We start from the raw sequence: 144,179 nt of genomic DNA on the forward strand, positions 1-144,179 counted from the left end.
TGTGAAAAATGCCAGTGGTATTTTGATAGGGATTGCATTGAATCTGTAGATTGCTTTGGGTAGTAGAGTCATTTTCACAATATTGATTCTTCCAATCCAAGAACATGCTATATCTCTCCATCTATTTGTATCATCTTTAATTTCTTTCATCAGTGTCTTATAATTTTCTGCATACAGGTCTTTTGTCTCCTTAGGTAGGTTTATTCCTAGATATTTTATTCTTTTTGTTGCAATGGTAAATGGGAGTGTTTTCTTAATTTCACTTTCAGATTTTTCATCATTAGTGTATAGGAATGCAAGAAATTCTGTGCATTAATTTTGTATCCTGCTACTTTACCAAATTCATTGATGAGCTTTAGTAGTTTTCTGGTAGCATCTTTAGAATTCTCTATGTATAGAATCATGTCATCTGCAAACAGTGACAGCTTTACTTCTTCTTTTCCGATTTGGATTCCTTTTATTTCTTTTTCTTCTCTGATTCTGTGGCTAAAACTTCCAAAACTATGTTGAATAATAGTGGTGAGAGTGGGCAACCTTGTCTTGTTCCTGATCTTAGTGGAAATGGTTTCAGTTTTTCACCATTGAGGATGATGTTGGCTGTGGGTTTGTCATATATGGCCTTTGTTATGTTGAGGAAAGTTCCCTCTATGCCTACTTTCTGGAGGGTTTTTATCATAAATGGGTGTTGAATTTTGTCAAAAGCTTTCTCTGCACCTATTGAGATGATCATATGGTTATTCTCCTTCAATTTGTTAGTATGGTGTATTACGTTGATTGATTTGCGTATATTGAAGAATCCTTGCATTCCTGGGATAAACCCCACTTGATCATACTGTATGATCCTTTTAATGTGCTGTTGGATTCTGTTTGCTAGTATTTTGTTGAGGATTTTTGCATCTATGTTCATCAGTGTTATTGGCCTGTAGTTTTCTTTCTTTGTGACATCTTTGTCTGCTTTTGGTGTCAGGGTGATGGTGGCCTCGTAGAATGAATTGGGGAGTATTCCTCCCTCTGCAATATTTTGGAAGAGTTTGAGAAGGATAGGTGTTAGCTCTTCTCTAAATGTTTGATAGAATTCACCTGTGAAGCCATCTGGTCCTGGGCTTTTGTTTGTTGGAAGATTTTTAATCACAGTTTCAATATCAGTGCTTGTGATTGGTCTGTTCATATTTTCTATTTCTTCCTGGTTTAGTCTCGGAAGGTTGTAGATTTCTAAGAATGTGTCCATTTCTTCCAGGTTGTCCATTTTATTGGCATATACTTGCTTGTAGTCATCTCTCATGATTCTTTTTATTTCTGCAGTGTCAGTTGTTACTTCTCCTTTTTCATTTCTAATTCTATTGATTTGGGTCTTCTCCCTTTTTTTCTTGATAAGTCTTGCTAATGGTTTATCAATTTTGTTTATCTTCTCAAATAACCAGCTTTTAGTTTTATTGATCTTTGGTATCATTTCCTTCATTTCTTTTTCATTTATTTCTGATCTGATCTTTATGATTTCTTCCCTTCTGCTACCTTTGGGGTGTTTTTGTTCTTCTTTCTCTAATTGCTTTAGGTGTAAGGTTAGATTGTTTATTTGAGATGTTTCTTGTTTCTTAAGGTAGGATTGTATAGCTATAAACTTCCCTCTTAGAACTGCTTTTGCTGCATCCCATAGGTTTAGGGTCGCTGTGTTTTCATTGTCATTTGTTTCTAGGTATTTTTTGATTTCCTCTTTGATTTCTTCAGTGATCTCTTGGTTACTAAGCAGTGTGTTGTTTAGCCTCCATGTGTTTGTATTTCTTACAGATTTTTTCCTGTAATTGATATCTAGTCTCATAGCGTTGTGGTCGGAAAAGATACCTGATACAATTTCAATTTTCTTAAATTTACCAAGGCTTGATTTGTGACCCAAGGTATGATCTATCCTGGAGAATGTTCCATGAGCACTTGAGAAGAATGTGTATTCTGTTGTTTTTGGATGGAATGTCCTATAAATATCAATTAAGTCCATCTTGTTTAATGTATCATTTAAAGCTTGTGTTTCCTTATTTATTTTCGTTTTGGATGATCTGTCCATTGGTGAAAGTGGGGTGTTAAAGTCCCCTACTATGATTGTGTTACTGTTGATTTCCCCTTTTATGGCTGTTAGCATTTGCCTTATGTATTGAGGTGCTCCTATGTTGGGTGCATTGGCTTGTTTATTTAATGTGCATTGTAAATTATTCTGTCACCATATTATCTAATAAATCATATTGCTTGATGTTCACAAGGTTCTTGCTACTCAAGACTGCAAACAGATAATTCATGGGAAATCAGAGAATCTCTGTGAAATAGTACACCCAATGTTTATCAATAATGTCATTTCAAAAAAATACATAGTTGATATTTTTTAATTCCATTTCTGAGAGAGTATAAGTCAAATGAGATTTCAGCAGGTCATTTTGAACAGGTATAATTTTATTTTACCAAAGCCAGATCTATATATGAACTTGGAGTGCATGGTGAATTTAGACGAGGTCCTTTTGTTCATATTCCCTGTATCTGCTGAAAGATTCTTGCTTTTCTATAGTAATTTAAACTATTGCAGACATCTGAATTCTTAGAAATTGCGTAATTGCGTACAGCATCTGGGACTAATGAAAGAGCTCAGAATTGGGAACCTAAATACATTTTACCTTATATAGTAATGTATAACGATCTCAATTGGTGGAACCACATAGTTTATTTATTTTAAAAAGAGTTAATGGTTTCCTGAATCACATCAAGAATGCTAAGAAATTGTAAAACAAATAAATCCTTTTTTTTCAAGTAATCACATTTTATGATTTATTTAGTTATTGAGACAGCATGACATACTGCCAAATAGCATAGGTGCTAGTGCCACAACATTGAGTGATAATTCTAACTTGCTACTGCAGATTATTTAACTTCCTATATATTAAATTCCTTATGCCTAAAGTAAGAATAATAACAGTACTCAATGGATGGGCTGCTGTGAGGATTAAGTGTGTTAATACAGGTAAACCACATGGAAGAGTGATAATATGCAATAAGCACCCAATAAAACTCAAAAGCCAATATGAAGAACAAAGTAGGATAAATATTTGCAATAATATGACAATATTTTTTTCCAATAAACCTATTAGAAATACTTAAAATAGATCAATGAATAAAAGACATAAATAGATAATTCAAAAAGGAGGACATGGGGGTCTGGGCAAGATGGCGGAAGAGTAAGACGTGGAGATCACCTTCCTTCTCACAGATACAGTAGAAATACATCTACACGTGGAACTGCTCCTACAGAACACCCACTGAACGCTGGCAGAAGACGTCAGACCTCCCAAAAGGCAAGAAAATCCCCACGTACTTGGGTAGGGCAAAAGAAAAAAGAAATAACAGAGACAAAAGAATAGGGACGGGACCTGCACCAGTGGGAGGGAGCTGCGAAGGAGGAAAGGTTTCCACACACTAGGAAGCCCCTTCGCGGGCGGAGACTGCGGGTGGCAGAGGGGGGAAGCTTCGGAGCCACGGAGGAGAGCGCAGCCACAGGGGTGTGAAGGGCAAAGTGGAGAGATTCCCGCACGGATGATCGGTGCCGACCAGCACTCACCAGCCTGAGAGGCTTGTCTGCTCACCCGCCGGGGCGGGCAGGGGCTGGGAGCTGAGGCTCGGGCTTCGGTCGGATCGCGGGGAGAGGACTGGGGTTGGCTGCGTGAACACAGCCTGAAGGGGTTAGCGCACCACAGCTAGCCGGGAGGGAGTCCGGGCAAAAGTCTGCAGCTACCGAAGAGGCAAGAGACTTTTTCTTGCCTCTTTGTTTCACGGCGCTCAAGGAGAGGGGATTCAGAGCGCCACCTAAACGAGCTCCAGAGACGGGCGCGAGCCGCGGTTATCAGCGCGTACCCCAGAGACGGACATGAGACGCTAAGGCTGCTGCTGCCTCCACCAAGAAGCCTGTGTGCAAGCACAGGTCACTATCCACACCGCCCCTCCCAGGAAGCTGTGCAGCCCACCACTGCCAGGCTCCCGTGATCCAGGGACAACTTCCCCGGGAGAATGCATGGCGCGCCACAGGCTGCTGCAACGTCACGCTGGCCTCTGCCGCCGCAGGCTCACCCCGCATCCATACCTCTCCTTCCCCCCTGCCTGAGTGAGCCAGAGCCCCCGAAGCAGCTGCTCCTTTAACCCCATTCTGTCGGGGAGAGGAACAGATGCCCTCAGGCGACCTACATGCAGAGGCGGGTCCAAATCCAAAGCTGAACCCCGGGAGCTGTACGAACAAAGAAGAGAAAGGGAAATCTCTCCCAGCAGCCTCAGAAGCAGCAGATTAAAGCTCCACAAACAACTTGATGTGCCTACATCTGTTGAATACCTGAATAGACAACGAATCATCCCAAATTCAGGAGGTGGACTTTGGGAACAGGATATATTAATTTTTCCCCTTTTCCTTTTTTTGTGAGTGTATATGTGTATGATTCTGGGTGAGATTTTGTCTGTATAGCTTTGCTTTCACCATTAGTCCTAGGGTTAGGTCCGTCCGTTTTTTTTTTCTGATTTTTTTTTTTTTTTTTTACTTAAAAACAATTTTTTTTCCTAATAAATGTTTTCTTAATAATTTTTTCCTTATTTTCTATTTTTAAAAATTAAAAAGATTTTTTAATAAGTTTTTTCATATTTTTTATTTTAAAAAATTAAAAAAAATTTTTTCTCTCTTAATAAATTTTTTCTTAATAATTTTTTCTTATTTTTAATTATAAAAAATTAATAAATCTATTTTTAAAAATTAAAAAAAATTTTTCTTAATAAATTTATTCTTAATAATTTTTTTCTTATTTTTTATTATAATAGCTTTATTTTCTTTTATTTTATCCTCTTTCTTTCTATTTTTTCTCCCTTTTATTCTGAGCCATGTGAATGAAAGGCTCTTGGTGCTCCAGCCAGGCATCAGGGCTGTGCCTCTGAGGTGGGAGAGCCAACTTCAGGACACTGGTCCACAAGAGACCTCCCAGCTCCACGTAATACCAAACGGTGAAAATCTCTCAGAGATCTCCATCTCAACATCAAGACCCAGCTTCACTCAACGACCAGCAAGCTACAGTGCTGGACACCCTATGCCAAACAACTAGCAAGACAGGAACACAGCCCCATCCATTAGCAGAGAGGCTGCCTAAAATCATAATAAGGCCACAGACACCCCAAAACACACCACCAGATGTAGACGTGCCCACCAGAAAGACAAGATCCAGCCTCATCCACCAGAACACAGGCACTAGTCCCCTCCACCAGGAAGCCTACACAACCCACTGAACCAACTTTAGCCACTGGGGACAGATACCAAAAACAACGGGAACTACGAACCTGCAGCCTGTGAAAAGGAGACCCCAAACACAGTAAGATAAGCAAAATGAGAAGACAAAAAAACACACAGCAGGTGAAGGAGCAGGGTCAAAACACACCAGACCTAACAAATGAAGAGGAAATAGGCAGTCTACCTGAAAAAGAATTCAGAATAATGATAGTAAAGATGATCCAAAATCTTGGAAATAGAATAGACAAAATGCAAGAAACATTTAACAAGGACGTAGAAGAACTAAAGAGGAACCAAGCAACGATGAAAAACACAATAAATGAAATTAAAAATACTCTAGACGGGATCAATGGCAGAATAACTGAGGCAGAAGAACGGATAAGTGACCTGGAAGATAAAATAGTGGAAATAACTACTGCAGAGCAGAATAAAGAAAAAAGAATGAAAAGAACTGAGGACAGTCTCAGAGACCTCTGGGACAACATTAAACGCACCAACATTCGAATTATAGGGGTCCCAGAAGAAGAAGAGAAAAAGAAAGGGACTGAGAAAATATTTGAAGAGATTATAGTTGAAAACTTCCCTAATATGGGAAAGGAAATAGTTAATCAAGTCCTGGAAGCACAGAGAGTCCCATACAGGATAAATCCAAGGAGAAACACGCCAAGACACATATTAATCAAACTATCAAAAATTAAACATAAAGAAACCATATTAAAAGCAGCAAGGCAAAAACAACAAATAACACACAAGGGAATCCCCATAAGGTTAACAGCTGATCTTTCAGCAGAAACTCTGCAAGCCAGAAGGGAGTGGCAGGATATACTTAAAGTGATGAAGGAGAAAAACGTACAACCAATGTTACTCTACCCAGCAAGGATCTCATTCAGATTTGATGGAGAAATTAAAACCTTTACAGACAAGCAGAAGCTGAGAGAGTTCAGCACCACCAAAGCAGCTTTACAACAAATGCTAAAGGAACTTCTCTAGGCAAGAAACACAAGAGAAGGAAAACACCTACAATAACAAACCCAAAACATTTAAGAAAATGGGAATAGGCACATACATATCGATAATTACCTTAAATGTAAATGGATTAAATGCTCCCACCAAAAGACACAGACTGGCTGAATGGATACAAAAACAAGACCCATATATATGCTGTCTACAAGAGACCCACTTCAGACCTAGTGACACATACAGACTGAAAATGAGGGGATAGAAAAAGATATTCCATGCAAATGGAAATCAAAAGAAAGCTGGAGTAGCAATTCTCATATCAGACAAAATAGACTTTAAAATAAAGACTATTACAAGAGACAAAGAAGGACACTATATAATGATCAAGGGATCGATCCAAGAGGAAGGTATAACAATTATAAATATTTATGTACCCAACATAGGAGCACCTCAATACATAAGGCAAATACTGACAGCCATAAAAGGGGAAATCGACAGTAACACAATCATAGTAGGGGACTTTAACACCCCACTTTCACCAATGGACAGATCATCCAAAATGAAAATATATAAGGAAACACAAGCTTTAAATGATACATTAAACAAGATGGACTTAATTGATATTTATAGGACATTCCATCCAAAAACAACAGAATACACATTTTTCTCAAGTGCTCATGGAACATTCTCCAGGATAGATCATATCTTGGGTCACAAATCAAGCCTTGGTAAATTTAAGAAAATTGAAATCGTATCAAGTATCTTTTCCGACAACAACGGTATGAGACTAGATATCAATTACAAGAAAAGATCTGTAAAAAATACAAACACATGGAGGCTACACAATACACTACTTAATAACGAAGTGATCACTGAAGAAATCAAAGGGGAAATCAAAAAATACCTAGGAACAAATGACAACGGAGACACAACGACCCAAAACCTATGGGATGCAGCAAAAGCAGTGCTAAGAGGGAAGTTTATAGCAATACAAGCCTACATCAAGAAACAGGAAACATCTCGAATAAACAATCTAACCTTACACCTAAAGCAATTAGAGAAAGAAGAAGGAAAAAACCCCAAAGCTAGCATAAGGAAAGAAATCATAAAGATCAGATCAGAAATAAATGAAAAAGAAATGAAGGAAACAATAGCAAAAATCAATGAAACTAAAAGTTGGTTCTTTGAGAAGATAAACAAAATTGATAAACCATCAGCCAGACTCATCAAGAAAAAAAGGGAGAAGACTCAAATCAATAGAATTAGAAATGAAAAAGGAGAAGTAACCACTGACACTGCAGAAATACAAACGATCATGAGAGATTAGTACAAGCAACTCTATGCCAATAAAATGGACAACCTGGAAGAAATGGACAGATTCTTAGAAATGCACAACCTGCCGAGACTGAACCAGGAAGAAATAGAAAACATGAACAGACCAATCACAAGCACTGAAATTGAAACTGTGATTAAAAATCTTCCAACAAACAAAAGCCCAGGACCAGATGGCTTCACAGGCGAATTCTATCAAACATTTAGAGAAGAGCTAACACCTATCCTTCTCAAACTCTTCCAAAATATTGCAGAGGCAGGAACACTCCCCAACTCATTCTACGAGGCCACCATCACCCTGATACCAAAACCAGACAAAGATGTCACAAAGAAAGAAAACTGCAGACCAATATCACTGATGAACATAGATGCAAAAATCCTCAACAAAATACTAGCAAACAGAATCCAACAGCACATTAAAAGGGTCATACAGTATGATCAAGTGGGGTTTATCCCAGGAATGCAAGGATTCTTCAATATACGCAAATCAATCAATGTAATACACCATATTAACAAATTGAAGGAGAAAAACCATATGATCATCTCAATAGATGCAGAGAAAGCTTTCGACAAAATTCAACACCCATTTATGATAAAAGCCCTGCAGAAAGTAGGCATAGAGGGAACTTTCCTCAACATAATAAAGGCCATATATGACAAACCCACAGCCAACATCATCCTCAATGGTGAAAATCTAAAACCATTTCCACTAAGATCAGGAACAAGACAAGGTTGCCCACTCTCACCACTATTAATCAACATAGTTTTGGAAGTGTTAGCCACAGCAATCAGGGAAGAAAAAGAAATAAAAGGAATCCAAATCGGAAAAGAAGAAGTAAAGCTGTCACTGTTTGCAGATGACATGATACTATACATAGAGAATCCTAAAGATGCTACCATAAAACTACTAGAGCTAATCAATGAATTTGGTAAAGTAGCAGGATACAAAATTAATGCACAGAAATCTCTTGCATTCCTATATACTAATGATGAAAAATCTGAAAGTAAAATTAAGAAAACACTCCCGTTTACTACTGCAACAAAAAGAATAAAATATCTAGGAATAAACCTACCTAAGGAGACAAAAGATCTTTATGCAGAAAATTATAGGACACTGATGAAAGAAATTAAAGATGATACAAATAGATGGAGAGATATATCATGTTCTTGGATTGGAAGAATCAACATTGTGAAAATGACTCTGCTACCCAAAGCAATCTACAGATTCAATGCAATCCCTATCAAACTACCACTGGCATTTTTCACAGAACTAGAACAAAAAATTTCACAATTTGTATGGAAACACAAAAGACCCCGAATAGCCAATGCAATCTTGAGAACGAAAAATGGAGCTGGAGGAATCAGGATCCCTGACTTCAGACTATATTACAAAGCTACTGTAATCAAGACAGTTTGGTACTGGCACAAAAACAGAAATATAGATCAATGGAACTGGATAGAAAGCCCAGAGATAAACCCACGCACATATGGTCACCTTATCTTTGATAAAGGAGGCAAGCATATACAGTGGAGAAAAGACAGCCTCTTCAATAAGTGGTGCTGGGAAAATTGGACAGGTACATGTAAAAGTATGAAATTAGAACACTCCCTGACACCATACACAAAAATAAACTCAAAATGGATTAAAAACCTAAGTGTAAGGCCAGACACTATCAAACTCTTAGAGGAAAACATAGGCAGAACACTCTATGACATAAATCACAGCAAGATCCTTTCTGACCCAGCTCCTAGAGAAATGGAAATAAAAACACAAATAAACAAATGGGACCTAATGAAACTTAAAAGCTTTTGCACATCAAAGGAAACCATAAACATGACGAAAAGACAACCCTCAGAATGGGAGAAAATATTTGCAAATGAAGCAACTGACAAAGGATTAATCTCCAAGATTTACAAGCAGCTCATGCAGCTCAACATTAAAAAAACAAACAACCCAATCCAAAAATGGGCAGAAGACCTAAATAAACATTTCTCCAAAGAAGATATACAGATTGCCAACAGACACATGAAAGAATGCTCAACATCATTAATCATTAGAGAAATGCAAATCAAAACTACAATGAGATATCATCTCACACCAGTCAGAATGGCCATCATCAAAAAATCTATAAACAATAAATGCTGGAGAGGGTGTGGAGAAAAGGGAACACTCTTGCACTGTTGGTGGGAATGTAAATTGATACAGCCACTGTGGAGAACAGTATGGAGGTTCCTTAGAAAACTAAAAATAGAACTATCATATGACCCAGCAATCCCACTACTGGGCCTATACCCTGAGAAAACCATAGTTCAAAAAGAGTCATGTACCAAAATGTTCATTGCAGCTCTATTTACAATAGCCAGGACATGGAAGCAACCTAAGTGTCCATCATTGGATGAATGGATAAAGAAGATGTGGCACATATATACAATGGAATATTACTCAGCCATAAAAAGAAATGAAATGGAGGTGTTTGTAATGAGGTGGATGGAGTTAGAGTCTGTCATACAGAGTGAAGTAAGTCAGAAAGAGAAAAACAAATACAGTATGCTAACACATATATATGGAATCTAAGGAAAAAAAAAAAAAAGGTCATGAAGAACCTAGTGGCAAGACGGGAATAAAGACACAGACCTACTAGAGAATGGACTTGAGGATATGGGGAGGGGGAGAGGTGAGATGTGACAGGGTCAGAGAGTGGCATGGACATATATACACTACCAAATGTACAATAGATAGCTAGTGGGAAGCAGCCGCATAGCACAGGGAGATCAGCTCTGTGCTTTGTGACCACCTAGAGGGGTGGGATAGGGAGGGTGGGAGGGAGGGAGATGCAAGAGGGATGAGATATGGGAACATATGTATATGTATAACTGATTCACTTTGTTATAAAGCAGAAACTAACACACCATTGTAAAGCAATTATACTTCAATAAAGATGTTTGAAAACAAATCAAACAAACAATCAAAAAAACAAAAAAAAACAAACATAAAAACAAACAAAAAGGAGGACATATATTGTTTAGGGGAAAAGTAAACTTCATTGGTAAAGAAATACATATGAAAAAATAAAAAATAATTTTTATTTTTTAAAGTAGCATAGATATGGGAAAATACAAGAATGTACTATGCAAGAAGTTTACACTTTTACGTTTAACGTTCTTGCATAATGCTAGTGGAAGTGTAAATTTGTATAATCATTTTGGAAATCAATCTAACAATATTTATAATGAAAGGTAAAGTCTTTTATTATTTGACCTAAAAATAATATTTTGTAATTTTGCTTTAGGTTAAAAAACTTTAGGCAAAATGATAGTTAGTACAACATAATTTGTAACTGTAAATTTTTGAAACAACATAAAAGTAAAAAAGTAATTGTTAGTATATTATTTTAATTTCAATTATTAAAATGTATTTAGTGAAAAATAACATGAATTCTGCTTATATAATGATTGAGTAATTTAAAAAAGAAGAATACAATGTCGACTATGTGATAAGGAACACAGTTATGTGAAACAAGGAAATAAAATTACACATAGATACAAGGCTGAGAGAAATGCAACAAAATATAATTAAAAGCTATTTATAGATACAAATAAAAAATGATTTGTTAACTATTTACATCTTCGTAAATGTTTTGTATTTTATATACTGAGCATGTACAATTTATAAAATAAAATAACAAACTTTAGGAAGAAAAATAATATTTCATAAACATTTAAATTACTTTTAATTAATCTTTCATAATTATTTAAATTACCAAAAAGAAATTTTGATATAAAATTAATTCAATGCTGTGGGAAAGATTCAGATCTCATTTTTAATCTGTATATTTCTAGTAGTAAAAGATAACATCAGACTATCATGTCACTGATCAAAAAACACTACATTCATTTTCATAATAGTCACAATGGATTTCATGTAGATATCTTAATTTTAGACTTTATTTATTTATTCAATTATTTATTTTCAACTCATTTTATTGATCAGGAAGTTGAAGTTCAGAATGGTAAAAGGAGTGACCTCAGGTAACTCAGCTCATCAATGGTAAAACTGGAACCCAGGGGTATTCTGACATGAAATGAATATGTCTTGCTTTATCATATGTAAGGTGCCACTTGTCTCTTATTTGCAGGAATTAAAGAGAAAAAGAACGGGGAAAAATATCATACCAGTTTTGTTATTTATTCAAGAGGCATTTATTGAGCTTAACATGCATTAGGTTATGTGATAAATACTGACATTGAAAAGTGAGTAAATCATAATCCCTAAATCCATGAATCTTGAAGTTATTAGGGTGACAAACATATAAACAAATATAAAAAATGTCATCCTGGAAGTATGTGCCAAATATGTGTAGGAAAAGTCCTTTTGAAAATGTGTGCCGGTGTAATGAAAGTACAGTGGAGACACAAGGGTGTCAACCTGGGGAATCTTGGAAGGCTTCCTAGAGGTGGTGATCTATGAACCGGATTTCACAAGACTGAGGACGAAGTAGAGGAAGAAAGATACAAATGAGGTGGCACTTTAGAGGAGCAGCAGGTAATTCTATAAACTGGAACCACAGCGTGCTGAAGGGTAGTAAATAAGGCTGGGGACATGAATAAACACAGACTGTCATTGTGGATTTATAGGTGATTCAAGTGAGATTAAAATATATAGAGTAGAGGAAAGAATAGTAGACTAAAAAGCAGGAAAATTTGTTTCCAGTTTTGACTTTGTTTTATAAGCATATATCTTGAGTCCTTCGTATGCTGGGCACTATGCTAATCGCATAACTTACAGCAATTAGCAAGAACAAATAAAAACCCTGCTTCGATGGAGCTCATAGTCTAGTGAATAAACATACAGTCAAAAATATTTACAACACATATTATAGTTGCTAAGTGTTATTTGGGAAGGAGGGAGGTGTGCAAGGAACTAAGGCAGCGTGCAGGAGGTATTAGTGATATTTGAGTTCAAATCTATAACCTGTAGGAGTTAGATTTAAGGATAAGGTGGAAGTTTCTATAGAGCAAGAAATCAGCATTTATCAATACAAAACCCAGGGGCACTCAAGAACATGCTGAGGTCAATAAGGTAGAGGACAGCACTTGAGAAGGAGAGGTGAGAAGAGTTCAAGCTGGAAATCAGAAGTGGTCAGATCAGTCACAGACTTGGAATGGAAATTACGGGGCTACTTAAGGCAGTGGGAAGCCTTAGAGATTTTATGGCATGAAGAGTGCATTTTTGAATGAGTTCTCATTTGTTAATGTGGAGAATGGATTGCAAAAGGCAAATCTAAAGACAATGATACACTTAGGTAGGTGTGTAGCAAACGAAGGAAGAGATAGCAGCAGCCTTGAGTCACTAGGGTCATAAGAGTAAGGAAGTCAATTTTACTTAACCTCTCCGAGCCTCAGGTTGATCTGCTAGCAAATAAAGATGTTGGGCTAGATGGACTCAAGTTAGCTTTCTGATGGAAAAATGTGCCCCAGAGTTTTTAGCTCATGTACTACAATGAAAGAAGCATCTCATCCCCACATGGACATTCACAGAGCAATGCAAGAACATTTTGACCTAACACATAGCTCTGAGGGACTAGGCTGTGTGAGTTTGAAAGAGAAAGATAAAAATCAGCCACAAGAGAAAGAAGGAAAGCAAATAAAATGAAATATCTGCTGGGAACTTTCACACAGGCTCATCTGTGAAGATTCCTAGGGGAGACAAATCAGAACACTGAAATTTTCATCAGAAAACCCCAAACCCCATGAAAACTACCTCCTTCCAGGTTTATGCACAAATTTCAGACCAAAGAGATTTCATCCAGATTTGTGGAATGTTTTCCCCTGAGCCCAGGAACATTTCATCAAAGCAAAAAGAGAAACCTGTAATCTGGTCTAGAGAGGGTGCTTTCTCCATGTTGACTGTTCAGCTCCTTGCTCTGTGTGCTTGCAGTTCAACAAGGAGTTGGGGTATAAGTGTAGGTGTTTGGCTTTCCTGTGCTATTGCATGGAAAATCAGAGTAAGGATAGGATTTTTTTAGTATCTGATGTAATATCCAGGTTCTTGCCATTTTTTAGTGATAATGGAGAAAGGACTGGAAAGGAGTCCTCACCTGGCCTTTTCATTCTTACGCACCTCTCCCCAGCTCTGTCCGCCCCCCATAATTTCTGTCCTTTGCCTACAGGGGCCAATACACCTTAGTTTCCACTTGGTTGTCAGAATTTATTCAGTCCTGCGATCTACTGGGCCCAGCTCCTGCTCCTTCTTGCCTCTTCTGCGTTCTGCCCTATTCATACTTAATGGAATTAGGATTAGATATATAAAGTCTTAAGCTTCAAAGGCCCTTTAAGAACCATATAACCCAACATCTTTATCTTACTGCTAAAGCAACTGAGTTTTAAGTCTATGGCATTCTTTGCCTTCTCAACCCTGTCCTGAACCAGGACTGAATAAATAGGAAAAGGATGCTACATGCCAAGTCTCTCATTGAATACAGCTCCTTCCAGAGCATTGGTCCTTCTATTACCACAGAGGCTTTACCTTTGCCACTATTCTGAATTTAATGTAAGGAAATACAGTGGTATTTCTGTTCATGAAATTTTATAATTCACGTATTAGTGTTTTTCCTGAATTTTAGAATACAATGTACCATGTCTTCACAGGATTTTAGCTGGTGGTTAAGGTGAAATTGTTGAAAATTAATTCAGAAAAGCATCAGTTTTTACAAACATTATAGGTATTATCAATCTCTTCATTCGCTGTGCTCCATAATGCTTCATTTATTATATTTTTATGGTTCCTCTGACACTCTCCACTCATATATCTCATTTCATGCCTGCCTTCTTTTTATACTACAAGCATCTATACTATAAGCAGGGCCCATGTATTCTTCACTTTTTGTGTTCTAAACCTCTAAGATTATATCTAGCAAATAGAAAGGGCTGAGTGAATAGTTGCAGAGCAAACACTTTTATTTTTTAAACTGAAGATACAGTGCCACCTATATTAAATAAAGCAGTATAAAAATCATGAAAAAGTACATATATCAATGAATTTCTTCAAGATATCTTAATTTTAGAGCTTTTGTGCATATAGAGAACTGAGAGAAATTTGAAGAAATGACTTAGACAACTTTTAATATGTTCCTAATTTCTTTATATAAAACCAGGAGAGAAACAAAATAGTAAAAGAAGCAGGATCACTTAAATTGTGTATTCTCTCATTTATTAAAGGTATTATGCAGTTTTAAGAAATACTGGCTTGAACTGATTTATCCATCTAACAAAAGAAATTGTATGTCTATCTAGGATATGCAAAGAATTTCTGTGAGTTTTAATTTGTGTAAGACAATAATGAGGGACTTCCCTGGTGGTCCAGTGGCCAAGACTCTGCACTCCCAATGCAGGGGGCCTGGGTTCCATCCCTGGTCAGGGAACCATATCCCGCATGCTACAGCTGAAGATCCAGCATGCCACAACTAAAAGATTCCGCATGACACAACGAAGATTCTACCCATGGCAACGAAGGTCCCACGTGCCACAAGTAAGACCTGGAGCAGCCAAATAAATAAATAAATATTTTTTAAAAAGACAATAATGAGCATAGTCTTTAGCAATAATTATATTACATATACCTACTTCAATTTCTACATTTCCAACTACTCTTTATCTATCCAAGGATGAAACTAATTTCTCAACAACAGATGTGTAGATGTGTAGTGAACACGGCTCTTAGATATATAGTAATATTTGTCATATTGTAATTCCAAGTCTTCCTACACTGAAATCATTGCAGTTAAATAAGGAAAGACAATTGTTTTTAAGACTGAGGAAGCAGCAATTTATTTGTCTCCTGGATTTGGTATTAAAAAGAGGCTTTGGATAAGGCTTTTGGATTATTAAACTACTGACTAGTACTGTAAACACATATTATTTTTTAAATTGGGGTATAGTTGCTTTACAATGTTGTATTAGTTTCTGCTGTACAACGAAGTGTATCAGCTATACGTATACATATATCCCCTCCCTCCTGGGTCTCCCTCCCACCCCCACCCCCATCCCATCCATCTAGGTCACCACAGAGCACTGAGCTGAGGTCCCTGCACTACACAGCAGGTTCCAACTAGCTATCTGTTTCACACATGGTAGTGTATATATGTCAATCCCAATCTCCCAATTCATTCTACTCCCCCTCCCCCCATCCACATATTTGTTCTTTACATCTGCGTCTCTATTCCTGCCCTGCAAATAGGTGCATCTGTACCATTTTTCTAGATTCCACATATATGCATTAATATACGATATCTGTTTTTCTCTTTCTGACTTACTTCACTTTGTACGACAGATTCTAAGTCCATCCATGTCTCTGCAAATGACCCAATTTCATTCCTTTTTATGGCTGAGTAATATTCCATGGTATATATGTGCCACATCTTCTTTATCCATTCATATGTTGATGGACACTTAGGTTGCTTCCATGTCCTGGCTATTGTAAATAGTGCTGCAATGAACATTGGGGTGCATGTGTCTTTTTGAATTATGGTTTTCTCAGTGTATATGCCCAGTAGAGGGATTGCTGGGTTGTATGGTAGTTCTATTTTTAGTTTTTTAAGGAACCTCCATACTGTTCTCCGTAGTGGCTGTATCAATTTACATTCCCACCAACAGTGCAGGAGGGTTTCCCTTATTGAATCATCACCTACAAGCTGTAAACTGGAGGCAGTGAAGAGTCCCATCAGCAGACTCTGGCTGAAATTTCCTTTGGATCTTGCCAGAAAAATTTATCCTTGGATTTCTCCTTTTTTAAGGCAGCAAATAATCCTTGTGTACAGTTTGTACATGTGAAAATAATGTGTTCCCTCTAGTTTTGCTCCCTTTTAAGGGGGCCACATTGACAAACTCAAGAACATATTTCTGTAGAAGTGATATAGAAGAACATTTCTTAAAATGTATTCTGTGTAATACCAGTTTGAGTAGATTTTCCTTTTTCTAAATGGGAAAAGGATTCTGTGATTAAATAGTTTAAGGAAAGTGGTTAGATAGACTCTTTTAATGCTAGACTTCTTAGGAGCTTTAAAATGCTACTGTGTATCATCTATCACCAGAAAGGAAATAGAGAATACAGTATTTTCCAAACTTAATGACTACAAAATCTTTATTCAACCCTAAAGCATCTTGTGAGAATAGTGTTCTGTTAAAAACAATTGTAAAATTTTCATTCATGTTAATGGGAACAGAAGTGGAAAGTCTATTAATTGAGAAAACTGGGATGAGTTCAAAAGTTAAAGGTTTCTTTACATAAAAATAAATTCAAATGACAAAAATTTATCATTTTATGCTGATATATCTAATGCCAACTAAATACAATAAGATTTTTTCTTTCCCCATTCTATATTTATTTGTCTTTTCTCCCATAGTGAGAACTCTGGCTCCCAGAAATATCACTGTGTTTACAAATTTGCTCAGCCCTACAATACATAATTCCTGCTTCTGTACTCTGAAAGGATAGAAGCAATGGAACTACAGCCACAGTGAGCACACCTTACCACTGTGTCTTGTTTTCTAAATACTGTTCCCTATTAAAAGTAAAATAGGAGTACTTAGAGAAATGGCCAATTCCAGGGAAAGTAGAAGATGATTCTGGAATATCTTATTGTGTCAGAAAGTATGAAAACACTCAAAAATGAGGGGTCCTGTCCAAATGACACAAGAACCAGTTTTGAAAAATTCCCCACTGTTGGCCAAATTTGGGAAAGTAAATCTTCAAAATAAATAATGACAGTTATGGATTAAAACACAATGGGTATTTAGAAAAAATTATTGCGGAGACCAGAGATGTGCAGCAGGGCAATACAGATATATAGCAGTTTTTACTATCAAGTTAACACTGGGAATACTTTCTTGTAAAATTAAAAATAATTGGGAAGAATTATATTTGTTACTTATGTACAGTATACTAAATATTTTTAAAAAGTAAGTGACTTCATTACAGTTTTCTAAATGATTTTGTTGTTACCCAAGGATGCTGTGAAAATAAATGAAAAGAGATCTGGTCAATGAAAAAAAATCACAACAAACATAAAAGAATTCATGATTTACATAGTAACAGTAAAAACCAAGCAAACAAATAAATTCAGGGAGAAGGGAAGACTCTTACAGTAGAATGCCAACTGATCATTGTCAAAGAATGATAGAGTTAGAAAAATCACCATTCTTCAACTTATATAGTAAGAATAAATTCAGGTAAGAATGATCTTTTATAGAGTGTCTTTTCTACATTACCTGTGGCTTAACTCTTTGTAAGTGAAATTATGAGCAATAATTATAATGTGTAGACTACATAAATATAAAAGAATAAGGTTTATAGAAAAGCTCTATTAAAAGTCTGCATGCAGTGCTGATGGTTTTCTTTTTTCACAAAACTATCCCGAATTTAATGATGTGATTTAGAATTCTTAGCAGCCTTTTGATCAGTTTTCTAAATTGGGTAGCTTAGACTTCTGTCTCTAATCTTCAGAGTCATTAACGTTTTTCTTGATGAGTTCTGATGTACCATATGTTCTTTTCCAATTTTCCTTTTTGTATCATTTTGTCTAAACGAAGCTAACATCAAAGTATAAAATTGACTATTTTACCTACACACTCCTTTTTTTGTCTTTTATATAGTTGTTTTGATTAGATATTTCATTGCTAACCACCTAATGTGCAGTACTTTACATCTACTTTAAAATTTTAAAAACAGTTGGTTATATTTGATATGTTGGTGAAAATTAAGGAAACAATAAGGAAACTTATAAAAAATAATAATCTTATATGAAAAATTCTTAGCAGCTTTCTAAATGTACCAATTATTTTTTCTAAGTTAAACACATTTTTATAATACTGACTAAAAAATCATATAATTTTCACATTCTAAAGTAATTAGTGATATTTTAGGTGACTGTCAAAATAACTAACAAAATTGTAAGTTTCTACAATTAACGAACTTGTTTCATTCTTTTTTATATCTCTTCTTTCTTAGTTTCTGGGAAAGTACAAGTAGGCATCATGAGTCTAGGAGATAATTTTGACTTGAGATTAAAAACCACAAGTTAGTTATAGAAATAGAAAGTCATTTGGCAATTTTTTGAAATTTATATATATATATCAATATATTCAATTTTGATGTGATTCAAACCATAGTGTAGTCAAGTTATCTTGTCATAATTAATATCCGTTTCATCACTACTTAAAATCTAATTTGAGATATCTTTCGATGATACAGATATAAACTGACAAGTTAAAAAAATAAATCAAACAAACTTATTTCAGTACGGATGGTTATTAAAATTGCTTGATCATTCCTTGATTTGCCAAATTTCCTGTCTTCTCTAAAATAGGGGAATCAGCTGTCAAGGCACTTGAAAATATATTCTCTATAACTAGAACATATGTTATATAAAATACCTAACCTACCTAACATAACTTTATGTTCTTGTACATTAAAATACGTAATATAGTGATCTAGTTGTTAGGACTTATCACTGCTTTAAAGAAATTCTACATGGAAGAAGAATAGAAAATCTAATCAGTGAAGAAAATGCACACATTTTCTGTTATTAGTATATATATATGCAAAGTCAACTGGATATGAATTTAGTCCTCCTTAAAAAAAATAGTGCAAGTAGTTCTGTTCTTCATGATTTAATAATTACAGCAAATATTGTGTAAGTTTAGGTTCTTGAAATATGAATGTATCCATCTTGCAAAAGATATATGTAGAAGAAAATTATGTCAACTAGCTTGGCAAGATATTGCAAGAACAAATTAGTCTTCTTCTAAATGGCCTCAAAGCAGTTTCTTGCAAGGGAAAAACATAAAGGATAATATCCAACTTCACTGTATGGAATTAGGAACCATCATCTGAATTGCTGAAAAATCAGAATCATTAGAAAATCACTTAAAGACAATCAGCTCCTGCAAAAAACATAACATATAAGGTCATTTTAAATACTGCTGCTAATAAGGATAGTTTATCTGGGCCTGCTTGATTGATTAGATCACAATTATGATTAGATTTAGACATCAAGTTCTGGTAAAGGTAAGGACAAGGGCTACGCTTTATTTAACTTTGCATATGGGATGGCTAACTTAGAACCTTATATAGAAAATGAACATAATGAAAATATTCTGCATATAAATGGTTGAATGAATGGCTGAATGACTGAAATGTTTGAGGAGTTTGTTTCAACTGAACAAAATATCTCATAAATTAGTTTTTTCCCTATAATAATTATATTTTACTTAAAGGTAAACTTTAGTTCCATATATTGACCACTAAGAAAATTAGAAATGGCTTCATCTTAGTTAAAATGTATACTGGAAGAACATAAACTCAAAGGAATTTGTTGAACACTTGTTCTGGTTTTTAATACAACCATTTTATTCATTAGAAATCCTATGTAAAAAATACTTAACAGGCTTCCCTGGTGGCGCAGTGGTTGAGAATCTGCCTGCCAATGCAGGGGACACGGGTTCGAGCCCTGGTCTGGGAAGATCCCACATGCCGCGGAGCAACTGGGCCCGTGAGCCACAATTACTGAGCCTGCGCGTTTGGAGCCTGTGCTCCGCAAGAGGTGGGGCCGCGACAGTGAGAGGCCCGCGCACCGCGATGAAGAGTGGCCCCCGCTTGCCGCAACTAGAGAAAGCCCTCGCACAGAAACGAAGACCCAACACAGCCAAAAATAAATAAATAAATAAACTAATTAAAAAAAAATACTTAACTATAGTAACATTTTAATAGAAAATTTAGAAAAAGAATCTGGGATTAATTATTTGATTAATATTGTCACCAAAGCCCATGGAGAAAACTTAAGTAGAGTAAGGGGTTATCAATTGCAGTGAAAGGGAAAAAAGATGTTGCTATTTCAGTAGGTTAAGGGAAGGCCTCCTTGATAAGGTGATATTATAACAGGGACCTGAAGAAAGAGAAGAGGCTAATCATGAAGATATCAGAAGGAGGCTTTTTCAGGCAGAAGGAAGAACAAGTACAAAGTGTGGCCTGGAGTGTGAGTGGCGTACTTGAGCAAATTGCAAGGAAATGAGAATGGCCAAGGTGGGAATAACGGGGATGGAGTGGAAGTAGATAAAGTCTGGAGGGTAGTACCAAGTCAGTTCATGTAGCCTTGTAGGCCATTTTAGGGATTTGGGATTTTTACTTGATGGGATGTCATTAAAATGTTTTGAGCAGAGGATTGGGATGATCTGATTTGCATACATTTCAAAAGGATCACTCTGGCTCAGAGAAGAGAAGAGGAAAATGAAGAGTCTATTTGGTACAGGCAGGATATGATGGTGAATTGTTACTGTGAACAGAGCTTTGGAAGTGCTAGGAAGTACCCATAAACTTAGTAGAATTTTAGGAAAAGCCAACAAGATTTGCACTTGAATTAAATGTTTGGTCAGGGATACACCCAAGATGTTTAGCCTGAGCTGCAAACCTGAAGGATATTGTTACATTTTATTAAAATGGAGAAGACTAAAGGGGAAGTATGTTTGAGAAGACAGAAATCAAGAGCTTGGGGCGAGATTATGATGTCCTCTGGAGAACCAAGTCAACATGTTAAGTTGGCGGCTGGGGGTAGAGTTCATGGAAGAGACGGGACTGCGGAGTCATTAGCATTTAGATAGTGTTTACTAGATGAAATCACCTTGGAAGTGAGTGAATTAGTAAAGAAAAATTCCTATGCCTTAAAAATATAATAGAAAACTTTTAAGTTCCTTTATCAGACCTATCAAGTCCCATACTTGCAATCACTGGAAATAAAGATGTATCTTGAAAATAAAGGAATAGTTGGTTGTTTGTATTCATTATGAAGTATCTTTCACTTTACTTTTTAGAATAAAAAGAAATGGAATATATTTTGGCTCCACAGCGAGAGTACTATATATGAGGAGTCTGGCTTCTGTTTACAAACTTATGTATGATTTTTCAGGCCCAACCATAGGCAATTACAAAGGCTTTACCTGGCAGTCCTCACTGGGAAAGCTGCCTTCCCCACACCAGAATCAGGTCACAGCCAGTGCACTGCAGGCTCTGAGGGGAGTTGCAGTCAAGGGTTCAGAGCCCCTTACCTGGTGTGGTCTTCTCATATTTTCATTCCTAGCCCAGGCATCTTCTTTCCCAGGTCTTCATCTGGGGCCTTGGGTAGAGGTACCTCTGCTGTGACCTCCTTAGGAAGTAAGAGGCAGAAAACTTGAAGGCAATTTTACCCAGTCTGACCCAGTACTTGTTCACTCCTAGTCCTTTACCTTTGCTCTCCTCCCAACCCAAGGTCTGTGAAACTGCCAGGGCCTTTTGTTAAGGGCTTCCTCAAACCCTGAGTGACCCAACCCTCGCTTCTGTGTTAATTCACCTGACACCAGACTGATGTACCATTTTGGAGAAGTGAAAGGGGGAGTTGGAGCTTTTTCCTATTTCAGACTCTAGCTTATATCATAGCAGTAAGTAGTTAAAGGTTTAACACTTTCATTTTGGGTTTGTTGTTTAATGCACTACTTGGACACTTGATGGCTCAGCTCTCTCTCTCAGTTCAGCTGAGCTCCTGACAATGTAAATTATCCTTGTATATATTTTTATCAAAACAAATTCAATATATTTTACCAACATTGTATAGCTTAAATTTATATTGAGGTATTGTCCTACACTTGACATGTATTATGATTTTAACATTTCCTGATATTCAGGTAGTTATTCCAAAATTCTATAGGCACTTTTTTTTGATAGACAAATACTGCTGTGGCCTTATGTTAATGCTTTCGTATTCCCACTAATGTCTTGAAAAATAAATAAACAAATCATATTTCATTCACTAGGCTCTTTCTCCTGCTAATTCTTCTATCAACATTGTTAAATAATTATACCCCCAATGAATTAATGGCAAGCTGCAATCTTGGTGTTGTAACTACAAATTACTTTAGCATAACTATAATTAGTCAATTTTTAAAACCTTATTTTTATTGCTTGTTTGGTATAAAAGTTGAAAAAGTTTAACCTACATTAAAATCTGTCATTATTTAATATATGACATTCTAAGTTTTTCTTGAGAAGATAAAAATACTGAAATTCAAAGACAATGCCATTTTGAGCCTAGATTTACAGGAAAAAAGTTAACTATGAACCATCATGAAAAGTGAAATATATCTATTAAGAAGATTGCTTAGCTTTTACCTAGTATCTTATGTTTCATAAGAATTTTGATATTCAAATATTATTCTTATTTTTATTTTTAATGTTGTCAATAGGATTCAAAGGGCCAGAATGTCTTAGGCACAACAAATACAGTTCACTGAGATTTATGTAGAGGAAATGAAATAGAAATAGGTGTCAAAAGCTGGTTCTATTTTCAGCTCTGGCTTGCTAGCTGATGACTTCTATCAAAATCACTAAACCTCACTGAGTCTCAATTTCCTCAATCTCTAAAATTAATTTAGTCAGAACATTATTACAGGAATCAAATTAGTTAGTAGAGTTAAAAATGACATATATTGTGCTGTATACTACTCAATCCTGCAGTACTTTACTATGATATTAAATTTGTGGAATGTCTTGGTGAAATGTATTGGATCTTCCATGTGGCAACAGGTAAACCACATCTAGGAAGTCTGGAGCCTTCCCTTTCAACCTCTCAATGCCTTCAGTTCTTTGCCCCTTTGTTTCCTTACTGCCCACCAGGCCAAATGACCTCAGATATTCCTTTATTCAAAGGGCATTTGTTCTTGTAGGATCAATCCTTTCTCTCAGCAAGAACCCTCTCTCCTTCCTCACGTCCCACAGGGCTAGATTGTCTGGACTGGTCAAAGTGAAGGAACACCAGTCAGAAAGGAATGGCCTTGTGTTAGAAAGAGCTCTGGAATTAGCCTTGAAAAGGCTCATATCTTTGGCCTTAATTGAGTACTTCTTTAACTTTCAGAAAATAACTAGTTCTTGTTTTCTTAACTGTGCAATGGGACTAGTGGTACTCTTTAGCTACTTCTTGACATTGTGAAGATCAAATGAAATAAGGTCCCCTAATGCCTTATAAATGGTAAAACCTACAAAAATAAGTGGATATTACAGTTCAGAAAAACTCATCCATTCTAGCAGAAGGAAGGCAGTGAAGACCCCCTGGAACCTCCCATCATTATGAAAAGATGTTTGAGTGTTTAACAAAGGTCTTCCAGAGACAGTATCTCTCCTCTATTGCTTAACTGGAAGCATCAGTATAGAAGACAGACTGGGGAAGATGTATTTAGTCAAGGAGGTATTATTATCACTTCCTGAAAAACTGATCATCTAAGTGTAGAAATATATGATTTACCTACATTATCTCCAAATTTTATTTCAGAAAATCATGCAAGGTAAAGCTGGTAATGGTAATTCATCTAGAATTACCCCCAGTAAAGCTCTTGCATATCTAATCCCGTGTTGACTTTCTTCTTGGAGAACCCAGGTATCCCATTGCATATTTACATATGTCACCCACCACTGCATATGCACCAAGGAGGGAATTCCTTTAGAGAATGAGCTCTAGTATTTACTTCAAAAAGGTCACATTGAAAGAATGGATAAAATATTCCTATAGTTTGGAAACCAGTAATAGAAATGAAAAATATTGACTCTGGTGAGATGAGGTCATCTTATTACTCTCCGTAACATCAACTATATTTGAAATTTCTTGATGATTCTTAATTCCAAAAATTGGGTCTCATCACTTCAAATGTTTCTACAGTAATTCTTAAGACTAATATATAATATTATGCTGTGTCTAGAAGAAGTCCTTGAAATAGAAATGAGTAACAGATGGTTTTTCATATACTGGAAGGACTTTTGACTTAGATATTCAAGATGAGATTCAGAATACTTGGACAATATTCAGTTGTTCTGGAACTGAAAACTCAGGTGATTTATTTAATGCGATTGGATATAATAGATGGATAGTGGGCTGTTTGACTCTAAACCACTTTTCTTTTGTTTGTTTCTATAAAAAGACCAGGTATAACATATGTCAAATGATTACCATTAGTATAGTCAGAGTTTCATGAAACTAACAAACAGAACAGAAAATATTTTAAAACCTGAAAGTTGTTAATATATCCTTGGGTAAATATCCATCAAAACTCAGTGGTGAAAACTTAGTGAAGATTTTTTTATATTTAGAAGAAAGTTAGAAATATTCAGTAGAAAAGGTGATGATGGCAATAAGAGAAAAGCTGAGTCCAAGATTTTTGTTTGTTTGTTTGTCTTGGGTGGCTTGTGACTATTAAAAGCTGTTACCAAAGAAATCATATTTATACTCCAATCTATTTGAATAGGAATTAAAACAATAGTGAGATTCCTCAAGCACTTTGTGATTGTGATTATCATAAATAGGTTGATTATTTCCATTTTTCACAATTTACTAGAAAATGTTTAAGTCTGTTGTTACTTGTTATTTTTATGATTTTTGAAAGTCCTATTTCATTAATAGCTGCTCTCATCTACCCTGAGGGCAATTTGGCTTCACTTTATTACTTTGTTAATGTATTTTCAAAATGCTAGTATGTTTATGGTGGTATTTCAGCAATTTGGAAATAAAATATTGTTCTAAAACAATATCATTTAGAAAAATAATTCATGATGTTTATAATAATATTTCACATTGAGAGCCACCATTCTTTTTTTTTTAACATCTTTATTGGAGTATAATTGCTTTATGATGTTGTGTTAGTTTCTGCTGTATAAAAAAGTGAATCAGCTATATGTTTAAATGTATACCCATAACCCGTCCCCTTACATCTCCCTCCCACCCTCCCTATCCCACCCCTCTAGGTGGTCACAAAGCATCAAGCTGATCTCCCTGTGCTATGCAGCTGCTTCCCACTAGCTATCTATTTTACATTTGGTAGTGTATATATGTCAGTGCTACTCTCTCACTTCATCCCAGTTTACCCTTCCCCCTCCCCGTGTCCTCAAGTCCATTCTCTACGTCTGTGTCTTTATTCCTGTCCTGCCCCTAGGTTCATCAGAACCATTTTTTTTTTTTTTTTAGATTCCATATATATGTGTTAGCATACGGTATTTATTTTTCTCTTTCTGACTTACTTCACTCTGTATGACAGACTCTAAGTCCATCCACCTCACTACAAATAACTCAATTTTGTTTCTTTTTATGCCTGAGTAATATTCCATTGTATATATGTGCCACATCTTCTTTATCCATTCATCTATTGATGGACACTTAGGTTGCTTCCATGTTCTGGCTATTGTAAATAGTGTTGCAATGAACATTGTGGTACATGACTCTTTTTGAATTATGGTTTTCTCAGGGTATATGCCCAGTAGTGGGATTGCTGGGTCATATGGTAGTTCTATTTTTAGTTTTTTAAGGAACCTCCATACTGTTCTCCATAGTGGCTGTATCAATTTACATTCCCACCAACAGTGCAAGAGGGTTCCCTTTTTTCCACACTCTCTCCAGCATTTATTGTTTGTAGATTTTTGAGGATGGCCATTCTGACCTGTGTGACATGATACCTCACTGTAGTTTTGATTTGCATTTCTCTAATGATTACTGATGTTGAGCATCCTTTCATGTGTTTGTTGGCAACCTGTATATCTTCTTTGGAGAAATGTCTATTTAGGTCTTCTGCCCATTTTTGGATTGGGTTGGGTTTTTTTTTGATATTGAGCTGCATGAGCTACTTGTAAATTTTGGAGATTAATCCTTTGTCAGTTGCTTCATTTGCAAATATTTTCTCCCACTCTGAGGGTTGTCTTTTTGTCTTGTTTATGGTTTTCTTTGCTGGAGAGCTACCATACTTAATGTTTCTGTGACTTGTGGTTAATTTGTTTTGCTTTTAATAGAGTTAACCACATTTCTTTTATCCTTCTCCATATCAAACCATGAAAGATGGAAACACACCACATACACACAAACACACACACACACACACACACACACACACACAGTATTTAGTTAGGTTGATCTAAGTTCAAGTCTCACTTTGCTATTTACCAACAGCATGACCTGCACGGATAACTCTAGTACCAAAACCTTCAGTACCTAATTTAAAATAAAATAACTACCTCATAGGGAGACTGCAGGAATTAAATGAAATAATGCATCAAGCATTGCCACTATTTAAGCACATGTTGACAATGAATTTCCTTCCCTGACATGGATCCATTTCCTACCTTCATAGCCAGGAGTTTTTCAGATAGTAGAATTAAGGCATCCATAAAATCATTAAATAAGCTTTTCAAGATGACTGTGAATAAAATGTACTCCATAAAATTTTCTTGTGGTAGATAAAAATTGAATATTGAATAAGTGTAGAATATTCAACTTGGAATTAATCTTTATGAATTCAAAAATACTATTTTTGAAAACCCCTTAGTGCGTGTATCTTCCTTCATTTCTTAACTTGGTTTGAAATAACTTCAATAATGGTAAAATTGCCTGAAATAAATAATGTATAAATCATTTTTTTCCAACTGTTATTTTCCTTGAAATATTAAAAGTATATGTGTGCATGTGCACATTTATTGCTATAAGTTATTGAGCTAAAAATATTGTTTTAAATTGTCATATGTATGAGATATCATATCAAATAGCCTGTGGAAATGGAAATTTAGCTTCGGGAAAACCCTCTGGGAAGCTACATCTCACAACCTTCTTGAGTTAGTTATCATTTCAGAAGATCTTGGCCGTATGTAGCAAGTAATATTCTCTGTCAGGTATGGAACAATTAATGCTGAATTTTATTTGCTAGAATTTTATATAAAATATATGTAATATATTTTATGCAATAGGCCTATAGTTGTGGGTTTTTTTTCTTTTCAGATTTTAAAATATATTTTCTGGAAAAGTCAAATTGAGAGGTTTTTAAAACTTATTTTTAGTCTATTCCTTGAAATGTAAAATAATCCCTTGTTATATGTCTCTGACTCCAGTGCCTTTTCCCCTTGATTCACATTGCTGTTGGCATACCTAATACTTTTATGTCAGTCGTGCCTATTTCATGTTGCCTTGTTACTATTGTGTAATTGCACAAAGTATTCTAAAATGTCTCAATTATTTCTCTAGTTGATGTTTTATCTTCCTTGCATTTACAACTTTGGTTACATGAGTTATCTTTTTTATTCTCTCTTGTTTTATAAGTGATTTTTCTCTTTTATTTTTTAATTGCTTGCCTGTGTTTATCAATTCATGTCATGTTTATCAATCTTTAATTTTTTCTTTACTATTCTTTATTTTCCGGTTTTTCTGCATTTGTTGTATTGTTTAATTGAATTTTTATTCAATCCATTTCCTTTTTTTTCTAACTGATGGTAACATTAAATACTGCCCACTTACCTGATTATATATATATATATATTGCATTCCATACTTTTTTAAAAGAAAAATTTTGTACATTTGTTGTATTGTAACAAGGTATAATTATGAGTCTTCTCTTTTGAATCATTATTTCAGTGATTCTTTCAAATAATAGTTATTAATTTTGTCTTATGTGATAGCTATTTTAGCCCCTGACTATCTGAAGCTACAACTTAGAGGACGATCTATTAATCAAATAATAAATATGTGTGTATATACTTATAAAAGTTACTGCTTATAATAAGTGCTACAAAGTGAATAATGGGCCTCAGATCAATCATATATAGAGAATAGAGAATAATGAAGGGGGTCCCATATTTACAGAGTAGTCAGAGGATTCCTCTTTTAGATTACACTTAAGCTTAGATCTACAATATAAGAATGGGCCAACAAAGCAAACTGTAGGGAAAAGAATAATCTAAGCAAAAATAAAAAATTATGCCAAGGTTCTTTGTTGTGAACACCCAGGGTCTTTGAAATGGCACTAGATAAACTTGTAGATGTTGGCAAGGCCAGATACCATAGGAATTTCTAGGAAATAAGTAAATGAATTAAGTCCTATCTTTTAACTGGAGAAAAGTCAAAAATCACATTGTAAAACAAACAAACAAATCATGTATGCTGGGAAGTGTTGTTGCACCCTTTTCTTGAAAACACAGTCTACAGTGGAATTGGTTCAGTAAATAATGGAACTCTGGAAATATGATTTGATTCATATGCTTTCAAAGAGCCAGTCACATCTTTACTTCATTGAATGTATCATTTTAGATTAAATGCTACTTTAATTTTCATCTTGATAGTTTAAGGAAAGCAAGTCATGGTTGAAAACTACACCATTATAAAGCCCATTAAGAAACATACATTTTCCATAATAGTAGAAAGAGCATTTCAACTTATTAGCTTTCTCTATGATGAATCACAAAATGAATCAGCTTTACACTAGGAAGTCAGCTCAGCTCAATAAACTAATCAATGAACTAAGGCTTGAGCATATGGTATACATACTCTACTCCCCCCAAGATATTTTAAGCTCATCAAAATAGTCCAAACCAGATGCAGATCCAATTTTTTTTTTAATGCAACAGTAAAATCTATCCCAGAAATGATTTTTTTACACACTCTTTGGAAGATTTTACAATATATTCTCATGCATTCTTGAATGTCTATTTTCCTCACTGTTCAACCAATCAATCAGAATATAATGGAAAGTAACTCTGTAAAAATTGAGGAAGCCTGTAATACAATTGGCTTTTCATAATTATGTATTTATTGGCAAAGATTAGGAAAGTGATAAAAACATTCAAATATGACTTACATATAGATTGACACCAATGCATTCTTCTTGTAGCATATGCTCAACATCATAGAATATGAAATAGAGGGGTTGTGAGATCCACATTCATCTAGGCATACATGCCTGTCAATAATAATTTGCTGCAGGCAAGTCACCATGCTAAGTGTTTTCCTCCCTTTGCTTCCTTTAATGCTTGCGATAAGCTTGTACGGTGTCTAAAAGAATAGAGGGTTTTTGTTTTTTTTTAATCCATAATGACAAGAAATTCTGGGATAAGCAGTCTAAGGCTTATGTGGCAACTCATCAGTGGTATAACGATCTTTATTTTTTTCTATACATCAACTTTTGCACCTCCAGGTCTTCTGTTTGAATTCTAAGAGGAAAAAGGGGAAGGCCAAATGCTGACAGGCCTAAGGGCTGATTGCAGACACTAGTCTATTTCTTAAGAAGAAAAAGAAAATCTTGCTAGAAGGAATACCCAGGCACTTTCTTACATATAATTGAGAACTGGATCACAGGTCACCCTTAAATTATAGGAAAGTATGGGAAAACACATATTTATTTTCTTTATTTTCCTCTATAGTAGAGAAAGCCTAAGGGAAAGATAGGGTTTTGGAATATTTTTTTATTGAAGTATAGTTGATTTACAGTGCTGTGTTAGTTACAGGTGTACAGGAGATTCAATTATATATATACATATATATATTCTTTTTCAGATCCTTTTCCAATGTAGATTATTGCAAGATATTGAATATAGTTCCCTGGGCTATACAGTAGATAGGTCCTTGTTGTTTATCTATTTCATATATACTAGTGTGTATATGTTAATCCCAGACTATGACTTACATGCAGATTGATACCAATGCATTCTTCTAGGATATGATCAGCATCATAACTTCTGTATATCTATCTATTTATCCCTCCCCCCTTCCCCTTTGGTAGCCATAAATTTGTTTTCTACATCTGTGAGTCTATTTCTGTTTTGTAAATGAATTCATTTGTATCATTTTTGATATTCCACATATAAGTAATATCCTATATTTGTCTTTCTCTGGAATATTTTTTTTAGCACTCACTTTATAGTGTCTGCTACGCATTCTGTAGAGTCAGTACATTTATTATCATCCATGTTTTATGGTTGAGAAGAGTGTGGCTCAACCCTTGAAGGGGTTAAGCAGTTTTCCTTGTGCCATGTGGTCAGTAACTAGTGGATCTAGGCTACAAACTGTGCGTCTGAATTCAGAGTCACATTTTCAACTGCTATATAAAGTTGTTTCCTATTACAGTCCGGGATCAAAAAGTCATTATTTCAAGAAATCTCCCTTTCATAAGCCTTTCCCCTCACGTAAACATCAAGGGCAGATATTAACAATTCTGGAGCATCTGCAAGACACCAAGTGTTTCCATAAATGTTATCTTTATGAATCCTTTGAATTATATGTTACCTCCAATTTTTAGATTAAAAAAAAAACGCCAAAGCTTATAAATTTAAGTAATTTGTCCATGGCCACTCAGAAGTAAGGGAAGGCTAGGATTTGATTCCAATTCTGCATAATTTCAAAGCTGTTTCTCTTTTTTTACTACACAATAAGGTTTTAATTTTCCTAAATGTAAATGACTATTGCTGATACTACTCATCTATATCTAGTCTGCAAAGAAGATGGTGGAAGTAATTTAACTTCTGTATATCTATCTATCTTCTATAGATAGATATATAGACATATATTTAATTGTGGTTAAAACCAATTTATTATCTTAATCTGTACAGTTCAGTTGTGTTAACTATATATACATTGTTGTGCAGCAGCTGTCTAGAAGTTTTTCATCTAGCAAAACTGAAACTCGGGACTTCCCTGGCGGTCCAGTGGTTAAGACTTTGCCTTCCAATGCAGGGGTGCAGGTTCGCTCCCTGGTCAGGGACCTAAGATCCCACATGCCTCGCGGCCAAAAAACCAAAAAACATAACACAGAAGCAATATTGTAACAAATTCAATAAAGACTTTCAAAAAATGGTCCACATCAAAAAAAAAAGATCTTAAAAAAAAACCCCAAAACTGAAACTCTATATCCATTAAACAGCTCCCAATTTCTCCCTTCCCCAAGCCCTTCGCAAGTACCATTCTACTTTCTGTTTCTATGAATTTCACTGCTTTAGATACCTCATAAAGGGGAATCTGCAGTACAGGTACACTCCACTTTTCAAAAGTTCACTTTATGCCACTTCAGTCTTATGGAAAGACCTACATTGGTACCTGATTTTGCTAACTGAAATAAATCCTAAGAGGATTTTTGCTTTTACAAAAAAAAAAAAAAAAAAAAAAGTGAAAAATTAAAATAGTGTTCAGCATTTGTTTTTTAATAAGCTTTTATAGAGGCAGTGCACAGCCTGAGCAGCAAGAACGGCACCACCAAGCTCCTTCTCCAGGAACTACACAACATCTCAGTATCAATCTACCAGAGCTTTCAACTTTGTGAGCGTATGTACTTTATTTCTATTTATTGTGGGCATCTGTTAGCAAGATGTGTCCTAAGGTAATTGCTTCTTCGCTTTACCTGGTTTAGGCTTAGAAAATGTTTCATAGGCATGCACGTATTTCACTTAATGTATTGTCCCAAGTTTTATCCATGTTGCAGCATGTGGCAAAATTTTCTTCTTTTTAAAAGCTGAATAATATTCCATTGTATGTATATACCACATTTTCTTTATCTATTCATTTGTTGATAGCTATTGGGTTGCTTCTACCTTTTGGCTATTGCTGCAATGAACATGGGTGTGCAACTATCCCTTCAAGATCCTGCTTTCAATTCTTTGGGATATATATAGGATTGCTGAATCATTGTAGAAGTAATTTTAATTAATAAAAGGATTTAAAATATGAAATCTGTATATTCCATTTGGAGATTGCCCTTTTTTTCCTTCACCCTTTATCCCTGCAGTCTCATGCTAGGACAATTAACATTTGGCCTTTGACGTCTCAGTTATATATTAATATAAATAATCTTGTTTCTCCAGTTCATCAGTATGTGGATCCTGTATGCATAGAGAGGCAATTTGTAGAGTGATGTAGAGAACAGGTCTCAGGCTGGCATGCCAGGGTTTAATCCCAGGTATGCTACTCACTTTCTCTGTGTCCTTGAGCAAGTATATCAGACACTCTGTGCCTCAGCTTCGCTGTGTAAATTACAAATAAAATAGTAACTACTTCTTAGGGATGTTGTAAGAATTAAGCTAGTCATTATGAATAAAGTTCTTAGGATAATGCCAAGTATATATTATGTACTGGCTAAAGTTACTTTTTCTTATTTTTATATTATATTTTACCTCCCACTCTTTTTTTTTTATTCTCAGAAGCCATTCCCTCTCACAATTCCTCATAGAAAAACATGGCTCATTCTCACTATACTTAGTTCAGTGTGTCACCTGCAATTTCCTGTATTACAGTTTTTTGTCAAAGGTGGTTAAATCAGAATTGAACTATGGTGTGCTTGTGTATCACAGATGTTCAATTGCAGACTAGTCAATACCATCAATACATTTTAAAGTTTCACCCTCATGTGCAATTGAATTTTTGTAAATAGTTCTAGGTACATAGTGAAAGCTCAGCATGTACTATTACACTTTAGTTTATAATAATTATTGAAGTCAGAAACTATGTCATAGTCATTGTTGTAATCCTAGCAAAAAAGAAAGAGCTGCAAAGACCTGGATCTTGTCTTTCCTGGTCCTGCTTCTCTTCTTCCATTCAAATTATCAAGAAAAAGAGATGTATAATAGAGACAAAGGAAAAGAAAAACACACTAACTGGAATTTTGGTAACAAATGTCAATTTAAAAAAAAAATCTGTAAATTAGCCCTTTGCTCTTAGAATGAACATATACGTAAAAATTTACTGCACTAATGTGCACCAAATAATACCTGCCTATATCAGAGAAAATAGAGCTGGAGATACAGAGAAGCTTTTCTGATGCATAGGTCAACTTTGTCAAGGCATCCTGATCCAGCCATGGCTGGTGACTGTGCAGTGAGAGGCACAGAGTTCCGAGTTGCCAGGGGATGCCTCTAGCTCTGTTTTTCCAGGCAGAGAGAAAGTAATTATGTGACCATAAAGGTCATTAACTGTAATCAGTTCTAAATCTCTCAGTAGTGCCCTCAAACATTGTTCTGGGTGTTTACCATTTTCCCCTCCAAATGTCTCCAGTCTTCTGCCCTCTGCTCCGTGTCCCAGAAAACTGACCTGTATGGATCAAATCAAATGTCCCTTGCTCTCGGCTTCCAGTTAAGTTTTGCCACTGAGGAGCACTAGCAGAAGATTGGAGGGAAGAAGGGAAATGATGTCACTGAGGTATTTATTCCACAGGATCCTCCAACAAGGTTGCCACAAGTTGCCAGGGTTGCCACAAGTTGACAGCATCTGTCAGATGTCCTTTTGCCCACAGTTATTTCTTTCTTGCTCCCTGCAACTACTCCCTCCCCTCTGATCCTTTGGCACCAGCTCTTCTTTCTGGAATTAGTTTCAGGATTCTGGAAGATGCTTGGAGGCTTTCCTAACTCTTTCCCATACTTTTGTAAAGTGTCCTTTTGTTAAACCCTCCTCAAGTTACACAATTCAACTATCCCATCATTCTCCTTCTGGGACCATGACTGAAAGACACATCAAAACACTCTGAGTTAAGAGTACATGTTCTTACCTTTCTTACTCATCCTTGAGAAGACAAAGTCAGGAAAGATGGGAGGGATTATGCACGCAGTACAGATGGCTCTAGTTCTTTTATAATACGTCTTAAAATCCAGAGTTTACTTTATAAACACAGAATTTATAAGCAAACGACTGAACTTGATGTGTGTCATGTTGTCTGGGTCACCCAAGCTCACGGTTTCTAGTTTGCCAAACGGAATGTTTCCTATTGGTCTCTCATATGGCACAGGCTTTGCTACTCATCAGCTGAGATCATTAATTTTAAAATGTGTGGTAAAACAATATGCTAATATTAATTATTAATATCAATGCCAAGTGAGGTTTTCACAATTTTGAAATTTTATTATGAGTAATCTTTTAAAAAGACACGCCATAATGAAGAATTGAAATTTTAGCACAATAATTTAAAAGGTTTAAAGCTAAAAAAGTGAAAAAAGTAAAAATCTAAATCTCAGTATGAACATAAACAATTTTTAGTAGTGTACTTGAATCAATATTCAGAAATTTGATTTATGGTAAATGTTGAATGTATCATTACTACAGTTATCTATTGTATAGTATTATCTTAAAGATGTTTTCCTATTTTATTGAGCATAAAAATTTTAACAAACTAATTTTTTGTGACTATTTGAATTGTAAATTTTAGTTATTGAAGTGCACACCCTGAAATGCAGAGAGAAAGCTCATGAGTACTGTGTAAAGTGAACTAAATATTTATTCCAATAAAATTATTCAGAAAAAGCTGTTTGGATTTTAATACTGTGAAAAATGTTAAAAAGCAAGATAGTATACTGACACAAACAATTTTAATGAGAAAACATACTTTATGCTGTCTCAAGGGGGAAAATATTAAAATTACTTTAGCAGTTGCATTTATCACTTTTCTTTTACTTAAAGCACCTTGTGTCAATTTTAGTGGTAACAGCAATCTTCTCTCTAGATTAGTCTACTTTACTTCAAAAAACATTGAAATAATTATGAAGCACGCATTTTCATTAATAAAACAGATTCACAACAGTTTTTTTAGCAGATTTAAAAACAGAGAACATAGCTTTGATTAATGTTTCTTTGAGAGGAGTTGAGACTATAGAGTACAGTCGAGAGCAATTAACTGTATTATTTTTTTAAAATTAAGAAAATGCATTTTAAAAAATGTGGTGCCTTTTTAAATAGCACAATAAAGTTATTCCAAAACAGGGGTTGGCAAACTTTTTCTGTAAAGTGCCAGAGGGTAAATATTTAGGCTTTAAGGACCGCTCGATTTTTGTTGTACCTACTCAACTGTGCCGATACAGTGCAAAAGCAGCCGCAGACAACATGTAAATGAAGGGGTGTGGCTGTGAGCCAGTTACTATTGCTGTGGCCATAGTGTGCCACTCCCTTTTCTAAAAATTAAATACAGGCATAGCTCATTGTACTGTGCTTTGCTTTATTGTGCTTTGCAGATATTGCATTTTTTACAAATTAAAAGTTCGTGGCAGCCCTGGATCGAACAAGTCTGTTGGCGCCATTTTTTCCAACACCATTTGCTCAGTTCCTGTTTCTGTGTCACATTTTGTTAATTCTCTCAATATTTTGAAACTTTTCGTTATTTTTATATTTGTTATGGTAATCTGTGATCAGTGATCTTTGATGTTACTGTTACAATTTTTTGGGTGCGCCACAAACCATGTCCATATAAGACAGCAAACTTGATTGATGAAATGACAACAAAGAATTGAGGATATTACTTAAACTTCGTTGATAGAGCAGAGACAGGGTTTGAGAGGATTAACTCCAATTTTGAAAGAAGGTCTACTGTGGGTAACATGCTATCAAACAGCATTCCCTATTACAGAGATATAATTCTTGAAAAGAAGAGTCAATCAATGAGGAGAACTCCGTTTTTTGTCTTACTTTAAGAAATTGCCACAGACACCCAACCTTTAGCAAACACCCCCCAGATCAGTCAGCAGCCATCAATATCTAGGCAAGACTCTCCACCAGTAAAAAGATTATGACTTGCTGAAGGCTCAGATGATGGTTAGCATATTTCAGCAATATTTTAAAATTAAGGTATGTACGTTTTTTAGAAATAAAACTATTGTACACTTAATAGACTACAGTATAGTGTAAACACTATAATAACTTCAGTATTGGGAAACCAAAAAATTTGTGTGGCTCGCTTTATTGCGATATTCACTTTATTGCAGTGGCGTAGAACTGAACCGCAATATCTCTGCGGCATGCCTGGTAGTCTGTATTATATTTGATTGGATATCAGGAGTAATTTTTCAGAACTCTTATAGTACCTGTTTAAAATATATCAGCTGACATTGAGTCCACGCTGGAAATAACAAGTAAGGAGATAACAAAGATTACGCTCTTACTGAATAATATAGGGTTTCTGTGCTTCGAACAGAATTGAGTAGGTTGCTTTTTAAATCTAAACACCTCTTCTGTGAAGGAAATTTGTTTTAGTTTTGGAATATGAACAATCACATTGTCATCAGAATAGTTCCTTGTAACTGAAAGAGAAGTGTATGTATAACTAGAGGTACCTGTATTTGATTTCAGGTTACAGGTATACGAGCTTGGAGCATGTATCTGATATACTGAGCCTCAGTTTTTCCATCTGTTACATAGAGCTCATTCGTTTGAAGTCTAAGTTACTAATATATAATGCACTTAAAGTTCCAGACACATGGCAAGCGCTCAAGAAACACTAAAACCTCCTTCATCTTATTCAGGGTTTTTTTTTTTTTTTTTTTAATGAAAACAGCATTGGACCTGAAGGAAGAGTCACAAACTTTCCTTTTTTTTTAAGTACTGTATTTTAGTGGCAGACAATTTTCCTTCACTAACTGCTTCCTCAAATGAAATAATACATTTTCATAACACAAGGTATTTGGAATGGCCCGAGTATTAATCCTCGCTAATATATATTTTTCTCATTGATTCACCTGGGGAATACTATCTGGCAGTTCCAATTAGGATGAAATCACAAGTTGTTAGAATAATCCAGATACATTGTCTTGGTAGCGAAAATCATGCATAAATATTAACTATCTTTGCTTAACCTTTTAATTCATTTAGTTTAATTCATTTTCAGAACTCTGTGTCAAAGAGAACTCTTAAATTTATTTTCTTAATTGGAAAAAATGTGAAATAACATTGATCATAAATTAACTTCAATGCTAAAATCATGATTACATACTCTAAAACTGAAAAGGGACATATCTGTATGAAAACTATAAAAAAGACACATTTTAAGAGAATGTAACTATTTCATAACGTTACTGAATTTATTTTGCACTTAGAATCATTAAAGGACATAATACTTTGATAAATTGAAATAACTTTGCCACACACAAAAATTGCTCCCCAAAATGATGAAGCAGAAGCCACTGCAATCACAAGCCATAAAACTTTATTATACGATGTGACTACATACACTTTATGGACACAAATAACTCTTATTACAGTGGTTTATCGAGATCCAAATTATTTCTATTGAGGTCAACTATATCTTAAAAGTCCTTTAATTAGCTCTTTCCAGCTTAACTGCATTACAGGCTCATCTTAACTATTCCCAGACTCAAAGCTTCCAGGTACATATTTCATTGTCCAACAATAAATTAATTTATTTTGAAGCAAATATTTCAGAAATTGTTTGAGAATCAAAATCAACTTCCTGGATTTGTCTGGTCACACAGCAGCCTATTTCTATTCACAGCTCTCCCTTCCTCTCTTTGTCCAAATACATTATTTTTTTCTCTTAGTTAGAAAGAAAGAAGAGAAAGTTATTTGAAGAGAAAGCCCTTTTTGTGAGGAACAGATTCTCACAAAATAATAATAATCTGGACAGATTATACTTCAGGAGATTATTCTTTTTTTCATCCCTAATGTGGGAAACATAGATCAGTAGGAAAAATAAGCATTTGATTAAAATGTTAAAAGTGACAGCAAACAAGATTGTAATACATCCAGAATTTCCTTGCAGTGTTTTAGTGTTCATTTACACCCAAATACCTACTATGCAATACAGGATCCCCTCTCTTCTTACACACAACATGTCACTCAGTTGCCTGTTAATCACAGCTTCATGTTTGCCATTTTTCCTTTTTTATTCAGGATCTGTCTTTCCCCCTTCTCCATTGAGCTTCAATCACCAGCGTACTGACCTTCATTCTTTCTCACCTCATGTATCATAGTAGCTTCCTAACTGGCTTTCCTTACTCCAAACATCACACACCAATAAATGAAACTCTTGCAATATTAATAATGGTGCTTCTATACTCATGTATCTTTGTGAACGCTTCAAGAATTTGTATCACTCAGCCCTCTGAAGTTCATATTCTTGCCTCTCTACCGTAGAGCTAGACTTATCTTTCTAGCCTCATCTTTGCTTCCCTATATGAATCTTAACCTTCCATTGAAATGGAACTTTTATTTGTGCCCATGCTTCTGTTTCTTTATTCAAGCTGTTTACTCAACTGGAAAATGTATTCTCTGTTAACCTCGCCTATTGACATATTGAATTCTCAAGCTCCCACCTCTAAGCCTATATTCTCCAAGAAACTTTCCCAGAGTTATCCTCCATCCCTTAAATTGTATAACTAGTCTTCTGATTATATTATAATCTCCTCCAGAGTTCATTTTTATATTCCCTATTGTATCTAAGTCAGTACTTTATATATAAGTGCCGCATAAATACTTGAATTAGGTTATGTCATTTCCAAAATGCACAAGCAAAAAAAGACAGAACTGACCTTACACTGACTGCAGCAATGTGGTCAACAGTGTCTGGAAACTCCATTTGGAATGTTTTGATAGAGGGTTGGTAATGGTTTCTGTGACTTTACAGTGCTCTTTCAAGGGCTCGCTAGCAGTAAAAAATAATGACCAACAGAAACATAATACCAAGTATGTCTAGACTTCATTTGGTGTGACATTGAGGAGTTAAATAAATTTGATGACATAAAGAAAAATAGCTTGCTCAGAAATTATTTTCAAAATGTTTTTGGTGGGACATATGCTAAATTATTGAATGTCTAAGCAATCACTTAAACTCCAGCGCTCAGATCAATGAAATAATTGTGAATGGTATCTTGCTGAATTTTGCAAGAGTGAAAATAGACACTGGTATAAAACTGATAATTTTGTACATGTATTTATTCATTTATTATATATCTAATCAATTTTTGGTTATTAATTTAAATTTTAAACTCAAACAAATCATCCTATCTAAATCTCTTGTGTAATCAAAGTACGAGATGCATTTCTTCACAACACCTTGACTTGGAATACAATTTCACATCTTACAATTATGGGCCCGTGATGTGAGAGTACTGTCAATCATTCTTTTTGATGCTGAATCATTGGAAAGAATGCAGCTCTCAATATTGATCTTGTTCTTAAACTGAACTATAAGATATTTTATGATTAAATTTGATGTCAGAATATGGGAACACACTAAAGGGGAAAAAAACCCCTGGTGATTATTTGTATATTTACCCACATTTATTGTACTTTAACCTAAAGTTAATGTTTTTAAAACTCCTTAATGAAATCTATATCTTTAAAATAAAATGTAGCCAATGAATTATCTAATTTCTGCTTACATTAACACTTTATATTTAGTTAGATTTATTCTTTAATTTTGCCCTTTCCCTACTGAATTCTCAGAAAATCTAAGTTCTTTTTTTTTTTTTTTTCCAGAAACTACTTGGCCTTTTAGGAATTGATTTCAATTGAGTCTATCTATGCAATTCAAGAATAGATAAAATATTATCATGCAATTGTAAACCCAAGAGAATAAAATCATGCTAGTCACAGTTTCCCTTCTTGATACTTCTAGATCCTGGTCACATATTTAGAGGATGGCTCGACGTGAATTAACACTTTTCCAAATTATTCTACGTCCCTCTGCTCTAATTATCTCTCCCCTCATCTATAGCCACTTTTTTGGTCTATATTAGTGTTAAAAACATTTAAATCAGTCAGGAAACACAAGTACCAGTGAATCCAATAAAATTAAGATATAACTCACCTGGAGAAAGAGGAGGATTTTTTAAAAATTATTTCTCAAGATGATAAAACTAATACTTGAAAGAAGAGAGAAACAGGGATTAGACTGCATACACTTTGAAAGTAAGCTCTACTTGATTTCTTGTAAAAATAATCTAACTGCATTTTCACCTTTTCATTCTCATTTTTAGAAATAATAAGATTTTTACACACTTCCCTTTCTGATCTGCTTGTTTAAACAGAACTGCTCAAAATGCCACTGGCTTTGAAAACAAAGCACTAGTTTTGATGATATATACAATGAATGCATACAGAAAAGCATCTGTCATATTTTTATCATCATATCATATTTTATTTCCACTTGTAAATACTGTCAACATTTAAAAGCCAAGTTAATGGAACACCAGTGAGAAAATCAAAGCTATTAATATTAAGCATTTTTAAGAATTTTAAAATAGGGTCATGCTGATAGACTTGAAAGAATCCCAGAATTAAAATTGCCCCCATGATAATGAGCAGGCTATAGCTTAAAACATGGAAATAGCCATGATACATTTTAGTGAAATGATTTATTCTTCATTGGTACTTCATTTTTCATTTATCTTTAGATGAATGTTTACGTTAAGAATATCCATCAATACTCAATGTTATAACAATGAATGCATGAGCACTTTGTAAGTGAATATATACATGGCCAAAGTTTAATTTGGCTCTCCATTCAGAAAAAAACAGTGTCGGTGGATATTTGGGCAATATCATTTAACTCATTGCTTATGTTTTTCCAAGATTTATAAGTGAAAAAGTTCAGATGTAGGTGGTGGATACACAATGAAACATATTTAGATTAAAAAAAACCCAAAACACTATATATTCTAAAAACATAAGTATAACCATGCCAGAGCATACACATGTATTCACTATCCACGTGGTGTCAGGCGCACAGGTGATAGCTTCCTCCACATACCATAAGCTAGGCCTTGATCACAAAGTTGTTCATCCTGATAGTTGCTCTTGACAATGGAAACAATTTTTAAAGGCTATCTTCAAGATCACTCTGGTGATTTTACAGATAATTAGGTAATGGTGAATGAATAGGGAGTTCTTATAAATAGTTGATATGCCCAACTAGTTACAGGAATAGATTAATTAAAGCCTAAATTTATCTCGCCTCTTAACAAAACACACATTTTGGAAACTATTAAGCAACAGGCTGTAAACTATAGTAAGACTATTTTTGTTCCTCTCAGAATTGAGAGGGCTCCACACACTCAAGTTCATTAGGGGTGCCTCTAACAGAACTCCACCTTTAACATGATTTTTGTGCCTGCTCACACCTTCTAAAAAAAGGGAATATCATTAAAATTGATAACAAAGTTGTAAAGCTGACCAAGTCCAAATTTAGGAACTGGGAAAGGCGATATAGAACACAAGCCTAAGACTGTGTTTCCAGAACATTTCTGGTCTGAAAAATGTTAATAGTATGTAATTAAGACCATATCCTCAATATGCATTTCAAATCAATTTGCTAGATAATAATTCTTTAGCCACAATGAGCAAATACAAGCCCTGTTCCTCAATGTTTTTGGTTAATTTAAGGAATGTAACATTTTTGTAAAGGGTTAAAAAACAGTCAGTTCTTTCGGTATTTAATTTCAGGGTTGGTAGATCTAAACACTTCAGTGTTAATCTCTTCATTCTTCATAAATGCTATGCGGCAGAGAATAAAATGGTTAAATGTAATATTCTTCATTTTTTTTACCTTGTATTTAAATTACTTTGATGGTTTCCATCTTAGTTTGTAAATCACCAAACCTAAATATAACTGGAGTTTTATTTAATGTTTCATCAGGAAATGAACTGGATCAAAGATAAGGGAAAATGGCCTTTTCTTTTTTAAATAATAAAAAAATTAAAAATAAATTAATTTCTTTTTGGGAGTAAAGTTTCTTGGAAGTCAATCCAATGAAATCATTGTTTTCATATGTTTCATAAGTTTCATATGTTTTCAACTAGCTCTATTCCAAACAGAGCATAAAAATAAAAAGAAAAAAAAAAAATCAAATTAACAATATTTTCTAGGCAAAAACATATTACATAAATATTAGGCATTAGATTAAGCTACCATTACAAATGATAGGTTATGTTTAAATAAAATATATATTAAAATTATTCCATCTTTGAAATATGAATCACAGAACTTATAAATTCAAAATCATAATAGGATATATGTAAAAATAAAGAAAATTAAAGTACAAATATATAATACTATTTTAATATACTGAATTTTGCAACTAATCTGTTTTACATAAATTTATGTATATTAATCTGAAAGCTGCTACTTTATTTACCTAAGAAAGCTGTAAAATAGTTAAAATAACTATTCACATTTTAACCATTGGTTTCTCTGCATTTTAAATTTAAACTTCATGTTATTGAAGGACAGTCGATTATATTGGATTTAGTCAGACTTCTTATGAGTTTTGCCTAGTAAGTAGAATTTATAAGTAAAGATAGCCAACCCAGTAAACCAGATTGAACAGGGCAAAAGCTGTTGGGAAAAATATTCGAGAATAGGAATCAATTTTGGCAACGCGTATATGTATCCTCCCTTCCCTCCATGATCCTGTTCTGCAGTCTTCGAAGCAACAGAAGAAGCTGGCACAATCTTTGCCCTCCAAACACTGGTACCCATAATCATCTTCTCCTTGCGGCAGAGAGAGGCTATTCATTGGAATGAGAGTAGATCCTGGATGGAGTCCAGAGGACATCTGAGTAAAATAATAAATGAGCTTTGAGAAAAAAAATCATAAAAAAGATCAATTTGTCCCCTCAAGGCAAACTCTGAGAGACTGACACGCAGTAAAAATAATCTTATTTTCCAAAAATCAAATGAATACCCAATTCTAACATGTTTTTAGATTATAATTTACCTTGTAGCACATAAAAATATTATTTTACATTCCAAAGATTTTGCAGGGGAAAAAACACTCGAAATTAAATATATTTTATACCTTTAGAAAGTTGTTCTACTGAGTTATTGTTAACCATGCATCTAATTCTAAAATGAGAATAAACTATATTTTTCTATGATATTTTACAGTAAATCATTTACAATGCTATAAACATGTGTTGGTTTGCTATGGTTATATTCTGTACTTTATTTTAGTAATAATGAGAACAAATAGTAAAGATGACATTCTGATAAAGCAGAAAACTTTGAGGAGCTATGAATGAATGAAAAAGATATGAGGTCTGGAGTTGTGGATAGGCACAAAGCATCATATTTGGGTGATAGAATGTTCAGGAGGTAAAAATTCAGGTTGGGGAACAACTGGTATTCAAAATTCTGCTAATTCTACCAAAATTCTGCTCATTCCAGCTATCCAGCTGAAATTATATTACCACCTAATTTTTGTGATGGTTGTGATGAATAAACTTCATAACATGTAAAATGATCCGTGCTTTGTCTTGCCCAGTAGTAATAGTTATTATTTTTACCAAGATTTTTTGGGACACATATCAAACTAACTCTTGATGATATCATGTTCTGAATAATACTTAAATAAGAAGAAGAATTTTTAAAAATATAAAAAATTGAGCATGGCCAGGATACTGTGGAATATTAAAGCCAACACTTTGGAACAATCACTTTGGAGCAATCACTTTGGAGTCAGGATATTGTGGAATATTAAAGCAATCACTTAGGCTGAAATTCCAGCTCTGCCCAGTAGAGTCCTGTAACTTTGAACAGGAAATGTCACTGCTCTTTTGCGTCTGTGTCTTTTGCCATACCAAAGCCACAATAACAATACATAGATCTGTTTGATGATTAAATGAGATGATATACATAAAACACCAAACGAAATATTTGAAACATAGCAAGTATTCCCTTGCCAATTGATAATAGTGTTGTAATTGTCATTGCTACTGTTGATTCCTGGAGAGGATATATCATAATTGACTACAAAATATGTGCTAAAACAAGCAATAATAACAACAACAAAAACTTGGACCTCATCAAAAATGTTCCTGGAAAAAAATACATTAATGAACGCTTGAATAAAATGGCAAGTAAAATATGAGTGAAGATTGCCGTTTTAGTAACTCTTCATCTCTCAGGACTTCCACATATTTCAGGGATTATTTTAAAATGTGAATCTCACAATTTATTATAATCAGTGGTGTCATTATGTAAACACTGAATACAATGCTGAGATTATAACAATTGTTTTATCCTGATTTTAAATTCTAATGAAAATGTTTATAAAATTTTTTCATCCTAAATTTTGAAATAAATAAATCTCAAAGCCATGAAAGTTAAACATTGTATGAGAAAGATTTAAAAAATTAAACACAAAAAATGATAATTTTTAAAAATTTGGACCTATATTCAAACCCATTTCATTCCTAAAAAGAAACATAGAATCTGACCCACTACATATTAAACATTCAGTAGATGCAAAGAGAAGCAAATAATCACATTTAGTGATATTTTAAAAAGATAAAACCATCACACAAGTCATAACATCCATATTAGGAACAAAATGTGCAGCCTGAAGATAAGAAGCAATGCCCTAAACACAAATGCATGACTTCACTTGCCTAGATATATCATGAAAAACAGAGGCAGTATATTATTAAATGTTAATGACAGATCTTTTGAGATTGACACTTGGAGATACTCGACTACACTCCTAAATTTTAGTGGAGCACTAAACTTATGTATAAAAATGAGGCAAATTGGTATTCATTTTCTTGTTACTTAAATAACATATGTTCCAACGTTAACCAGAGTGAAAAGTGGTTAAAATGCAAGTTTGTTAGTCCGCAATTTCAAGGTTATATGGCATAAAACACGTTCCATATATCATTCAGAACTGCCATAAATGGGAAGATGGTGTGTTTGTTAGAAGATATCAATTGTGCATGAGAGGTATGATTAAACATTAAAGTGCACAAAAATGGAGAAAAACTGCAAATGGTTCATTTAAAACATGGACCAATCCCTGGTGGTCAAAATCATGGAGAGCTTCTTATTGCAGTGACAATTTAAATTGACAATTTTCTAGTTTCCTGCTGCCTCCCCCAAAACGCCACTAATTCATAAATTGAAAGAAACTACGCTTTATTGAATGATGAATGTGACTAGGAATGAATTTTATATGTATTGAGAAAAATAGCCAAAGAGCTGACACAGTATCAGTAAAATAAAATATTTTCGACACATAGATTTGTGACCTTGGAAACCACTGAAAAATTAATCGGAAGAATATAAACATTATATGCCTTATTTATCTGAAGTACAACAGCAAAACCCACCTTACAATTTCTCAAATAAAAATCCTGCTGCCCCCCAAATAGCAAACATTGAAAAAATAAAATAGATCCATTTAAATGACATAAAAAGAAACAACACAGTTGAATAGAATTTCCTTTTACTTCAAATGATGTAGTTTTGAGAATATGCCATTTTTTGGTTATTTAAAAAAGTCACTAAGAATAGCTGAACTTAACATTTTGAGAAATCCATCCCATTCTCACTATTAAAGATACATATGTGTCTGGTTATATATTAAATACTCTTACTTATAGATTAATCGTGTAGTTAAATATACAAAATATAATGTAAGCACCAAGACCAATAAAATAATAACTATTTAGATCATATACTAATACAATTAATAATATTTAAGTATTAGCAATATGATTAGCAAACATTATTAGGTCATGTTATTGATACTATGAAATATTGACTAATATCACTATTCATTTCTCATTCAAAAAGTGGCACATGAGAATGCCAAACTAAGCACAGATTTTCTCCAATCAACTTTCACAAAATCCCAGTTATTTATCAGTCAGAATTTCAAAAATTACAAAATCTACATCAATGTTTAAAAATAGACATGAGGTGGATTTTGGTGATTCTGAGTTGTCAGTTTTGGTACTCCAAGAATTAGAAGTTAATGGAAATAATTATCAGAGGAAAGTAAAAAATAGAAAGTCAAAAAAAAAAAAAAATTCTGAGGGTTGGGACCAAGGCTGTGAAGCAGAGAACTGTATTCTCACTTGTACATTTAGATACTGTTTGATTTGTTCATTTGTTTCAACCATGCACAAGTAAACTTCTTACTGTATTTCACATTTCACCAATATCAAATAATCCTTCCTAGGAGCTTTGCCAATTACCATTACAGGAAAGAAGGTTTATAATTTGTGAAACTGTGTATTGATTTATCTTTTCATTATTTTTGTGCTCTGAAAGGTAGAAGAATGTTTATTCATATAGATACGCACTGGCTGAAAATACGATATTTTTTTTGTGTGTGAAGAAAAGGTTATGGTTGGGTATTGTGGGCAAAAACAAACAAACAAACAAGAAACAAAAAACAAAACCTTCCACACATTATTTCCACTCCAATACCCTAGTTCCACTCTCAGTAATATATGACTTATTGAACTACTGCAATAGTCTTTATCTCCTTGTTTCTTTTGCCATTCAAGTATATACTCCATGCTACTTATAATTATCTTTCAAGAACATAGAAGCAAATATGCCATCTTGCTTAAAAACATGCATGGCTTATCAGTGCTGACAGTGCCAAATGGAAATTTCTTAACATGGTACTGGAGCCTTTCCACGTCTCGGCAACAAACCACTTTTCTATCCTCAACTTGTGTATTTTCTTTCCTAAGATGCCTATTTTCTATAGTACTGTCCAATAGACGTTTTTGCAATGCTTGAAGTGTTCTGTATCAGTATTGTTCAGTATGGTAGCCACTAGTTACATGTAGCTATTAAGCACTTGAAATGTGACTAATGCTACTAAGATACTAAATTTTGAATTTTGGTTGATTTTAATTAATTTAAATCAACCTAGCATATGGCTAGTGGCTATTGTATTAGATGAAAAGCCTGAGAAATATACAAATCTACTTTTTATTCTTGTATGTATGCCTCAACTTGGTTTACATGGTTCCTTCTCTCTTAAATATTCTTGATAATTTGTTTTCCGGAAAACTGCAACTTATTCTTTAAAGAACTACTTCAATGATGCCATGCTTTCTTTGTAATTTTCTCTATCAAATTCTCTTTGGAAGAGTTAGTTTACATACATTTTGAATAAATTATTTACAATGAAATAAAAAAGGCCACCCACTGCACTGTTGGCTCACAATGACATAGCCTCTTCTCAACACTATGTACTTGTTAGTGCTTCACAGACCATATTACATGATGTCTCAAGATTTCCTCTGTGCATAGGACAGGCCACTTAGTTCGGACTTTGTGGTACCTATCTCTATTTCAATAAGAACGTCTTTAAATATTCTTAACTTATATCTATCATAGAAAATATTTTGCTGCCGAAAAGGTATTTGAAACCAGTCACCTAACTGCTACTTCCTTATAGTGTCTTTGTCTACTTTTGACTTTTATATTGGACTGTTATTTGTACTGTACTTTATTATCTTACATTTACACTTCTAATGTATTTTTCCACAACTAGATTCAAAGACCCCTGAAAGCAGAGAACACATTCTGTCGTTATTCTCTTCATAGTGCCTTGTTCGTGGCTGGTGAAATAAACTTCCTTCATTTAACATTTTAACCAATTGAGAGATTACAAATAAGTTCTACCTCAAATGGGTAGATCAGGCTCCTGATGTAGGTATAACATGGTTTTCTGAGATTTTCTTTATCAACAATGGGCTATTTGAGTTTCAACAAGAACTACTCTTTAGTTAGCTGGTTTACTACCATTGCTTTTCTGAGATCTTTACATGTTTCATAAGGATCTTGATTCTATACTTCAACATAGTTAACTTACTAGATTCTCTTGAAAATAGGTATTGATACAAACACACCTGAATCATATTCTTAATGAGTAGAAATAAAAACCCAATAAAATATATTGGATGGTAATATGGACCAAGTCAAAATGTCACTGACATTCACAATAAAAAATAAAGGAGAAAGAAATAAAGAAATATGGACACAAGTAAAGGATAGAAGGAAGAAAGGGATAATGGAAAGAAGGAAGGAAGGAAGGAGGGAGGGAGAGACGAAGGGAGGGAGGAAGGGAGGTGGAGAGAGAGAGCAAGAAAGAGAAAGAAAGAAAAGGTCCAATATATCATGTGGAGAGTAAGGTAGAAAGCATCTTTATTAATTTATGTTTTTCTTAGAGGGGTCATTGAAGCTAAAAATCTATTGTGTTCAAATATCATCTCTTCCTGAGTAAAATAAATTGGAGTTTTCTGGGATTCTCAGCTAAGCAGTCAAAGAGATGTCAAGAAGGGGATTTTAGTTTCTTTTAAAAACAGACATGTTGACTTTTCAGTGACTCTAGGCAAGATCTTTGGTCCTGGCCTATTGCCATAAATAATTTGGTGAAGAAAAGGGAAATGCTGGATTTTAAAAAACTCAGAATTTTGGGCCTATAAAATAAAGTGGGCAAATGGAAGGACAGATAGAGAGAGAGAGAGAGAGAGAGAGAACGAAGATAAACTCACAAACAATTAAAACAGGTATAAAGGCAAGATGCTGCAAGATTTCTGGGTCTAAGCTTGCATTTGATCCTCCTGGCTGGAACAGAAGAAAAACACAGATTCCACAAAGCCCTTAAATAGAATATTTTGAGACAACAGCAAGCAGAGCTACCTATTCTTCATAAAAGTGTGCTCTGATTTACCTGATTGGCAAGACCATATGGCTAAACACTGAACTAGGCAGGGAGTCAGATTTGATTACTGATCCAATTTTTCACTTAAAGTGTCATTTTGTATTGGAAAAGCTCATGAAACACATAACTGAACAGAAAGAAACTACTATAGAATTTTATTTTGGACGGCTCTAAAAATATTTTTCTTACTTAGGTAGTCAATTACATATCAATTTAACTTTTGATATTTGCAATTTAATGCTTCAAAGCTCTCATTTATTTTTTATTCCTTAATTTTTCATCTTTAATATTTTGCTTCTTGGGTTTGGTGCTAAGTTTTAAATACTCAACATACAGACATTTTTTTCCTAAATAACTATTCTAGAACAGTGCCTAGAACATGGGTGTCCTTAATTAATATTTGATGAATGAATGATTAAATGAACATCATAATTTTAAAGCTTGTACTCCAATGTTTCAGCTTCCTGAGTAAATGAGACATCTGGTAATGTGGTTGAGAGCACATGATCTGGAGTCAAACTGATTATCTGTATTCCTACAGTAGCCACTTATTGGTTGAGTAGCCTTAGATAATATTAGTACCTATATTACATATTCTTAGAAAGAAATTCTAGAATCCATTTGAGATTGTACATTGTCTAGCTTATAATGTTAATTATTTTTATTCTAAACATTTTCATTCACAATTTCCAAAAATAAAATTGTCAAGGTAGTAATCAAGCATAGCTGTGGATGAGTAAATGATGAAATGGAAAATCCAGAGAGGATGTTTGGCTTGGATTAAAGGAAGATAGTAGAAAACCTGTGTTTTTCTTTACCTAAAAAATTAGCAAATGCATTTTAAAGTTGAAATCATTGCCCCCTGATGCTTTGTCCACTCAGAGGCCATAATAAATCCTATGGATAAGCTAAAATCATGTCAAGTTGAGAGAGTCACATGTTAATTCTACCATGTAAGTTCTGAAATGTGTACCACCAACAATGTGCTCTCCTTCCTTGGGATATTGTGGGAATCTGGAACCAAATACACAAGGCTTTGGTCCTTGGAGTATAACGTAAAAAGTAAAATATAATTTAAAAGTATGGTAAAGTTTTATAAGGAAACTAATGAAAAATGGGAGAAGGGAGAAAAAGCATTGAATCCTAGAACTTACAAATTTAGGACATAACATGAAAAATCCCATGCCTCATTATGTACATGCTATGGTAGGTTTACAAGCTTGCCACTCATGCATAACTGTTTTATATAGTTCTCAAGTATATTGGTATTTTGGAAAAAATCTGCTTTAAAAACATTTATTGGAATTAGCAATGAAGTGTCTTTTTTGTTAATATTGGAGAAAAAGATGTTTACTTTTCTGAGTCCTATGAAAACAGGCAACATAAAGGAAGGATTACAAGCTTGACCTCTGTCACCATAAAAGACCTGGGTTTGAGTCTTGGATCCTTCACTTCCTAAGTTTGTCCTTGTGCAAATTACTGAACTTGTATATATAAGGTGCCTATGAACATAAATGAAATTATGCATATAAAGGAGTTCCTGGAATACTCAGTGTTACATATTACTTTAAGGTTGTTATAATTGCCATTATAAAAAGAAATTATAGTTAATCATCCAATACTTAAGTATTTTAGAATCAGTAGAGTTAATTCTAATTTATCAACTTGATGTGATATAAGTTAAGGTAGATATATGCTTAGGAAGGGGGAGTAAGTGAGTACAAATATACAAAAGCCAAACAGATATCTTTTCTATGACATAGAAAGCTATGTCTTTCAAACACAGCTGAATACTGACATTAAAGAGAGATCTTTATCTCTAAAAATTAAGTTAATTTTGTGGGGTACCAATGTAAGAAGTCCAAATCCTATCACAAAAATAGATTGAAAGAGAGAGTTTAAATAGTTTTTAGGTACAAAGAATTTACTACTTGTGGAAAATTTCACAGCATAATAACCACTCTTTACAAAGGTGATCCAAAAGTCTTTTCTAGGGAAAAATAAAAGAATACTTTTGCTGGTGGGCAATGTTAGGTACTCCAGTTTCATCTTAATATTTTTTTAATCTTTTGTCAAGGTACCACTAGCAACCATATCAGTCTAAGAAAGTATAACATGAGAACCCAAAAGAGTATCTCTAACAGTAAATTGTTGCTTATAAAATAGAGATTTTTTTTTTTTAACATACCGAGGCCTTATTTTTTAGCTTTCTTTCTCTAGTAGTCTTAACTTTTTTGTTGCTGGTAAAATAATGCAAGGTACCATACTCCATCAAAGCTGCAAAAACAAAAATGAAACAAACAGAAACAAAGAGATCCATCGCAGTCACATAAGAAACCTTAGGTAAGGACTTCCTGGCAATTGTACTCAAAGTTGTCATAGTCAGAACTGTGGTGATACCTGTGGAGGGAGGGAAGAAAAATAAATGATGAAAAATGACTTAGACCATTTTTATTCTTCCATCCGATTTGGCAATACTGTGAGCAGAAATAAACAATGGGAAAAAAAGCATATAATTACTTGTGATTTACAGAAAAAAAAAAATTCTGGTAACCATAGCTACATTGTGTTCAATGTGTTCTTTGTGTCTCTGTGAGTTCTAATCATCTAAATTCTCCAGACCGCAGGTAGTTGACTCCCCATACCTATTCTTCCCTTCCTCCATAACAATAGACTATCCAATTTTTAGCTAGTCTGCGCCTGCCTGAAAGTACAAATTTATTTGCCAGCTTCTTTTAGCTATGTGTGGCCACAGGCTGAAATCTAGCCAAGAAGAATTGTCAAGGGTGTAAACAACTACCAGAAGATGTCATTAGAAAGATAGGAAATGCCCTTCTTTCCCTCTTCCTAATTGCATTTTGCTGGAATACAATAGCCAGAGCACCAGAAGCCATTTTAAACCTCTACCCAATTGAATCTACAGTGATTTGAAGTTTCCTGCCACACACAGTTAAAAGTAATCCAAACTACTCTAGAATTTTTTTTTTTATAACTTGAATTAGACCTATTTTTTTCATCTCGGTAAAGAATACAGGCAAAATGATATCAAGGGAATACTTGAAAAGGACAGAGTAAATCTTCATGTTTTGAAGAAGTCAACGCATAAAATTAGGATACCCGCCTGGGCCCCAGCCCTGTGTATGTATCTTTGGCGGCATCTGTTTCTCTTTATCCATGGCCTTCTTGTGGTTCTTACCACTGCTGATTTTAGGCCCCCTAACTCACAGCTGCACATGTTATATCTCTTCTGATCTAAACTGCCTTAATTCTCATTCTTTGCCTCATGAAAGAAGGCACCATTAGTGGGATTGTTTTCTCTCCAAAAAGTACTAAATATAATGCCAAATGTATCTTAATTTGGTCAATTATTTATAAAGTGGCAACATCTGGGTTGAAAAAATAGAAAGTGCCTCTTTGGTATGGTGAAGGCAACAGCCACCTCTTTCCCTCATGTCTACAGTGAAACATGCCTTAATAATAATTCCTTTCACATGCCCATCTTTTTATTTTTATTGCTTAGGATTGAAAAAATTAAAGATGATACACGTATAATGAATTGGAAGTCATGGAGGCAAATTAGGTTCAAATTCTGATGTTCCCACTCTTAACTCTGTGACCTCAGGGAAGTTTCTTAACTCCTCTGTGCCTCTCATCTAAAAAACGGGCACAGTAATGTAATAAATTCTATATAATATATTTACATAAAAGGTATTTACTTATTTTTTAAAGTAGATGTAAAATCTTTCTTCCTTTCTAATACTAGTATTTAAAATTTCCCTTCTAAGCAATGCTTTAGCTGCATCTTACAAATATTTATATGTTAAATTCTTATTAAAATTAAGTTTGAAATATTTTCTAATTTCCTTTTTGATTTTTCTTTAACCCAAGAATTATCTAAAGGTCATTTAAAATTTTTTTCAAATAAATGAGGCCATTATTAATCTGTGTTATTTTTATTCATTTTTAATTTACTTTCATTTTGGTTAGAAAATATCCTCTGGAAAGTTTTAGTCTTTTGAATGTTATTGAGATCTTGGTTGATGTTCCATATGCATTTGAACATATTGTGTATTCTGTAGTTAGGTGCAGTGTTTTATAAATATCAATCAGGTTAAGTTTGATAATTTCATTCAAATTTTCTACATCTTAATTGATTTTTCCATGTAGTTATTCTATCAATGAAAGAGAAAGAGTATTATAATGTTCAATTATTATTGCAGATTTGTGTATTTCTCCCATTATTCCTGACAGTTTTTGCTTCAATTATTTTTAAGCCAAAATTATATTTAAAGGCTTTTCATATGGTAAGTACGAAATAATTTCAGTGACTACCAGTCTTCTCTCTTCCTTGATTTGTGCACTATATATTTTATAACTTATTAAATCATAACATTCCCATAGTCAGATGAAGGTAGCTTTCCCAAGGTACTCCTGGCTTCCATAAAGATGTCCCATCCCAAGTAGAAAAAAAATCTTAAGGCCAATGTGTTCTTTGGTTTCATTATCAATGATGGAATTAAATTTCACTTTACTAAAATACTATTACATTTCTATTGCATAAATTAAGGAAAACTATAGCAGAACTTAGCTTCTACACATTCATTTCTTTAATTTAGTAATTATTATCACAGAGTTTAGCTTAAAAATAATATGGTGGATTTCCTATTAAAATATCTCTGAGTTCATGAAATTAAGAAAACATTTAAAATACGTAGCAGATTCATTGGTATTTCCCCGGTGGCTTCCTCTGCCCAAAATCTTACAATAGTCTCCCATTACATTGGGAATAAAACCCAATGCCCTTAAAATGACCTACTAAAACATATGATCTAACTACCGGCTGCCTCTCCAATATTGTTTTCTACCACTACTCAGTCACCTCTAGACTCAGTTGTCTTCTTTCTGAACCTCAAGCATGGATGGCAAGGAAGATTCCACTTCAGAAGCTTGTGGTTCTCCCTGTCTGGACTATCTTTCTACCAGATATCCACCAGGCTAGCTCCCACACTTCATTAGGTCTCTGCCACCTCCTCAAAGAGGTCTAGTCTGACTCCACAAGATAACATAACAAACAGTATATTCACCCACATCCCCTGCCATTCTCTAGCCATTTATTTTACTTTTTCTTCATAGCCTTTAATACTCACTGACATTTTATTGTATGCTTCTTATATGTGTACATTACCTGTACACCCCACTAAAACATAAATGTTTTATGTTTTAACATGAACATGAGCACATCACAATTTGTTCACTGTTAACACTACAGCACCTAGAATGCTGCCTATTTCACATAAAGCATTTGATAAATGTTTGTTAAAATACAATCTTGAATAAATGAGCTCAGGAAATTGTCCTTCAATGATGTATTTATGGATGTATGTATGTACACTTAAAAAAAAATCCTTGATCCTCCAACTACATAGGGTCCACAGTTGTAAGAGATATTCTTTAAATTAGATCTGGCTATGGCTTATCTTTATAGTTGATGTGGTAATATTAAAAATATGAATTCATGTAAAAACACAATTCCACTATTGGCTATTCTCTTTCATGACACTATGGCATAGGCTTTTGGCTTCATATAACCCTAATGGTAGAAATAATCCATCCAAATTTTCTTTGGGAAAAAATATAAGAATAATATTTAAGAACAAAATATAATATTTGTTATACTCAGAGAAGCATACAAAAAAACTAAAGTTATTTGATTACCTTGGAACATAAAATAATTTGAAATAATTGTAGGAAACAAAACTTAGATATGAGTGCATTTTGTCCCCTAGCTATATCTACACCTCTATTTAGATTCCCAAGGAGTTGAATTTCCAAGTCTAGAACTAGGTACTTCAGGTTTTATCTTGCTGCTTTTATGTAATTTGCATTTTACTATATTTACTAAATGGAGTTAGTCACCAGCTACCATAGAAACCACATGAAAACCACTTTATTGTTGAAACTAGAAACTGTCCCAACTTTCTTTATGTTTTTAGGACACAATTATCAGTAGTGAGATTCATATCTTATACTGATGTTGGGAATTAATCAATTAATCAATAATTCATCTTTGTATATCAATACATAAATTTAGGTTATCATTTTCTTTTAAACAAATGTATAATAATTAGACACATTTTCTTATGACTTTATTGCAACATATTGCTAAAGAAAAAATGAAAAGTCTATTTTATCAAGTATGAATTACAAATTACCCTTTTCATCAGTGTTATTGTACAGGCAACTCTCAAAAATATTCACAGACTAATTACACATTTTATAGATCACAGAAGCCTGGAAACTTCTTGTTCTTTTCAGCACCTGCCCTGTGGAACCGTTGACTGTTCATTAGCACCATTGTAAGAGAAGGGGATTTCAAAGCTTTCTAAACACACACCAGTCAATAAATACTGGCTATTAGTGATTTGGCTAAAAAATAAAATCTTGATAAAAAGTGATTGAAAATATTGATCACATTTAAGATTCAGGGATTATGTATGATTTTCATGCATTAATTCTTACTTAGTTTTTATTCTTCCCTTGACCTCTATTAAAAACATTTCTGAGATTTCAAGCTCTTTACAATTCTATTTCCTACTTGTTTCATATATTCATTTCAACATCATATTGCACTAGAGTATCTGTCCATTTTTGTCAGACTGCAGTTAGAGGAATATTTCTAACATATTAAACTGTAAACTTTTATCACATTAAAATGTTGCTAAAAGTCCTATGACACTATAGCATATATTACATGTCATACCCAGTGATGTTCTTGCAGGTACTGCATCTTTATTGATCCAAAAAGACACCCAAGAAAGAACAACTGTCAGAATACATGGAATGTAGGTCTGAATAGTAAAATATCCCATTCGTCTGCTCAGGTCAAAAAAAATTGTCATGATAATATAGTCTCCTGGAAGAAAAAAATATGTTTTATTTTGGCTATAAAATACATGTAAGTATAGGATTCCAAACCATAGATTTAAATACAAATGCCACTGATGCTAACATTAATCACTGATTTGTATTTCCTTCTTACCAGAGATTGTGTGAGAGACTTCAGTTGTGTTCCGTAACCCTACAAATGCAAATTGATATAATCTCCAGTATTTAGGATCAGCCACTTCTACAGAAGGCTTTTTCCACTTATACTCAATTTCATTTTTAGGGTATCCATCTAGGTAAAAATTAAAATTATATACATTAGCAGATCCAAATCTGTTACTGTTGCAGTACAAACATCCAAAGACAAATTCTTTTGAAATTCTTTCTCATTTTTATTATATGTCAAATATAGAAAAAATACTGCATAAAATTTATGAGTATAGTTTAAGCAATAATCTTAATGATTAAATAATGATAATCCATGTTGACTCCATTTAAATCAAGAAATAAAATCTTGCTAGCCTTGGGAAAAACCATGTGTCCACTCCAATATAGTATTTCCCCTCCCGACCACAGGTAACCACTAACCTGATTTCTGTGATAATCCTCCCCTTGTTTTTTTGGTTATAGATTTTTTGATAGGCAATTCTGAAATATATAGCTTAGTCTAGTTTCTTTTTGAACTCTGCTTGATTGTTAATATACTGGATGCATTATTTTATATCTTACTTCTTTTAATATCATATTTGTAATAGTCATCCATGCTGTTTTATGTAGTAGTAGTAAATTTGTTCTATTGTAAAGATGTACTAAAATTTATTTATCCATTTTACTGTGTCCACACTTGTAATCTTTTCTGTTGGCTATTACTAACACTGCTGTTAGTTATGTTATTGTACATGTCTCACAAAACATGTATATGCACAAGTTTCTCTGGTATATATACCTAGGTATGGAGTAGCTGGGTCGTGGTTTACATATACTTGCCACTTTATGAAACAACGTCAATCTTTTTTTCCATAGAGAGTATACTATACTCATCTCTCACCAACCAGAGTATGAAAATACATGTGGATCTATATTCTCATTAAAGTTTATTTGGACAGTCTTCTTTATTTTCACTGTAGAGTGTACTTTATTTCACTTTTTTCCTGATTATGAGTAAAACCTAGAAAAATTCTCATGTATTTATTAGATTCTTCGGTTTCTTCTTTGGATAACTGCTTGTCAATTGCCCATTATTTTATTGGTTTTTCCTTTTAATCTTTCTTTATCTGAATTCTTATGTATATTCTGGATACTAGACCTTTGTTATTTATGTTGAAAATGCCTTTGCCTTCTCTGCAGCTGTCTAGAATGGAAGTGCATTCTTTTAAAAAGGATATGATTTTGTTTCTGCTACACTTCCTGGAAATCCACAAGGGTTTTTTGGACCAAGCGAAGGAAATTTGGGAAAATCCATGTGGGGCTTGGCTTGTGGTTAAATCCTCTCAAGGAGTTAATTCACCCTGGTATGCTGATTGAAGAGACAACTTTCCTTTTAGACCTTAGTGTTTGTATGTGCATGTGTGTGTGTATGGGGGAGGGGGCGCTCCTTCTTGTTACTTTAAGTGTCCAGGCTTTTGTAACTCAGATGTATGTAGCGATCATGTTTTACTACATTTCCAATCCACAAGGCTGTCAAAATCGAAGCTCAATTTTATCTTTTTTTGGCAAATGTCCTCAGGCTACAAACCTTCTTACCTTTCTGGTTTCAACTTTTAATGTGAACTTTTGTGGCTGAAAATTCTTTCCTAGTGATCACTTAAAGGTTTTTGAGACGATTTTAATAATAAAATGTTTTAAATTGTTTTAGACACAAAGGTTAATCTACCATATTACCAGAATGAAATTCACTATCAACTTTAATAAGTTCCAAAACAGAGTATCATTTCCCACCAGGATCCCCTAATCAGCCATGCAATGAAATTGCTCTCATCTTTGTTGGCCTGTGTAAGGATGTGTTTCCTCTTTCTTTTCTCCATCTTCTCTCTCTTGTTCTAAAGGTTTAACATCTTGTTTTTCCATATTTCCCATTCTTTTTCATTAGAATTGTAGAAGTAATAGAGTATAATCATAATATATAGGAATGTGGGCACAAATAGAAATACGGAGCTAGTTACTTAACCACTCTAAATCTCACGATGTTGACTTGTAAAATGGGAGCCATAATGAAATCTTCCAAATACATTTTTTTGTGAAATATTAGATGCAGAAGGCTGTATCCTCTACTGGACCCCTACAGAGTGCCTGAAAAAAGATAGCTATGATTATTATATTTATGTCAGTAACACCCAATTGCACTAACAGGGATAGGATATTCCCAATAATGACAATCAAAGCTAAAGAGATATCACACCAAGAATTCAGGCATGATATCTAGAGGAGAATACAGTAATTGCTACATCTTTAAATATTTGCGTATCAACTAGTCCTTGAATGTTCCTTTTAATCAAGTCTTTGTTGTTATTTGGCTCTTTTATTCATCGAGAAGTCAATGTTAGAAAATCAGAGCAGTGAGAGATGAGACTATGAATTAAAAAGGACATTTTAGTGAGATTAAAATTATTAAGAAAGTCAAGAAAATCCTTAATAAATGACAGCAAGAGATATATGGGAATTTTTAAAGTGAAGAAGCAGGATAATACTTATAAATACTTATAATCTACTGTGAATAAATTCTAGAATGTGATATCTGAAAAAAATTGAATTTTAAAAAAGGAAAAAGCATTATACAATTCATAGACATAAGCAATATTTTTAAAGTCATTTTATGGGTTTTCAAGACTTGCTCAATTAATATTATGTAGAAAAATATTTTTATAAAGATATATGTGAAGATAAATATGTTCGTAAATATAAAACAAAACTGATATTGGTATAGAAAGATTATAACTATTTCTTTGCAACAAAATACTAAGTGTTTGTATCTAAATTATTTCTCTCTAATCATTTCTCTGTGTTTCATTCATTCTTTTGAATAAAATAAATTTATTTATACCTTGGTTTTTCCAACTTTATTAAAGTTTTCTCAAATATTTGCTACTCATATAGTAAATGTTCTTCACCAGACCAATTAAATATATTTTAAAGTACAATGTAATAAAGTTAAATCTGACCTCTAGGAAGATGAATAAAATTCGAATCAACTTTTTATTCATGGCAGTGTAAAAACATCTGAATACAAATCTATCTTCAGTAGTCCCTTATTTAATCAAAATAAGAAAAGGACATGGATATAACTAAGATTTGTAAAGAATGATAAAATATATATATTTACTATGGATTTATTGCCACTTTTTAATTTAAAGCCAGAAACAAATATGTCATTTGTAATTTTATCTAAGACAGTTAAACATAGTCCACACTTCTGAAAATTGTATAAATTGTAGTTTATCTCATTTTATTTTACATTTTTAAATAAACAAGACCAGAGGCTATAAAATTCTATGAAAAATCAAGTATTTTATCACTTACAACTTGAAAATTCCAATGGACATGAATGTTCATCCATAGGAAAGTTATGAAGCTGAAGGTAACATTCTGCATTAATTGTCAATCTATTTAGATGGAAAAATAAATATTAAATAATGAGAAATAATTTCAGGCATTAAAAATCTTTTGTCTAATTTTTAAACATGATTTTGGCCTACAATAATGGACTGTGATACACTAGAAAATAATAATAATTCTGAAGTCTCAAAGTCTTAAGTAGTAATATAATAACATTCATAAATGAATAAGAAAATTCTGACATTTTTCTCTCCAGCCAACTAAGATGCCTCATAATTAGCCCAAGTATGATCTCTGTGTTTACAGTTAAAAATTCATACTTCAGGATCTCAACAAACACATATACGTGCACACACATGCAGATTAACAGAGTGTACCTGGTTAAGTATGGTGAATTTTTTTCTTTTGACCATAAACATCTTTCCGTTAAAGGGATGATTCTTAATGAGTCGATATGTTCAAGACAATGAATTAAATAAACTTGAATCTTATACATCGACCCTCATTTAATCCTATGTTAAGGATGTATTACTACACCACTGAAAATCAGAGTATTTTAAAATGTTGTAGCAGGATGAACTCCTAGAGAAAAATCTCTGTCAATCACTTGCCCTATAGATTAAAAAAAACATAATGTGGGCTTCCCTGGTGGCGCAGTGGTTGAGAATCTGCCTGCCAATGCAGGGGACACGGGTTCGAGCCCTGGTCTGGGAAGATCCCACATGCCGCGGAGCAACTAGACCCGTGAGCCACAACTACTGAGCCTGCGCGTCTGGAGCCTGTGCTCCGCAACGGGAGAGGCCGCGATAGTGAGAGGCCTGCGCACTGCGATGAAGAGTGGCCCCCGCTTGCCGCAACTAGAGAAAGCCCTCGCACAGAAACGAAGACCCAACACAGCCAAAAATAAATAAATAATAATAATAAAAAAGAAGAGACTATCTTAAAAACAAAAAACAAACAAACAAACAAACAAAAAAACACATAATGTTTGTACCACAATCTCTTCTTCAAAGAGGGGAAATCGAGGAGTTTTTCCTCTTTGCTTTCAGTCCTTTTCACATACTAGTAATTCTGAGCTTAAACACGTGTTTCCACAATAGTTCACCATTTTAGATTTTAGTGTATAAAAGAAACTTCATATTTCTTACTTTGCAAGTTTGAAAAATGGAAATTTATGAGTTGATCAAATATTAGTATGGAAAATAAATTAGAGCAACTACAAGTTTTCTTAAACAGTAATACCTTAGAGTATATAGAACTCGTCCATCATTCCAAATTCGAAGAAGACGATTAGGAGTTGTTATCCAATGAGCATCAGATTTTCTTGAGTTTCTGAAGAAAGTGTCAGGAATCCAAATTTTTCCAACCATATTACTGTTAAGCATAAGCACTTTCATGGTACTATTGAATTTTAGACGACTATCAAACCAGGTTTGGGCAAAAATTATATCTATTGTGTATTCCTAAAAGATAAAAAGAAGAGTAATGACTTATAATAGTAAAGCCACTATTTTAGACATTTTCTTCAGGTTGAATTTTTACAAAGTTTCTGTAAGTAAATAGCACTTAAACTCAGTCTTTTTTGTAGAAAAAAAGTATGCCATTATCTTAACCTTTTTTCTTTCATTGTTTACATGAGTCATGTAAACTAAAATCCAAGATTTCTCATAATAACTGCTGTCCAGTGTGGCTTTACATATTTTTTTGTAAATTGTATTCAAGATTTTATAATAGGTAGGATATAGTTATTAAACATCAAGGCCAATCATTTTCATGTTAACAATTATATTAAATTTTGTGCTATTTACGAGTACTTAAGTCACACAAAAAGTCACAAGCTACAAAATCAAAATGCAAACACTTGCCAAATTATCTAAAAGCCCTTATCTTGTCCTTTGTCCAAAAACTTAATTTCAATTATTTAGATCCACTGTTTTCAAATATTTTAAAGCAATCATACTCACACACACACATACACAGACACACACACAGACACACACACACCCTATTAAGCTCTTATAATATGCCAAGTATTCTGTTGAGTTTTGCAAGTATCATGTCATTAAATCCTTACTACAGCCCTGTGAATAATTACTACTATAATCTTTATTTTGAAGGACTATTTATTAATAGAGACGTAAAATAATTCTCCCCACATCAAAGAGCAGATGATATGAAAACTGAGACACTGTAGGTTGAATCCCAAATCCACATACCTAACAACCACATATAATGGTGGTCACAGTGAGGCCTGATGAGTGCCATAATTAGAGCAAAGGCTCTGCCCATAATCAGCAAGTGACTGTAAGTAGGAAATTGCATGGTTATGAGAGAATTCTTAGGAGTAGGTGATTAGGTATAATCTACCTTTACATCCTGACAGAATATCTACTATATTATAAGCATTAAAATTTATTTGATAAAATTAATGAATAAGAATGCATATTCGATGCTACTGAGAAAAGAAAGTGATTATATGTATGTGTGTGTAACTTTGATATTAAAAGAGGAGGAAGAGAGTAAATTGAAAGATATGAAGTTTTATATGAGTCACTTGAGGTGGTAGAGATTGGTTACTCACTCTTGATGTAATACTAGCTCTTCTCCAACTTACCTGGAGAGAAATATTTATAATAAATGGAATTACAATTGGGAGCTTGATTAATGAATGAAAAAAATTCTTAAATGGTAGAGAGAATAATAAGTAAACAGATTAGGAGTCAACTTGTCAATAGAGAAGTTGGATCAAATCCTAATTTCCAGGCAGGATATTTATAATTACAATTTGCTTGACTAGAATACAGAGTAAAGTGAGTGGAAAACCTCCTTTTATCTATTTTGGTGGGTTTTTTTAATTGAATAAATTTGACATGTAACTTTGTGTAAGTTTAAGGTTACTTTAGTACATTTATATATTGTTATATGATTACCGTTATAGTGATATTTATCACAGTATCTAATTATAGTATGATATTATTGTCTATATTCATTATACTGTACATTAGATTTCTATGTATTAGTTAATACTCCTTATAAGTTTATACCTTTAAACACCATTATTTTATCTATTTTGTATGAACACTATTGCAATTTGGGAAAGCCACATACATATTAATAATTATTTAAAATCCAACACAGGCCTAGACATTATGTAATTGAGTATGAAATGTATGTTTTATAAAGGGACTAATATGCATAGATAAATTATTATGGATAATTTGTCCCATATAATAATATAATTAGTGATCATTCATATATTTAACATCTACAGTGTGTCGTTCATTGTTTTGCATAGATGTGAAGACATGAGGTCCCTGTACACAAAAACATTGCATCATGACCCCCTCTTCACATAGTCTTGGTTGCCATTTAAACAACATTCTATACCAGAATTACACTGTACTTTTGTATGGGATTGAACAGCAGAAACTGCTTAAGATAAAGGAAGAAGCTAACATACCCACCAGGTTTATGGCTTGGCAAAGATCCAACATTGGTTGGTAGAGGAAACCTCAAGCTACTTAGTAGGTATACTTGGCTTCAGTATTCCTGACTAACAGGGCATTAAAGATTGCACTTGAGAACTAACTTATATAGGGCTGGGATATAGCAAGCATCTGTGAATCCTGCTTAGCAGCTGGCAGGATCTTCTTTAGCGCACCTGTTTATAAATGTGCTAATCACTGTTGGAAGAGTTATAACTTCCAAAGGGCCAAATTCTTCCAAGCAGAGATTTTTGGGAAAATGTGAAGTTTTTTCTGCTCACAATTCCCTCAATCTATGTTCAAGAAGAGAAAGATACAGAGCCTGTCTTGATTATCCACCCTTCCTAAACTTTTTGCAAAGGCTAATACTTCCAAGCTCTTTTAAATTACTAATCCTTAATAAATGCCTCATTGAGATGAAAAGTTATTAAAGTCTGTGCCATTTTATACATAAGTGAAAAATCCAATTTTGTTTGCTCATTTGTATTAGTGTAATTTCGAGAAAATAATCAAAATGTGTTCTTGTACTTCATGTTCCTATTTAGAGGTTGTAATTACCTGCATAATAAATAAGCAAAAGAAACATGAAAAGGAACTTCCATTCACTGAGAACAAGTAGAATACCTTCTAGGATAAACATTTTGAGATGAGGAACAGTGCATTTAACATTTGAGATCCAACGTACATTATGAAACTTTGCCTCCTTGCAAGTTAGCCCAGAAAATAGCATTAGTGAATAAAGGTGAAGAAGTGAGCCATCTTGATTTCTAACTCAATCAGTCAAACCATAACTGATGAAAGTTCATGTAGTGCATTCTTCTACTTCACTGTCAGATTTGCAATTATGTGCTGTGTCTAACATTTGAAAGCACTGGTTAATTCAATACTTTTTTTTTAGTAATGGAATTAGCATCACTCAAAATACAGACCTAAATAATTAATTTAGGTGCATAATTATATCATGAAGTTGGTTGATCCTGATCTGATCTTAGCACCTTGGCATTAATCTCTCCCTAAAGTATCTATTCACACGGCCAAAATATGATGGGCCAATGGTTAGCAGTAAACCAGATACTAAGGCTATAAACATGTAGAGAAAAGGTACAAGTGTAGTTAATCCCCAGCACAAATAGCTTTAGTGATAAAAGTTCATAGGATTCTGCCCCACTTTGCTCAATTATTGAGCACCAACTTAAGACAAAGGAAGAAGCTAACATACTAACATAAAGCACCAACTTCTTGATGCTATCACAAGATAAGTAAAATAACTTGGTGTTATTCAATTTTTTCAAATGAAAAAGAAATAAGGAAGGAGGTTATGTCAGGTACTTAAATCATTGAAATCAGTCAGCAGTACATTGAGAGATATTACAAAAGCAGACATAAATCCTGAGTTCAGTTATCAAACCTTTGGGTTCTATTTTTATGTCTCTAAATTTAGATTTCCAAAGGTACATAACACCATGTGCATTCATCACTTAACTTTTTAACAAATATTTTTCAGTGTTCGAGTTACTTCTGTATTGTTCTCGGTTTACAAAGATGAACGTGAAGACTTCCTGTTATGAATATATAAATAATAAAATTGGAAATTAATAATGCTTAGGAGAGATAGAGTTAAACAGAAATAGAAACAATAGAGATCATCTTCAGCTATGGGAAATTAAGAAAGACTTCATGACAGAAGTTGTATTTAACCTGAACTGACTTTCAAACACAGCTGAATACTAACATTAAAGAGAGATGTTTATCTCTAAAATGTAAGTTAATTTTGTGGTCCACTCTTTGTTACAAGTTCAAATCCTAACACAAAAATAGAATCAGAGAATTTTCTGACATATCAGTATGCTACTAGGATGGCATTTTTCACACTATTATTGGAAGTGCTGGCTTCCGACGTTTACTTCGGTAGTTTAGATCAAGTTGTGCATATCACAAAGCTGAGTGCTCTACCCAGATAAGCCAAAGCCTGTGGCAGGATTTGCACAATTTCCATTATAGAGATTTGTCATGATTTCCATTACAGCAAGATGTTAAAAGTGGAGACATTTAACAAGTTTTCTCTACTTCAGATTTTAATTAAACTGCAGGGTAACTGATGTGAGTTCAAATTCATTGCCAATCTAAAACCTAAAACTTTAGTACATTATTTAAAGCCTTTGGGCTGAAACAAATATAAAAATAACACAACTGAGTAGGAGGTAGGGCACTGTCTTTAATTGTATACATAATTGTAAATACTTTTCAGATAAACAATGACTAATACTAATACATCAAAAGTGTGTTGTAGTTAGTGTGTGTAGTGAGAAGTTATGATGTAATCTAAAGAATTACTGGTTGGGTGGCGTCAGGAAATCATGTCAGAGTCCCAGTTATGTGACTTCTTAGAGTAGGGTGCTGACCAAGTCCTTTACTCTCTCTCACTGGAAAAATCAGGGCACTATGTGAAATTATCATTCTGATCTTTCCCATCTCTAAGGTTTGGTGATCTTGTTCTAAACATAAACAAGAATAAAGGCTACAATGGACATGGTGTTGTCCAGTGACCCATTCTCATAAAAATACTTCTGATCTATAGGCATCTTTGTTATTTTAATTTAATCCCACCTAATTCCTGCTAAATTTATAGTTGAAAATGGCTCAAGCCAGTGGCTGCCAAAACTGGTTGACTAGAAGTCCCCAAAGAGCATTTTCAAAATTCTGATTCTAGGTCCCCATCCCAGATTACTGAATCAGAATCTCACAAAGCTATACTGAAAAATTGCATTTTTCTTAAATGCAGTTTGGGTTTCTAAAAGTTTGGAAAATTTTGACTTTAAGTTCTATCACTTCCTCAAGGCATTTATATCCAAAACTAGGTTTCTGACTAAGAAAAAGGTAAAAGTAAAAGAAATAAAGAGAGTTAGAGAGAGAGAGAGAGAGAAATCCGTAGATGAGATTTGTACAGAATTCCTCAAACTGTACAGTATAACCTGTCATCTCTTTAAATATAATTTCTATATATAAACACTGTATGAGAACATGTGTTTATGTGTGTGTGTATTTAAGAAAACTTTAACATTCAACTAATAAATGTACCTCAACAGAATTTTAAATGTAATCTTCAAAAATGGTGAAATATTATTCCTCTGAAGTTATCTTAGGCCATGTTAATTATCACCATATGTGCTAAACTGCTTTTTCTTAGATATTCATTGTTTTTCTTTTTTTTTTAAAGAGTATTATTAGCAACATATTAACATTTGTCATTCTCCTCGTGTAAATAAATTTTCTATTAAGAAGTGAAGCAATCAAAGCGGTTGCCTAATAACTTTATCATTGAAAGCCCTTGGTAGGTACCATATAACTCATATAATTTGATTTTAAACAAAGAGGTGAAAAATATATACTCATAAGATATAGTTATATCATCTATAACATTTGACAAATGAAATAGTGCCTTGAATCAGCTAGGTAGGAAGCAAGGCTACCTACCTTTTAATCACATGTATGATTAGGTCCTTATTCTAGCAGAACTTTCCTCCTAATCCTAGCCTGAGGCCAGAACTACCAAGCAGTACAGGCCCATTCTACAACATTCTCTATCTACTAATTCATGAAGGACTCAAAATTGTAACTAACCAGGGAGGCAGATCATTAAAAAAGAATTCAATATAGACACCTCCAAAATCTGACCAAGATGTTAGATAATGGATTATTAGATAGATTATGGTACAAATACATCCCCTAATATCATGCAACATTTAATGATATTTTTAAAAAGTAGTTAAGTGGAATAACAGTCATGATATAATAAGTAGAAAGACACAATGTTATAAAAATATGTATAATATTAATAGTATAACATTTGGGAAAACTATGTACATGAAGTTATTTAAATGGTAGTTAACAATGGTGACCACTGGATAATCATAATCTAGAATATTAATTTTTTCTTTTGCCTAAATGGAATTTCTAATTTTCCAATATTGGTCATGTATTTCTTTTATAATAAGGAAAAAATCCTATTTTAATGAAAGATTTTTAGAAAAAAAATAGCATAGGGTCACGATTTGCAACTTAAAATATGTATGGGTTCATACACAGAATTCTCCTGGCCCTTCCTCTTCTGTATCAATCTAACGTTATTTTTTAGACATCTTCCCCACTAGGTTTTATACTTCTCCAAAGGAAAGAGGCCATATATATTCTAACTTAGTAGCCAATGTACCAACTTTCACAATACAAATCTTACATAAATAAAAGACAAATAAGACTGTAAAATAAAAATTTAAATGTGTTTTTTCAACTCAAGAAATAGTAAAATTATTTTAATAATTTTTGGAGGTTCAGAGGTTATTTTAATTTCTTTATTCTAAGAGCTTTAACTTCCTATTCATGGGGCAAGTGAGCATTCTGGATCAAAGAAGTACAGAGTTGAAAATAATATTTATTTATAATTTTTAATTTTATCTCTGCTAGTGTTGAATCAAAACTTACCTAAATTCTATATTATTTTAAAATAAAGCCTGTGAAAAGAAATAGATTTTAGAGTATTTAATGAAAACAATAAATCTTAACATAATATGCAAAAGAAAAGAAATTAAAACTATGGCAACAAACTTTAAAATATTGTACAAACCAAACAAATAAACTTAATGTGTTTGCTGTTTCATAATTCCTAAAAATAATATAGCTGGCAAGGAGTGACCATTTCCTGTTAATATAGTAAGAGGAAAAAACACGGTTAATTTGATACGTAGAAGCTATGCTTGAGGCTTTATTTCCTTAAATCTGGAAGCAGCAGGAACAAAAAAGAGAGAAAAGCAAGGAGAGGAATGAGAGGGGAGAGAGAGAGAGAAAGGCAGAGACAGTGATGGAAAGATGAACCTATGAACATGAGCACCGATTGTATGAACCATGCTGAAGAAATGTGCTCCTTGCAAGAAATTCATGGAGAAAAATATTCTCTCTGAGCACCAGCTTTCTCAATACATTCAGAATATTTAAACCCAAGCTATATGTCTAGGGAGTTTATTATCAAAAACAAGTCTGATAAAATAAAAAAAAATATTAAACTTCAGTTCTGACCATTCTCAAATAGATTATTTAACTATACCTCACCCCCTATACACACATTTGATGCTTGGCCATTCCATTTGAATGATGGAACAAAATTTGGTTTCTGGGAAAATCTCTTATATCCCATACTGTATTTCCATACAATAATGATTAGTGTTTATAACTTTCGTAGTTCAATCTACGCTTTTAAAGAATATTTTTTCTTTTATAGGGAGCAGTTGGATTTTCCTTTTCTGGTAAAAGGAGTCTGAAAAGGGGCATTTTTGTTAAATATTTCTATACTGGACAGAAAGAAAACAACTTGTCTTTTGCTAAATTAATTTAATCCTATTTGTGTACTGCTCTCCCCAGCATTGTCATCTCCAGCAGGTAGTTACTTTGGAGCCTAGCCCAGCTTGTGCCCTGGCTCTTTTCTAAGCTGCCTTCCTCATAACTTGTGTTTTCATTCTTCAGCCCTGTCTCCATTACCAAAGCCAATCGCAATTTCACGCTGGAAGAATCTGTTCAGCTTCGGAAGCATATTCTAAGACCATGTGACCTCTGACCCTGGCAGTTAGGATGATATAAACTTAAGTTCTACAGACATGAAATGGGATCTTGTTCTTGAACAGTTTTTTATAGCTGTTTTTCTCTCTGGTCTGACACTTTCAAAATGCGTATATTGATAATTTCTTAAATATTGGACTATATAACGGTGTACCAGTTCCTATGAGTAAACCCATGTCCAAATTATACCTGGAATTTTCAATTATAACTGTTTTCTACTTACTCCCCTTGTGTTATATACCTATAATATCATCTTGGATTCTCTGGAGCTTTCATTGATTTTGACTTGATTCAGAGAATCGCTATAACCCTTGAATGTTGTATTTGCTACCAGAGGATAAGGGCAATTGTTTAATTATCCTGAGACATTTACTTGAAAGAGTGAAAATACATAATCTCCTCAAAACCTGAAAAATTAAGAGGTTAAAAAACTTTAATTCCAGGCTAATAACCTCTATTAACATTTTTTGCCTTCAGTTTTGATTGTATATTTCTGTTCTGTTTACATTTAGATAGTTTTAATTAGAGATGCATAGTTGAACAGCCTCTTTCCAAGTTAGTTTTTCAATCTTCATTAGTGCATCTGTTATTCACTTTGCATTTAAATTCTCAAAATAGAAATTATAGGAACGATCTATTTATTAACTGATTTATTCATTCTTTCAACATGCAATTATTAAATATCTAATTTTTGACAGTGACACCAGGATTGAAGCCATTAATCTAACCCTGGATTTAAAAAGAAAAGAAAGACATATCCTACTGTAGAATGATATTGCTTTCGGTCTTATCAGTAATCTACAGATACTATGTAGCCAAGCTTAAAATGAAACAACCATTTTGCACCAAACAAAATTTTGCCTCATTTGAAAAAATAAAAACATTCAACCTATGTATTAATTTTGTTCCTTATCAGCAACTTAAGTTGTATGTGTAAAGAGGGAAAAAACACTTGCTTGCTTAATTACACTCAAGTCTGCTTGCTTTATTACACTCACAGTCAAAGCAATTTTGTTCATTTTATAATAACTGAATTCTAATTTTCCTGCATTGTTTAGTTAAAATAGTCTTCTATGTAAACTGTTCCTTAATCCCTAGTATGACAATGCTTCTCTTTTAATAAACACTATCAAATATTCCACAGTTTTTTTTTTCTTATATGTGCTTTAGTATCACCAGTTTTAATAGTAATTTCATTTAATTAGTTTTTTAAAAAACTATCACTGTCCAAGGTTACAAGTGTGTAATTTGCCCCACTGGGAAAACTAAATATTTAATACCATGAAACTTTTATATAGCAAGATCATCATAGAAGCCTCTTGATAGCCATTCTTGTCAAAATATTTCTGGAATACTAATTCAGTCTTGAATTCTACTTCTTCTTCTTCTTTTTTTTTTTTAAACATCTTTATTGAAGTATAATTGCTTTACAATGGTGTGTTAGTTTCTGCTTTATAACAAAGTGAATCAGTTATACATATACATATGTTCCCATATCTCTTCCCTCTTGCATCTCCCTCCCTCCCACCCTCCCTATCCCACCCCTCTAGGTGGTCACAAATCACCGAGCTGATCTCCCTGTGCTATGCGGCTGCTTCCCACTAGCTATCTATTTTACATTTGGTAGTGTATATATGTCCATGACACTCTCTCACCCTGTCACATCTCACCCCTCCCCCTCCCCATATCCTCAAGTCCATTCTCTAGTAGGTCTGTGTCTTTATTCCCGTCTTGCCACTAGGTTCTTCATGACCATTTTTTTTCCCTTAGATTCCATATATATGTGTTAGCATACTATATTTGTTTTTCTCTTTCTGACTTACTTCACTCTGTATGACAGACTCTAACTCCATCCACTTCATTACAAATACCTCCATTTCATTTCTTTTTATGTCTGAGTAATATTCCATTGTATATATGTGCCACATCTTCTTTATCCATTCATCCGTTGATGGACACCTAGGTTGCTTCCATGTCCTGGCTATTGTAAACAGAGCTGCAATGAATATTTTGGTACATGACTCTTTCTGAATTATGGTTTTCTCAGGGTATATGCCCAGTAGTGGGATTGCTGGGTCGTATGGTAGTTCTATTTTTAGTTTTTTAAGGAACCTCCATACTGTTCTCCATAGTGGCTGTATCAATTTACATTCCCACCAACAGTGCAAGAGTGTTCCCTTTTCTCCACACCCTCTCCAGCATTTATTGTTTCTAGATTTTTTGATGATGGCCATTCTGACAGGTGTGAGATGATACCTCATTGTAGTTTTGATTTGCATTTCTCTAATGATTAATGATGTTGAGCATTCTTTCATGTGTTTGTTGGCAATCTGTATATCTTCTTTGGAGAAATGTCTATTTAGGTCTTCCGCCCATTTTTGGATTGGGTTGTTCGTTTTTTTGTTATTGAGCTGCATGAGCTGCTTGTAAATCTTGGAGATTAATCCTTTGTCAGTTGCTTCATTTGCAAATATTTTCTCCCATTCTGAGGGTTGTCTTTTGGTCTTATTTATGGTTTCCTTTGCTGTGCAAAAGCTTTTAAGTTTCATTAGGTCCCATTTGTTTATTTGTGTTTTTATTTCCATTTCTCTAGGACCTGGGTCAAAAAGTATCCTGCTGTGATTTATGTCATAGAGTGTTCTGCCTATGTTTTCCTCTAAGAGTTTGATAGTGTCTGGCCTTACACTTAGGTCTTTAATCCATTTTGAGTTTATTTTTCTGTATGGTGTCAGGGAGTGTTCTAGTTTCATACTTTTACATGTACCTGTCCAATTTTCCCAGCACCACTTATTGAAGAGGCTGTCTTTTCTCCACTGTATATGGTTGCCTCCTTTATCAAAGATAAGGTGACCATATGTGCATGGGCTTATCTCTGGGCTTTCTATCCTGTTCCATTGATCTATATTTCTGTTTTTGTGCCAGTACCAAACTGTCTTGATTACGGTAGCTATGTAATATAGTCTGAAGTCAGGGAGCCTGATTCCTCCAGCTCCATTTTTCGTTCTCAAGATTGCTTTGGCTATTCGGGGTCTTTTGTGTTTCCATACAAATTGTGAGATTTTTTGTTCTAGTTCTGTGAAAAATGCCAGTGGTAGTTTGATAGGGATTGCATTGAATCTGTAGATTGCTTTGGGTAGCAGAGTCATTTTCACAATGTTGATTCTTCCAATCCAAGAACATGGTATATCTTTCCATCTATTTGTATCATCTTTAATTTCTTTCATCAGTGTCCTATAATTTTCTGCATACAGGTCTTTTGTCTCCTTAGGTAAGTTTATTCCTAGATATTTTATTCTTTTTGTTGCAATGGTAAACGGGAGTGTTTTCTTAATTTCACTTTCAGATTTTTCATCATTAGTATATAGGAATGCAAGAGATTTCTGTGCATTAATTTTGTATCCTGCTACTTTACCAAATTCATTGATTAGCTCTAGTAGTTTTCTGGTAGCATCTCTAGGATACTCTATGTATAGTATCATGTCATCTGCAAACAGTGACAGCTTTACTTCTTCTTTTCCGATTTGGATTCCTTTTATTTCTTTTTCGTCTCTGATTGCTGTGGCTAACACTTCCAAAACTATGTTGAATAATAGTGGTGAGAGTGGGCAACCTTGTCTTGTTCCTGATCTTAGTGGAAATGGTTTAGTTTTTCACCATTGAGGACGATGTTGGCTGTGGGTTTGTCATATATGGCCTTTATTATGTTGAGGAAAGTTCCCTCTATGCCCACTTTCTGCAGGGCTTTTATCATAAATGGGTGTTGAATTTTGTCGAAAGCTTTCTCTGCATCTATTGAGATGATCATATGGTTTTTCTCCTTCAATTTGTTAATATGATGTATCACGTTGATTGATTTGCGTACATTGAAGAATCCTTGCATTCCTGGAATAAACCCCACTTGATCATGGTGTATAATCCTTTTAATGTGCTGTTGGATTCTGTTTGCTAGTATTTTGTTGAGGATTTTTACATCTATGTTCATCAGTGATATTGGCCTGTAGTTTTCTTTCTTTGTGACATCTTTGCCTGGTTTTGGTATCAGGGTGATGGTGGCCTCGTAGAATGAGTTGGGGAGTGTTCCTCCCTCTGCAATATTTTGGAAGAGTTTGAGAAGGATAGGTGTTAGCTCTTCTCTAAATGTTTGATAGAATTCGCCTGTGAAGCCATCTGGTCCTGGGCTTTCGTGTGTTGGAAGATTTTTAATCACAGTTTCAATTTCAGTGCTTGTGATTGGTCTGTCCATATTTTCTATTTCTTCCTGGTTCAGTCTCGGCAGGTTGTGCATTTCTAAGAATCTGTCCATTTCTTCCAGGTTGTCCATTTTATTGGCATAGAGTTGCTTGTAGTAATCTCTCATGATCGTTTGTATTTCTGCAGTGTCAGTGGTTACTTCTCCTTTTTCATTTCTAATTCTATTGATTTGAGTCTTCTCCCTTTTTCTCTTGATGAGTCTGGCTGATGGTTTATCAATTTTGTTTATCTTCTCAAAGAACCAGCTTTTAGTTTCATTGATTTTTGCTATTGTTTCCTTCATTTCTTTTTCATTTATTTCTGATCTGATCTTTATGATTTCTTTCCTTCTGCTAGCTTTGGGGTTTTTTTGTTCTTCTTTCTCTAATTGCTTTAGGTGCAAGGTTAGGTTGTTTATTCGAGATGTTTCCTGTTTCTTGATGTAGGCTTGTATTGCTATAAACTTCCCTCTTAGAACTGCTTTTGCTGCATCCCATAGGTTTTGGGTCGTCGTGTCTCCATTGTCATTTGTTTCTAGGTATTTTTTGATTTCCCCTTTGATTTCTTCAGTGATCACTTCGTTATTAAGTAGTGTATTGTGTAGCCTCCATGTGTTTGTATTTTTTACAGATCTTTTCCTGTAATTGATATCTAGTCTCATAGCGTTGTGGTCGGAAAAGATACTTGATATGATTTCAATTTTCTTAAATTTACCAAGGCTTGATTTGTGACCCAGGATATGATCTATCCTGGAGAATGTTCCATGAGCACTTGAGAAAAATGTGTATTCTGTTGTTTTTGGGTGGAATGTCCTATAAATATCAATTAAGTCCATCTTGTTTAATGTATCATTTAAAGCTTGTGTTTCCTTATTTATTTTCATTTTGGATGATCTGTCCATTGGTGAAAGTGGGGTGTTAAAGTCCCCTACTATGATTGTGTTACTGTCGATTTCCCCTTTTATGGTTGTTAGTATTTGCCTTATGTATTGAGTTGCTCCTATGTTGGGTGCATAAATATTTACAATTGTTATACCTTCCTCTTGGATCTATCCCTTGATCATTATATAGTGTCCTTCTTTGTCTCTTGTAATAGTCTTTATTTTAACGTCTATTTTGTCTGATATGAGAATTGCTACTCCAGCTTTCTTTTGATTTCCATTTGCATGGAATATCTTTTTCCATCCCCTCACTTTCAGTCTGTATGTGTCTCTAGGTCTGAAGTGGGTCTCTTGTAGACAGCATATATATGGGTCTTGTTTTTGTATCCATTCAGCCAGTCTGTGTCTTTTGGTGGGAGCATTTAATCCATTTACATTTAAGGTAATTATCGATATGTATGTTCCTATTCCCATTTTCTTAAATGTTTTGGGTTTGTTATTGTAGGTGTTTTCCTTCTCTTGTGTTTCTTGCCTAGAGAAGTTCCTTTAGCATTTGTTGTAAAGCTGGTTTGGTGGTGCTGAACTCTCTCAGCTTTTGCTTGTCTGTAAAGGTTTTAATTTCTCCATCAAATCTGAATGAGATCCTTGCTGGGTAGAGTAACCTTGGTTGTAGGTTTTTCTCCTTCATCACTTTAAGTATATCCTGCCACTCCCTTCTGGCTTGCAGAGTTTCTGCTGAAAGATCAGCTGTTAACCTTATGGGGATTCCCTTGTGTGTTATTTGTTGTTTTTCCCTTGCTGCTTTTAATATGTTTTCTTTATATTTAATTTTTGATAGTTTGATTAATATGTGTCTTGGTGTGTTTCTCCTTGGATTTATCCTGTATGGGACTCTCTGTGCTTCCAGGACTTGATTAGCTATTTCCTTTCCCATATTAGGGAAGTTTTCAACTATAATCTCTTCAAATATTTTCTCAGTCCCTTTCTTTTTCTCTTCTTCTTCTGGGACCCCTATGATTCGAATGTTGGTGCATTTAATGTTGTCCCAGAGGTCTCTGAGACTGTCCTCAGTTCTTTTCATTCTTTTTTCTTTATTCTGCTCTGCAGTAGTTATTTCCACTATTTTATCTTCCAGGTCACTTATCCGTTCTTCTGCCTCAGTTATTCTGCCATTGATCCCGTCTAGAGTATTTTTAATTTCATTTATTGTGTTTTTCATCGTTGCTTGGTTCCTCTTTAGTTCTTCTACGTCCTTGTTAAATGTTTCTTGCATTTTGTCTATTCTATTTCCAAGATTTTGGATCATCTTTACTATCATTATTCTGAATTCTTTTTCAGGTAGACTGCCTATTTCCTCTTCATTTGTTAGGTCTGGTGTGTTTTGACCCTGCTCCTTCACCTGCTGTCTGTTTTTTTGTCTTCTCATTTTGCTTATCTTACTGTGTTTGGGGTCTCCTTTTCACAGGCTGCAGGTTCGTAGTTCCCGTTGTTTTTGGTATCTGTCCCCAGTGGCTAAGGTTGGTTCCGTGGCTTGTGTAGGCTTCCTGGTGGAGGGAACTAGTGCCTGTGTTCTGGTGGATGAGGTTGGATCTTGTCTTTCTGGTGGGCACGTCCACGTCTGGTGGTGTGTTTTGGGGTGTCTGTGGCCTTATTATGATTTTAGGCAGCCTCTCTGTTAATGGATGGGGCTGTGTTCCTGTCTTGCTAGTTGTTTGGCATAGGGTGTCCAGCACTGTAGCTTGCTGGTCGTTGAGTGGAGCTGGGTCTTGATGTTGAGATGGAGATCTCTGAGAGATTTTCACCGTTTGGTATTATGTGGAGCTGGGAGGTCTCTTGTGGACCAGTGTCCTGAAGTTGGCTCTCCCACCTCAGAGGCACAGCCCTGATGCCTGGCTGGAGCACCAAGAACCTTTCATCCACACGGCTCAGAATAAAAGGGAGAAAAAATAGAAAGAAAGAAAGAAAGAGGATAAAATAAAATAAAATAAAGCTATTATAATAAAAAATAAGAAAAAAAATTATTAAGAATAAATTTATTAAGAAAAAATTTTTTTTTAATTTTTAAAAATAGATTTATTAATTTTTTATAAAAAAAATAAGAAAAAAATTATTAAAAAAGAAATGTATTAAGAAAAAAAATTTTTAATTTTTTAAAATAAAAAATATGAAAAAACTTATTAAAAATTTTTTTTAAATTTTTGAAAAATAGAAAATAAGGAAAAAATTATTAAGAAAACATTTATTAGGGAAAAAAATTTTTTTTAAGTAAAAAAAAAAAAAAAAGACGGACCTAACCCTAGGACTAACGGTGAGAGCAAAGCTATACAGACAAAATCTCACCCAGAAGCATACACATATACACTCACAAAAAAAGGAAAAGGGGAAAAATTAATATATCCTGCTCCCAAAGTCCACCTCCTAAATTTTGGATGATTCGTTGTCTATTCAGGTATTCAACAGATGCAGGCACATCAAGTTGTCTGTTGAGCTTTAATCCGCTGCTTCTGAGGCTGCTGGGAGAGATTTCCCTTTCTCTTCTTTGTTCATACAGCTCCCGGGGTTCAGCTTTGGATTTGGACCCGCCTCTGCATGTAGGTCGCCTGAGGGCGTCTGTTCCCCGCCCAGACAGAACGGGGTTAAAGGAGCAGCTGATTCGGGGGCTCTGGCTCAGTCAGGCGGGGGGAGGGACCGGTACGGAGGAGGCGGGGTGAGCCTGCGGCGGCAGAAACCGGCGTGACGTTGCAGCAGCCTGAGGCGCGCCGTGCGCTCTCCCAGGGAAGTTGTCCCCGGATCACGGGAGCCTGGCCGTGGCGGGCTGCACTGGCTCCCGGGAGGGGCGGTGTAGGAAGTGACCTGTGCTCACACACAGGCTTTTTGGTGGCGGCAGCAGCAGTCTTAGCGTCTCATGCCCGTCTCTGGGGTCCGCGCTGATAACCGCGGCTCGCGCCCGTCTCTGGGGTCCGCGCTGATAGCCGCGGCGCGCACCCGCCTCTGGGGTCCGCGCTGATAGCCGCGGCTCGCGCCCGTCTCTGGAGCTCATTTAGGCAGCGCTCTGAATCCCCTCTCCTTGCGCGCCGTGAAACAAAGAGGCAAGAAAAAGTCTCTTGCCTCTTCGGCAGCTGCAGTCTTTTTCCCGGACTCCCTCCCGGCTAGCACTGAAGCCCGAGCCTCAGCTCCCAGCCCCCGCCCGCCCCAGCAGCTGAGCGGACAAGCCTCTCGGGCTGGTGAGTGCTGCTCGGCGCCGATCCTCTGTGCGGGAATCTCTCCGCTTTGCCCTCCGCACCCCTGTGGCTGCGCTCTCCTCCGTGGCTCCGAAGCTTTCTCCCTCTGCCATCCGCAGTCTCTGCCCGCGAAGGGGCTTCCTAGTGTGTGGAAACCTTTCCTCCTTCACAGCTCCCTCCCACTGGTGCAGGTCCCGTCCCTATTCTTTTGTCTCTGTTATTTCTTTTTTCTTTTGCCCTACCCAAGTACGTGGGGATTTTCTTGCCTTTTGGGCGGTCTGACGTCTTCTGCCAGCGTTCAGTGGGTTTCTGTAGGAGCAGTTCCACGTGTAGATGTATTTCTACTGTATCTGTGGGAAGGAAGGTGATCTCCGCGTCTTACTCTTCCGCCATCTTGCCCCTACTCCCTACTTCTTCTTTAATGACCACATTTTTCTTTAATGAATTCATTCAAATTGAAAACAAAAGCCCCAAATAAAACATATACAATGCAGGAAAATTTAGATTTCCACATGCCCAAATGGGCTTATCTAAGTATTGGTTAATTAGAGACTGAATATTTTATGATTTTTTTAAAGAGAAAATTAACATTTTAGTAAGGCATTACTTTATGAAATCTTATGTTTGCATAATGTTAAATCAATACACACAGGTATATAGAATGTTTTATCTTTACAAAAACCAAGAGGTTGTATACAAATTTGTTTGGGGTAGAAGTAATACTAAAACACTCTTTGAAACTTTTCCCTTGCTTTATCTTCATTTTCTTGCCAACTATGCTGTTTAATTTACTACCTCGGTTTCATCTTTCAGGTCCTTAAACATATTGGGTTGGCCAAAACTTGCCTTTGGTTTTTTAAGTAAAAATAAAAGGCACATTTTTCATTTTCACCAAGAACTTTATTGAACAACGTATTCGCCCTTTTGTTCCACTACCTTCTGCCATTTTTCAGGCAACTTCATAATTCCATCTTCCCAAAACTTTTAATCTTTTTGAGCAAAGAACTGTTCCAGGTGCCTTTTACAGTCTTCCAGGGAATTGAAATTTTTTCCAGAATTTTGTAAAGACCGAAATAAATGGAAATCTGAAGGTGCAGTCTCTGGTGAATACGGCAGAAGAATCAGAACTTCCCAGCCAAGCTGTAACAGTTTTTGCCTGGTCATCAAAGAAACATGTGGTCTTGCGTTATCCTGATGGAAGATTATGCATTTTCTGTTGACTAATTCTGTATGCTTTTCATCAAGTGCTGCTTTCAGTTGGTCTAATTGGGAGCAGTACTTGTTGGAATTAATTGTTTGGTTTTCCAGAAGGAGCTCATAATAGAGGACTCCCTTCCAATCCCACCATATACACAACATCACCTTCTTTGGATGAAGACCGGCCTTTGGTGTGGTTGGTGGTGGTTCATTTCGCTTGCCCCACCATCTCTTCCGTTCCACATTATTGTACAGTATCCACTTTTCATCGCCTGCAACAATTTGTTTTAAAAACGGAATGATTTCATTACGTTTCAGTAGAGAATCACACGCAGAAATACAGTCAAGAAGGTTTTTCTCACTTAACTTAAGTGGAACCCAAACATCAAAGTGATTAACATAACCAAGCTGGTGCAAATGATTTTCAATGCTTGATTTGGATATTTTGAGTATGTCAGCTATCTCTCACGTGGTATAACGTTGATTGTTCTCAATGAATGTCTTGATTTGATCCCTACAACTTCAACTGTCTACCCGACTGTGGGGCATTGTCCAGAGAGAAATCTCCAGCACGAAACTTCGCAAACCACTTCTGACAGGTTTGATCAGTCACAGCACCTTCTCCACACACTGCACAAATCTTTTTTTGTGTTTCAGTTGTGTTTTTACCTTTCTTGAAATAATAAAGCATAATATGCCGAAAATGTTGCTTTTTTTCTTCCATCTTCAGTATTAAAATGGCTACACAAAAATTCATCAATTTGGTAAGTTTTTTTTTAAATGCATGCTGATATGACAGTTGTCACAATACAATCTAACAAAATTGTTTCAAATTAAGTTAAAGACAACTAAGAGCTACCAGAGCCATCTTACAGGAAAAAACGAACGAACATTTTGGCCAACCCAATATATGTTCCTCAAGGTCTGATATTTGTTTCTTTTTCCTTCTCTCTTTACTTTAACACTGTTTTTCCAATTCCTCAGAGATTTAGCTAATCCCTGATAAATATTTGCTCCAGCCCTTTCTCCGGACAGTTGGCTCCTATTTTCAGACTCTCAAATTCAACTTATCCCAAGCCAGTTCATATTCATTTGCACTAAGGCAACAAAGATGTCCATTATGGTGTGGCCAAAATGCTGTCAGTACGGCAATCAATATAGGCAGCTGTGAAAGTTAATGACAATCATGTGAACATCATATTGAGTAAGAGAAAAACTGAGCATGACTGTAATACTATAAGAATAAGCAGACACAGACAAGTATATAATAATGGTTATTCAGGCATAAAGTGGTTAAGATCAGTAATAAAGAGACAATTTGTTGTAATAATGAATAAATGAAGTTAGGGAGAAAAATCATCAAAGTGTTAGAGAATTATCTTTGCATGGTGTTATGGGCTAAATGGTGTCCTCCCAAAATTCATATATTGAAGCCCTAACCCCCAGCACCTCAGAATGTGACTGTATTTGAAGATAGGGCCTTTAAATAGATGATTAAGTTAAAATGAGGTCTTTAGGGTGGACCCAAATCCAATCTGACTGCTGTCTTTATAGAAGGGAACATTTGGATACACAAAGAGCACCAGGGAAACATATGCACTGAAGAAAGCCCATGTGATGACACAGCGAGAAGGTGGCCATCTGCAAACCAAGGAGAGAGGCCTGAGATGAAAGCAAAGTTGCTGACACCTTGATTTGGACTTCTGTCCTTAAGAACTGGAGACATAAATGTCTGAAATGTCTGTTGTTTGAGCCAGCAGTCTCTGGCACTTTGTTATGGCAGCCTGAGAGAGTAACACAGGTGACCAAATCAAAGGAGATGAACATAACACATGATTGAGCTCATTGAATGGGACCAAGTAGTTTGACTCACAGAAATGGGATCATTAGGGTTTGGAACAGCACATTTTCATCCTATTTTAAATAATGTCTGTGGGTTATATTGGAGTTATTAATTATGTCTTTCAAATGGTAATGAAAACTATTAATTCTGTGTATAAGAGATAAAACATGGTTACAAACTTTTCCATTTTCCATCCTAAATGACCTTTCCTTGACATTTTCTCATATTCTCTCTTGCTCATATTTCTCTTTTACTCTCTTTCTTCCCTCTCTACCACCAAACTCTTATCTCATTCTCTTCTAAGTCAAGTTTCTCAAAATAGTAGTTCATAAAATTAACCTGCATTCCCACTTACTCACCATCACCTTGAAATCCACACATGATTGCATGTCTATCACTGCATAACCCTTATTTCTAGCTCTGTGACAGGAAGTTGGATAGGAGACCGATTTTGAGGATGGAGGAGAGACATACGATTCAGCTGTTATTCTTTTCTTTCTTTCACTTTTCCACTGAATTTCACCTAACAGAGATAACCAGTACCATATAACCAACACCAGTGGGCCCAATTTATTCCATTTATCACTGGATTCTCATGTATGTTGACAATTGATTATTAGTTCCTTCTTTTCCATTCTCTTTCCTTCCTCAGATTATACAATATCATCTTCTCGCTGGTTCTTCTCCTACTCTCTGACTTTTCTGAGTATGTCCCTTTTCTGCATTTCTCTTTCTTCCACCTGTATTTTACATGCATTGACCTCATTATAAATACCATCTGATTCTCAGATCTGTGTTCCTCTTAATCTGCATCTTCCTTGGATCATTTCTTGAGGCTTTAAGCTGTATTTTATGCTGCTTGTTCCTCTTCCCTCACCAATTTACATCTATTTCCAATCCTAACTTCTTCCTGGAAATTAAAATCCAAATCATTACTGGACAGTTCCTCCTGAATGTGCCTTCAGCATCTGAGGGCACATATGGCTATATTCCCTATCTCAAAAAATGACTCTACCATCTGCAGTCATCTCTATATCTTGGAGTCAGCCTATGCACAACCAACGAATCACTAATTGCACCTGTTGCCCTGAACTCATTCAGAATTAGTTATCAGAAATTATTCACGTATTCTTTCTATTATTGTGGTATATATATACTCCAGAACTCCATGCCAGATAACTATTTTTAATATTCATTACTCACCATATTTATGGGATCAACTGGTCCAATGCTGTTTACATAGACATCAGTTTCAATTACTGTGGGCCTCACTGCAAAATACCAATATAAAGAATGGTCAACTGAAAATAGAACTACCATACGACCCAGCAATCCCACTACTGGGCATATACCCTGAGAAAACCATAATTCAGAAAGAGTCATGTACCACAATGTTCATTGCAGCTCTATTTACAGTAGCCAGGACATGGAAGCAACCTAAGTGTCCATCAACAGATGAATGGATAAAAAAGATGTGGCACATATATACAATGGAATATTACTCAGCCATAAAAAGAAATGAAATGGAGGTATTTATAGTGAGGTGGATGGACTTAGAGTCTGTCATACAGAGTGAAGTAAGTCAGAAACAGGAAAACAAATACCATACGCTAACACATATATATGGAATCTAAAAAAACAAAAACAAAAACAAATGGTTCTGAAGAACCTAGGGGCAGGACAGGAATAAAGACGCAGACATAGAGAATGGAGTTGAGGACATGGGGAGGGGGAAGGGTAAGCTGGGATGAAGTGAGAGAGGGCATGGACTTATATATACTACCAAATGTAAAATAGATAGCTAGTGGGAAGCAGCCGCATAGCACAGGGAGATCAGCTCGGTGCTTTGTGACCACCTAGAGGGGTGGGAGAGGGAGGGTGGGAGGGAGACGCAAGAGGGAGGAGATATGGGGATATATGTATATGTATAGCTGATTCACTTTGTTATAAAGCAGAAACTAACACAGCATTGTAAAGCAATTATACTCCAATAAAGATGTTAAAAAAAAGAAAAAGAATGGTCAAAGATATAATCATAGGTTGTCTTAAATAAATCTTATTTAAATAAATCTTAATAACTATTACTATTTTACAGTTTCAGTAATAAAACATTCTCATTATTAAATGAGGAAGCATGGCCCATTATATAAACACAACAACCTTTTCATTTTACAAATAAATTATGTAACTAAAAATTACCATTTTTGACTAAAAACCTCCCAGTGTACAGCCTAAAACTGTCTAAATCATCCATTAAAACTATGGAAGTTTATTCAGTTAAAAACGCTAGGTAATTTGCTCTGCAATAGTCATAGAATTTTAGGATTAGATGGATTTTAGAGCCTAAACATTGTTATGTTATCCTACTTAGTGCATATCATGATGTGCTAGCAAATGTTAACAAACTTGCTCTTGGACTGGGAGAAAAAAAGCCTCAATTTGTACCTTTTGCTGATTTCAATGTTGTAAATACTCCCACAATGAATGATTTAAAGATACCAGTGTGAAGTCACTGAATACAGAGTCGGGACAATATATAATGTGTGGTTATTGTGAGCCAGTATATGCTAGTTCTGGCACACACTAGAGCTTGAAGCATAGTTATGATGATTAAAGAGGTGATAGATCTGAAGCGTCTACATCCAGGTCTGATTCTTGTGAGGAGCTTCATTAAATTTGTTCACACCTCCTTCCTCTCTTGTTAACAAAATTCCTTTGGGTTGTTTATAGCTGGTTCCAGTGAAAGGTGTATTTTCATCTAATTCTCAGAGTATATTGTACAGCCATCCCTGTGGACTTCATCTGTTCCGTTTTGTACATAACCATTTGTGTTTTCCAAGTTGGTGTTTAAATGGTATATGCTGTATTCTTATATTCTATCAAAATGTGCAGCACAGGTCAGCCTTTTAAATGTTAATCGAATGATATGATTAACTAATATCTGCAATAGTGCATATTTGATTGTGATTTGGGCTTTGAACCTTTGTCAGGTATTTTTGGCTTGCTATAATGAGATTTACCATAATGATGATAACTTATACTCATGAGATTTTTTTGTTCACTATGAAAACATTTTCACTCCCTACCCCCCTGCCATATAAAGCGTAAAGTGTTCATTTACTGATTCAGCAAATACTTGTTGAGGAATGCATATAAAGTTTTCATAAAGTAGACAAGAAGGGAAAAAGACATTGTGAGAAGAAAATCTGTCATAGATCTCATGGAGATTTACATAGAGATAATGCAAATAAAATAAAGCAGAAAAAACACCTTGTACACTGAAAGTTTCTATGCTAAAGTAAGCATGTTTCCAGTACTGTATACTCAGTTATCCTTTCTGGATAAGTTTATGTGATTTCCCTTTCTGGCCCAGTACTTACCACTCTTACAATGCAGGCACTATATTAGACCTCGCAGGATGAACCCCCTCCTCTAGTACATAGCTGAATCTGCCTGTCTGAGTCCCTATCCTGTCTCAAGTCTCCCTATCTTAGTAACTTTTAGTCTGTCAGAGCTTCCAGGCTGGTAAGCTTCCATGGAAAACTTGAGGCATTTTGGAAAACAGTGCCTGTATTATTTTAAAACCATATTTATTTTTAATCTTTGAAATTATAAAAAGTCCTACACTTAGAAAAACATACAGTATTTATTTAGTTTGTTTTTCCTCAAGCAAATATTTTATTACATGACATACATATTTTCTTAGCTAGAAAAATAAATGGGATTTGTTAGAAATAGTTCTAGTATGCAAAACTATAGGTTTCTAGATTTACATGATACATGACAATGTAATTCGATCTAGTAGCCAACAATTAGGTTTCTTAGATAAAAGTAGGTTCTATGACTTATAGAAGGTTATATAGCTTAACCTAAGCTGATGACTTCTGAGATGAGTTGCTTTAATCATTTGCCATTTATGTTTGACTAGCTATGAATTGTAACCAATAAATATCATATAATTAAGCTAATTATAACTAGATTTACAGAGTGGTTTTTATGAAAGTCAATTAATAACAGTAGGTTTATTAGTTTCATTTAGTATATTTATTACCCGTTATAAGCAATTAAGTGCAATGTACCAGTCTTATCTGATTAGATTTTTGCAGTTCATCTGATAAATCAACAAAAACTGAGTGCCTGCTCTCTATTGCATGATACTTGGGGCTGAACACTGCTTATGCCAAGAACTAAATGATTTTTTTTGACATCTTTATTGGAGTATAATTGCTTCACAATGATGTGTTAGTTTCTGCTTTATAACAAAGTGAATCAGCTATACATATACATATATCCCCATATCTTCTCCCTCTTGGGTCTCCTTCCCACCTTCCCTATCCACAAAGCACTGAGCTGATCTCCCTGTGCTATGTGGCTGCTTCCCACTAGCTATCTGTTTTACATTTGGTAGTGTATATAAGTCCATGCCACTCTCTCACTTCGTCCCAGTTTACCTTTCCCCCTCCCTGTGTCCTCAAGTCCATTCTCTACATCTGCGTCTTTATTCCTGTCCTGCCCCTAGGTTCTTCAGAACCATTTGTTTTTGTTTTTGTTTTTTTAGATTCCATATATATGTGTTAGCATACGGTATTTGTTCTTCTCTTTCTGACTTACTTCACTCTGTATGACAGACTCTAGTTTCATCCACCTCACTACAAATAACTCAATTTTGTTTCTTTTTATGGCTGAGTAATATTCTTGAGGACATTTTTATTTACAGCACATACTTTTCACATTTTACAGTAGAGAAAGCTACTATGTAGAGTACTATGTACTATGTAGATATGAGTGATCTGTCCTGGCTTCTTGATATCAACATTTCCTTAGCTAACTATAAGGCAAATATATGTATGTTACAAAAATATTAACTCTGGCATTAGGGCTTGAGCCACACTGAGATATTTCATAATGCACATACATCAAGTTCTTCTGAGATGGGACAAAAGATATATTACATCAGTAAGTCCAACGTAGAACATTGCTATTCACAGAGAAGATATTCAATAAATTACACAATGAATATATATTTGCAAACTATGAGCATTTTTTGAGTTATTATGCATATCATTTTATAACTTTGAGATGCTATCATTTGATCCAATCCTTTAAACTTCATCCCCAAAACACAAAGTAGAATAAACCTGAAAGTGAATTAAAATATTTCAGATTAATTTTGAAACTACAGCTAGTGCTTATATGCTTCAAAATATAAAAAGGAAAACAACAGAAATCTGTAATTGTTCCTTAATAATGACTTATTACTGCTTTCATTGATTCATGCTATGAACAATACTTTTGGGTGAAATCACTTAAAATACAGGATTCTTAGTTATTGAGTAAGTACTTTCTTGGCTTTATGATTTTCTCAGTAGAAGGTTTGTCCAATTGCAGGATTTTAGTGATATTTAAAAAGGAAAACACCATACTTCAATTCAAAACTAGAAAAATGAAACTAAAAGAAAACTGCTATTCCAAGCTTATTAAATGATGTTTAGAAAGTGGGCACACTATATTTAATTCATCAATAAACACAGAGATCAAAGATCTGTTTTTTGTGATAGTACAACAATGACTGAGAAAAGCATGTACTGCCATAGCAAATTACATTTTTGATAGATAGAGGGAAGACAGGTAAAGATGACACTGAATTATTTTTGCAAGGCCTCTTTCTGTGCTGTGACTTCTAAGTACTTTGCTTTAAGTATCTCACCAGAATATAAGTAAACTCCTAGTGGAAATGAGTATATAGAAATAGACATTCCAGGCAACTTAGTAATCCAGAAAATAAAAAGAGGAAGGAAAAGAGAAAGAAAGAAAAAAACAGGGAGCTCAACATCGAGTTTCCAGGTAGTTAAGGCAAAACTGAAGAGAGCCCACTCTGGGTGGGTAATCGGTTATCAAACAGAAGATATAAACTAAAATGAATTTTAAAAATATTTTCTTCATACTTATTTTTAACCATGCTGTATTCCAATAGTCTAAGATATCTTTAGCATAATATGTAGCTTTTTGGTCACTTTGGATATTAAAATTAATTTAAAAGTCAGTCAAAAACTCTAATCCTGGAAAATAAGATTAATGGTCTTTTCTTATTGCCCCTAAATGGTATTAAAAAAGAAATAGTCCCACTGATCTGGATATTGCAGTTATAATATACAGATTTTGAAAGAACTATGACTAATATGTCTTATTGCCCTAGAACAGACAGCAGGGGTTCTCAACACAAAGATGTTATATCTGGGTCCAGATACTTCTTCCCAGGCCTTACTAACAAGGAATGTCAACTAACATTTGCCATCTCCTTCCCCAGGTTACATATGGACAAATAGACACTTGGATACACATGGAAGAAAAGGTAGATATGGATAAATAGATACTTAATACTGTGCTAATACCTTAGCTAGTAGATACTAACACAGACAGCTAGAAAAGATACTAACATAAATTTTGGACAGAAAAGAATGCCTACAAAGATCACTTTCATAATTATTCATATTTGTTTGTTTTCAAATTTTTTATTGAAGTATATTTGATTTATACTATTGTGTTAGTTTCAGGTGTTCAGCATAGTGATTCAGTTATTTTTTTCTGATTATATTCCATTACAGATTATTACAAGATATTGATTACAATTCCCTGTGCTATATAGTAAATCCTTGTTGCTTATCTATTTTATGCATTTTATATATAGTATTTTGTATCTGTTAATCCCATACTCCTAATTTGTCCCTCCTCCCCTCTCTCTCCCCTTTGGTAACCATAAGTTTGTTTTCTATGCCTGTGAGTCTTTTTCTGTTTTGTATATAGAGTCTTTGTATTATTTTTTAGATTACACATATAAGTGATATCACATAGTATTTGTCTTTCTCTGTCTTACATACTTCACTAAGTATAATATTCTCTAGGTCCATCCATGTTGCTGCAAATGGCAATATTTTGTTCCTTTTTATGGCTGAGTAATATTCCTTTATATATATATATATATATATATATATATATATATATATATATATATATATATACACACATATATGTATATATATCATATATATATATAATCTTCTTTAACCGATCTGTTGATGGGCACTTGGGTTGTGTCTATGTCTTGGCTATTATAAATAGTGCTGCTGTGAACACTGGGGCACATGTATCTTTTTGAATTAGGTTTTTGTTTTTTCTGAGTGTGTACCAGGGAGTGGGATTGCTGGATCATATGGTAGCTCTATTTTTATTTTTTTAAGGAACTTCCATACTATTTTCCATAGTGGACGCACCAATTTGCATTCCCAACAACAGTGTACAAGAGATCCCTTTTCTCCACACCTTCTCCAGCATTTATTATTTGTAGACTTTTTGATGATAACCATTCTGACCAGTGTGAGGTGATACCTCATTGTGGTTTTGATTTGCATTTCTCTAATAATTAGTGATATGAGCATCTTTTCATCTGCCTGTTGGCCATCTGTACGTCTTCTTTGGAAAAATGTCTATATAGGTCTTCTGCCCATTTTTTGATTGGGTTGTTTGCTTTTTCGATATTGAGTTGTACGTGCTGTTTGTATATTTTGGATATTAACTCCTTGTTGGTCGCATCGTTTGCAAATATTTTCTCCCATCCCATAAGCTGTCTTTTCGTTTTGTTGATGATTTCCTTTGCTGTGCGAAAGCTTTTGAGTTTAATTAGGTCCCATTTGTTTATTTTTGCTTTTATTTATTTTTCCTCGGGACACTGATCTAAGAAAATATTGCTACAATTTATGTCAGAGAATGTTTTGTCTATGTTCTTTTCTAAGAGTTTTATGTTGTCATGTCTTATATTTAGGTCTTTAAGCCATTTTGAGTTTATTTTTGTATATGGTATGAGGGAGTGTTCAAATTTCATTGACTTACATGTAGCTGTCCAGCTTTCCCAACATCACTTTTTGAAGAGACTTAAGTCATTTATTATGTATACTCTGAGATGAACAGATAAAATGCTACTCTGCACAGTACACATTACTACTTATATTTAAATAGAAATTAATTAAATTTAATTGAAATTTAGCCATACGAACCACATTTCAAGTACTCAATAGTCAATAACCAATTTCAAGTATTCAATACTCACAACTGTATGACTGCTTTTAATATATATAACATATATTAAATATATGTAAATTTAATTATTTGGAATTTCTTCTTAGGAGAATGAAAGACTGATCTCTTATTCTGTAGTTTAATGTCTCTTTAGACAGCAGACTTAGCAACCTGCTCCTGCTCCTATACCTGATCAGGGGAAAAGAAAGTTGGAGAGGAGATTTAAAGAAAGAGAAGCAATGGAGTATCTGCACACCCACTCTTTGGAATGTCTAGGATATTTTATTTTCTTGTGGGTACAATTCACATCAAAAGAAAATAACTGGACCAGAGGCATCTTACCAGTTTTTTGGCCACCAGCAGCACGTATCTTCAGATTAGATTGTCGATGAAAGGAGCTAAGGCAGGTGGAAGATATAGAGAAGCCTCTAGATTCCCCAGGTCAAGGAATTGAGCAGTATAAAATGCCTATGAACAACAACATAGAGCATTTCTACTCTATTCCTACCCTCCTACCCTCACTATTTATATGTTTGCCTCTCAAAGTGTACCAAGGGCCATTTAGTGTTAACCCAAAAAGAAATAAAAACTAAGAAGACAAAAGTTTCAAACTGCACCCAGTTAACTCCTCAAATCTCCTGCATGTTCCCATCACTAGAAACTTAGAACAATTAAACAGATGGAATAAAAAAGCAGATCCTCCCCTTCTCACCCCAAGTCCCTGTCTAGTGGTACATGTCTATCATCTATTCTGGGAGAGGGATAGCTTTAAATCTATTGGGATAGTAATTTTTTAGATTAGATCAAACTATTTAAATCACTGAAATTGTTTGAAAAGCTGTAGACTCTACCTGAAAAGTTGTTAAGAAATAAAAAAGAAAATTCAACATAAAGTAATTAAAGCTTTACTAGAACTACAAAGCCTTTTAATGTTAATTCCTTATTAATTTTAGAAGTCCTCAGTAAATTGATTAAATTTGTTTTCATAATTTATGAAGAAGAAAGATGTTAACACAAATTTTGGACAGCAAGGAATGCCTACAAATCATGTGAACAATTAAATAATTCATTGTGTATAATCTGAGATGCACAGATACAAATGCTGCTATGCATGGTATAATTATCAAGGTACTTAGGACATGTTTCATCTAATCTATCAAACGATGTGATGTCACAGATGTATATAGCATTTGAAAGTCCAAATCTTGATCTGAAATAATTTACGTAAAATGCTAAATTCATGAAGTAGAACAACTGTCAAAATACTTACACATGAAATTAAAAGATTATACACGCTAGGTTCTATTCAGAAACGTTCACTCAGTAAATATTAAACGAACATAATTTATGTTTCAGACATTGTTTTAGCAACGAGGGATAGGGTACTTTCTACCTTCAGGGAACTGACATTAATTGAAAGAAAAGAGAGTGTCAAATAATAATAGTGAAATATGACGAGTAAAATGGAAGTACAGATTTCTGTTTCTTGTGATAAGTAATTGGCATCAATTTAACCATCTCAATAAAAACAACAACTTTTTAATGTTTAAAGCCTTGAGAGTCATTATGAAGATATAACACAAAATATTTATACACCAAATAACAATGCATTTACCTTTATGAGGCAAAATCTACAGGAGAAAAAGGGAAATACAGATAGTAACACACCAAAAATTGAAGAAGGAAAAGAAATCATTAAATTTCCAACTCAAAAAAAAAAAGCAAAACAAAATAAAATATAATGAAAGTTATAATAAAGACAAAGTAGAAATTACAAGGTAGTTAATAGAAAAACAGTAGAGCTCATTCGTTAATAATGGAAATTCTGAAAAAATCCACTTCTCTTAATTTTCTTGATCAGAAAAAAGGGGGTAATAATACAAAGTATAAAATAGGAAATAACAAATGGGAACTAAACATTGAAACAGAAAAAGTTTGTTTTTTTTAATACTAAGAAATTACTTTGAAGACTTCTTTGCAAGTAAACTTGAAAACCTAAATAAAAGAGATAGTTTTCCTAGGCAAGTACAGATTATCAAAAATGAGTAGAAAGCACAAACAGACCAATTTTCATAGGAAAACAAAGTGATCAAAGTGACTATTTCCAAAAAGCACAAGACCTGGATGAATTTATAATGGAATTCTATCAAACTTCCAAAAGTCAGATGATGCTAACACCCAGATAAAGTGCTAGACCTTTGAGAATGAAGGAAAATACCTTTTCATGAAACAAATATAAAAGGATGGCTAAAACAAATGAAGACAGTACTCAAAAATAAAATAGAAGATGCATATCACTTATAAATACCAATACAAAATACTAAATAATATATTAGAAAGCAGAATCCAATACCTCATTAAGTTTATAATATATCATCACCAAGAGAGCTTTAGTCCAGAATGCAAATTGTTTCAATTAATACTATACACCATACTAACAGATTTAAAGAGGATAAGACAAAATTATTTCCGGAAATGTTGAAAAAGGCTTTGAAAAATTTCAATACCAATTCCTGATTTTAAAACTAAATCAAGCAAATCAAAGGATAAGTTCTTAATGTGAATAATCATATGAAGAAACACTAGAGTCATTTCCATGAGAACTAAAATGAGGCAAAATTACCCATTATCTCCACTACTATTCATTATGTTAGACATATTAGACAATGAAACATCATAACGCTTTTAGACAAGAAAATTTGATTAGTTGCATATGAGTTGGTAAATAAAATAAATAATTTTTTGTATATGGTGTGATAGCATATTTTGAAAACAAATGATGCTTAAACTAACCAAAAAATCAGTAAGGCAGCAGGAAGGTAGTAAGATATAAAATGAACATTCATAAATCAATGACATTGAGATACAAAACCAGAAATCAGGTAGAGGACATTACAGTCGAGGAAATATTTACAGGAGAAAAAATTAAATACTTAGGATTCAATTTAAGAAATGTGAAAAATCTATGAGTAAATCTTAAAACATTCCAGAGAGATACAAAATTAACTTGAAAATTTAGAAAGGCAGCCCATGTTCCCATATTAGATGATTCAATGTTATAAAGATGTTAGTTTTCCCAAAGTTAATTTACAAATTTAACGCAATCCCAATAAAAATACCAACAGTTCTTTTTTAAATGTAACTAAACTTGTTTGTAATAAAGCTCCTATTTTTTTAAAAATGACACGCAATAGCCAGGAAAACTGAAAAGGAAAACCAAAAGAAAATGAAAATATGAGGTGGGGCCAGCTCTATAAGATATTAATACTAAATGTTTTAGTCTCAAAATACTGTTGAATCTCTACTGTTAATATAGTGTGGTGGCAAATAAATAGAAAAACAAATGAAAGAATGGGATAGAAAGGACAGAAATCACAAAAGTACATAAGAAAATGTAATATATGATAATGTTGACATCTCAAATAATGGAAGCAAAAATTGACTTTTTAATAAATCATGCTGAGTCAACAGAAAAGCCATTTGAAAAAGGTAAAAATTAGATTCATACTTTACACCATACACAGGAATAAAATTCAAATGCATCAGGGAATTAAATCAAAGAAATAAAATCATACAAATGCTAAAAGTAAACATAGATGGATTCCATTCAAAGTGGAATATAACCAGTAACATGGAAATGAAACTCTCAAAAAATGGTTAACATAACCACGTTGAATGGGGATAGGGAAGAAAAGAACTGACCTAAGTTACTTTGAGGAACAGTATTTTGATTATATACTGCAAAGATAAAGGCAAAAAAAATTGTATATAAATATTTTATTCTAGTTAATTTTTTATAGACGTGTTAAAATTATAGAATTACTTTATGTATTTACTGAAATTGAACAAATAATAAAATATACTATGGGTAAATGAGAGCCAGGTGTCTCCCTGATGGAAAAAGAAATTACAGATAAGGAAAAGGGAAAGGTTAGAATGAACCCTATGGTCTTTGGATTGGAATCAGGGCTGTCAGTATCGACTTCTGGTTTATAATACATATACACAAGGATAGACATAGAAATATAGATGCCTGTGAATGTATGTGTAGAACATATATTTTCTCCTTCTGCCCAATGAGAAGGTCAAGAAGCAATGACACCCAATATTAAGAAATACACCTGGTGCTCACATCTTGGTTTCTAAATACCATTCTACAAAAAGAGGAACCAGGGTTCTTGGAGAAATGATGAATTCCATTGCTGGATCAAGAGAAGCCTGGAAAATTTTATGTGCTAGAAAGTAAGGATATGCTCAGAAAATGATAGAAACATAAAAGAACAGAGAAATAAAATTATAGGATGTACCAGTTGTCAAATTTTCATTTTGAGCAATAAAATAAATAATGATGGTAAAGGATAGTAAACTATAAGATAAGACATATATCTAGAGGTCTACACTGAGTAAATAAATAAGTGAATAGATAAACAATTGGACAAGTCATAGATCCTCCTTACTGCAGAATTACAATTAATTTGTGTAGAAGGAATGATGATAATATTGACTTACCACTTCACAAACATCACAGTAATACTCTTGCAGGTAAGAATCATTGATAGAGACCAGAGGAATGGACAAAAGTGTGCTGAGAAATATCTGCATATTTCTCCCCAGTGCAGTATCTCCTCACAACATATTTATTAATCAAAAAGAAAGATAATAACTTCACAGTAAAGAAACGTGGAAGAAACCACACTTAACGAAAGTGTGGTTTACATCACCAGTAATAAGATATATAAACATCACATACCTCCTAACACAATACACTGAAAGCACAAAATATCACTTTTGCGGTGTTCTTGGCAAAAATGCATAAACACAGCCCAATAATGAAAATATCAGACAAATTGAGGGGCGTTCCACTGGCCAGTATACTTTAAAATTATCATGTTCATGAAACAAACAGAAAAACTGAGAAACTATACCAGGTTGGAGGAGCGTATGGAGGCATGAGAACAAAATGCAATGTGTGATCTTGGTTGGGATTCTGAACAGAAGAAAAGGACATCAGTGAGGTATCTGCCATAATTTGAATAAGGTCTGTAGATTAGTTAATAGTATTGTATCAATATTAATTTATTGATTTAGGTAATGATTCTATGATTATGTAAATATTAACATTATGGCTGAAAGATTTCTGGGAATTTCATGGATAGATAATATTTTATTAAGTCTAAATTTTATTTTGAAAAAATAATTAAAATGATCTAGGAAAACAGAAAACTAAATCATGGAAAATAGATTAACAATAAACAAAATAGTGTAAAATAATAAAATTTAAGAAAATTTTCAACAAAGAAATTTGACAAAGCTAAAATTCGATTTTATGACAAACTAATAAACATTTTAAAGCCCTTCAAGATTTATTCATAAATGAAAGAATAGATTACTAATATCAGGAATGGCGGAGGAGAAAAGCCCTCAGATCCTAAAAACATTAAAAATATCATAAAAGATGTTATGAAACAATCTAACTCAAGTAAATTTTAAAATTTAAATTCCTTGAAAACTAACCAAAACTAATAAAGTAATTGAACTGCTAAAATTTTTTCCCAAAAGACAAACTCTAGGCCAACATGACTTCACCAAGAATTCTTCCAAATATTTAAGGGAGAAATAGTATCCATTTTAGATAACTCTTTCAGAGATGAAAAGAGAGGGAAATATAGCTCATTTGTAGATGCTAGCATAATATTGACGCCAAAACTGAAAAAGACATTACAGAAAGTAAAATAACAGGCTAATGCCCTTTATGAACATAGATATAAAATTCCAAAACTAAATACTATCAAACTGAATCTAGTGATATTTTAAAAATATTACCATGTCACAACTAAGTAACATTTATTACAGACACACAAATTTTGTTTAAGTTTTAAAAATCAGCCAAAGTTAGTTACAGAAAAAACATTAGTAGAATAAAGGGCAAAATATGATCAATATGATTGTTTCAATAGGTGCACAGAAGTCATTTGAACCAGTAGGGAGGTAAAAAGAACCCTAGCAAAATAAGAAGGTAAAGGAACTACAAAGAGCATCTTAAAAAAAAAAGAAGCTTACATCAAACATAATAATTAATAGTGAAATATAGACTGTTTTCCCTGAAATCAGGAACAAACCAGGACTATTCAACACTGATCTCTAGTCTTAGTGCAATATGTCATGAAAAAAGTATAATTTTGAAAATTAATTAGAATGTTCATTATTTGCAAAATAAACTCTATTGGCAAAGTAGTCATTATTGGTAATAGTCATTACTCTCTGTGTTTATAGAAAATCTACATTAATATAACAATAAATAAAATTGATAAATTTAGCAAGGCTGCTGAGGACAGAGTAGATTAGCAAAATATCTACTGTATTTCTATACACTGCTAATAAAAACTTAGAAAGTAAAACTAAAAAAAAAATCTATTTATACTTACATTAAAACTTCAAATATAGAAAATTAAATCTAGTAAAATATATTCAGCACTTCTTTACAGAAGACATTAATAAAAAATTGAACATATGTGGAAGAATATAGGATGATCATGAATTTGGTACAGTAAAAATTCAGTATGGTAAACATTTCGATTTCCCTATATTGATTATAGATTTAATGCAATCCCAATAAAAATCTGGCTGACATATTTTGTTTGTTTTAAAGTGTTGCAGTGGGAAACTTTGAGGTTATTTATGTTATAAAATGTATACATAAATGCTCAGAACTGAGCATAACAATTTTGACAAAGAAGAACAATGTTGGATTGTCTACACTAAATATACTCTCAAGGCTTATAATTCTACATTAACTAAAACAGTGCAGCACTGCACAAAATTGGAACGCCTACATACCTTTCAAATATTCCCTTTTATGAACTATCTCTTAGTTTTTCAGGCAGTTTTATCAAAAATTGCTCTGTTGTAGCAATTGTAAAATAATTACATCGAAAATGTTTAGATGTCTTTCTTCCCACGTCAAACTGTGAAGCTTTCAAAACAGTACCATTCCAAATGATAATTGCCAAACCCGCAGTCTCTAACATGCATCGGACACTCAAGGAATATGAAATATGATAAAATAACATCAGCAAATGTGGCTTTCACAGTCACCAAAATCCCAGAATGATTACTCAAACTTACCTCCTATATCTGGGCGAAGTTTATTGTCATAGCCTTGAAGCAAGGAGTTGAGAATTTGTGTTATATCTCCTTCATGAATCTTTGGTGCCAAGACCCAAGTTTTGTTCACTGTTAAATCCTCATCATCTTCATCATCTGCTTTATCAACACTAAAGAATTCAAAAACAAAAATTGTATGATAGAAAGTTCAAGTAGTGTATTTTTAAAAATAGTTTAAGATTATTCTAATTGTGTAAGAGAATAATAATAGGGGAAAAAAAGCATTAGAAATATTTTACATTCAGTTAGACTAACGCCTACATCATATGAACTGTCCTGTTTTAATAATACTCAAAAATGAAGAATCCAGTGCAAGGAAATATCGTATAATATTAATGTAATAAAGTTTTGCCACTCCCACAACTGTCATTTAAGGCCATAGAGATTATGCACTGATAATGTGAGGAGTGGCCCTAGATTTGTGCGGTACACAATCTGCACAACCATACGTAAGTGACTCTATACCACCACACCCTAAAATAAAAATTAAAAAGTAAATAAGTGCAGGAAAAGTTGTAATCATTAGTCTGGTAAAATGTATTTTAAAATGCACGTGTAGAAAAGAAGACTTAATGAAAGATGAGTGAAGAAGGTTCAAAGAAAAAAGGAAAAAGTATTGAACACACCTATGCTTCTTCCTTTTAAGTCAGAAGAACCGAGACCCCAGACATCTATTCCAAGAAGTCTGTCAAAGATTGTCTTACCAAATCATGAGTGGATGACTCACTCTCCATATATATACATATATATATAATCATGTATACATATATATACATGATTATATATATATACACACATATGTATATATATACATGTCTATATATATACACATATATATATATAAAATCATGCTTTCCATATATATATATGTGTATATATATGGAAAGCATGATTATCACATTTTAGGACTAGAAGTTAGACTTTAGGGATCAAATAACCCACTGCCTTTATTTTGTAAATGAAGAAACAAGTCAGTAGGGAATCAACCAAAGCACAAACTCATTTATTTTCAAAACTGAGACTCAAACCCTGGTCCTATAGCTAATGCTTCCTGCTACGCCTGTGTGTTTAACAAGCATAAAGTTTCAGCTTACTTATGAATTGTGGTAGAAACATATAGTAATATAGATATTCATCTATAATTCACCAAAAGTAACAAACTACTTTGTTTATTACCCGTAAGTAACCCCCCTTCATTTGAGTGAGATCAACCTAGACTTACATCCAACTTTAGTAAATATTAGTCCTCCACTGAAAAAGTATATATAAACTTTTATACTGGTAAAATCAGGTAAATCTATAATATATTATTTATTTACATATATTTGAGAGATGAGCTTCCCTCCCACAGTAGATATTCAAGTTTATCTTAACAGCCTTAGTTGATATTTCTACACTATTCATTCAAATCTCTTTTGCTGTGAACCTAAACAACTTAGCTAATGCAGCCTTTACCCACTTTATCCTTTTAAATTATTTTTCAGTTTTATTGAGATATAATTGACATATAACATTGTACATGTTTAAGGTGTACAACGTAATGATTTGATCTATGTATATATAGTGAAATGATTGCCACAATAAGTTTAGTTAACATCCACTCTCTTTATCCTTTTAAAGAGTATAAATTAGCATTGTAAATTAAAACTTAACCTTTAAGTATTTGTACCTCATTTTATCTTTACAATAATTGTATTGATAGTTATTAACGGAGAGTTAACGGATAATGGAGTACATTATTCTTCTCAATATTTTTCCTCTTCTTCCTGTCAGAGAATTATTCTTTTCACTCCACTGACTTCTAACTTGGTCATGTGACCTGAAATACTCCTTTCTGCAATGCATCCCTGTCCCATTAAACTCAGGTTTGGCCCTGCAATTTGCTTTGGTTAATGGAATACATGTAACATAGATCACTACCAAGCAGAAGATTTATTGTCAGTGCATGGTTCACCATATCTCTCTGTCCTTCTGCCAGAAGACCAGCCATACTCAGACAGAGGCTACTACTCCATGACTTCACTTTCAGGGTGAAGGTAACATGAACATAGCCACAGTTGACCTACAATGGACATGTAGCCTGAGAGAGAAATAAACATTTAGTATTGTAAGCCACTGAGATTTGTGGGTAGTTTATTACCACAGTATACAAATTTTATCCATATGTGAACTCCTGGAGTACATTTATTTAACAGATTTTTAATGAAGTGCTCATTTATATTAATTGTTTTGCTGTATTTAACTTCAAAAATATATACTAGTGAAATACAGTTGTATGATTTCCTTTAAATAATTTCTTATTTTCTCTCAATAAAATATATACATATGTACATACATACATTCATTTATAAACTAAAGCATTAAAAGTACTGAAATATTAAGAATCCTGCTCATGTGTCTTCCAGGAAAATTTTATCTAATTAGAACTGCTGAGATATTGTCAACAACCAAAATTTAGGGCATCCATCTAGCTTTAAATCCCAGTTTTATAAAATAAAACATCTGATGGATAGATGCAGACCACTGCATGTATAAGAACTTGATTTTTCTTTGAAATACAACTGTAGTCAAATGGAAGTTCCCAGAAAAAATAGGAAGCACATGCTTATATTGACTTATATCCCCCTTTTCCCAGCTATCTCAGAGGTAATATAAAAATTGACCTCAATGACATCACAAACTAACTTTCCTCATTTTTGGCAATAACAGAAAGGAAATTTCATTACAGTTAATTTTCTTCATTTTTCCTCCACACTTTCTGAATTACCTTCAGAATATTCATTAACTACCTTAATTTCATATTGGTATTATTTTGGTGATTAAAAAACACTTATAATTTTAAAGATAGTTCATATAGCATATCTGATGTTTCACTATCATTTATAGAATGGAAGTTTTGTAACATTTACCTATGTTGAGTGAACATTCATTTGGAGGAAACAAGTATTATTTTCTTAGGCAATATTCTGGGAATTTGTAGACATTTGCAAGCACTTTTCTTAAATAATTTGAAAGAGTGTAATTTTATCATTATTGGAAATAAATATACTCCTTAGTATATAATTTTACTAAATGTTTATTTTGATGATTGATGTTTTTATTGTTCTTATCAGCTGTTGAGTAAGTTCCTACCATGTTTCATGAACTGAGTGCTAGGTTTCTTCCATATTAAGGTATGTCATTTAATCCAGAGTAATCCCATGAAATAAACATTACTATTCCTGTTTTACAAATTAGAAAAAAATAGATTTATAGAATTCGCAGGACCCACACTATTAAATAATAGAGCCAGGATTTGAAACAAGATTGATTTAGCTTGAAGACTCCTTTTCTCTTTGAAGTTTCCATTGTATCTTACTTTATCTTTGTTAAACAATCCAGGATAGTTAGATTTTGAGTTTTCTAATTTATAAGAACATAACAACATTTATGGTAAGTAGTTAGCAAGTGCATTTGGGTTGTGCATGGGTAGAATGCTTAGTCTCTGCCTTTGAGTTCTGAGAAGTTAGAATAATAATTTCAAGGAATCACACACACACTCTCTCTGATGAAAAAGACTTTCTAAAGTGTGTGCTCAATCTTCAGTCCAATGCTTTAATTCATTTATAGAGGAAATACCATGTATTACAAATATGCTAATTGCTGAAAACAAAAAGATAAGTAAAATTGTATTCCTGATCTATTTGATCTTATTTTCTAATGAAGGAGAAAACTATTCAAATGATACAAAAAACCATCATGTACAAAGATGCTTATCACAGTGTTTTCTATAGTAGCACAAATTTTAAACAAAAGAGCAGGTTTAAGTAAAGTATTATGTGTCCATATGGTGTGATTGATGCATCCATTCAATTGATGATTATGAAAAGTCTGTAAAAATATTAAATTATTTTCATAATTTAATGTTATATGCAAAGTAACATATAATAATTTGCCTTGATCAAAACCTAGGTATAAAATGGCTAAAGATTTAACCGGAAAGCAGTATAATGAATACACTAAGTATTCTATGCTAGTGGAGCTACAGAAAATTTAATTTTTTTCTGTATATTAATAGTATACTACAATTTTTCTGCATAATTTTGTAATATAACTACATGAAAAGGAGTTAATTTGACATTAATGCCTACCTAAAAATGAACTGCCTCTTCCTATACACCAGATAGTGCCCTGAAATAAATTTCTAATCATAAAAAATAAGTAATTAAGTAGAGGTTTTTATAGAGACAAGTAGAGCTTTACACTCTGTCAAGAAAATGAAATTGGCAGCCTTAAAAAGTTGGCAGTCGATTCTGCTTGGGTAGGAACATGGTTGACTGACAGCCCAGGTGCCAGCCCTCTGGACCAGCACTGCATCTGTACCAGATCCAAGCTTCCCCAGGCTGCTTTCAGGCAATAAATGAACATTGTGGCAATGGTAGTACAGACCCGTTCCTGCAAGACTAGGGCCTCCTCTAAAGGGCAACTTGTGTTGGATGAATCCTGCTGGCCTGGCCAAAGCCTGTTTAGCAGGGCTCTCTAGTCTGAGACTCTTTTAACCCAAACATCCTCTTTGCTTATACTTGCACAGGGATCAGACCTCCATTATTATCTGAAGGCTCTCTCTGCTTACTTCCACTTCCTCTCGTTTACCCTGCACAGGCATTTCTCTCGAAAATCTCTTACACGTCCAGTCCCAACTTGGCATCTGTTTCTCTGAGGCTTTTGCTTCTCATATTCTTTAATTGACACTTGTAACTTGTTACTAAAGAAAATTTCTGAGTCACCTGTATCAGTGTTGGTGTTTTTTTTTTTTTTGTCTTACTAACTTATTTTAATACCTTGACAAATCCATCTGATTACATAGTAAATTATTGTATGTAAAAGAGTACTTTAAAGATTGTATTACTCTTCTGAATATAACAAGCAAAAGTTTTAAACTAATGATAACTAAGAGATAGGTTAAGTGAAGACAAGGCATGCTAAGCCATATAATCATGAGGAGAATTCATCTTTACAACTAGAAAATATATATATATGTCTATAGCAAGTCAATCAATCAATATAAACTATTTTTCATACATAGGGTAAATATTCATCAAGATTTTCCCAGGACAATCTTGATTTACACCTGTTGTCCTAGAATAATTACAATATTAATAGTAACCTCTTTCACTCACAAAATGGCCTAATTTGGATGATAAATTGTAAAGTCACCCTGGATATAGTTCATATAAAGTTTACTGCAATGTAAATGCCCTTGTTCTGACACCTAGGGAAGACTCTTCCATTAATCTATTAAGACAGTGCAGATGACAGCAAAGGAAACCATAAACAAGACGAAAAGACAACCATCAGAATGGGAGAAAATATTTGCAAATGAAGCAACTGACAAAGGATTAATCTCCAAAACATACAAGCAGCTCATGCAGCTCAATATCAAAAAAACAAATAACCCAATCCAAAAATGGGCAGAAGACCTAAATAGACATTTCTCCAAAGAAGATATCCAGATTGCCGGCAAACACATGAAAGGATGCTCAACATCACTAATCATTAGAGAAATGCAAATCAAAACTACAATGAGGTATCACCTCACACTGGTCAATAAGAATGGCCATCATCAAAAAAATCTATAAACAATAAATGCTGGAGAGGGTGTGGAGAAAAGGGAACCCTCTTGCACTGTTGGTGGGAATGTAAATTGACACAGCTACTATGGAAAAAAATATGGAAATTCCTTAAAAAACTAAAAATAGAACTACCATATGACCCAGCAATCCCACTACTGGGCATACACACTGAGAAAACCATAATTCAAAGAGTCATGTACCACAATGTTCATTACAGCACTATTTACAATAGCCAGGACATGGAAGCAACCTAGGTGTCCATCGACAGATAAATGGATAAAGAAGATGTGGCATATATATATATATATATATATATATATATATATATATATATATATAATGGAATATTACTCAGCCATAAAAAGAAACGAAATTGAGTTATTTGTAGTGAGGTGGATAGACCTAGAGTCTGTCATACAGAGTGAAGTAAGTCAGAAAGAGAAAAACAAATACAGTATGCTAACACATATATATGGAATCTAAGGAAAAAAAAAAAAAGGTCATGAAGAACCTAGTGGCAAGATGGGAATAAAGACTCAGACCTACTAGAGAATGGACTTGAGGATATGGGGAGGGGGAAGGGTAAGCTGGGACAAAGTTAGAGAGTGGCATGGACATATATACACTACCAAACGTAAAATAGATAGCTAGTGGGAAGCAACCACATAGCACAGGGAGATCAGCTCGGTGCTTTGCGACCACCTGGAGGGGTGGGATGGGGAGGGTGGGAGGGAGGGAGATGCAAGAGGGAAGAGATATGGGAACATATGCATATGTATAACGGATTCACTTTGTTATAAAGCAGAAACTAACACACCATTGTAAAGCAATTATACTCCAATAAAGATGTTAAAAAAAAAAAAAAAGAAAAACAAATACCGTATCCTAACACATGTATATGGAATCTAAAAAAAAAAAAAAATGGTTCTGAAGAACCTAGGGGCAGGACAGGAATAAAGATGCAGACGTAGAAAATGGACTTGAGGACACCGGGAGGGGGAAGGGTAAGCTGGGACAAAGTGAGAGAGTGGCATGGACATATATACACTACCAAATGTAAAACCAATAGCTAGTGGGAAGCAGCTACATAGCACAGGGAGATCAGCTCGGTGCTTTGTGACCACATAGAGGGGTGGGATAGGGAGCATGGGAGGGAGAAGCAAGAGGGAGGGGATATGGGGATATATGTATATGTACAGCTGATTCACTTTGTTATACAGCAGAAACTAACACAACATTGTAAACCAATTATACTCCAATAAAGATGTAAAAAAAAATACAATACATATTGCTGATGCTATGATTACAAAATTGAATTTCAAGCTGTTTAGGACAAGGCAATAAATAATATTAAATCATATAGCAAAACTTAAAAAAAAAAAAGACTCATCTCTAAGATTGTAACAAACTCCCATAAATTATTTAGAAAAAGATGGATGATCCATCAGAAAAAAAAAATGGGCAGAGATTTGATTAGGCATTTCACAAACAAAGATAACCAAATGGGAATGAGTACATGAACAGACACTCCACATCATTACTCATGAGGAAAACGTAAATTAAAAACACGAGATACCACTATACATAAACCACAATGGTTAAAATAAAAAACCTTGACAACACCAAGTGTTGATGAGGTTGTGGAACAACTGGAACTCTTGTACAGGACTGTGAGGGCAAACTGTTAAAACCACTTAGAAAACTCCTTGGTGTTATCTCCTAAAGATGGACGTGCACACACTCTATGACCCAGTAATTGCACCCCCAGGTGCATACTCAACACAGATGCATAGTATGTTCACCAAAACGCTTGTTCCACAATGTTCAGAGAAGCATTAGTGGATGTACCATCAATTCAGAAAAAAAATCCAAATATGCATCAGTAGTGGAATGGATAAATAAAATGGGTTATTTAAAAAAAAAAAAAGTGCAGATGAAGCTCCAAACAAGGCCTCATCTGTGATCTGTTGCTCATGACAAATTAGTGTTTGTTTATGAACATCAGATACATTTCTATAAGTCAAATGACAAGTTCCAGGGAAGAAACATACCTGTTCTAATGTTTCTGAGTAGACTATATTTTAATGTCAAAGCCTACAGGAGCTAACTTTTAAAAAGTATGTATAGGCACTGAATTTAGATCTGAAAGTCAAAGAAAATAAAAGTTAAAATTAAAAAACTTTAATTCTTATTTTCTTTTTGCCTTTATATTCTACTTGCATAATTCTTTTGTACAAAGCTCTTTTTAGGGTAGTAATGCTGAATCATTTTTATTGCTCATAAAAGTTGGTAGGGAAGCAAAACAAGTAAAAGATGATAGATAATAGAGTTACAGATTTGAACTTCCAGAGTGTTAGAGAGGTGAAGTGATAGTCCACTCAATTCTGTGATTATCCTCTTAACACAAAAGAATTTGGGACCCATCATGTGAGGCACAGAGAGGAATGCTTTGAAAATTTGAGGAGGGGGAAGGGAAGCATGCCTAGAATATTAAATAAGTGTGTTCCAGTCTGTCCAGTGCTTAACTTTACCATAAAATTGATCACACTGCATCTTAATTAGCTATTTACTTTATTCATTTATGACCCTCTGTAAGCTCCTTGAAAACCAGGGTTAAGGTTTTCAATGTGATACCATTGGCACTTAGCCTGACATATAGTAGGTATAAAATAAAAAAAAAAATTCACTAAGTAAATGAATAAATGGACCGAATATTAGAAATCATCTTGCTGTTTACAGGTAAAATTACAGTGAATAAAGAAAATAAACAACTAAAAACTGTAATTATTGGCCTTAATCAGAGAATTGATTGTAGTTAACCTAATATAAATTTTAAAACATAGTAGCAGTAGCTTTCTGATTCTAGTACTCATCCATCATAAACTTAAAAAAAAAAACTGATTTCTTTCACAATGACAATACAATCTATAAAACAATTACAAAAAATATAGCAGGGAAGATCTATCTTATGTGAAGAAACTAAAACACCAATTAAAGAATATAAGAATAGAAAAAAATAAAGGCAAATAAATATTTTGGCTATAAAACAATATTATTAATACATAATTCTCAAATTAGTTTCTAAATTTAATAAAGTTTTAATTAAAATCCACAGTTCCTATGTAACAGATTAAAATCATTATACTGTAATTAAGTAGAAGAATCAATATAAGAATTACAAGAAATTATTGAAAAATAGATTGTTAGATGAAATTTGCCCTGCCAGAATAAAAAGAAAACAAAATAAAGTTACTGTAATCAAAACCATATTGTGATAACACATAAAGAAATCAGTGAAAACAAAATCAAACCTTCAAATTCAGATCCCAAGTGTCTAGAAATTCAGTATACAATAAACGTGACTAGTCAGTTTAGAAATGAAAGGATGAATTATTCAGTAAATTGAATTGAAAGTTTTATCAAGCCATTTAGAAAAAATAAATTAGATTACTACTTAGACAATAAATTGCAGATATATTAAAGATCAAAATATAATAAAGTATAAAACTATTAAAGAAAATATTGAAAACGTTTTTTAACTTTTGAGATGAGGAGGTCTTTCTATGCAACACGTAACCAAACCAGGAAAGGAAAAAAAAAAATGACAAAAAAAGGAAAAATAACTCATGGAGGACCTAAGACAGTTTAGACAAAGACTGGAGACAAAGGATAGATTGAGACAAAGATATTTACAACATAACTGGTATACAGAAATTTCAGAGGGAAAAAAAGACTAATAAAAATAACAAACCGTGCTAACATTTACTGGTAGCAAGGGAAAATAACTTTAAAATGCAACAAATTTTAGCCATCACATTGGCAAAATATTAAAAGATTCATTACATTCAGTACTACTGATAATATAGATAAATGGCACTTTTATAACCATTAATAGAATAAATTGCTCTAATAGAATAAATTGAGTAATTTGGCAACATTGATGAAATATTGAAATTAAAAGCATGTACATATGTATATATATACACAGTAACAATATTCATAATAAACAAAAAAAAAGACAGAGAATCTGTAATGGAATAATTTAATAAATTATAATACTTCCTTAATATAGAATACCATATCATCATTAAAAAGGAGGTACAACTAAGTATGTGTACAAATCTAGAAAAATATCTTTGATATTAGCTGTTTGACAAAAACAAGTGTTAGATTTCATTTGTATAAAAAATGTACACACAAATGTGTATACACATATTTGTTTAAACTTATGGAAAAATCTGGAAGTATAGGCTCCAAATTGCTAAGTAATTTTGAGGAGTAGAATGGACTAGGTATTATTCCATTATTATTTACATTATATGATCAAAACGATTATGACATTAGGGAAAAAAGTTTTGTTTTTCCCATATATTTCAACAACATATATATGTATATCACTTAGAGATTACTTAAATTGTTTGTTTAAGAAAACAAGTAAAGAAAAATAAGGTCTAAACTATTTGTGGTAAAAAACTTAAAATTTAAAATATTTTATGTCCACAGAATAGAACAGAAATTGGATTATATATTAATGATTCTACAGTTTGAGATGTGGAATACTAGTCTCAGAGAAAAAATAAAATGTGACATCTTCATCCACTGTGATTTTTATGTAGCTTCCTTGGTAAGGTAGAATACATAGCATCTTTAAAACTACACTAATGTTAGGAAATTAATGGCAATAGAGATTACTTTGGGCACAGAGAGCTTCACTGTTAGTTTCAAAAGGGGTATGGCCAATTCCTAAATCTAGTAGAACATAGTTTGATCTGGTTAGATAGGATATAGGAGTGTAGGGTTATATTAGTTAATGAGAAAAGGGACAGATTGGTATCAGAATCGATTTTTAAAAATTAGTATAGTGACATATTTTTAGAAAGAAAACAAAAACAGAAAAATATAAAATATAACAGATTATTTTTTTGTAACATCTTTGCTCATAGTTTAGTGATTGATCCTTAAGATAACAACTAGTACTAATAATAAAACAATATATTTTGCCAGTTTTTGGATTTTTTTATTTGCTTTTTTGGCAGGCCAATGCTATTTTGTTAAAACAGAGTTTAGAAAATTGGGAACCGTGCTTCCAAAGAATAGTCTTTAGGGGGATGATGAATACACAGAGATTATAAATGTTCTTTTGACTGTTCCCATGTGAATATTTTTTGGAGGAAGGGAAAGAAACCATAATTTTCTTCACAGTCCATTAAAAAATTACCACTGGATTGAAAGTATATTAAAATGAACACCAAATTTTCCATTGTTCCACTTTATATTCATAGAACATAACGGAACATAAATTAGACTTAGAAACATATAACACTTCATGACATTCACATTCTCTAAGCCTTTGATGCACTTATGCATCAGATAAATTCTATCAGGCTGCTAAAATTTTTGCAGAATTAAGGCAAATATTGAGGCTTATTAAATTATAAACGATATGAAAAGATCTTAAAATTAAATGGAAGAAAGAAATGGGAATCTGTTCTTTTGAATGCAAAAAGATATACCTTTTCCCTAAGTCTTGGGACCATAAAATGAGAGGTAAAATAGTTTCATTGACATAAGTATCCTCTCAGAACTTTCACTTCAAAAGGGAGAGAATACAAATGAGTAGAACAGAAACAACAAAACACTCTTTCTAGTCAACTCCAGTTTTGATAATTTGCAGGTTTTTCAGAAAGAATTGTTACTAAGGAAATGACAGAAACAAATATACACTCATAAGACACCTGCACAGAGTAACAAATTAGTTTATAGAACACAGATGTCTGATTAAAACTTAAATTTAATCCAACCAATAGGGCTACATTGTTCTAGTCAATGTGGCTATTTAGTAGAAAAGTAATCCCTGCTCAAAACACTCTACTGCATGTGTTGGAAAATTATTCTAATAGTGGTACACATCTAGGCCGACTGAGAGGTAAATGACCTGCCTATATTGAAACGGATCACAAATTCTGCAACCGTAAGTCAGGGTCCTAGCAATCTACCCAAAGATTAACTTGTTTTCCAGAACCCTTGATTCTAGCAGCCCTACAGCTATGTGGAGAACCAAATCACACCCTGATCACAACAATATTAAAATTTTCATATTTAACCCACTATATTCTACTCATAGATCTTCTGATATGCTCATCTACCTACAGGTTGGAGTGCAGGGTCTATGTTAACTTCCTTTCTATATCCCTAATATTTAGCACAGTCTCTACCACTGTGTTACTCAAAATATTTGTCACTCAATATATTTGTCTAAAAATAGGGAGAAATGTTAAATCTCTAAATGAATTGTATTTGTAAGGAAAGAATTCCTACAGTTCAAAAATTTACTACTAAACTAAGTTATATAGGTTTTAATAGGACGTTGCTATCTTAATGTCATATGTTAGATGACCAAAGTAAAGGATATCCTAGGAATATAGTTTTCAAAAGGCCCACCAAACCATGAGACCATACCTCTGGCCACAGAATAGTAGTGTTATCTTCCTATGTATATTTTTCACTAACACTGACCTGAACTTATGCCTATGACAGCTAAGAGCATTCAATCTTTTCCCAGAGTTACAATTGATGCCAGTCTCCTTAGTGGCCCCACTATAGCTCATCTAGAATTGCAAGTAGCTGTTATAGCATCTTATTGTCTTTACTTGTTTATATTGATAGACCGTCTCAACATTAACTACTAGAGTTTAAGTTCACTGGGGTCAGGGGCTCTGCCTTCTTTGTCCAGCACGTATACTATCACATATATGTCCTGTATACACTATACAAACACTAGTAGGGCAAAGATTATGTCTTGCTTACCACTGTATCTCCAGTTCCCAGACCTCTGCTTAATACATGGTAGGCACTGAGTAAATATTTGTTGAATGAATGCTAATGCTTAATAACTGTTTATTGAATGAATTAATAGCTAAGACTATTTCCTGAAACACGGGGCTTCAGTTGGTTAAACCATTTTAGTACAGATAGAATTAGATTCTGAGATATTTAAAAGTAGAAAAGAACATAAATTTCATCTGGCTCTCACAGAGTACAAGAACTCTAACAAGCTTCTGCTTGAAGTTTAGTGACAAGACATCCATTATTTTGTTAGAGTGTTTTTGTATTGATGAAAATCTGGTTTCACATAGCTTTCACTACTTGTTTATGGTTTGTCTGTAACATCTATACATAATAAATTCAACAATGATTTCCTCTAGCATCCTTAAGAATATATGATTCCTCAACAAAATTTACCTGAATTCAAAATTCTTGCTTTTAACTCTCTATCCAGTGGTGTTTTTTCTAGATCAAGAACTCCAGTTCATTTAAGTTTTTCCTAAAATAATTAATCCAGCACTACACATAATATTCTAGATTATGTGATAAATACACAGCAGACTGTAACTTACTGTGCTTCTGTCAGTTTTACTGTCTCTCCTCCACTCTCCTCTCCTCTCCTCTCTTCCTTTCCCTTTTCCTTTCCTTTCCTTTCCTTTTTTTCCTTTCCTTTCTTCCTTTTATCCCTCCCTCCCTTACTTTCCAACCCCCTCATCCACAGTTATGTTAATTGCTTTGATTTATATGGCATTTGTAATCTTAGAGGAAAGGTGATTAAAAATGCAGGCTCTGGGCATAGAGCACATGGGATCTGAGTCTTGGATTCAGCATTATCAGCAAGATGATCTTTAGTGAGTTCGTAAAAATTGCTGTGCCCTGGTTTTTCCATCTGTGAAATGGGGAGAATAACAGTATCTAGGCTTTATTTTCCCTTCATTTTTGATTGGTAGTTTGGCTAAGTATAACCTTCCAGGTTGAACATTTATCTTTAGAATTTTGGAGACATTTCCTCCATGGTTTTCTGGTATTGTAGATGAGTAATCTCATGGTGTTCTAATTCTCTTTCCCTGATTGTGATCTTTTCTATCAGTACCCTCTAACCTTAAAAATTCAGACTCCTCTGTTTATCTTTGGAGTTGTGAAGGTATATTTCCTTATTTTGACTACAAGATGTTTTCCTTTGGTTAATACCATAAACGTCAGCCTTAGCAGTGTGCATAATGGTAGTACTCATGTAGAACACTGGACACAAGTACTATCCATATGGTTAGTTCTCATGTCTAGTTTATTCACCACTGTAAACCCAGCAAGTTGCACTGTGTAGAGCACATAGCAGGCATTCAATAAATATTCATTGAATGATCTCTCCCATAATCCAAAAGATATTTAATAATGCACAAACGATTCAAGGAGTTTACTGCACTTAAATTTAACTAGAATAAAAAATTCTAGAATTTCTGTGATTCCAAGAATATCTGTTGTTATGACTTTTCAGTTAAAACTTTAACTGCCATGTACTTTGCAAAAATTTTCTCTCTTGGTCTTGAAACAAGCTGGAAAGGTAGATGTCAGTTCTACTTTTCACAAACGAAGACTCTCTGCCTCAAAGATTTGCCTGAAATCAGCCTAGTGGGAAGTGCTGGAGCTGAAACTAGAATTTACATCTAATGGCCAAGTCCAGGATTCTCAATTGGTAGCGTGCATATATGTGAATTATTCTCTTGAGGCCTGTGGCAGTCATTTCATCATATTTTGACAATATCTCAAGAGCCCTTTTTTTCAGTTTTTCACCCTGCCTGTCTCCTCTTCTTTGGGACCCCACCTTCATTATTATTTTCTTAGACAAATTTTAATCACCTTTATATAAATATATAAATATAAAATACGAGATTTGTCTCTTTCATTTTTAAGATGAAAAAATCAAACATTTCCTTTTGTTGATAAGCCAAAAATGTGACTCATAGTATATAATGGGATAAAAAGGAAGACAAGTATACCTAAAAGACTCTATACACAGGGGATTTATCAATTATAGCATTTGCATTTTAAGTTCAAAATCATTTTGTCTCTCAGTTCTTCTTTGAATATTTAATTATCATGGAGCTTCATTAGTCATTTTGTACTCGTTTACATCTATATTTTATTAGAAAATGAAGCCAAAGCTCTGAATGCCTAAAGAAAAATCATGCATTACCATCTCCACAAAATATATTACTGAAATTATTTTAAAATAATATATTTTATAATGTAATTATACTTGAATATTGTCATTTGGGCAACTGACTGCTAAATTGTATGATTATTGACTCGAGATTGTTTTTAGAAATAAAAATGAGTTATCTTCCTTTAGCTCTCTCAACGTACAACTTCTTAGTCAAAGCTTACCGTAAATTACATTTTAGACTATGTAAAATCTCAAAGCACTTTTTCAATTCTTTTCAAAAGTCTGATTATAATTATATTTTTTTCAACATTAAATTCAAAACATTATTTTTCAAATAAGTCAAATCAAGCTTGAGAGATCTTAACCAACTTGCCAAGATGCCATAGAGCCTCACAGAGAATGAAACATAGGAACCATGACTACAGCTTTTAGTTACAACAACAGGATTGGTTTTCATAGTTCAGCAATGTAAAAATCAATAAAGTGCCTCTCCTTTATGCTCTTGATGAAAACTAATGAGTAAACAAGCTACTGTCTTTGATTAGATACAAAAAATAATAGCTTCCAATTCGGTAAATCCCAAAATAGGTGACTTTGAAAATTTAATTTAGAAACTGGCATCAGACATCAAAATTCTTACAAATAGAACCATCTGTGATTAGTTTTAGAAAGGTCCCTCAAAAGGAGAAGAAAGGAAGAAGAAATTTTGAATGTAAATGGTTTATACATGTTGACATCAATTATCTTCAACTAAATATTAAAAGGATAAAAAGTTCATCACAACTGTAGCTACTTTGAAAAGTGAAGACATACACTCTCATAACTGAGGCCCTAAGAGTTAATTACAACAGCAACATACAGCTTTATTTTTTAATATGTATTTTTTCACTGGCCAGAATAATCCATATTCTCTATAGTACTATGATAAAATGATTTATTTATTTTAGCTGCATAACGCATCTCTCTCTCTCTCACTCATACATATGACAAAAAAAAGTACACGGCATTTCCAATTAGAATTTCCCTCCTGAAAACTGCTATGAAAAGCCAGTGACGCAGCTATTGAGTTATTTTATGTTTCCGTTCAAATCTTAGAAATATTGAATATGAAAACTGGAAGAAATCATAAATGATCTGCTACTGCCCTTCATTTCCTAGATGAAGGAACTGTGTTCAGAGCGGTTAAGGACCCTTGACACATAGAATCATGTCTCCAGACTTCCAGAGCCCATCTCTGTCCACTACACCACACAACTTGTTAATTCTGAGCAGCTTGAAGAGAGTCTGAGACCCATCATGATTCTCATAATGTAAATATCCTCAAGAAGAAAATGTATTATTTAAAACCAAACATTTCTTTAAGTAGACAGTATGCCCTTTAGTAAGCAGCTTATCTATTAGATTGCAAGAGAAACTTGCACTTACAGTGATAAATCAGCTTACAGGTTGTTATTTCAGAAAATCACCGGGTTAGTCTGTTTTTACTTATGAGAACACAGATTCATTTGCGATATTATGAAGATGCATGAGAGCACTAATACATGGCCTACCAAAATATCTTCCATAATTTTATAATATATTCAAAGAAATAAACCATTACGATGCGCTTAAATATAAGAAATAATTAATCAAGTAGAATGTTTGTGCTCATGCAGAACATTTACGTTTCTAAGGGAAAAGGGTAAATAAACTAAAACTGTAATACTTAAAAAACATTGGGTGTCAAACATATTCTGGCAAGTCTAATATTACTTAGCATACTTTATTCTCTATTTTTGGAGAGAAAAATACAGTTGTTCTATCTGTTAGTAATGGCAAAAATCCACTCTAGCTATATGCTAAAAATAATCGTCATAATAATAAATTTTAGCAGTGATGCAAGTACTTAAAAAGGCATGTTTCCATCTCTATAGTGATTGCATTTTACTCTTGAGTTCTAAGCACTCCCTCTCTCTCTCCCTCTCTGTCACACACACACACACACACACACACACACGGGACATTCACATCACCTTACAATATTTATTTACTTGTACACAGCCAAGTTAAAAAAAAAAAAATTCAAAGCCGGCTCAGTAAAATATACATGGTTACTTCTAACTTAAATGTAACATAGTTTCAACCCTGATGGATTTTTAGCCATATTTATGATCTTTCTTGATGTAAAACTTTGATTTTTTTTTTAGAATAGCAAAAAGGTAAGGGAAAAGGCAATATTAGTGTATAAAAAGCATCATACATGCCATGTTCTGTAACAAGTTTCTAAAATAACTTTGTCTTTAAAATGCAGAATCATCCAGAAAGTTCATCAGTGGCATTCATTCACTAAATGTAGTAGCAAAAACATTTCTACTCCCCTCCCCACTTCCAGTAACTGAATCTTTACTAGTTTCTACTGTGCTTCAAGTCAAAAACAACTGAGCTAATCTCCATGCTTCACACATAGGCTAATTTCATTCTATCAGAAAAAGAGTAGATCTAATCAAAAAATAAACTGATGGCAAAATGTTGCACATGTGCCCAGGGAAATGCAGATTATTTAACCTAGAATGATTTTTTAAAGAAAAGAGAAATGAGGGGGGAGTGGGTAGATACCAAAGAATAGTTTTGAGTCCTTGAATTTACTCACCAGTTTCCCAGGTGCAGGGTCAGTAACAGGAACATCAACCTCAACCCTTTCCTTTGACTCCACAGAAGAAAAGGGGAGAAGAGAAGAGTTTTCCAAGAACCCATTGGGATCGCTTTTTCCGCTCAGTTCTCCAAGCCAGGACTTTTTCTCCCACCTTAGCTGCAGCCTGGTGAGTACAGAAGGGAGAGTGTGGGAAGGCAGTACACCTCCCAACCAGGTAGGATGCGACTCCCAGGGGAACTGAGCAAAGGAGCCAATCATTCCGAGAGGATGCTGGCATAAATTATCTGAAAAGAAGTTGGGCCAATCAACGGCCCAAAAGGGCGGGGCTTCCCCTACTAGAAATCGAGCCCAGTAGGGAAAAGGGCTCCGTCTTTCTGAAAGAAAAACAAACCTCTTCTCCCTGGCAGCCTCAGAGAAACAGTTGAGTGGCCCTGACAGATTTCCCTCCCTAGGGAAAGACGGCTTCCCTCTTCCCTCTAGTCTTCCCTCCTGCCTAACTCTATTTCGGGGATCTGTTTCCTCTCCCGTGTTTGGATTCTGAATCTGTCTTCCAAGAGGGATCCGTGGGGAGCTTGCCGTGCCTAATTGGTTTTCCCCAGGCTCGCGAAGGTTCTGCTAATTTTTGTTAATTATTGTTAATTTTGTGGGGGGGAGGGGGAGAGGGAGCGGTGTCTCATTTCTCTTTGCAGACCCAGCACCTGGCACGATGCCCAGCACAAATATGTTCTCGGGAGATGCTGAAATATATAACTGAATGAATGAATGAGCGGGCTGGGTGCATTCCTGGTAATCACGTTTCCTACCCACCCCCCTTCCGCTGTCTTATAAGAGAGGATTTGCAGTCTCCTCTCTCTGGGCACCAGAAGATGATACTAATGAACAATACCAGACAAGAATAATCTCCTTTTACAAAAACATAAACAAAAATCCGATTTTAAAAAGGTTATTTTAGTCATAGGAGCTGGAGATCGATTACATGTGTAATCCTTGTTCTCCCCTTTGCGTTTGTTGAGCTCCAGTGTTTGGTACCTAACTTCAGAGGCTATGCTTTGAGTTTGCAGCAGAGCCCAACAGTTACCATGGCAACTAGAAAGCCTCTGGCAGCTCGAACAAACTGTATAGGCTAAGACAGTGGTGGTGGTGGTGGAAACAGGCTTGCTCTGCCCAGCCATCTTCCGCCTCTATGCCCTCCTAAATCGCTGCTTCCCACCGAAGCCCTGGGGTTGGGGTCTTTGGCTGTCATTAATCATCTCACAACCACCTGGAATTGACCAGATTCAGGGGTGAACTGCAATTTACCACCGAGTTACCTTAGAGTATTTGTCTCCCAGGAAATAGTTCAAGGTAGAAGTAACAGTGTTTGTGCATGAGTAGTTGTTGCTACCCTGCCGTCTGAAATCACTTAAAGGAACTGGATGGAGGTAACAAGGCTACAGGTATTTTCTTGCCCAGAATAACAGATGGTGCAGTGCTGGGCTTTTCTCCCCTCTCTTTGATTCTCCATCTTTTTAGTCTTCTCTGAAAATAGGTATTGACTTCCTTGTTTTTCTTCTACTACCAGTTAATTAGGAAGCATTACTCTCTTCCACAAAGTATGTTAGTCAAGGTAGCTCATACCAAATAATTTGTATAACAATAAAGTTTCATTATAATAGATTTTGAAGTGAATAAATTTAAAGTTGATTTCAATATGAATCTGGATAGTTTTTTTTTTTTTCTGGCCAATTAAGAATATGCTTTGCATAGCTATTTAAACTGTTTCATTGGGTGCACACACTAAATCACCGTTCTGATTAGCCAGTGAACTAGGAATGAATTCACTAGACGTATGTAGTGAATAACAAATACTCGTCTAGGTACTCTGCATTTTGCTAAGATTAGGTAAGTTTTCTGCATATAATCAGTGGCAATGTGATGTTGCATATTTTTATACAACAGTAGTTTATAGTTCTCCCATCAAAAATTCTTAACAAGGTTTTACTCTTATTGTTCTCATACATAACTGAAAGATGCTGAGAACTGTTAAGAGAAATTAATGAAGAGAAAAGGTGAAGGATATATCCTTAGGCAGTTACACATTGTCTGTTTATTCTTGTAAAAATAAAGGACAGGAGTAATTTCCAAACTGGGAAAGTTTCTGTATTTTCTGAAATATATGTTTTTGCCAATTTGGGGCTGAAATTGTTCAAACTTATTTAAATTCTTTCTTTCAAGAAATTTTATCTGACTTTTTATTTCTGTGTCTCTTCCTTTGATTTATTTTTCCTTCGTATAATATTTGTCTTCTGGGAAACTGATCCTATTCTGCTGTTGCAGTTAACTATAATTCCCTGTAAACTATGTTAAAGGGATCTGAGCCCTCTGGAACCTGAAGAAGGAATGATGATTTTGTATATCAGCCATGTCTTGACGCTGACAGTCTGTCTCATTTGATTTACTAAATCAGTTGTGTGTGTGTGTGTATGGTGGGAGGGGGGGATGACACATAGTGTGAGCTCTGAAAAAAAGCCAAGAAGGTACACTGTGCTCATCAAACAAGCCATAGTGTCTCACAGAGGAACACTTATGGAGAAACAGATCAGGTGTCTTGTACGGTATACAAATCTAGATTAGAAGGCCAGAAGTTGCTGTAGGAAAGTGTCTGGAGACAGCTCTCTGTCTTCCACTATGGCAGTGGTTTCCAATTCTAGGCAATTTGACCTCATGAGACATTTTTCAATGTCTGGAGATATTTTCAGTTGTCACAACTTGGAGGATGGAAGAGCTACTGGCATCTAGTAAGTAGAGTCCAGAGTTGCTGCTACACATTCTAAAATGCAAAAGAAAGCCATCCCACAACAATGAATTATTGAGTCCAAACTCTCAATAGTGCCCAAAATGAGAAGCCCTGCAATACGGATGAAAAGGATCAGTAGAATGATTCCATTGCAGCTGATGATTTCTTCATATTGTCACTGAAGTCACCATACCCCTTCTCCTTCCTTTGACAGGCTGAGCCATAACCATTATTCATTAATTTCATACCTACTTGTAATGATTATCAACTCATATTTCACAGCATTTTTTTCAAAATGTATCCAAGTATCACCTTAGAATAAAATGCTTGGAGTATCTATTAAAAATGCAAAGACATGGGCTTCTCCCCAGACCAAATGAATTAGAATCTTTAGCAAGAACCTCTGGAGGTTCTCATGCATCAAAACATTTGAAAACCATTGTCCTATAATTATCCCACAAAATGACCAGTGAGACAGTGACCTGATTATGAATGTGCAACCCTGGCCTAGCAAAGCTAGATTTCCATATGATTCACTTGTCCATTATTAATGTATTCATTCAAATATTTATGAATAAATTATGATGTCAGACACTGTACCAGGCACTGAGAATACAATGGCGAACAAGACTTACCACTTTTTGCCTTGCTTTCTTCATCTATAGAAAGGTTATAAGAATTTTTAGTTTACTGAGTTGTTTTAAGGATCAAATGGATGAAGACATGGGGATTGCTTTAAACAGTACATGGATAATAGAGATCACTCAAAAAATGTTATTTGTCATTGTTGTTTACTTGTTGAGAGTAGGTTTCAAATCTAATTCATTCACTCCAGCGCTTGGTTACAGAATCTGGCACAGAGTAGTAATTTCTAGAATGTACAGTCTAACAGGGAGAATGGAGAAGATTAGGAGACACTGATGTTCTCACCCCACCCTCAACATTGTCCTGAAACCCGGCTTTTCCAGAGGACATTTGGAGTCATTTTCTAGTTCTCCACAAACTCTATATTTCAGTCAAAATCCCAATTGTAGGTTCCTAAACTTATCACTCAGTATCATACTTTTGGGTGTTTGTTTGTTTTGTCCTGTCATATGCTATTCCTTCAGTTTAGAAGGCCCTTCCCTCTTCTTCATCTGCCTCGTCTCTCTTCATTCTTTCTGATTAAGTTTAGGTGTCATTTTTTCCCCCAAGGAGCCTTTATTGCTTGTTCACTGCATGCTAGTCTGTGGTACAGTCTGTCCTATAATAATAGTTAATATTTATTGAGTTCTGACTATGTGTCACCAGGCATTGTTCTTAATGGTTCTACATTATAGGTGCATGTAATACTCTCTCCACTTAAAGCAACCATTTCATATTTGTATCATAGAACATAACACATTTTTTAAAAGTATCTGTATTTCTACCCAAATTATCAGTTCTGTGTTTTAAAATTTTATATATTAAAAATTTATAGTACTTAGCAAACCGTGTATTGTTATGTATATTTTTAATGTTATTATAGCTTATCTATATTTAATATTATGTATACATTTGGTCAGTACCTTTCTGTCCCTATAATTTAGCTCTGTGAAGTCAAGGATTTCATTTGTTTTCATCCACTCACCCCTTTTGTCCAAAGCAATGGCTAGCAAGTAATAGGTACTCGATAAATATCTGTAGAATGAATAAGTATTCAGTGTATAATTAAATAAATAAACACATGCATAGCTTTATTCCTTTTATATACTTCTGGAGCCATTAAGGGATCTCTTTCAACAGCATAGATTCCAAGTGCCCATCCCTAATTAGACAAAATCCAGACCTTGTTGCTTGACTTATTCCTTCTTATCACATCATGGGAATTAACTATTTTTCCTATTTACATATTGTCATGATAAAAATTAACAAACCCAAGCACTTTAATTTATGCAATAAGATTATTATTTAAATCAAACAAAAGAGAGGTCCAGCTCAAAGAGATTTCACAAAACTGAAGACACACACCCTTTCTTTGTTCAATCTCCTTAATCCTGTACCTGGCCTCTAGAGTACAGCAAAGAGAGGGAGTACTGATCATTGGTGGCAGGCAGCCATGGATCTAAAGCATCTAAGTCCATCCCATTTTTTGGTTTCTGTATAGTACTTTCTGAATCTGACCTTTTGCCACTGGTTATCTCTGTTCTTTCTTGTATCTTTCATGCTTTCTTTTCTAGCTGATTTCCTCTCCAACATACAAATATGTTCATGTATAACATTAAACTTTACACATATACTACATTAACCTTATTACCCCCTCTGTCTTTTATGCCTATTCCTTACTCCCACTAATAGCCATTCTTCTCTATTTCATCACCATCCATTCACTCACCAAACTTAGGGGTCTGGCCTCTGTGCCATGACACTGATGGCTCCAGGTTGCTAAATCCAGTAGATGTTTCCCATAATCACCTTGTATGATCTTTCATCTGTGTTGGATCCAGTTGACCCTCTTTATCAAAGCACACAATATCATGATACCATGCTTTCCTGGTTTTTCTTATGAACCTTTTGCTAACTCTTTTTAGACTTCTTTGCATGCTTGTTCTACCAGACCCTAACATTTTTAAGTTCCTCAAATATGAGTTCAACTTCTTTTCTTTTTGCACCACACTTTCACATTGGGTAATCTTGTCTATTTCCTAAGCTATATATACAATATATATATTGCATATACAGTTTGCAGAGTTGATGTAATAGTATTAGATAAAACAAAAATGCCTAGCACATAATAGCCCTCAATATATGGAAAAGATTTGGAATCAGGTGGGGAAACTCTTGTAAACATCAGGAAGTATATGATTAAATTATATTTGGAAAAGTAAGGAATGTAGAGTCAGCTAACATAAATTTAAATCCTGTCTACACTAATTATTTTTCTGACCTTTGGCAAACCACATCTCTCTGAACCTCAGATTTCTCAGTTACAAAATGGAGATGACAACCCCTATCAAAATAGGTATGAAAATCAAATACAATAACCTTATTATAACTCTTTGTAAATTATTAAACAACATAGAAATATTAGTTGTTGATATCACTGTTATTACTTTTTGATGATCAGTACAAAATTATAGTAATTAAAGAAGGTATGACAGGGAAATACAAAATATCAAGAACTAACCATTTTATAGTCCTCATAGTTTTCTAAACATTGGATATCTTAATTGATTTGGATATCTTAACTTATTAAAAGCCTAAAACAATTCTGTGAGACAGTTACTATTATAATTCCTTTATTTTATAGATGAGGAAATTGATCTAGTAGATTTAGTAACTTTCCCAGGTCACACAGCAAGTAAGTGGCAGAGCTGGGATTTGAATCTAGGGAGTCAGGGTTCAGAGCCCATGTTTGAGCTGCTACGTGATATTGTCTTTACGATGACAGATGAGTCATGATCTCTGCTTTAAAGAAGATAATTTATATTTCTGCCCAGGACACCTTTTCCCACCTCAGGTTAGCCAACACTGTTATTTTAGTGACTACATACCAGGGCATCACTGTCATGAAAACCTTCCATATTTTACTTTAAAGGGCCATCCCATAAAAATGTCAAAGGTGGGAAAGAGTTTTTGAAGAATGACCCTTTAGCAGCCATGATTCAAAGGAATACAGTCCTGTTCAGAATATGAGACACTTACAGGAAAAGGTACAGCACTTGGAGATATATCAAAGCCTGACATTTAATGAAAACCTTAAAGATCTTGATGGAGCTTTATATCAATTACTCATTCACCTTGTATATGGCCTAATATATTTTATTTTTAAAAAGTCTCACTAGCAGGACTGGCATTGAAATGCCCCAGCCCCAAGGGCATCTTTGAATGGGTCCTATCTAGTACCTAACTCCCTACTCATCTAGTTAATAGCCTGCAATATGTCTATTTATATGGTTTTGACTAGCAGCTAAAGAATAATATAGTTTCCCATGGCCATTTAAGCTCCACAGAGAGAGAACATCCTTCTACTTGCATATTTCCTCTATAATTTGTCTTACAATAGCTCTTGGTCCAACAAAGTATGCAGTGACAACATGTATGTACCAGAAAAGCATTTATAGTCCTCAAGTCTCCTTTTAGACCACAAGGAGGTGCCATGAACACGAAAAGAATTGTTCTTATTGACAGAAATCTGGGGAGCCTTTATGAAAATAAATTCTAAGTATATTGGATCAGGGTAGAAGGATTATAATGCTGGATGGGTCAAAATGCGTTGAAATGGGTACATTCCACTAAGCGAAGATTCTGGATTCAATATGTTTAATCAAGAGTATTTCTAGCAGTTTGCTTTAATGGCTGACTGATCCTTTACCCAAAAGTAGCAAGTTATGAAGTTAAAACATCCATGATACTGAAAAGTAGGTATCCTAAGTTTTAAGAATAAATAGATGTTAGCATGGATTTGTCCTGCTCACCAACTCCAATCTATGCCCCTAAATTTGTCCAAGCACACTCCCTTAATGTATTCATCAGGGAACCTCCAGCAGCCTTGAAGAGCTCTTGGGTGGCTATTGTCTGTAGGCCAGAGATGATAGTGGGAAATGCTGCCATCAAACTGGATTCCAAATCCAATGGAGATAATGGGATCTCAGGGATTCTCTGTATTCAATGGGCATGATAAAATCCTAGAATATCAGGGGTCAAGTGGTGGCACTTAATCACCAGAGTAACGATGGGCATGGGTACAGAAATGTACACCAGAGGCAGCACAGTAATCAGCATAGTCTGAGCTGCAGAGATCTTTGGTGTTTGTTAAATGATAATGGTGTCCTTGGAACTGAAGTAGATGATCAGCCTACAGAACCTTACTGATGTGTATAGTCAGAAAAGCATTAGGTCTGGTGAAGAAAGATGTGATTTGAATTATCACAAAAGAGTTCAAGCCCCTCAAACCAGTTTCTAGTCTTGAGTCTATAGAGCCTCTTAATGAAGGGGAGATGGGTTTTGCTTAAGGAAGATTGTAGCTACACAGACAAAAATTTATTCTGTAAATTTATGTCCTATCCTTCCTCCAAGAAGTCCTGCCACCATTTATCAGAGTGACTGTAGAAGCTGAATAACCAGATTCTTTGAGATTATAAGGCCCTGGTTTTAATTTACAGCAATTCCTGGAGATCCAAAATGCCACTGTGGTCCAGTGTAGCCATAGTAGACATCTATAGAGATGAGATGATTTATGGTTTGGGGTGATTCCAAGGTAGGCCGACGTGCACCTGAACCCATCATGTGATTTTATCCCAGGTATACAATGCATAGTTGTGAGGGACATACTCAGCAACTTGTAGAATACCAAATTAATTCTTTGACCTGTGGGGAAAAAACCCAAGAAAAGCCCCAGGACTCTCTTTACGTACCAATATAATAAACAAAATGTAATGCTACATCTCTGCCACACCAAGGACATAAAAGATGAAGGAGTGGTACTTCTTACTAAAGATACATTTAGTTTGTCTATTTGGCTTATACACAATGCAGATGGGTATAAGAGAATAAGAGTAGATTATCAAAAATTTAATTAGGTAATGATTCCAATTGCAGCTGTTATCCCAGATGTGTTTTTATTACTGCAGTTCCCAGAGTCTCTTGATACCTGATGTGTAGCAAACATTTCAGTGGTGAAACTCATTAGACATTTACTTTCAGAGGAGAGGGTCAGGATACACTGTTGCTGACTTACCTCAGGGCTAACTCAAACATCCAGCCAGTGACATAGTCTAGTCTAAATGGACCTTGACTGTCTTTTTATTTTATAAGACATCATGCTCTTCCATTAAGTTGACGACACCGTTCTGATTGGATCTGGTGGACAGGAAGAAGAAACTACTCTAGACACCTTGGTAAGACACACGCTTACCAAAATGTGGGAAAAGAATTCCACAAAAATTCAGGGCCTTGTTTACACATTGATGAAATTACTAGGGGTTCAGTGACCTGGGCGTGGAGATATTCCTGTGAAGGTGAAGGAAAATTTGATGCATCGGGTCCTTCCTATCATTAAAGAAGGAGCATTATGTCTCTTTGGATTGTAGAAACAACATACCCCTTATTTAGGTTTATTACTCCAACCCATTTACTGAGTAACCTTAAAGTCTGTTTTTTATTAGGGCTTTTATTATTTTTATTAGGACTCAGAAAAGGAAAAAACCTCTGCAATAGGTTTAGACTACTGCATAAGAGCCTCTACCACTTGGGTCAAAAGAGAATACTAATCCAATTATGTTTGAAATGATTGTAGCATATAGGGATGCTGTATGGCACTTATGAACAGACTCCTGTTAATGAATCACAAAGAAGACTTTTAAAATTTTAGAGCAAAGCTGTGCCATCCTCTTCAGATTATTATTCTCCTTTTAAGAAATAGATTCTGGCTTGCTACAGGTCTCTAGTAGAGACTGAACACTTCACATGAGCCACCAAGTTACCATACAACCTGAGTTACCTTTCATGAACTGGTATTGTTGGCATGGGCAGAAGTCCCGAGTCAAATGATAGCAGCACATACGCGATCAGACTTGAGTGAGGCATAGACTGAGACACACAAGCAAATAGCTAAAATGCCTATGGTCCTTACTCCAGCTCCTTTGCCGATCTCTCTCAATCTTCACCTAGAGTCTCATTAGGAATTTCCTATGAGTAGTTAACAAGATGGAAAAAAAAAATCAGGCCTTATTTACAAATGATTCTGTAGACAAAAGTAGACAACTTCAGCTTACTCCAGGACCTCCAGAATAAAGTGAAGAAAACTCCCATTAGGCAGAACTTTGAGTAGTATAACTGTTTTGTTGAATTCTTTTTTTTTTAATGAGAGATTGTCAGAAGTAGAATCTTCATTGATTTATAGTTTGTGTCTAAAGGTCAGAGACTTGGAAGAGACACACTTGGAAAATTGGTAGCAAGAGAATGGGGAAGAGATATTTGAATAGACCTCTCTGAAGAAACACAGAATGTCGACATATTTTTCATTCCATCTATGATTCTCACCAAAGATAGCCTCACCAGAACAAGACCTTTGTATTCAAGTGAACAAGATGATGTGCTGTGTGACTATCAGTTACCCTCTTTCTCCAGCCACCCATGTCCTTATAGACTGTCCTTTTACACCAAGTGATGAATGTTATACATAGAGTCAGTAATATAGATTCACCAAGTATGGTCTGACTTAGCAAATTTCCAACCAGTCAATAACAGATACTAACACTTAGCTCCAAATATGATACCATTGCACAAGGGCATTAATTAGCCACCTGGTAGCAGGTGGATTGAATTGGACCCTTCCATGGATGCCATTTTCTTCTGCAAATTACCTGAGTTGTCAAGATTAGAGGTTGTGAGAAACACCCCAGTTTCTAGTTTTTCCTTGCTCTCTATCCCTTCACAGCCAGCTTTCTTCCACAACTGCTACCCCTGCTGACCTATAGCCATTTATCACCAACCACCACCCATGAAATTCTATAGAAGTCTGACTCATTTTGAACAAAAGGGTGGTCTGAGAGAAGTCCAAATTACAAAGTCTCCAAGAATATTAGTGTCTAAATTTGGGGGAATAAATATGGCCTAATGTGTTGATTCACAATGTAAAATATATTTTTACATTAAATCTTTTTGGACAGATTCTACATATACACAAACATCATCAGATATTGACATCTATTTTTCTGTATTTCTACACTGTATATGTGTTCCATTTATAGCAGTAAGTATTTTATATTATGGTGTTTGTCATAACACCATATGGCACACTCTCTGTAGCTGGGACTCTCTCTTTTGTCTTTGTGTCCCTAATAATACCTAGCTATAGTAGGTACACTGTAATTGTTGGATGAAAAAGAGTGAATTTGTGAATTATCTGTCACTCAGTCTGTCTATCTATTTAGATAACCTGCTGTAGAAATAAGACCAGCATTTAAGTCATGAAAACATAATCAAGAATTGAAGACTTGTCACAAATTTGGGTACATAGGATGGGATGTCAGGGTTAATACGGGGAAAGGTTTCTCAGCAGAAATTGAGATGGTGCAAGGATCTGGTGCAAGTTAATTTTTGCTGATCAAAACAAGACTTAAAAAGTTAATCAGGTAAATTATGTCATATCTCATTGGTAAAAGAGAGGAATATATTTGTCTGGATATCCAGGGTAGAACAGGAGTATGGACAATTAATCTCTGAAACAAATTATGAGGCAGAGAAGTGAGGAATATAAAACAACATCAAATTCATATTAAAATATTTTACAAGTGGAATAGATGGAGAGGAGAAAGCATCTACAAATTTACACAACACATATGCGTAATATTGTATTTCCCCAATATTAAGTATTTGATTAGTAGAGCTGATTCTTAAAAGTCTTTACAATATTAATTTCTGTCATATTTTCCCATCAGAAGAATTATGAACATCAGTGTGCTATTCTCTGAAAACTGGATTTTATTTTAGTATTACAGTATTATTTCTTCAGTCAGTAGTTCACTTCGTAATGGTTCCTTCATTATTGCTAAAAACACCCATAAATTATTCTGCCCAGAACAAATGTTTGAAATGGTTATGAAGGCGTGGAATTAACTGCTATGGTCTTTAGGAATACATTTATCATCACTAATTTGTTTTCATTGAGAAGAAGTTTAACTTAAAGAGCATGTTAGATAATTTCATGTATCTATAAACATTGAAAAGTAGCCCAGGACTTAGTAATTTTTGAACCATATTTCCAAACCAGGCTATTGAACAGAAAGGCCTAGTGGAGCCTTTAAAAATAGAAGTTCTACCACCCTGTACAACCTGATTCAGAGTTTCAGTAGGTAAAATCCTGAAATTTGTATTTTTAACAAGCTTCTCAGGAGATGCTTAAACAAATGATATATAGACTTCCATTGAAACCGCTGATACCATATACAATGGCAAAATGCAGTCAATACATATTTGCTCACTGAATATATGTGACCAGCTTTGCAGCTTTGCTAAATGTATCACATTCCAAGGAATGTTAAAATACTTCCAAGAACTTAACAAGTATTTATAAGACAACATAATGGTGATGCTTCTCTTAGGGTTTGATGACCTCTTAATGAAAAGATGATTGGGATTCATAGTCTTTGAACTCCATTTTACATGAATAATATACATGTTTTTTTTTCTGAGAAGAAGCTTCATCTCATTCTCATTGATCCAGCAAATATTTGACTATCTATAAGGGATTCTTTCTTCTCTCCCCCAAAGGTTAAGAACTATTGCCCTAAATTACTCATATTGCCGTTGATTTGCATGCACGCTGATCTTTCCTCCAGGCTCACAACCAACATCATTTAAATTTTAAGCAAAGTGCAATTATCAAGAACCTATATACACTTAGAATAAAAAGGAAGACGTGTGATCAGAAAAAAAAAGGCAAATAATATCATTTTTCCGCAGTAATTTACATGTGGAATAGCCTCAGAGGTTTAATTTTTTCATCTTGGAATTCAAGACAGAGATTGTTCCTTTGAGATAACTTCATCAACCCTCTCAGTTGACTACATTGCAGGAACTTGCTGCCAACAGACATGGTGGAGGGTCATAGCTTTGAAGTCCTTGGGGTCCATGTTGTTTCAATCTGTTTAGTAGCTGTAGTCTGTGTGGATTTAAAGTTGGTTAGTCAACCAAACAAGAACAGAATAGATTTAGTTGATCAATGTCACCTTGAAAGAAAATTAAAAGGCATTTTTTGCAAGACTGAAAAATAGGAAGTTAGAAGAGAAAGCTTACTTATATGCTGGATGACGGAATTTAGCTTTGGGAAATCTTGACGCAGATAAAACCTAACAGAAATGAGTGTAAAGAACATTGCTTATATCTCATGATTATTGAGATATAATTTACAATTGGTAAAATTTACCCTGTTTAGGAATACTATTCCATAGGTTTTGACACTTGTCACTATGAAGATATAGAATATTTCTACTATCCGAAAATTTTCAACATACTCCTTTGTAGTCAATCCATCTCATACTCAGTCCTGGCAATCACTGTCTTGATATCTATCTCTATTCTTTGCCTTTTCCAGAACGTGATATAAACAGAATCATAAAGTATGCAATTTTGTGTTCTTGTGTCTTTCATTTAGCATAATAAATTTAAGATTCTACTCTATTAGATGTTATCAATATTATGTTCCTTTTATTGGGGAACAATATTTAATTGTATGGATGTACCAAGATTTATTTATTTATTTATTTATTTAGACGTATCTTTTTCTTGCTTCCAGTTGCTGCTATAAACCTTTGTATACAGTTTTTTGTGGACATATGTCTTCATTCTCTTGGTTAGATGCCTGGGGTGGGGATTACTGGGTTGCATATTATATTAAAATATACCATATTATATATTATATTCATAGATGCATCTTATATATTATATATGAACTGCTAAACTGTTCTCCAAAGAGGCTGCACCACTTGCTTTCTTGGAGGCAGTGTATGACAGTTGCTCTGCATTCATGTCAACACTAGGCATTGCCTATTTTTAGCCATGCTAATATGTGTGTAATGAAATCTCATTTTGGTCTTTATTTGCATTTCCCAAATAAATAAGGATGTTGAACCTCTTGGATGTGCTTGTTTGCCATCCATATCTCTTTCATGGTGAAGAATTTGTTCAAAACTTTTTTTTCCCATTTTTAATGGTTTATTTTTGTTACTATTATTATTATTGAATTGTTTTAAATGGATATATGAGTTGCAAATACTTTCTCCAAGTCTGTAGTTTGTCTTTTTATTTTCTTCAGTGTCTTTTAAAGACCAAAAGTTTTTAATTTTGATGAAGTACAGGTATCAATTTGGTTTCTTTCATGGTTTGTGCTTGGGATGATCTAAAAGCATTTTTCCTCATCCAAGCTCGGAAAGATTTTCTCTTATGACTTCTTCTAAAGTTTTGTAGTTGTATGTTTTGTGTTTAATTTTATGATCCAATTAGTGTTGATTTCTATGTATTGTGCAAAGTATGCATCAAAGTCTCCTTTTGTTCATGTAGATATCCAAATGGTGCATCACCATTTGTTGAGAAGACTATTCTTTCTCCATTGTATTACCTTGTCAACTTTTGTTGAAAATTAATTACTGTTATATATGTAAGCCTATTTTTGGACTCTTCTGGTCCAATGATCCTTACACCAATATCGCACTATCTGGATTAGTATAGATTTGTTGTAAGTCTTGAAATCAGAAATTGGGAGTTCTCATACTTTATTCTTTGTTTTCAAAATTGTTTTGACTACTTTAGCTTCTTTACATGTCCATAAATATTTTCAAATAAACTTATTAATCTATAACAAAACAAAAAGCAAAAAAAACTGCTGGGATTGTGTCTGAAATTGCTTTGGATGCACAAATCAATTTGGGAACAATTGATATTTTAATAATATTGAGTCTTCCAAATAAACTTTTCATTTAGTTAAATTTTCTTTGATTTCTCTCATTGATGTGTTAGTTTTCATCATATTCATTTTATACAGACTTTGTTAGATTTTTCCCTAAGTGCTTCACATGTTTTGATCCTATTATAAGTAAAATTTTTTAAAGTTTTATTTTCAGTTGTTTACTGCAAGTATAATTTTTATTTCCCCATTTATTTAGTTTTTATTGTTTAAATCGAACATATTTTGTTAAAATTATTCCTATAGATGTCATTTTTCATACTGTATTAAATAGTCTCTTAAAATTTAAATTAAAAGATTTTTTATCACTGGTATATATGAAAAATGATTTTAGTAGGCCTTGTATCCTGCAACCCTACTAAATACATTCATTGGTACTAGAGAAAATTTGTAAATTCTTTGGGATTTTTCTATGTAGACAATTATATCAAAGTATGAATAAAATAAATTTTAGTTTTTTCTTTCTCATCTCTATACTTTTAGTGTTTTGGGGGGGTTTTTTGCCTTATTTTACTTGTTAAGACTTTTATTATGATATTGAGTAATAATGGTTAGAGAGGACATCACTGCCTTACTCTCCATCTTAGCAAGAATGCATTTGTCAATATTACTGTACACATATGTATATATATATATGATATTAGCTGCTTTTTTTTGGTAAATGCCTTTAACCAGGTTGAGAATGTTCCCTTTTATTCCTCCTTTGCTGACAGTTTTTATCATAAAGGTCAAATTATTTTTGGAAAAGGCAAGGAATGAAGTGTTCCTAAAAGCCTCTGGAGAGGGTGCAGCTTTGCCAACTCATGATTTACACCCACTTATACTGATTTCAAGTTTTTGGTCTCCAGAAATGTGAGAGAATAAACTTCTTTTGTTTTAATCCACCAGATTTGTAGTAATTTGTTATAGCAACCAGAAGAAACTAATACAATATTCTTGAGGGATATTTAGTAGGATTTTTCTTCCTCCTCATAAAATGAGTTGGAAATTCTCAACTTTCTTCTATTTCCTGGAAGAATTTGTGTATAACTGGTACATTCTTCCTTTAATGTTTGTTAGTATTTGCCAGTGAAGTTATCTGGGCATGGAGTTCTCTTTGTTGGGAGGTTTTTAACTAGAAACTCAATTCCTTTAATAGACATGTAATCAGCCCTGTTATCTATTTCTTCCTGAGTGAACATTGGAAGTTTCTATATTTTGAGGAAATTGTACACTTTATGTAAATTACTAATTTAGTGACTTAAAATTGTTCATAATTTTGCCTTAATGTCCTTTTAACTGGGGTTTGACAAACTATAGCCTGAGAGCCAAATCTGGCCCTGTTTTTATACACCCCACGAAGTGAAAATGTTTTTTACATTTTTAAATTGTCGCAAAAAGAGTCAAACAACAAGAATATGCTACAGAGGCTGTATTGTGGCATGGAAATTCTGAAGTATTTATTATTGGTCCATATAAAGAAAAAAAATTACCAATACTTGCTATGATGTCTGTAGGATCTAGAGATGTCACTTCTTTCGTTCCTGATTTTGGTAATTTGTGTTTTTTTTTTTTTTAAATCGATTTTGTGATCAATCAGGCTGAGGATTATTAATTGTATTGATCTGCTCAAAGAACCACCTTTTTTGCTTCATTGGTGTTCTGTAGTGTCTTTCTGTTTTTAATTTAAATGATTTCTGTTCTTATCTTTATGTTTTTATTTCTTCTTTCCTTCTTTTTTTACTTTTAATCTATATATACCTTTATAAATAAAGTAGTTTCTTTATAGGTCATACGTAGCTCAGTCTTGTTTTTTATTCAATCTGATAAGTGCATCATTTTATCTGGGGTGTTTAGACCATTTCAGTTTAACTTGATCTGGGATATGATTAGTCTTAATCTATTATACTAATCCTTATTTTCTGTTTGTTCCATCTATTCTTTGTTCTTTTTCATCCTTTTTCATGTTTTTTGTATTAATTATTTTCATGATTTCATTTATTTTCACTACTACTTATATCTCTTTTTGAAGTTTATTTAGTAAATATTTAGTTTGAAATAATTTCAGACTTACAGAAAATAGTAATAAAAAGAAATATAGGGACACCCTTCTGTGATAGTCCCAACTGTAAAAATTTCCCCACACCTTTGATTATTTTTTCCGTATGTGCATATTCTTCTTCATAATATTGTTACTAATCATTATCATTATTATTGAACCATTTGAGGGTAAGTTGTAGACATGATATCTCTCAACTCTAAATACTTTTGTGTGTAGTTCCTAGGAACAATGATCCAAATTAGGAATTTAAGATTTTTACAATACTACTATATAATTTATAGACATTATTCATACTTTGACATTTGTTCCAATAATGTTGTTTATAGTGAATCTATCTTTGTCTATTTTACCCTTGATATTTTTTAAGAGAGTAGACAAGTTATTTTGTAGAATGTTCCTCTGTCTGGAGTTTTCTGACATTTCCTTCTGACTAGATTTAGGTTACATGATTTTGGCAAGAACACAAACGAAAACATTTTTTGTCCTTCTCCAAGCATCATACCAGGAGGCACAGGTCATTTTTTTTTCACCCATTTCTCCCACAACGCCATTCCTCACCTCTAGCAACCACCAGTATGTTCCCTGTATCTATGAGCTTGGTTTTGCTTTTGGTTTTCTTTTTTTTTTGATTCCACGTAAAAGAGAGATCATACAGTATTTGTCTTTCTCTGACTTATTTCACTTAGCATAATACTGTCTAGGTCCATCCATGTTGTCACAAATGGTAGGATTTTATTCTTTTTTGTGCCTGAGTAATATACTCACAATTAGTATCACAATTTCTTTATCCATTCATCCATCGATGAACACTTAAATTGTTTTCATATCTTGGCTATTGTAAACAATGCTGCAATGAACATGTAGTTGTATATCTTTTTGAGTTAGTATTTTCATTTCTTTGTATAAGTGGATTTGCTGGATCATATGCTAGTTTCATTTTTAACTTTTTTAGGAACTTCCATACTGTTTTCCAGAGTGACTGCACCAATTCACATTTCCATCAACAATGTACTCGAGTTCCCTTTTCTCACATCCTCACCAACGCTTATTTGTTGTTGTTTTTTTGTAACAACACCCATTCTAACAGGTGTGGGGTGGTATCTCATTGAGATTTTGATTTGTATTTACTTGAAGATTAATGATGTAGAGCATCTTTTCATGTAAATGTTGGACATCTGTATGTCTTCTTTGGAAAAATGTCTATTCAGATCTTCTGCCCATTTTTTAATCTGATTGTTTGTTTTGTTATTGAGTTGTATGTGTTCTTTATATATTTGAGATATTAGCTTCTTATCAAATATATGATTTGCCAATATTTTCTCCCATTCATTGAGTTGCCTTTTCATTTTGTTGATGGTTCCCTTTGCTATTCAGAAGTTTTTAGTTTGATGTAGTTCTACTTGTTTATTTTTGCTTTCGTTGCTCTTGCTTTTTGTGTCAGATTATAAAAATCGTTGCCAAGACCTATGTCAGGATGATTACTGCTTATATTTTATTGTAGGAGTTTTATGATTTTAGGTCTTATGTTCAAGGCTTTAATCCAATTTGCGTGTATGTTACTCATATTTCTTTTTCTTAGTAGTAGCCATAGGGCTTACAATATTCTTCTTTAACTTATCACATTTCACATGCAAATAACATTATACCAATTCACAAAGAGTTTAAGAAAATTATAACAATATAATTCCAATTATGCACTCCCATCCATTCTACTATTGTTCTCATAATTTTACTTTTTTATATGCTGTAAGGTCCACATTATATTTTCACATTTTTGCTTTAGAGAATCAAATATGTTTTAAAGTATTAAAAATAAGAAAGTATGTAATTTCTATTTGCATCCTTTTTGTGTGTATTATTTCCCACATTCTTTTTTCTTTGCCTAGATTCAAGTTTCTATCTGGTATCATATTACTTAACATGGTCTGAAAAATTTCTTAACATGGCATGCTGTCAGTGAAAAATGTTCTTTATTTCATCTTAGTTTTTTGTAAGATATATTCTTTGGATGTACAATTCCACTTTGAGTGTTTTTATTTTTTGCCCAGTGCTTTGAAGATGTAAAACTCTTGTATTCTGGCTTGCATAATTTCTGATCAATAAGATTATTTTTATTTTTTCTTGGTGTGTAATGTTTTCTTTTCTTCCCTGATTGCATTCAAAATTTTGAAAATCTTTTTTCCCCCCACACATTTTGACTATGATGTATCTAAGTGGGTAGTTTTTTTATCTGCTTGTTTCTCTTTGTATATATACTGATTAAGATTCTATGGGCATTTTGATCATTATGTCTTCAAATTTTTCTTCTGCACCCAAATTTTCTCTTCTCCTTCTGGGACCCCAATTATACATATACTTGACTGTTCCATGTTTTTTCTCTGCTCTTGGATTCTCTTTTTTCTTCTTTCTCTCTTTTATGTCCATCTACTAATAAATCCATTAAAGGAATTCTTTATATCTGGTAGCATTTTTAGAATTCTAGTATTCTTTTTTTTTTTTAAAGTTAAAAATTCCTTAATTTTTTGTTCCTAGTACCACTACCACAATTTACAGGGCAATATACCTGATGTAATGAAAAGAAAAAGAAAAAGACAAAGCTACAACAGACAAAAGACCTCAGGAATGTACATCTAATTGACACTACATTGCATTAATCAATAGCTGCACTTTTTGCAAACTGGCTATGACAGTCCTGAACAAGAAGGGTTTCCTGTTTAAGCTGCAGTAACTTTTCTGACTATGGATCATCGTTCCTTCTGTGGCAGATTTTTACAGTTCCTCTAATGCATTTGGGACGACTGTCTCAAAGTAACCTGCAGCTTTCCTGACAACTCCTCACTCTCTCTCCTGCTAAGAACTGTAGCCCTTTTCTTCTGAGTTTTTAGAACCTTCTGCTACCATATCCACCACTTCCACCACCAGATCCATAACCACCACCATAGGGACTTCCCGAGCTTCTTCCACCAAAACTGCCCCCCTTCATGGGTCCATAATTTGATTGCTGTTGTCCACTATAATTTCCAAAATCATTAATGCTCCCACCACCACCATAGTTACCTCCAAAATTTCCTCCTTCATTGTAACCATCATATCCTCCACCACCGCCACCATATCCACCACGTTGGTTTCCATATCCTGGTCCACCACCACCATAGCCTCCTCTACTACTGTAACCAGGACTACCACCATAGTTACCACCATCGCCTCCAAATCCATTACATCCACCATCACCTCCTCCATAACTACCTCTGCTGCCACCACCTCCACCACCATAGCCTCCTCTTCCACCAAAGTTTCCACCACGGCCAAAGTTACCTCCACCACCTCCAAAGTTTCCTCCACGACCCATAAAATTGCCAGATCCACCTCCACTACCTCTTTGTGATCCAGCAGATTGCATTTCTTGTTTAGAAAGGGCCTTTTTCACTTCACAGTTATGCCCATTAATAGTGTGGTATTTCTGAACAACAATTTTATCAACTGTATCATGATCATCAAAAGTTACAAAAGCAAATCCTCTCTTTTTTCCACTCTGCCTGTCTTCCATAACTTCTATGGTTTCAATCTTGCCATACTTTTCAAAGTAGTCTCTCAAATTATATTCTTATGTATTTCTTTAATACCACCAACAAAAATTTTCTTCACTGTTAGATGGGCACCAGGCTTTACAGAATCCTCTCTAGAAACAGCTCTCTTTGGTTCCACTACACGCCCATCAACCTTGTGTGGTCGAGCACACATTGCTGCATCCACCTCTTCAACACAAGAGTAAGTCACAAAACCTAAGCCCCTGGAACGTTTTGTTTGGGGGTCTCTCATCACCACACAATCTGTAAGTGTGCCCCATTTCTCAAAATGTTCTCTTAAGCTATCACCTGTAGTTTCAAAGCTCAGACCACCAATAAACAGTTTTCTCAACTGTTCTGGTTCCTTTGGATCATGGCTCTCCATTTTGAGACTGGACTCGCCTCTTCCAACTCAAGTTCAATATCTAGAATTCTAATATTATTATTTTACCTTATTATGTTATCTATCTTTTTACTAAACTTTCCTCACACATGTATGTTGTCTATTTTTTCCAGTAGATCCTCTAACATATTAATTTTAGTTATGTAAATGTCCCTATCTCATAATCCAAGACCAGGGCCATCTCTGAGTCTGATTTTGTTGATTGCTTTATCCCTTGACAATAATTTTAATTTTTTGTCTTACATTTTTCAATGTCTCATAATTTTCTTGAGTATAAGGAATTGTATGTAAAATAATACAGACTGAAGTAAATAGTGTTTATGCTTGTAAATGGTCATGCCTCTTTTGTTATGCTGTTAGTGTAGGGGGATGAGCTCATTTAGTTTGTAGTTGAACTCTATTTGGGTTTTGTTATTGTTATTATTATCTTCAGGGATACTATGATGGTTAATTTTCTGTGTCATCTTCACTAGGCTAAGGGATACCAAGATAGCTGGTAAAAATAGCTTGTTTGTCTGTGAGGGTATTTCCAGAAGAGATTAGCATTTGAATTAGTAGATTTAGTAAAGAAGATTGCCCTCACCAATGCATCATTCAATCTGTTGAGGGCCTGATTAGAAGAAAGAGGCAGAGGAAGGGCAAATCTACTTGCTCTTCTTGAATGGTGATATCCATCTTCTCCTGCCCTAGGACATCAGGGCTTCTGTTTCCTGGGTTTTTGGACTCAGACTGGAACTCATATCTCTGGCCTCCTGGTTCTCAGTCATCTGGGTTTGGACAGGAACTACACCAGCTTTCCTGGGCCTCCAGTTAGAGATGGCTGATCATGGGACTTCTCAGCCTCCCTAATAACATGAGACAATCCCTTATAATAAATCTTTTTCTACATGTTTGTACATGTATATCCTATTGGTTTTATTTTTCTAAAGAACCTGACTCATACTGATACATATTCTTCAAATTCTTCTAGTAATGGGCTGTTGTTTCCTTGTGTAGAAAGTAGGGAGTAGAGAAACAGACTTTTTTTTAATGGCCCTCCTCCTCTTTCAACTTTAGTCATTTCTGCACACCTGCAACCACAGATAAGCTCTTTCTACGTGACCTCACCCTTCCTAATGCCAGGCTATTGCTGCTTGTTACTGTTGCTTGAACTAAGTGGGATGTGGAGATAGTGGTTCGCTATTGCCCTGGTCCAGCCTCAGTCAGAGACTAACCTGGTGTTATCAGACTTGGGAATAGGACTTTCTCTGCATTTATTCTCTTCCTCCTCATGGCAGCCAAGCTCTTCTTTATGACTTCAGTTGGTCTTGGGTGAAAGCTTCCACAATATTCTAAATAAAAATCAGTTCAAATTAAGTATATTATTCTAAAATATTTGCATATGCAAAGTAAGCTGTTAGAATTGAGAAATACATCAGCATATAAAATTGGTAATAGCTGCCATTAAATGAATAATTACTTTTTATTGGGATCTGTGTTGTGTTTCTGCATATATTTAGAATTTCATTTAATCCCTGGAAGAAATCTTCCACTTTATATTATTATACTTACTTTATAGATAGAGTAATGAAAACTCAGAGAAGTTAAATAACTTGCCCAGGGTTACACAGCTACTAAATGGCAGAGCTGGTATTTAAATCCCAGATCTTCCTAACTCCAAAACCCTGCTGCTTTCCACTATACTTCAAAAGAATTTAAGTAGCTACTTAAAGCTAAGAGCATAATTGCTTCATTTAACTAACATGATGCTAGCAAAACATCAAAGAAGGAAATTGCAAATTGGATACCAATGGTAAAAAAGCATTGATTTCTTTAATCATAAAAGAAACTGGGGACTTGAATATCCAAAATAACTAAAGTGACTTTTTCCACCTAAATTTAAAGATATCTTCTCAAAGTTTTTCTTTTCATCTTAATTTAGTAGATGCATGGGTTTATTGATGGTAATTTATGATTATAAATTAAACTCAGGGTATCACAATCTATTAATGAAATCAGTCTCAGAAGCCTCAGCTCAAGTGTCTTTGTTATAACCTCTCATTAAAGAGATCATAAGCTTACTCAAAGACAAGATTAAATAATCATGATGTTATAGAAATGAACATAATTTATCAGATATAGAAGTACAAGCAGTAAAGGTGACTACAGAGAAATACTAGAAAGTAAAAATCATTCATATAAGCAATATGACCCATGATCTCTGAAGTTTAAAGTTACTCTCTGGTAATAAAATAGATGTTTGTTAGTATCCCAAATATATTTAAAGTTAGCATTATGTATAACACAAAGCAGAGAAGAGTTCTGTCAACTTATGATATCATTTCTTGGTAAGACATTGTTTACAGTGAAGTCTGCAGCAAAGTCTGATAATTTAAGCTTCACAATTGAGCTTCATCTCATGCATGACCATGTGATATTGACAAGTAAATAAGTAAAGAGTTAGGTCCTGAGCTATTGTTGATGATGATTCACTGTATGTGTCATCAGTGCAAATGGAGGCTTTGTTTTAAGTTGAACAGAGGAAGTCTTGTAGCCAAAGAAATTTAAAATACAACCTGTCTCTAGTTACCAGGCAGAAGACCATTGATACTTTGGGAACACATGGATTCAATGGAGACTCCAGAGACACCATTATTCAGACTGGAGATGGAGGTGGGTCGTTGCAGTTGGGGGTGGGGGAGGGGAGATGGAGAAAAAACTTTAGTAACCAGAGAAAAAAACTTCAGTTTATATTTCACTGAAGTGAAATATAAACATCCCAGAATTGACCAGAAGATGTGGAAAAGGACAGTATGGTGAATCCCAGGAAAAAACACAAATTGGATCACAGCTTCTCTTTTATAAAAAGGTTAAATATTATTACCTGTTACTTAATGAAGAGAAACTAGAAATTAATAATAAAAGCCACTCTCCTTTGGAATTCATTGTGTATAAGTATAGTTTAGGAAATTCTACATAGTTTTCATAAATGAGTGTAGATTTACTTATGCTCAGTAAGTCCTTTTGTCAACTTCAAAAATTTCTGAGTTAACTGAAAACACTTTAATATTGTTTCGTACTGATATATGAAACGTGAATATTTTCTGAATATTAGAATTAAGATTTTGGTACCCAGAATGAACAAAATCAGGAATAAAAGCCCATTCTCAAACAATCCTGCATTAACGAGCCTTAATTTTATTTGGGTATGATACACCTCGTAGTAGCATTTACTCCTGTATTCTGAAATCTGTATGTACTCTTTGTCTCCTAAGTAAATCATGAATTATCCATCTTCATGTCTCCAGTGCCTAATATATGCATGGCATGTAGGAGAGGCATAATATGTTTATTGAAATAAACTGAATTAAGTAGAATGAATAAAGACTAGGATAAGAGAAGCAATGTGTCATTGCCTAAAGAGGACTGGCACGTGGATTAGGAAGTGGTCTTAAATGGTGACTTTGGCATTAATCAAAGGATGTTTAAAGGATTGAGTTCCTTCATCTAACAATGCAAACCTTGAACTAGATCACTTGTTTTTAAACATTTGGGTTTTGTTTTGTTTTGGTTTTGATTTTATTTATAGTCCTGTTCTCAGATTAAAAACTTACCACAAACCCCAATATACAAAAAAACTAAAAAAGGACGTGAATTGGATAAATCAGGGGCACAGGTTATAGAGCCCTGCTTGCTCCTTCCACTGCTGTTTGCTCTTATCTCATACCATCCAACAACAGCAATCCTTAATCAGTCTCCTAAGAGTTGCAAAGAGTAGAGTTTGAAAACCAGCATTCTACTATGTGATCTTTAAGCAATGAGTAGGTATAAAAAGCACTATATATATAAAACGTGTGTATGTGTAAATAATAAAATATATAAGTATACATAATATATAAATAAAATATATAACATAATAAAATAGAAGTATAAATAAATAAAATAGAAATATATAAATATAAATAAATAAAATAAAAATATAAAATATAATATATGAAAATAATAAAATAGTGTTTTATAGTTAAGATAACATGCTATCACCATACCCTGCTCTTGCCATGCCTGCCTTGTTATGATTGAGTCAAGGCTTTCCTATATAAACAATTAAAATGATCATTTGTGCTTGTTCTTACAATTCTGTATGACTCCTTTTAATATATCTTCTTTTTAATATCTAATCTAGCTGTAATTGCTAAAGAAGTATATAAAACAAGAAAGGTGATTCAGTATTAAGGATTCTTCCTCAAGTGTGATTCATTTTGAATTCCATATTTTACTCCTCAGCTGCTTTGTAAAAATAATTTCCTTAATCTAAATTATTGCCATACTCATGAATTTAATGAGTACAAAATTATATAGTAAATATTTTCTATTAATTACATGTTTGAAATATAAATGAAAACTTATTTTAAAATTGCTATAACAGGTTTATCATAATTTAAAATGGTATAGGTTGTGTTTTACTTTGTAAATATCAAAGTAATTTGATAATTACTTTGTAATCTTGCCTTGATGTGATCATACATAGTTCACTTGTCTCCATCAGTGCCCTTTATACTAATAGTATGTCCTGATTAATATATTTAAAAATATTGTCTAACTTTTATGAAAATGCAAGATAAAAATTCTTCCAAAGTTATTCACTGCCAAGGAAATAGAATAAAATCTCTGTTGCATGCTTCAAACCTACAATTTAAACCCAACATAGGCTTTATAATTTACACTTGTAGATGAAAACAATTATTTTGACTAGGATTCATATATTCCTTTTGTGCTTATGTATTCTGCAAGAGAACATTTGTGTAGAAGATCAAGCCAAACACAAGCCCTTGCTTTTATGCAGGCTATGTATATAGTAAGCAAAAAGCAAAAATTCCATTAATAATAATACCCTAAGTTTCTTGAGTGTTTAACTTATGCCAGTCTCTGTTCTAATATCTTTAAAGATGTTAAACAGAAAAGACTTTAGGAACAGACTCATGGCTAAGCCCCTTGGAAATGACTCCCTGAACCTGTCACATCAGGAAACTGAAGGATCAGAAAGCTGCCTCTGCAAGTTTTAGCTACAAGAGCACATTGGCTTGCAGTTATAATCAGGAACTAGGAATTCCCCCTCCAGAATGTTGGATTCAGAGTCATATCACTAATCCCTCAGCAGAAGGAAATAATAATAATTTGAACACTTCTCACTCCACTTAATTCATTTCCAAATTCAAATCTTATACTAATTTATTAACTCTAAGATCCTAGCTCCTAAGAAATCTGGGAAACAGTTTCAGCATGCTAGAAGGAGACTGGAATAGGGGTTCAAGTGGGCCAATCTACTAAATCCAACAACCACAAATACTACTTTTGTGTGCTAAGATTGTGAATTATTTTACAGATTGAGATTGGTTATTTTTAAAATTGGATCACGACAGAGGATCAAGAAAACCTATTTCTCTCCTCCAAACCTATCCATCATGATTTGGCATAAATGCTATTTTTGTTAAAGGAAAACCATTAATAGCCCTGGAAACCAAAACTGTACCATAAATAGGCCGTGTATTTTGAAAAACTTCTAGAAGATAGACTAGAATTACAGTGATGAAGAAAGAAGATTGAAGAAAGCCCATCACAATGTAAAATACATATAAGAGCAAGTCACTGAAAGGTTATTGTAATTCCATGATATTCCAAAATTAGCGTCAAGAAATAAGTAATCAAGAGGGACTCCTTAGTCAATTCTCAGAGTTAATATTTAATTAATAACGCACCTTCCCTTGAAGTTAAATTTATTACACTAGCACAACTGTCTAAATAGGTTTATAATAGTATGTGTGGGGGGATGCTAAACTAGGTACCTATATAAATAAATCTGCATTTTCATTCGGTAATACAATGAATTTTCTATAATTGGGGGGGATAAGTAATAGACCTAAGGAAAAGGACCAAAGTGAGTGACCTAAATAACTGAACCTAAAAGAAACAGAATGAGTCAAAGAAAATTCCGAAACTGTCATACAGAGTGAAGTAAGTCAGGAAGAGAAAAACAAATATTTGTGGAACCTAGAAGATTGGTACAGATGAACTTATTTGCAAAGCAGAAATAGAGACACAGATGTAGAGAACAAACTTACGGATACCAAGGGGGGAAGGGGGAATGGGATGAATTGGGAGATTGGGATTGACATATATACACTACTATGTATAAAATAGATAACTAATGAGAACCTACTGTATAGCACAGGGAACTCTACTCAGTGCTCTGTGGTGACCTAAATCGGAAGGAAATCTAAAAAAGAGGGCATATATGTATACGTATAACTGATTCACTTTGCTGTACAGCAGAAATTAACACAACATTGTAAAGCAACTATACTCCAATAAAAATTAATTAAAAAAAGAAAAAGAAAAAGAAAATTCTGAGTACTAGAAATGCTAAGAGCAGTTTTTGGGAAAAATTAATCCCGGAAAAAAAGCCTGTTGTGAAAGAGGAGAAAGTATTAAACAGCACAACACACTTGTAATTTTTAAATATAAGCTAAGTAAGTTTGAATTTGGCTAAAAATAAAATTCATTGTCTGAAAGGGAAAATCAGAGAAATCCTCCAGTACCTAGAGGATCAGTCTAAAGGATATATTTAGAAGTCTGTCTAATGTGTTTTCCTTAAGATGAGAACAAAGAAAATGGAATAGGAGAAATGTTTGTTGCTTTTTTTTTTGCTTTTGCTTGTTGTCCTTGTTAGGATTTTTAAGAGGATAATTTGTCTAAAACTAGTCCTTAGATTGCATCTATCAAATGCTGAGAAACAGTTCATTCTTTCCTTAACTTTGACCTATTAATAAACTAGTAAAATTATAGAAATCTTAAGATAAAATAAAATTTAAAAGCTTCAAGAGGGAAAGAAAATAGTAACTTTAAAGGAATAATAAAATTTGCATTAAATTTCTCCTTTTCAATATTGGACACTAGAAACATAATAATTTCTTTAAATTTCTGAATGAAATTTATTTTCAACTCAGAGTCATATTCTCAGTAATAATTAAAATCTGGAAAATGAAACAGATATATTTTTAGTCAAAAATTACTCACCAAATAATAATTGGTACTTGGTCAGTTTGTCATTTGGAGAGTTTTGAAAGAATTTTATAAGAATGTAAGGCAGAATTTTTTTACAAATGTATTTAAATAAAGAGATAGATAGAGAATACAATAAACATTAGCTACAAAATAAAATGGTTAAAGTAATATTTAAAATCTAAATTATTTTTTACGCATAGTGAAAGACATTAAGTTATGGATCACAGTTTGTATCTTTAAAAAGTTGAGAGGAGCTTCAAGATGGCGGAAGAGTAAGACGCGGAGATCACCTTCCTCCCCACAAATACATCAGAAATACATCTACATGTGGAACAACTCCTACAGAACACCTACTGAACGCTGGCAGAAGACCTCAGACCTCCCAAAAGGCAAGAAACTCCCCAGGTACCTGGGTAGGGACGGACCTGCACCAGAGGGAGGGAGCTGTGAGGGAGGAAACATTTCCACACACTAGGAAGGCACTTCGCGGGCGGAGACTGCGGGTGGCAGAGGGGGGAAGCTTCGGGGCCACGGAGGAGAGCGCAGCCACAGGGGTGCGGAGGGCAAAGCGGAGAGGTTCCCACACAGAGGAGCGGTGCTGACCGGCACTCACCAGCCCGAGAGGCTTGTCTGCTCACCCGCCGGGGCGGGCGGGGGCTGGGAGCTGAGGCTCCGGCTTCGGTCGGTCTCCTTCGGAGAGGACTGGTGTTGGCGGCGTGAACACAGCCTGAAGGGAGCTAGTGTGCCACGGCTAGCCAGGAGGGAGTCCGGGAAAAGGTCTGGAGCTGCCGAAGAGACAAGAGACTTTCTCTTGCCTCTTTGTTTCCTGGTGCGCGAGGAGAGGGGATTAAGGGCGCTGCTTAAAGGAGCTCCAGAGACGGGCGCGAGCCGCGGCTATCAGCGCAACCCAGAGACGGGCATGAGACGCTAAGTCTGCTGCTGCCGCCTCCAAGAAGCCTGTGTGCGAGCACAGGTCACTATCCACACTGCCCCTCCCGGGAGCCTGTGCAGCCGGCCACTGCCAGGGTCCCGTGATCTGGGGACAACTTCCCCGGGAGAACGCACAGCGCGCCTCAGGCTGCTGCAACATCACGCCGGCCTCTGCCACCGCAGGCTCGCCCCGCATCCGTACCCCTCCCTCCCCCCGGCCTGAGTGAGCCAGAGCCCCCGAAGCAGCTGCTCCTTTAACCCCGTCCTGTCTGAGCGAAGAACAGATGCCCTCAGGCGACCTACACGCAGAGGCGGGTCCAAATCCAAAGCTGAACCTTGGGAGCTGTGCGAACAAAGAAGAGAAAGGGAAATCTCTCCCAGCAGCCTCAGGAGCAGTGGATTAAATCTCCACAATCAACTTGATGTACCTGCATCTGTGGAATACCTGAATAGACAACGAATCATCCTGAATTGAGGACGTGGACTTTGGGAGCAACGATACATATATTTTTTTCCCTTTTTCTCTTTTTCTGAGTGTGTATGTATATGCTTCTGTGTGTGATTTTGTCTGTATAGCTTTCCTTTTACCATTTGTCCTAGGGTTCTGTCTGTCTGTCTTTTTCTTTATTACTTAAAAAAATTTTTTTTCTTACTAGTTATTTTTTATTTTAATAACTTTATGTTATTTTATTTTACTATTTTATTTTATTTTATCTTCTTCTTTCTTTCTTTCTTTTTTTTTTTCTCCCTTTTATTCTGAGCCGTGTGGAAGACAGGCTCTTGGTTCTCCAGCCAGGCGTCAGGGCTGTGCCTCTGAGGCGGGAGAGCCAAGTTCAGGACACTGGTCCACAAGAGACCTCCCAGCTCCACATAATATCAAACGGCGAAAATCTCCCAGAGATCTCCATCTCAACGTCAAGACCCAGCTCCACTCAATGACCAGCAAGCTACAGTGCAGGACACCCTATGCCAAACAACTAGCAAGACAGGAACACAACCCCATCCATTAGGACAGAGGCTGCCTAAAATCATAATAAGGCCACAGACACCCCAAAACACACCACCAGACAGGGACCTTCCCACCAGAAAGACAAGATCCAGCCTCATCCACCAGAACACAGGTGCTAGTCCCCTCCACCAGGAAGCCTACACAACCCACTGAACCAACCTTACCCACTGGGGACAGACACCAAAAACAACAGAAACTACGAACTTGCGGCCTGTGAAAAGGAGACCCCAAACACAGTAAGTTAAGCAAAATGAGAAGACAGAGAAAGACAAAGCAGATGAAGGAGCAAGGCAAAAACCCACCAGACCTAACAAATGAAGAGGAAATAGGCAGTCTACCTGAAAAAGAATTCAGACTAATGAGAGTAAAGATATCCAAAATCTTGGAAATAGAATGGAGAAAATACAAGAAATGTTTAACAAGGACCTAGAAGAACTAAAGAGCAAACAAACAATGATGAACAACACAATAAATGAAATTAAAAATTCTCTAGGAGGGATCAATAGCAGAATAACTGAGGCAGAAGAATGGATAAGTGACCTGGAAGATAAAATAGTGGAAATAACTAATGCAGAGCAGAATAAAGAAAAAAGATGAAAAGAATTGAGGACAGTCTAAGAGACCTCTGGGACAACATTAAACACACCAACATTCGAATTATAGGGGTGGCAGAAGAAGAAGAGAAAAAGAAAGGGACTGAGAATATATTTGAAGAGATTATAGTTGAAAACTTCTCTAATATGGGAAAGGAAACAGTTAATCAAGTCCAGGAAGCACAGAGAGTCCCATACAGGATAAATCCAAGGAGAAACACGCCAAGACACATATTAATCAAACTATAAAAAATTAAATACAAAGAACAAATATTAAAAGCAGCAAGGGAAAAACAACAAATAACACATAAGGGAATCCCCAAAAGGTGAACAGCTGATCTTTCAGCAAAAACTCTGCAAGCCAGAAGGGAGTGGCAGGACATATTTAAAGTGAGGAAGGAGAAAAACCTAAAACCAAAATTTCTCTACCCAGCAAGCATTTCATTCAGATTTGAAGGAGAAATTAAAAGCTTTACAGACAAGCAAAAGCTAAGAGAATTCAGCACCACCAAACCAGCTTTACAACAAATGCTAAAGGAACTTCTCTAGGCAGGAAACACAAGAGAAGGAAAAGACCTACAATAATAAACCCAAAACAATTAAGAAAATGGTAATAGGAACATACATATCGATAATTACCTTAAATGTAAATGGATTAAATGCTCCAACCAAAAGACATAGACTGGCTGAATGGATACAAAAACAAGACCTGTATATATGCTGTCAACAAGAGACCCACTTCAGACCTAGGGACAAATAAAGACTGAAAGTGAAGGGATGGAAAAAGATATTCCATGCAAATGGAAATCAAAAGAAAGCTGGAGTAGCAATTCTCATATCAGACAAAATAGAATTTAAAACAAAGACTATTACAAGAGACAAAGAAGGACACTACATAATGATCAAGGGATCAATCCAAAAAGAAGATATAACAATTGTAAATATTTATGCACCCAACATAGGAGCAACTCAATATATAAGGCAAATACTAACAGCCATAAAAGGGGAAATCGACAGTAACACAATCATAGTAGGGGACTTTAATACCCCACTTTCACCAATGGACAGATCATCTAAAATGAAAATAAATAAGGAAACACAAGCTTTAAATGATACATTAAACAAGATGGACTTAATTGATATTTATAGGACATTCCACCCAAAAACAACAGAATACACATTCTTCTCAAGTGCTCATGGAACATTCTCCAGGATAGATCATATCTTGGGGCACAAATCAAGCCTTCGTAAATTTAAGAAAACTGAAATCGTATCAAGTATCTTTTCTGACCACAACCCTATGAGACTAGATATCAATTACAGGAAAAAATCTGTAAGAAATACAAACACATGGAGGCTAAACAAGACACTACTTAATAACCAAGAGATCACTGAAGAAATCAAAGAGGAAATCAAAAAATACCTAGAAACAAATGACAATGAAAACACAACGACCCAAAACCTATGGGATGCAGCAAAAGCAGTTCTAAGAGGGAAGTTTATAGCACTACAATCCTACCTAAGAAAAAAGAAACATCTCAGATAAACAACCTAACATTACACCTAAAACAATTAGAGAAAGAAGAACAAAAAAACCCCAAAGAAAGGAAGAAAGATCTGATCATAAAGATCAGATCAGAAATAAATGAAAAAGAAATGAAGGAAACGTTAGCAAAGATCAATAAAACTAAAAGCTGGTTCTTTGAGAAGATAAACCAAATTGATAAACCATTAGCCAGATGTATCAAGAAAAAAAGGGAGAAGACCCAAATCAATAGAATTAGAAATGAAAAAGGAGAAGTAACAACTGACACTGCAGAAATAAAAAGGATCATGAGAGATTACTACAAGCAACTCTATGCCAATAAAATGGACAACCTGGAAGAAATGGACACATTCTTTCTGAACCAGAAGAAATAGAAAATTTGAACAGACCAATCACAAGCACTGAAATTGAAACTGTGATTAAAAATCTGCCAACAAACAAAAGCCCAGGACCAGATAGCTTCACAGGCGAATTCTATCAAACATTTAGAGAAGAGCTAACACCTATCCTTCTCAAACTCTTCCAAAATATAACAGAGGGAGGAACACTCCCAAACTCATTCTACGAGGCCACCATCACTCTGATACCAAAACCAGACAAAGATGTCACAAAGAAAGAAAACTACAGGCCAATATACCTGAGGAACATAGATGCAAAAATCCTCAACAAAATACTAGCAAACAGAACCCAACAGCACATTAAAAGGATCATACACTATGATCAAGTGGGGTTTATCCCAGGAATGCAAGGATTCTTCAATATACACAAATCAATCAACGTGATACACCATATTAACAAATTGAAGGAGAAAACCCATATAATCATATCAATAGATTCAGAGAAAGCTTTTGACAAA

The 144,179-nt window shown here is 34.3% G+C and overlaps 1 protein-coding gene and 1 pseudogene across 1 annotated transcript; both read right to left on the bottom strand.

The window, feature by feature from the left end:
* Positions 1-42,440: 42,440 nt before the first annotated feature.
* On the bottom strand, positions 42,441-112,094 carry GABRG1 (gamma-aminobutyric acid type A receptor subunit gamma1). Its single transcript, XM_061191349.1, has 9 exons — positions 111,991-112,094; positions 94,722-94,870; positions 80,727-80,794; positions 60,303-60,523; positions 59,025-59,107; positions 55,663-55,800; positions 55,384-55,536; positions 50,812-51,023; positions 42,441-42,710 (listed from the first exon to the last, which is right to left on the bottom strand). The coding sequence occupies exons 1-9, from the start codon at positions 112,092-112,094 to the stop codon at positions 42,441-42,443; spliced, it is 1,398 nt and encodes a 465-aa protein (XP_061047332.1).
* Positions 112,095-130,904: 18,810 nt separating this feature from the next.
* On the bottom strand, positions 130,905-132,203 carry LOC133092124 (heterogeneous nuclear ribonucleoprotein A3-like; annotated as a pseudogene).
* Between the last annotated feature and the right edge of the window lie 11,976 nt (positions 132,204-144,179).

The sequence above is a fragment of the Eubalaena glacialis genome, chromosome 5, assembly GCF_028564815.1.
Source record: "Eubalaena glacialis isolate mEubGla1 chromosome 5, mEubGla1.1.hap2.+ XY, whole genome shotgun sequence".
Classification (NCBI taxonomy): domain Eukaryota; kingdom Metazoa; phylum Chordata; class Mammalia; order Artiodactyla; family Balaenidae; genus Eubalaena; species Eubalaena glacialis.

Coding starts and splice junctions, on each gene's coding strand:
- GABRG1 (XM_061191349.1), bottom strand. CDS start 112,094: ATGGGTTCTTGGAAAACTCTTCTCTTCTCCCCTTTTCTTCTGTGGAGT. Junction 55,801..59,024: donor TCCATTGGAATTTTCAAGTT/GTAAGTGATAAA, acceptor ATTTTTACCTAG/ATGGATACCCTAAAAATGAA. Junction 55,537..55,662: donor AGTCTCTCACACAATCTCTG/GTAAGAAGGAAA, acceptor TTTTTCTTCCAG/GAGACTATATTATCATGACA.